This window comes from Hevea brasiliensis, chromosome 2 (genome assembly GCF_030052815.1).
Source record: "Hevea brasiliensis isolate MT/VB/25A 57/8 chromosome 2, ASM3005281v1, whole genome shotgun sequence".
In the NCBI taxonomy this organism is placed as follows: domain Eukaryota; kingdom Viridiplantae; phylum Streptophyta; class Magnoliopsida; order Malpighiales; family Euphorbiaceae; genus Hevea; species Hevea brasiliensis.
Genome location: NC_079494.1, coordinates 106824826 through 106967567, shown reverse-complemented (window position 1 = coordinate 106967567; position 142742 = coordinate 106824826). Strand labels below are relative to the sequence as shown.

The following is a 142742-nucleotide window of genomic DNA, read 5'->3' as shown; positions in this document are numbered from 1 at the left end:
CTATTGTTAGATTTCTATTCACCATATTCTGCATACTGCAGAATTTCTATTGCAGAATTTATGTTTCTATTTTTTGTTCATGAATATATGTTTTAAGCCTTTATTTTCTAACACAAGCTCTCCCTCTGTGCTATTAATGGAGAGGAGACTCAGAGCTTTAGGGTCAGAAGAACACCATGGGTATCATTAGAAAGACTATAAGAATAACTCCCCTTCTCCTGTATCTCCTAATTGAAGCATGGTACTAGAGATCTAATAACCAAATAGAGATACCAAGCAGATCCAAAAACCTTAGCCCTCTCCATTATCCTCCGATTTTCACAAGAAGAAATAGCACAAAACAAAATTATTTACATCTCACCTAGAGGTGGGGAGGTACTAACCCACATATAGGAAGGAGAAGGAGCCCCCCCACCCCTGAAGGGCAAGGGTGTTCGAACCTTAAACCAAATCAGAAGAGAAAGAGAGATTCTCTCTCTAAAAATAAAAGAAAGACCAGGGGAGATAAGCAGCTAGGAGCCTAGGTAGGGCCAACATTTTTTTTTCAGGAGATGGTGATATCATTACTATAAAAAAGCCAGGTACTTCTATACATGATACCAGAACTATGGGCTAAACAACATGAGCCCATAGAAATCTAAACCAATAACCTAGCTTAAGCAAACAGAATAGCCTAGTTCAACTAAATCTGAAACCAAGGAAAATGTGAGTAGCTTCCAAGTGATGGTGAACAGCATGCAATCCAAGTGGGCAATTTAACAAGGCCAAATCGTAGCATCTCCACACAACCATTTCATCATTGCTCGATTACCACTATCGTGACCCAAGTAGAGTCGAAGAGAAAGTCAAGATGCAACGAACGACCTCAATGACAATATCGACATAGTGCCTCGATGAGTAATCCACAACAAAGCAAATTAGAGTAGTTGTAGCCCATGTAAAGACAACTTCCATGCTAGACCAATGAGAAGTATAGCCAGCTCAGGACATCTCTTGTGTGCAAAAGCACAACCTTCCACAGGAATCCTCTCCAAGTGTTGCTGGACAACTTTTGCATATTTTTGTTCATAAATGCCAACTTAAGCCATCCATGATGACATCGACAAAGAAAGGAAGAGGCAGAATTGAATCAATCTTTAATTAGTCTTGAAGGTCATCGAGCGACACTTTTGACCCCTCAATATGGTTAATTATTAAATATACTAGAAGTATTAAAAAATAATACTATCTCTTTCTTAGAAAATTGAATCTTCTTTATAATATAAATAGTAAATTTCATATAATTACGAGAAATAATAAATTTGTATTAAGTATACTTAATAATTTCACAAATACTCTATTCAAATGAAACATTTTGAAATGCCGCTCACGAACAACCATCTACCATAGCTTTACATGTTTGCAACTTTGATTTTCTTTAAGATCCCAAAAGACACATTTGAAATTACTGTTTATTTAAATATATAAACTCCACCTAGAAAAAAAAAATGCAAATTCACTCTGCGAATAAGAGAAGGCCTTTTCCTTCCCAGAGAGAGAAAAAGAAAGCCTACAGAAGTGGTAAAAGAACAGAAACTTGTCCTAAAAAAACAAGAACTTACGCGTCAAGTTCGAGAGATTGAAATTGATGTTTATTTATTTTGATGGGTTATGTGATAGTCCACATGCATTGTTGATGAACATTCTTAGCGTTTATTTCAAATATACAGTCAATCAAAATAAGACCATTGTCCCTGCCACGTGTGCACGTTTCATTCTTCATTCATTTGATTTCTTCGACTAGAGTCACATCATATATATTTTCAGTGCCAAAAACCGTACTACTCTTCAAGTTGTTTCTTGGCTTCTTCCAAAAGAAGATTACTGCTTTGCCGACCTCCTGCTGAGAAAAAAACAGAGGGTAGAGCTAAGGGAAGAAATTTATTGCCCACATGCCTCTGTCCAATCTTCTTTTTTTCAAGGATGTAGATTGTTCGTGTAGGAAATATTTATTTATCATTATCTTTTTAACTTATATGCATCGGAAATAATTAAAAGTAGCCAACGGTAAATGAAAAAAAAAAGTTATAGAATTTCAATGTTGCAATCTTTTTTGCTTAAATCTCAGTATTTTCTTTATTTTATCTAGTTATGTTTAGCGTTTCAATATAAAATATATATAATTAAGTATAATTTAAAAAATATATTAATATATATTGAGAAAAAAAAAATCTGGATTCAATTTAATATGCTACCATGTGATTGCATAGGTATTATCATTTAAGCCTTTGATGTCAACGTCAAGTCAAGTGCATTCATTAATGTCGAAGGCCATGACTCATCATAATTCATTTTTTTTTTTTTCTATAATTTTTAATCAAGAGAAAGAAAAGCACAATTGAAAATTTTCACCAATTACTTGTACTTGAAAAACAAATTAAATTTATCTTTATAATAATATTAATTAAAATTATTATTAACCAAATACAGTTTATTAATTACCCTTTTAAAATAAAAAAAATAAAAAAAGAAGAAAAAAAAATTTAAAACCAACAGCATGTTAAATAAATAGTTGGGCCAAAATCTACTTTCCCATGTTCCGTACGTAGTCGTAGCAGGTCCAGTTTTGTGAAACCAATGTGCGAGGGCAGTAAACACACTTCCTGTTCCACTAAAAAAAATCTGATTATATATATATATATATATATATATATAACAAATGAAAGAAAAATTTTGAGAAATGGCTTTTTGGTGGTGCGTGAGGTGCCTATTAAAAGTGACGAAGGAAAATTTAAAGTAAATTTTAATTTCTTTCATTAAATATTATTTAATTAAAAAAATAACCCTAAAAAAAAAATTCAAAATTCTTCGTTTATAATACTAGACCGTTGGCCATATAAATTGGCCGTTTGTCTCAAATCAATGGCCATCGGTTACAATTAATTACAATTATTATTATTAGAGTGCTGCTAAATAGCTCAATTTGAGCTGGCTCAAATGGTATTAATGTACGTAGTTTTACTATTATACCCTTAAAAGAAAGAGAGGAAACAATTTAAAAATGGCTTCAAAGCTTGGAGCTGGTGAGATAGCTCATTTCATGGCTCATGCAAAGGAAAGCGTGCATGCAACAAGCTATTATTGCTTGCAGCTATGCACACCATTCAAGAACTGATGATTCGATGAGTGTGTCTACTGCATTAATGCATGCACATATGAGCTAACACATGCAGCAGTGATGAGCATTCCTTGTTTTTGCCTTCCTTAAAATATTTTCATTCTTTGTTTTTGCCTTCCTTAAAATATTTTCATTCTTTGTTTTTTCTTTTAAAGTTGATTCATTCTCTCAGTTTTTTCAATTTTTTTATGGCGGGGTTAAGTCAGGGAAGGTCATATCGTAGGCAATTGTTTGATGAGATATTTGATTTTAGTGAAGATGATAGTTTGTTCACTGAAGATGTGGAGGAAGATGAATCAGCTGGTGATCAAGATATGAACGAAGGAGGCATTAGAGCAGTAGCAAACACTAATGCTATTGAAGAAGGTCCTCTAACAGGGATGTTATTTCCTTGTATCAGCACTATGTTCAACTTCTATAAAGAACATGCTAGATTGAAAGGTTTTAGTGTTTTCAAAAGATCTGCACTTAATGTACGGGGTGGATCTCGCAAATATCAAACAATTAGTTGCGATAAAGGAAGGAAAGCAATTGGTGCGAAATCATCAAAAAGGATAAATTGTCCTGCAAAGATTAATGCAATCCTAAGAGAAAATGGAATGTGGCAGATTTCAAAAGTTATTTCAAGTCACAATCACGAATTGGAACCTTCTATGTCTAGATTGATGGTTGCTCACAGGTCACTGAATATGGATATGAAGAGGAGATTGGATGCAAAGCGATATAGGCGGCATAAGACATAAAAAGCATTAGGTTGCTTGAAGTTTAAGCGGTGGACGAGAAAATTTAATTTGTTTGTCAAAGGATTGTCGAAACTTCATTGAGCGAAAGAGGAGGCTACGACTTGGTGATGGTGATCCGAGGCTATACGTAAGTTGTTTTTGAGAATGCAGCGAAAGCGATCACGAGTTTTTCTATTCATTTGATCTTGATGATGATTCGGGCTTTCAAATGTTCTATGGGTTCATCCTCGTAGTCGAGTACTTACGAGGAATTCAATGATGTTGTTAGTTTTGACACTACTTACCTTGTTAATCGATACAAGTTGCCATTTGCCACCTTTGTTGGAGTAAATCATCATGGGCAATCTATTTTATTAGGATGCGCCTTGATCTCACATGAAGATGTAAACACTTTTAAGTGGTTGTTCATGGCGTGGCTTGAAGCAATGGAAGATGTTCATCCTAATTCTATTCTTACGGATCAATGCGAGCATGAGGAAAGCCATTAGGAGGTAATGCCTAATACTAGACATGATTTTGCTTGTGGCATATATTATGCAAGGTACGAGAAGTTTAAGGGTGTTCTTGATTATGATAGTGCATGCCTTGAGTTTAAAGTGTAATATATGATAGCTTAACCATCGAGATGTTTGAGAGAAAGCTGGAATGAGTTTGTGGTGAAGCATGGGTTGGAAAGAAATGAATGGCTTTCCAAACTATATGTTGATAGGGAGTATTGGGTTCCAATTTATCTCAATCACACATTTTGAAATTTGGAATGGTTTCGACTCAAAGGAGTGAGAGCATGCATGCCTATTTTGATGGGTATGTTAACTCAATGAGCACACTAAAGCAATTTGTGGAGCAAGATGAGATTGCTATGTGTGACAAGAATGAAAAGGAGTTCTATCTTGATTTCAAATCAAAAACACAGTTGTAAATTGCATATCTGTTTTTAAATGGGAACAACGATTTCAAAGGCATTTACTAATTCAATATTCAAGCTCGTTCAAGAGGAGATTAAACGAATGTGGTATTGCCATGTCATTCACCAATGAAGAGGGAAGGCGTGAAGCGGATAATGAGCCAGAATTGAGAGACATAAAATTATGGAGAAATCCATAATCAACAAGCTAGTTTCGTAGGAGTTTGTTTATGATGTAGAGTCTGGGGAAAATGGCCAATATTTCAATTGCAATTGTAAGAAATTCGAATCAAAAGGAATATTGTGCTTTGCCATATCATGAGGTTGATGTCACTCAAAGACATAAAGTTCATCAATGAGCGATATTTGCTTAGGCGATGGAGAAAAGATGTTAATCGTGTCCATAGTAAAAAGTTTTTCACGGAGGGTACCCACATATGACAGAGGAGTTTGAGAAATACAGGAGATGGAGAGGTTATTTCAAGAAGCATCCGATTTGGCTTACGATGACAATAAGATCAAATTTGTGAAACAACGGTTGGCTGAATTAGGCGGGATTTATTGAGTGGAATGATGGAATGATTGCTCCTACAAGTAATGCACAGGTTACTATTGACACTAACAATGTTGATGAAAACGAAGAAAATGAAAGAGTTATTCTTAATCCACATGTGACTCGTAGTCGTGGACAGCCACGAATAAGCAGACAGATCGATGAGAGATCACTCAACGAGCAAATTACGGTAGGAATAGAAAGCGATGGAAGGCGGCGTAGAGGTCGACCAAGAAACAATATTAACTCGAATATTCTTTGGCGGTATATATATATTTTTAAATCGATTACTAATGTTATTTATTTCATTTTTTTAGATATTTCATGTAACTTGTGTCCTTTTACATGTAAAGGTTGGGCGCATAATAGCCAAACACCAGCAGACCAAACACAAGGAAATGTTGCTGATGCTGTAATTAATCCGATTGTCAGTGGAACTATACCAAGCCATCATAGTATTAGGCATTAAGGAACCCATTATACTACTAAGCATTACAATGGAACTGGTTAAGAAATTAGAATAGTATCATCAATGTAATAGCAATTTTTTTAAATTTTATTACAACTTATCTTATGAAATAGTCAGAGTTGCGTTTATAACTTATCAAAATTAGTTAGCTAATTTTAGTCATACACTTCTTATGTAAGCAAGGCGTAGCATATTATATAATTTATTATAACTCGTGTAAGATCATTTTTCTTGTTAAGTTGAGATTACATTTCTGGATTATAATCATAGCCATGGTCGGACAGTGCTAAATGGCACAAATGTTGTGGCACAAATAGCACAAATGCTTATAAAATGACATAACTATCCTTATTAAAATTTTGAATGGAAGAGATGTCAAGAGACAGAGTATAATTTGAATTTTCATTATCTCTCTTCTATCTAACAACTACTTGAGTAAATAGGATGAGAGTTCCCATGCTTTCCTTGAGCTACCCACCATAATTAATATTATGTGAGTTCCAATTAATATTTTAATAATTAAGTGTTTATTATTTATGATAACACATAATAATAATTAAATATTATTTCTCATTAATTTAAAATAAAATATTTATATTATATATAAGATTTTGAAAAAATTTTATCATCTTAAGTTAACTTTTAAGATATAATTAGATTTAATTTATTTTCTTAAATATGATATCAGATTGAATTACTTATAAATGTGTTTGTCTATAAATTTTATCTTCAGATATTCATATTCTAAATATAACTCCTTGAGACTTTTAGAGTGAATTAAACTCAATTTATTTTTTTAATTTTAAATTTTTAAGAACCTCTTTTAACAAAATTTCGGTGAATTAAAAAATGATATAGGGAGATTTATTTCAATAGAGAAGACTAGTAAAGACATGCACCCCATCTACATATAAAAATGTAAACAGAATCATTCAAGTCATGTTCACTTTTTCTTTGTTTGAAATAATTTTCTTGGTTTCTTTCCTCGGCACATGCGATGACTTTGGCTCTAATAGCTGTGTCTCTTGCTTCGGAAACCATGCTGTATGGACAAATTACCGCACATGCACGCCCCCTAATTAATTTATTTTCTTTCCATTTCTTTATAAAAAAAACTAATAAAGGAAAATAAATCCAAACAGACACATTGACTAAGAGGACACACTATAAAGCCATTAAAAAAAAGGACAGTGCTAAATGGCACAAATGTTGTGGCACAAATAGCACAAATGCTTATAAAATGACATAACTATCCTTATTAAAATTTTGAATGGAAGAGATGTGAAGAGATAGAGTATAATTTGAATTTTCATTATCTCTCTTCTATCTAACAACTACTTGAGTAAATAGGATGAGAGTTCCCATGCTTTCCTTGAGCTACCCACCATAATTAATATTATGTGAGTTCCAATTACCTTTTTGAAAAAGTTTAAAGAAGTATACTATTGTTTTATTGAACAAACCCTTATTTGTATCTATCTTCATCTTCTTTCTAAGAAACTCTTTATTGTAAAGCATTGTATCTATCTTTATCACCTTAGTAGATGGGACGGTAAAACAATAAATAAGCCTCAAGCTACAAAATGTCGAGAGGGGGGTGCTAGAGATCAAGGTGAGTGCTTTCCTCTTACTCAATAGTTAATGCATATACACCAATTCATCAATTAGAAGATGCATAATTGGAACAAATGTTTAACTTTTTTATTTATATATAACATCCTATGTATTCTTATAAGGACTTAATTTTCACAAATGAGGAAAAGCATTCCATCAGAATTTTAATATATTGCAGATATGCAATAACTTGAGTTTGAAAAGCAAAGGCTTGGTAACATGCGCAATTCATATACAATAGCAGTCCCCAAGCCAATGAAAATAATCTTGCAAAAAAAAATCCAGCTTCCAAACTTGGTAAGGATAAAAATTATGGCAAAACATTCGACACACATAGAGGATAGTATAGCATATTGTCTCATGAAACATAAACTTAGCATACTATATACATAAGACAACACCAAAAAGGACCCTATCCAAACTGTAGCTACTGCCCAGCCCTTGTAATTTCAGTTTGAAACTCAATCCTATAGTCATCAGCCACTGTCAAAGTGAATTCCACCTCATCATCCTTTCCCAATTGGTTTTCTGCACAAATGCACGCCATCCTTTTTCAAACCTTGCTTTCTTGAAGACTCCTCTTGACTAAACCGAGTCACATCGAACTTGAAATTGTTTACGCACACCAGGTACTTGTATGTGAACCAACCTCCCATTCAAGCCAAGAAACGTCTTCGCAAATTCAATTGGAATATTCTAGTAAATAACACAAGATACATTTTATACATGTCAATAACTATTTGAAAAATAATTTACATAATCAATAAAGTTTTCAACATAATTCGTAAATGGCTAGTTTACCACTTTGTATTTCCAATCAGCGGTGTTCATCACAGACACAAAGTTTGACTGAGTAGGAAGGGGTTCTGCATCAGGATTACTGTTGTGCTCTATAAAAAACATGGAATTTAATAATAATAAAGAGAAAAACAAAGCAAGTTCTTATTATTTTATTGGTTGCATGAAAGAAAAAAAAAAACTCATAATGCGAAAGTCGACATTCACCTATTACATCATCATCATCTGAAGATATTTTAATAACTTCCGGAAATGGTGGAAATCCAAAAACAATCTCAAATCATTTTTTATCGAACATTAACATCTCAACTCGCTGGTATCGATGATGTGAAAATATGATACATAACTGTTTCAACTTGTAGTATTTGATAAGTTCATCAACACCATCTGTAAAATATAAATTCCCATCTTTCTCATCCACTACAACCGCAACCTGCCATGAGTGACCTTCCAAACCTTTGACAAAAAGTGTTATGGTATCAAAATTTAAATCGCCCAGCAGATGAGTAACATGATTTGGAATCCTCTGTATATGTCGAAAAAAATGGATGAGAAACAAATATCATATCAGCATCAGTAAATTATCACTTATTTCTATTTTATATTGACTAAAGAAAAAAAAATTAGATAAAAGGATATAAAGAGCTTACGATCCTGCTAGTGTTGCGTTCAACAATGAAATAGAACCTATCCTTTTCTCCCATGGTGCTCTTAAGAGAGGATTCTTTCTCTTTCAGTTAAAAATGAACGAGGACGTCGACCGTTTATTAATGTTTGAAAGGAAAGATCTCACCATTTTCGATTCTCTCTCTCAATCTCTACGTTAGGTAGATCTTTGAACGTTTATTATTGTTTGAAGGGAACTTAATGGCAGTCAACAAACCCTCTCAACACTCATCTGGATATTAATTGCCCATTTAATAAACGGAAATGTAGTGGGAATAGTGATATTAAAAAGGAAAAAAAATATGACACAGGGAGGGTTCGAACCCTTGACCATTTTGCTGGGAAGCATGCACCAGTGCCAATCGGGCTATTAGCCCTCATCCAATAATTTCTTCAATGGAAATGACTTTATCTTGTTAAGGTGTGTTTTAAAGGGGAAAAAAAAAAAGAATCTGACACTGGGAGGGTTCGAACCCTTAACCATGCTGGGAAGCATGCGCCAGTGCCAGTCGGGCTATTAGCCCTCATCCGATAATTTTTTGTATGAAAAATATATATACACACAAGAGTTATTAAAAAATAAACACATATATTGATTTATATATTTCTATATCTCTCTCTCCACATGTTTATCTCTCTCTCCCTTTATTTATCTTTATATATGTGATAATCTTAATATCTCTGCCTATAACTCTTTTTATTTCTATCATTCTCTAAATATCTTTGACTATCTCACTCTATATTTATCTTGTTAAGGTGTGTTTTAAAAGGAAAAAAAAAAAGAATCTGACACTGGGAGGGTTCGAACCCTTAACCATGCTGGGAAGCATGCGCCAGTGCCAGTCGGGCTATTAGCCCTCATCCGATAATCTTTTGTATGAAAAATATATATACACACACAAGAGTTATTAAAAAATAAACACATATATTGATTTATATATTTCTATATCTCTCTCTCCACATGTTTATCTCTCTCTCCCTTTATTTATTTTTATATATGTGATAATCTTAATATCTCTGCCTATAACTCTTTTTATTTCTATCATTCTCTAAATATCTTTGACTATCTTCCTCTATATTTAAATTAAAAACAATGATTTAATGATGATAATGGTGACAATATTGTACACATGGTGATTATAGCAGTGGTGTTGATTTAATTATTGATGGTCGTATTGGTGATTATTCTAATAGTAGTGAAGTGGTGTTAATAATATAATTCAATCATTTTTTATGACTTATTAGCATTTGATTTTCTTCCCCTATCACAAATGATACAATAATATTTCTGGCACTTCAAACATGATTTTTTTACAACACTAATACCTTGCAATATCGTGTGCGCTTGGTAAAACAATGGCGCCAAGATTTGTTTACCATTTTCCCTCCCAATATTCCCTCCATTCATGTGGAGGGTGAGTTAGACAATTTACATCCATTTGTGCCATTTGTGACATTTTTTTGCTAAAAACATTTCCTTTTAATTAATAGAGAGCTACCATATCAACAAAATTAAAAAGGATATTTCATTGTTTTTAACAAAATAACACGCTTAAACTGCTCAATAATAATCCGAAAGAAAAAAACCATTGGCACTGGATATCAATGCAAGTTTAAAACAATATCCATCAAATGAACCATTAAAATTTGAAATAGTAACAATTTAAATATAATGACCCATGCGGATGACAGAAATGAAGAAGCTTGATTTTTCCATAACTGATTGGATGAAGGTGCACTCATCGCCTTTCTCTAGTCCATAGAATCTAACAAACCGAACCCATCCCTTTGCAATTCTTGCTTTCAGTTTTGGCTTCTTTCCACGTTTGGATGTCTCCTCTGTACAAACATACCCAAGTTTAAATGGCATGGGATGATCTAATCTTCGTCCAGGTTTAGGCAGCTTCCACACAATGATTGTGGTTCTGTCTCGTCCAATAAATTGCACAGCTTCAAGTGCAGGGATATCCTTTCCAAATAAAGTTGACACCATTAGAAGTAATAAAAAAAAAATCCAATTGAAATTGTGTATACAGAAAATTAATGTACTACAAATGATAGTAAAGCATACCACTTTATATTTCCAATCGTAATTCTTGCAAACAAATTTAAATGACCATTGAGAAGGATTGACATGGTTCTGTGATACCAAATGATCTACACGGTAGTATAAATCATTTAAGCAATTGCGTATCAATTCATTCTCATGAACATCTACATGGCAGTACAAATAATTAAACAATTGCGTAACAATTCATTCTTATGAATAGCATATAATTTGGTAAGAAAAAAATTGAAATTTCTCACCTGTATTTAGATTTGCATGCATTGTATTTTGATAAACATTGGTTAGCCCTATGTTATGCTCTTGCGTCCTCTTAGGGTAGTAAATCTCTCTACCACCAGAATTGATTATGACCACTTTAAATTCATATGGAGGATTGAAAGTGAAGATCAATTTGTAGTTCAGTTCTACTTTGTGGTAATCCATGAATTCTGATAATCCCTTGTCAATTATAGATACTCCTAGTCCTGCTTTGACTAGCACTTCCCAGGTTTCATTTGATGGTGTGCGCAAATGAAATGTCGCTTGAAATTGTTCCATTCTCTCTCTTAAAAACCTTGACGGGATTAACTTGGAAGAACACAAACACAAAATAGATGATAGATGATAGATGAAAGAGGTACGTGAATCACACATAACAGATGATAGATGAAGGTTTCACTTACCATGGATTCGAATTTGATTACATCCTCAGTTATACGAACCTCAAATGTGTCTGACATTATTGCTTCGATTGATAGGATAAAGATTTGAGAGAGGAGGGTATGATACTCGTTTGTCAGCTAACAATTACGGATAGATATGTGAATCAGATGTGTTTTTGGGTGGTAGATATGTTTTAGGGTGATACTTGAATAATGAGCATGGGAAAGGGATGAGCATGCCATTGAAAATTGGAGATGGCAATTACTTTTGACTACCAAAGATCTTTATTGGTCAAACAGATATGTCCAACATTGTCATTGGAAATATGCAATGGAATTAATAACCCCTTCTTGTTGAATATGAATGGCTCACACTAAGTAAATGTTGGCGTTAAGGGCAATTTTTTTTTGAATCAATATGGGTCGGTTTGGTTTCTGAAGAAAAAAAAAAACTTGTGTTCAATTCAGATCGAACCAATACACATAAATTCGAATGCTCCGCCCAATTATGCATTTAATTATGTCATTTTTTAATTAAATGTTAATATTATGTTTGTAACAAAATTACTTTTATATAAATTTGAAATTTAAAATTTAAGTAATTACCATATTAAATTTTATATTAATTTTTATAATAATAACTCTATATATTAAAGTATAGTAGTGGTGGTGGTGATGGTGTGATGGTGGTAGTGGTGGTGGTGGTGTTAGAGTTATATGCTATAAGTTATATAATATGCTATGTTATACTATTTTAAGTAAAGTTATATTATATAAAATTAAAATATAAATTTATTTAAAATAAATATAATATTAAATTTTATAGCTGTGGTGTATTGGTGGTGGTGTTTGGGGTGGTGGTGGTGCTGGTGGAGTGGTGATGTTGGAGTGGTGGTGGTGGTGGTGGTGGTGGTGGTGGTGTAATAGCGGTGGCAGTGGTGGTGGAGTGGTGGGGGTGGTGGTGGTGATGGAGTAGTAGGGGTGGTGATAGGGTGTTGGTGGTGGTGGTATTGGTGGAGGTGGTAGTGATAGGGTGATGGTGGTGGTGGAGTGGTGGGGGTAGTGGTGGTGCTGGTGGAGGGGTGGGGGGGGTGGTGGTGGTGCTGGTGGTAGTGGAGTGATAGTGGAAGTGGTGGTGGTGTTGGAGTTATATGCTATAAGTTATATAATATGCTATGTTATACTATTTTAAGTAAAGTTATATTATATAAAATTAAAATATAAATTTAACTAAAATAAATAGAATATTAAAATTGATAGCTGTGGTGTAATGGTGGGGGTGGTCGGGGTGGTGGTGGTGCTGGTGGAGTGGTGATGTTGGAGTGGTGGTGGTGGTCGTGGTGGTGGTGGTGGTGTAATAGCGGTGGCAGTGGTGGTGGAGTGGTGGGGGTGGTGGTGGTGATGGAGTAGTAGGGGTGGTGATAGGGTGTTGGTGGTGGTGGTATTGGTGGAGGTGGTAGTGATAGGGTGATGGTGGTGGTGGAGTGGTGGGGGTAGTGGTGGTCTTTGGTGGAGTGGTGGGGTTGTGGTGGTGGTCTTTGGTGGTAGTGGAGTGATAGTGGAAGTGGTGGTGGTGTTGGAGTTATATGCTATAAGTTATATAATATGCTATGTTATACTATTTTAAGTAAAGTTATATTATATAAAATTAAAATATAAATTTAACTAAAATAAATAGAATATTAAAATTGATATTAAAATTGATTGCAGTGGTGTAATGGTGGTGGTGGTGCTGGTGGAGTGGTGATGTTGGAGTCGTGGTGGTGGTGTAATAGTGGTGGCAGTGGTGGTGGAGTGGTGGGGGTGGTGGTGGCGATGGAGTAGTAGGGGTGGTGATAGGGTATTGGTGGTGGTGGTATTGGTGGAGGTGGTAGTGATAGGGTGATGGTGGTGGTGGAGTGGTGGGGGTAGTGGTGGCGATGGAGTAGTAGGGGTGGTGATAGGGTATTGGTGGTGGTGGTATTGGTGGTGGTGGTTGTGTTCGGGTCCGGGTGGTGGTGGAGTGGTGGGGGTAGTGGTGGCGATGGAGTAGTAGGGGTGGTGATAGGGTATTGGTGGTGGTGGTATTGGTGGAGGTGGTAGTGATAGGGTAATGGTGGTGGTGGAGTGGTGGGGGTAGTGGTGGCGATGGAGTAGTAGGGGTGGTGATAGGGTATTGGTGGTGGTGGTATTGGTGGAGGTGGTAGTGTTAGGCAATGGTGGTGGTGGCACCACCACCACAACCCCACCACCACTACCCCCACCACTCCACCACCACCATTGAGTGGTGGGGTAGTGGTGGTGGGGTTGTGGTGGGGGTGCCACCACCACCACCACCACCACCACCACCACTATCACTCCACTACCGCCACCACCACCACCACCACCACCACTTTACCACTACTACCACCACTATCACTCTGCTACTACCACCACCACTACTACTATCACTCTACCACCACTCCATCACCACCACCACCACCACCACCTCTGTTCCCACCACTATCACAGTACCACCACCACCACCACCCACCACCACCACTATCCCTCCACCACTGCCACCACCACCACTATCACTCTACCACCACCACCACCACCACCACCACCACCACCACTCTAACACTACTACCACCACTATCACTCTACTACTACCACCACCATCACTCTACTACTACCACCACCACTACTACTATCACTCTACCACCACTCCATCACCACCACCACCACCACCACCTCTGTTCCCACCACTATCACACTACCACCACCACCACCACTGCCACCACCACCACTGCCACCACCACCACTGCCACTCTACCACCACCACCACCACCACCACCACCACCACCACCACCACCACTCTACCACTACTACCACCACTATCACTCTACTACTACCACCACCATCACTCTACTACTACCACCACCACTACTACTATCACTCTACCACCACTCCATCACCACCACCACCACCACCACCTCAGTTGCCACCACTATCACACTAACACCACCACCACCACCACCACCACTCCATCACCACCACCATTATCATTATACCACCACTATCACTCCACCACCACTACCACTCTACCACCACCACTATCACTCCACCATCGCCACCGCCACTATCGCTCTACCACCACCATCACCACCACTACCACCATCACTTCACCACTACCACCACCACCACCACCACCACCACTATCACACCACAACTATCACTGCACCATTACTACCACTCTATCACCACCACCACCACCAATACCCTATCACCACCACCACCACCTCCGTTGCTGCCACTATCACACTACCACCACTACTTCAACAACACCACTCCACCACCGCCGCTATCACTCCTCCACCACTATTAAATAATTTAATATATATTCTTAAATTGATATATATAATTTATATATTGAAATTTATATCATATTTCAATATTTTATATATTGAAAAATATAAATATAACTAGTTTAACCGTCACCCTACCCACACTAATCTAGCACCTCCATCATTATCACTCCACCGCCACTATTAAATTTCAAACCAATTTTAATATGATAATTACTTTAATATCAATATTTATTGTTATAATATTTAATTTCATTTTTGAAATGCTATTTACTTCACTCAAATTAATATATATCAAATTTATATCATATTTCAAGTTAAAAAAAATAAATATAACTTATAGTATAACTTAACATTAAAAATCAATATCTCTTATCTTATAACAAACATATTATATGTCATAACTTATAGTGTATAATATCTCTATATTTGCATATTTCCCATAGCATTAAATCAAAGATATTAATCGGATTGAATAACGCAATTCCCTTGCTTTTGGAGATAGAACCACCATAACTCATCTCTTATCTCTACTCTCTCCCTATTATCATTCTACGCTCCCTATTATCATTCTACGGTTTCTCAATTCCAACAGAGCAGATAGTATTAATTATTATATCTTTATTTATTAAAATAATATTTTTAATTTATTTAAAATATAAAATAAAATAATTAAAAATTTAAAGAAAATTTGGACGCTACTATAAGTAGCGTCCAACTTTTCTTAAATATTTTTAATTATTTATTTTTTTTAATTTTAATTTTTTATTTTATTAAATTTTAATTTAATTTTAAATTAAAAAATAATATTTATAATAAAAATATTATAATATATAATATTATATATTATAATTTTATTTATTAAAATAATATTTATATTTTATTTAAAATATAAAATAAAATAATTAAAAATTAAAAAAAAAAGGTTGGACGCTACTATAGGTAGCGTCCAACCTTTAAATTTTTTTTTAATTTATTTTTTATTATTTAAAGGAAAGCTAGCGTCCAGCTTTCCTTTAAAAATTTTGATGCGGACGCTATTATAAATAGCGTCCGAACCTTAAAAACGCTATTATAATTAGCGTCCCGCACTCATCTCGTCCAAATTTCACAGAACTCACCCCTTTTTGGTAATTATCTTCAAACGCACCTTTTTTTGGTATTATTTTGTTTTCGATTACACATTTTTTGTCAAAAGCCCCTTATTTCGGCCTTGTGTGTTTTCTTTGTTTGGCTAAGGGACAATAGGGTTATTTTAGTTGGATGTGATGGGTTTTTAAACTATCTTTCATAAGACAATATGCTCTGTTTTCCTTTGTTTTTTAATGTCAATGTCAAACATTATAAATAACCATTGTTGTCACTTCTAATGTTCTTCCTTTTCTTTTATAACCAGATAATCCTTGCTTATGTTAGTAAAGCATAATAATTGAAAAACTATAATTTTTCTACTTGTTTGCTATAAAGCACTAAGAGCACCATCTGCTTATCGGGCATTTTATCAGCATTTCTTTATCTAATTTGAAAGTGGTGTTAAATATCTCCTGAAGCAAAGATTGTAGAAGAATATTGAACTAAAGCCTAGCATAAAAGGCACATAAAACAACAACCATAACCAGGTAAACCACCATAATTTTAAAACAACCCAATAAAGCACACCAAATGCAACCAATAATAACAGAGACTCGACCAAATTTGAAGAAGCAAGTACACACCAACAAGCTGACAGGATGAGAAAAGCAAACAAGTGGATGACAAACAACCTAAGGACACTGGACAAAAAATAGATAAAACAATCTCATAACCATAGAATGAATAAGCCAACACAATCAACAAAATAATTTTTCGTGATCTGTTTCTCATAAGCATAATCATTAAAATAGAATCGATATCCACCACAATGAATGTCCATTGCATGTCTATCATGCATGCACGTTAAACTAAGCTAAGAACCCTATGTGAGAGCTACTTTACTCCAGCCACCAACATGTCTTATTAAGTCTCACGTTAAACAATGAAACATTCATTCCCAGTGTAAAAGTCTCCACGTTCAACATATATATATGGAGATTAACTGAGTTTAGTGGTATCAATCTAATTACATTCATTAGCTCAATTCTTTCCCATGGATACAACACCACGTAGAAGGATTAGGAGGTCCATTAACTTGCTCGCATCTCCGCAACGCTGGAAACAATGTACAATAACACTAATCAACAGTATGAAGATCAAAAAACCGAAGTGAATAACCAAATGTAAAGATTGGTTCGTGAAAAGGGTAATGAATACATCACTGATACCTTATTTGATGATCCACCACTCTAGAAGTCTTATGATATCTTCCTTCAGTTGCCTCAAACAAATGGAAATTCAACAAACAATGACAACAATGTTATTATCATCTCGATACCTCAAAGATCTGCTCAATCATTACCCTGTTGAGTCATTACCTCATGCTGAATGAAGAACGTGTCAAGTTGGCGTCTTGTGTGAAGCTATGGAAAGGATTTGTTTTCTAATTCTATGTTTCGTGGATATGTTTTGTTATCTATGGTTATGTTTCAAAAATTAGCTTGTTATCTTGTTTATCTTATTCCCTTGTCATGTTTCTCTATTATCATATTTCATTTGTGTTGTTTTTGTGTTAACTTTTTTGTTAATGAAGAGCTATGTTCCATGTTGTGTTAAATAATGTCTTATTTTGCTCAAACACGAAAAATGATTATGTTTTATAAAGATAAAGATTTGAAACTCTAAATGTTATATGTAAATATAAAACTAAGACCTTAAAATCTAAAAGCTATAGCCCTCCATGATTCAACAAGAAAGATTAGTAAGGTGATCCTTCAAACGTGGCTATCATTTTTTATTTACAATTGTTTTCCTTGTAACTTGCTTCATTTTATGCAAGCAATTTTGAATTGTCTTATAATCTCCTATGCTTCTTTGGCATTGTAATTCAAATCATTTTGATTGTAAAAAAAAATAAAGAAACACAATTTGCAAAATTTTTGCAGATATTTTAAATTTAAGGAAGTCATACCACAATTAAATATTTCTAGAAAATGAGAAAAATATCATGACAAAATCTTTAATCCACCAAAACAATTTCATAATTTAAATCTACTAATATATACATTAGGCTTTAAGATAACACATCAAAAGGGTAATCACTTCATTTTTTTCCAGTCACTATAAACTACATCAAGTAACATCCGAATAAAACCCTCAAAATGATCCCAAAGAACAAATCCAGAGAAAAAGCACTATAATCCAATTTTTTGGACTCCATATTTCTTAACTGCAGATTACTTATTGAAGGAGATTCTTCACGTGGGTCTTCCTTTCCAAACATTAAGGATTTCTTTGACTCCATATTGATTGTCGAAAGATATTGTTGACATGGCTCTTCATTACCCAAAGTTGTTGAGATTCGGATGAAGCAACAAGAGACATTCCATCACCACCACGATATGAATTCATAGGCGATTGTTAGCATGATTGAATGCATGCAAGGCCTCCTCCATTGTGTCATATGATTTGTACAAGCTCCTGCTTACACCAATAACATGTGGGGCGCATTCTTGCCATGAGGTGTAAATCCCAGGTTGAAGACCATGGAAGACAACATAAAATTTTTCTTTTCTTCTATTGCTTGTGACCCTCATATTTTGAGAGTACAGTAGGATATGAACGTTAGATGAATGGAAGAAGGAAGGTTATTCATCTCCATAAGTCATGAAGTAGGTATAGTCATAAAGAGTTTTCATGGAAGCTTTCAATTTTTAGAGTTCCAACAGCTGCAAATGTATTAATTTCACATTGAAAAATGTTGTAGTTAAGTGGCTTATAAATGTTGTAGGTAAGTAGATATTAAATGAACAGACTTTATAGTTAAGTGGCTTATAAATGAGCTAAATGGCTTATAAATAAGCTAAATGGCTCACAGTCACTCTAAATGGCTTATATCTTAAAAGGGTAAAACGGTAATAAATTTCAATGTAATTACCAATATGCCATTTTGAGCTGGCTCAATTTGAGTCGTGTAGCATTTTTGTTATTATTATTATTATTATTAAATCATTTTGAAATATCCACAACACTATTTACTTCTTTTTTATTATTATTATTTCGCAAATGGGGTGTTTAAATGTAAGGTTATGGGCGTTAAATTAAGTGTTTTTATTATTTTTAAATAAAAATTAATTTTTTCTGAGAAAAACAAAAAAATGGCATCAGAAATACCAAATAAAGGACATAGACTGAATGTTCTTAACTTTCTAGTAACACCTTTAATTTTAAAAATGTTTCATCTCACCGCTAAACTTTCATTATTAATAAATTTAAGAAAATTAAATATAAAAATTAATCCTAAACCTTTATATATATATATATATATATATATATATATATATATATATATATATATATATAATGTTCAATTAGTTTTTTTTTTTAATTTTGATACCAATTAGGATCAGAAAATTCACTTAATTCAACTTTTTAAAAATTGAGATAGTGGAGATGATTTTAAAGTTAGAGCAACACTAAACTTTTTCAAGTAATGATTAGGAATCAAAATATACTTGATTACAGTGACATGCAAAATACATATATAAAATTAATTCTTTCAAAATCAAGAATTTGCAATTAATAAAGCATAAATAATTAATAAATAATTAGTAAAACAAATTAAATTGTTGTTAATCCATTAAGAAAAATTTAAATTTCTAATCAATAAGTAGATTAAGTTAGATTGTATTCATTTAAAATTGTATTTTCTACGTTTTATGAACATATTATAAGAGAAATATTTATGATTTTTCACAATTTAAAATAAAAAATAATAATAAAAATTCAAACGCTATTGAGTCATAATCATAATATTTTTTTTTGTTATTTATTTTGAAATGACTAATCAATGAGATTAAAACATTAAAAATAATTATCTAATATTATAATATTATATGTATACTGATGAACTCTTGAAAATTTGCCCTTGAGATGGTCCGCCCTTGAAACAATGGCATCAGAAATGCTGAAAATAACAACGGTAACAATGAATTCGCCCCTTTCAATCGATTGTTAATTAATTAACCTTGGCCGAGGTAAAGGAGGCCGTTAGTTGGCTTCGACGGCGGCGTTGAAAATGTCGAAATCTGCGAAGAATAATAATGAATTAGAAGATGTAGATTAAAGTAATGAGAATCTAATTCTTTCAGTTGTAGAGAAGAAGGTAAATAATTTATTAGAATATTAATTATTAGTTAACAATCACAAGATCATTACACTAAAAAAAAAAAAATTAGTAACCGACCGAATTGGTCATTAATATATTAAAATCAGTTGTTATTTGTTTTAGTAACTAATTTAACAATTAATTCAATCGTTTTAACGAGTTTAATTACAAATAGCAATCGACAATCAAATCGATTACAACTAACAATCGATTACAAAGTCGATTGCTAAATTAATTAAACTTAAAAAAATAAAACTTTTGGCTAAAAATTATCGGTTGCTAGTAGCTGTCGATTTAACAACCAAAAAACATAATCAGTTGAAAAAAATTTAATATTTTCAATTTTATAATTTTGAAACTCTTTTGTAACTTTTAAGACCCCCAAAATTTTAAATTTTATTATTTTTTAAGTAATATTGATATTTTAATTTTATTTAAATTTTAAGAAATTATTTGAGATTTTTCGGATTTTAAAAATTGGACTCGATTTTTCGAAAATATAAAGTTTGATGATTTTTAAAATTAATTTAAAGACCACGTGGCAAAATTAAAAATATATTTGGAGTCTACGAATTTTTTTGAGTTTTCTGAAATTTTTTCGAAATTTTTGGACCTCGTTTTCGATCCCAAGGCAGAGTAAAAATTTAAAATTTTGTATTCTGAATCGAACCGAATCAGATCGAACCGATCGAATTAGACCGGCCTTTCTTCTTCCTTTTTCTTCCTCTCCCGCGCGCGTTTCTCCTCCTCCCTTTCTCTCTCGTTTTCTCTCTCCTCCCTCCTCTCCTTGCCGCGCCGCTGCCTCCCCAGCCACCCCAGCTCGCCGGCGCACCGCCCCACCCCTTCCCCACGGTCGGTCGACTCCCCAGGCGGTCGGAAAACGCTCGCGAGCGCCCCCTTACGCCCGCGAGACTTTTCGACTTTCCGGCCAAAATCTGACCGATCCGGCCACCAATCGGACCGGGTCTTGTGTCTAAATCCATTTACTCATCGAGAGCTTTCCATAGACACCAAGAACACAGAAATCTATCGAACAGTTTGTCCAATTTTTGCCCGGGAAGTTTTAGCCCATTTTGACTTTTGGGCTAGATTTATCGCTAACCGTGAACCCCACGAGAAAACCAAGAGTACCAGAGCGCTCCACTCGTCGAGAGCTTCGCGGCAATATAAATTTCAAAATTTTCTGACACTGTTTTTCGGTGGGTCCCACGGAACTTCGCAATGTCTTTCTGAGCATTTAATGAGCTTAGAAAATTCTGAAAAAATTTATTTACTAACCCCCGTGTTATGGGCTTCGTGTAGGTATCTTCAATTCGCGGAAATTCAACAGTTGTCCAGGTCTGTGAATTTTCGGCCAGACAGACCGGCTACCGATAAAAGTCTCCGAATTGAATCAAGGTTTTGGCTACCCCACCATTGTCAGATGTCCCGAGCGCGTCCCCAGAGTCAGAATCAGCAAAGGTAAACCCGAACCTTACTTTTTTGTAATTTTCTAGTGCTTAAAAAGGATTAAAAATCCATAAAATATTCGTGGTAGCTTAGAAAATTATGATTCTTTTTGCAATAGCCTAGTAATATTGCTAAGGACCGCGGGGCAAAGTTTTAGAATTTTTAGAGCTTATTTGGGCAGTTTTTGCAAAAATGATCAATTATAAGGACTAAATTGAAATTTTACATATTGTGATGGATGACTAATTTGATGGGCCCAGGAGGGGCTGTGTGATGTGATTGAGTTGTGGATATATAGATTGTGAATATAGAAGTGTGTTTTGAGCCCTTTTGTAGGCTGGGTAGATCCTAGGTGTAAGGGAGACTCTGTCAGATTTTCGGAACGACTTAGGACGTATTTGGTCTTTTCATGATTTGTATTGAGTCAATTGTATTAAATAATTGTAATGTAATTGTCAGGTGAGCCGGGACAGCATTCTTCCTCCGCTCAGCCGCCACAGTGACCGTTGTCAAGTCTGTGAGTAAAATATTAATTTTAATTGTAATTTCACTATTATTATATGTTCAAGTATGCCCATGCATCACTTATATGCATATATCTATGTAGATAAACTTTAGGCACGATTTATGTTGCATTCATAACTGTGAAAGTGCCATGTATGTTGTTGTGGTAATTTGGAGCAGTGTGCGTGCGTTGGCGTGCGTGTGATGTGGTGTGGACTATGGATAGAAGGGGTAGACACGACTTGAGATCTTCGCTGGGACCCGGTCCTTCGGGGGTAGTCACGGCTTGAGTTCTTCGCTGGGACCCCGATTTGGTATATTAAGCGAAAGTCCGGCTTGAGTTCTTCGCTGGCACAGGTTGGATTTAAGAGAGCTGTATAAGGGATCAGCTCCCATTTATTATGATTGATATTATTGGGTGTGTGAGTCCTCTAAATTACCTTTTTGCTGTTATGATGTGAAATTATTGCTGATGTTGCATTTCACTCTACAGGGTGCATTAGTTTTAGATAATTATAGAGATTATGGTTAAAATTGATATTTTACTCTCTGAGTCGAACGCTTACTCTTGTTCAATATTTTTCTAGGCCACAGGAGGATATTTTGAGGTTAACCTGATTTTCTCACTCGCAGGTTATTTATTCATTGTTTGTGTAATTCTATAAACTTCTAGAATTTCTGCATGTGTTAGAAATATTTATTTAAATTAGGTCTGTAATGTGAATTCTTATTTTGCACCTGTAAAATTATTATCACCAGCATGTTTGATGGACTGGATGAGGGAGCTGAGCTCCCATTTATTTTTATGATGATATGAGTATATCGAGGGTGAGCTGAGCTCTCCAATTGAGTATTTATTGTGTTTACAGCTCGAGCGAGTCAAAAACTCCCCGTTAAAAGGTCCATTTTATGGCCGGACTCTATCCGGTTGATTTCTTGAAATTGGGCCCAAATGGGCCTTAGAGTTGGGTTAATAAATAGTTAGGCTTACTACGGGCCTCGGGGGCTTTAGGCTGGCCCAGGTCCTAGTGCCGGTCCGGCCCATAGGTTGGGTCGTGACATAACTCAATTACTATTTACAACTAATTTAACAATCGAAAAGTCAGTTGTTAATTTTAAAATAAATTATAAAAAAAATTAAAATTTCAAATAAAAAATTCAAATAAATAAAATTTTCTAAGATTACTAAAATAATAAATTATTAATGAAAATTAGTATTAAAAATTAATATAAAAATATTATAAAAAATTACTAGTAATGACTATTATAAAAAATATTAACAAAAAATTAAATATTAAAACATATTTATAGCACAAATTACTAAAAAAAATTACCATATATATTATAACAAAAAATTACTAAAAATTAATACTACAACTAATTTATTAACAAAAAAATATATTTGTACAAAAATTTTTATTTTATATAAAAGAAAAATAAAAAAATAAAAAAGATAAGAAAGAAAAAGAAGATGAAGAACAAAAAAGAAGAGATAGAAAAAGATGATAGAAAAAAAAATAGATGAGAAAGAAAAAGATGATGAAGAAAATACATAAAAAAATTGATGAAAAAGAAAAAGATGATTAATCTATGTGAAAAAAAAAAGATGAAGAAGAAAATAAATAAAAAAAATAATGAAGAAGATAGATGAGAAAGAAAAAATAGTGAAGAAAATGTGTTAAAAAAGAAAAGATGATAAATAAAAAAGATAAGAATGGAAAAGAAGACGAAGAAAATGAGAGAGAAGGGAAGAAATAGAGAAAAAAAATGTGTAGTAAGAAAAGAAAATGAATAATGATGAAAGAAAATGAATAGTATTTTACATAAGCGAATTAGTAATAGAGTTTAACAATAACCGATTATCAGTTACTAATTTTCTTTTAAAAATTGAGCGAAAAATTTTGCAACCTATTTGTAATTGGTTGTAAAATCGGTTATTAATAGCAACTGATTTCAATTGGTTACAGAAATCAGTTAGCAACCAATTTGTAAATCAGTTGTAAATCAAAAATAAAAAAATAAAAAATAGGTGGGAATTTTTGAGGGAAAAAAATAGTAACTGATTTTAATCGGTTTCAAAAATTCATTGCTATTAGCAACCGATTCGTGAATCAGTTGCAAATAAAAAAAAAATTAAGTGAGAATTTTTGGAAAAAAAAATAGAGTACAAAATCGATTGATAATAGTAACCGATTTTAATTGATTACAAAAATCGATTGCTGTTATTAACCAATTCACAAATCGGTTACAAATCAAATAAATAAAATAAAAAATTGGGCAAAATTTTTTTGGGGGAAAAAATAGATTGCAAAATCGGTTGCTAACAAATCGGTTGTAAATCAAAAAAAGAAAAAAATTTGGGCAAAAATTTTTTAAGGCAAAAATTTTACAACCGATTCATAATTGGTTGTAAAAATCGGTTGCTATGCACAGCTAATAAGGAATCGGTTGCAAATGACAATCGAATTTAGCAATCAATTGTAAATCGGCTACTACTTCTGAAGTCAATTAAAATAATTCTTTAATTTAGGAATCGATTCTCTAAATTGATTGTTTTTAGTAACCAATTTTAAAATCGATTGCTATTAGCAGAAGATTTTAGCAACCGATTTTTAAATCAGTTACTAATTGAGTATTTAAAATTTTTCTAATATTGATTAGCAACAGATTTAACAATCAATTATAAATTAGTTGCCGATTTAGCAACTGCTTTTCGAATAGATTGCTAAAATTTCTTAAAATTAATTATTTTACTAAAAAAATTTTAAAAAAGAATTGATTGTAAAATTAATTACTACTAGCAACTGATTTCAGTTAATTGTAATAATCGATCGCAAAACTGATTTTTTTTTTTGGTAGTGTTAAGCTAAGCATGCATAAAATTATCAAACAAATACATCATCAGAAGGTTGAAATTTCACTACTCTTGATTATATTTCGCCTCATAGCTAGGAGTTTAATCTGCAGCTGCATGTGCAGTGCATGGTCCCATGAAAATCCCATCCTACCTAACTTAATTAGTAACTTGATGAGAAAAGAATATTAATTGTGATTCATGATTTTACAGCACTCAACCTTCATTTCTCAATCTTTTTCAAATGTTAATTTCATGTATTACAAATCAAGTCCAAGTGAATTTCATAAACCCATTCTCATTGATACTAAATTTTCCTTTTAAGAACACATTTTTTTATATTAATTTTATACATTTATTATATATTTTTAGAATTCTACCCAATAAAACCATATCTTAAATATTGAATTCATCACTAAATTTCAATTAAAATCAATACAATTACTTATATAATTTTGCTTTTGTCCCATGAAGGCATTATTGCTAAATTTATTACTAAGAAGTTAATTATAGAATTATATTAGATTAGTTTTATTAATTTTTTTATATGATATATATAGTTGAAAATATTCAAATTCTAGAATTTCCATGTTAAAAAGAGATCAGATGAGTGAAACATATATAAGCGAAAAAGATCTATAGACTCATATGTCTGTCAAGCCTATAAATATCATATTTAATTTTACAAGATCTATACATCTTGAATACTTCAAACAGCATCGTGTAAAAGATAAATAATTAAAAAATATCTAGAAATTCATCGTCTTAAGGGTTTAGATTGAATACAGCATCTTAAATACTCCAAACAGCATCGTATAAAAGATAAATAATTAAAAAATATCTAGAAACTCATCGTTAAGGTTTTAGATTGAATATAGTATATATAAAGTCTATGAAAGCCTTATTTCACATGATCCATCTAAAAAAATTCTCTCTAAGCATGTCGTAATTTTTAGATCTAACAGATAAAACATTATCGAAACAAAATAGAAATTTAATGATTTTTTAAAATAAAATTTAATGATTGTAGAAACTAATAATACATTCAATTAATTATGATTATGGACAAAATTTGGTTCTGGGTTGATCACATATTTGCCTAACTTAGCTAGCTAGAAATAAATGTTTAATTTAGAAGTGGGATAAAAATTAAGGGTATAGTTGACTTGACACGTATATATAGAATCATTTGATTCCACACATAATACAATTGTATGTGAGAGATATACCCATTCTCGAACGGCAAGTGAAGAAATGAACAATGAGAAAAAAAAGGAGGCACTCATGTTTCTCATGTACTGCCATTAACGAAAACGACTTGGAAAGTGACAAAGTTGAATTTCAAAATTTCTCTTCATGCATTAGCTTGACCAATTTATAATTTTTTTTCTCATAAAAATTAAAGGGGTAAAGGAAGAAACTTCTTATGGTTCACACTGGGCAAGAGAGAATCAAGAAATTTGCATAAAATTAGGTGATGATGTACTCATGCTTCCCACTCACAAAGACCTTAATTATTAATTAGAAGTCTATCCCATTTTCCACCCCAATTAGATTCAAGTAAAACAAATTGCTTGCACGTTTACGTTTCCCTTTGAATTTTAGTAACCCACTTGAAGAAATTACGTTTGCCAATCTTGTTGCTTAATTTAATGGTAGAATCTATGCTAGCTAGATATATCTGGATTTGGCATTTACTTAACCAACAATCTTGACTCCAAATACATCAATATTTTACTTTTTATTTTTGTTTTTTCATTGAATTGTTTATATAATAAATTATTCATAACTTTGACACTAATATATAAATTTTACTAAAATCACTTGATTATAATTTTATTATATATATATATATTCCATATTTTTACAATTTTCACAATTAATCATTGTAATATATATTTCTTTTCCTGCCTTTTTCTAGGAAATTTATCATTGAATGTAAAGCATCTGCAATCGATAAATACGGATTTAGAATATATTTAACCATATTATTGTTGAAATTATTATTAATAAAAATATCTTCTTAAATGTATTAATTACAGAGTTGAAATTAATTTGAACTTAATTTAATATATTTTAATTATAAAATTTTATAATAATAAAAACTTTTTTCATAATATTTAAAATAATATAATGAAATAACCGGCTCTTTTCACCTCTATATATTTTTAATAAATTATTTATTTATTTAGATTTACCCTTCGTTGAAGGATGAGATAATATTTTTTTTTAAATGGCTTTTATTGAGACACGAACTTTAAATTTTATAGTTTTAGAAACAACTTAGAAACATTAAGCTAAAACAGTAAAACTCATAAGTAAACAATTTTTAAATATATGAAAAATATATATATGTGGCTAACTTATCTCAATCAATGATTAGGGATTTGTTTGATTTAGAAAATAAAAAAAAATTAAATAAATTAAAATTTATCACAGGTTAAATTGAAACAAATTAAATTAAGGAAAAAAAATGAATAGAATTGAATAAAATCAAATTAATTCAATTTGAATAAAATCAAATTAATTCAAATTAAACAAACAAGCAGTAATTCACATGCTTAGTTATAAAAAAAAAAAAAAAGTAAAGATACTGTTTATAGAACCAAACCAAGCAAAGCAGACCAAAGACATGAATGAATGCTTGAAACACTATTTTATCAATTATTAATTTAAATGTTATCATAATCATACGCTCACCCTTATTCTAATTAATAATTATATATATATATATATATATATATATATATATATATATATATATATATATATATATATATTGCTTAATTTCAAAACTTCTCCAGGAAAGACATACTACAAATAATAATTATCACAATTAAATAATTAAAATTATATTTTATGCAATTTGTTATGTTTGAAAATGAAAACTAGCTAGCTTCATGTGATCGAGTTGTGATAAATTAATAAACTTAATTAGAATTGAAGGCGAAGATAGAAGTGAATAAAGCAAGCATAAACCAATGGTTGATGATGGATACATAGAATTTAAAAACCAAGTATTTAATGGAAGGTCAAGCCCTGGACTGGAGAGGCTGCTAACTAAAGAAATTCTCTTAATATTGATCACATGATCAACAAGATGCTTGGCCACCCCTTTCTTTTTCTTAGTTCAGGAATAAGAATTTTTCCCTCACATTCCGATTAGGTGTATTTTCACTTGAAGCTTTTTAATTTCTACTGTTAATTCCTTTCTTCTTTATCATACAAAGTTGTTCCAATTCACACTTTTTTCTCTCTATATATTCCTTTCTTCCTTAAATTCCTCTTGTTTATCAATTATATATAATAAGCAATATGATCTTTCTGTGGGCTAAGCTGCATTCATATATCTATATATTCTCCTTTGCTTTGGCATCTGTTCTATATATATCTAGAAAAAAAGACACTGAATTTTTTCACTTGATTGCCAATCTTAATTTGTTTAGGATTATCTGGTTTATATATGTGATTGTGATTCACTCTTCAACTTGCAACAAAAATATTCCTATTTGATAACTGATCGATGATCACAAAAGGAATATGTTATTTTTTAGGAAAATTGCAACTGACAATCAACTGGATATTTCTTTATTAGTTTTATGTTAACCTTTTTCATTCTATAATATAATTAATTAGATTTACCTTGTCTGTTGGATTTCTATTCCCACAATAATAGAAAATTAATTTCCCACTTCCCTTTTTTCTCCATAAAATTTTAATTTTTTTTTTTTTACCAATAATAGATTGAATTGCAAAACTTTTGTTAACACTGGGTGGGAATAACTCTTCGATTCATAGCGTTTGGGTTGTTACGCTATAAAGAATTGGAGTTGTATCTTTGCTAATAGTTTAATTTTTTGGCATGATAATAAATGTTCAATCCTATAATTGATATCAAAGCCAAAGTCATGGGTTAAATCTCTCGCAGGTCTACTACATTATAAGGACTTAGAGTTGTACCTCTGCTAATAGCTTAATTTTTTAACACGATAGTAAGCGCTCGATTCTACAACTTTGATTTTGAGTTTGAAATTAAAAATCTTCCTTCTATCCATCTTTTTCAATATTTCTCTTCTTCTCTTTTTGATCTCTTATTTAAGTGGTCACTAGTGACAACCCTCTTTTCATTTTCTATTCTATCCTATAAAAAAAAAAATAATCACAAACTTATTATCGAATGACAATTGATTCTTTTTTTTATATATATTCTAAAAATTTAAAGAGAATGAAAGTTACAAAAAAAATTGAATGATTAATATCCTGTACTAAAAAGTAAACATTGGAACACAGAGATACTAATCCTATCAATGGCTCAATTAATTAATTAATGTAATGTGATAATGCATTTTAAAAGAGTTCATGCATACCTACTTTTGTAATGAAATCATTGCTATTAGTTATTACCAGAGACAAAATGTAGGCCAACGTTGTCAATTTTCATGATTTTAAATTCCATTACCAAACTTTGTACCATTTGTAAATGTATTCGTGGCCCATCAATTTTCCATAACCCTAACCCTTCTCTCTCACAGATATTAATTATTTTGGGTTTTGGTTACTATCATCTTAGTAGGTAAAACCGTGTTTGGTATTTTGTTTGAAAAGACTTTTATTTGAAATGTTCTAAGCATGTACATTTTGTGCAGCCAAATTTGAAGTCAAAGCTCATGAATTATCAACGTCCTTTTTTTTAAATGTTAAAAAAAAAAAAGTTTAGATAAAGAAGATAATGAAGTTTACATACCACTTATTAAAAAGAATGATTAATAAAACTTAAGCTTGCAATATAGTGAGAGCGTTGATTGAGTTTTATAATTGAAGACATTATCAAGATTTTTTTATTAGCATATACATATATATTTCTTCCATTATCTATTCTCTTGTAACATTAAATCACAGCTCTCCCTCATCGCTCCATCACATTGACTTATGAAAAAGAAAGCAAGAAAGAGAATAAAATTATTTTAATAACAATTACCTATATTTCAGGTTATTGCTAGCGAGCTAAGATTATCAACATATGTATAATATGGGAGAATTTCAAGACAAATCGTGTAATGCATGTACGTAAAAATGAAAAACAAATTAATATGTGGGTATGTGAATTGTTTTCTAGCTAGCTCTTGGTGTGAGATAATCTTTTTTATAGTTGTAAGTTGAGTGAGGTTTCTTCGAATAAGACTTGTAAAAAGCTGGACTGGATTCAGGAAAGAATCGTTGAAGAGTATGTGAGGTTTCTTTCAAGAAAGACTTGTAACTCAGGACCAAATTTACAAATTTCTACCTGATTCAATGGAGAAAGAGACAACCTCCCAATAACTACAAAAACTGAGTGGGAAATACAAAAATAAAAAGGAAAAATGAGGAGTTTTGGATATGCTTTGTAACTTATGCATTGAAGGTTTGAAAACTACCGTTGAAGATTGAGAAGCATGATACAAATGCAGGCCCTGTAGATAAATACTAAAATACTTAATTAATTATAATTTATTTTTCTTACTTTCATTCAAATTAACAAGATCTTGAATTTCAATTCGTCTATCTATCTTTGTTTTTTTTTAATTATACTTTTATTTTTATTGAAAATAATACTTATTTGTACAATTTTATAAAATTCATTATAACATCTTTCTTATATCTCTTAATTAGTTGAAATAAAGAATAATTTAGTCAAATTAAGAAATATTTTGTTATAATTTAGATGATTTAATTAATTTCTTAATAATTATATAAAAACCTTAAATCACATATAAAAATGGATGAATATAATAAAATATAATTTCATTAAATTTAAATAAGAAGATAGAATTAATAAAAATATGGATAAAGCTTATTGAATATCGTCCACATGTCCAATGAAGAAGATAAGCATGAGTTATATATGTTAAGAATAATTTGCCCATATGTTATAAAATAGAATTTATTAATTAGAAATTTTAGGGTTCCATTGGAAGAAGTTACAATCTCAATTTCTTGCATCCACACCATACCCACCTTCATAATTAATTTGAAACTCACAAAGTATTTTGTCCTAATAATAACACACATATTTCAAAAAACACACTGGGGGCTTTGGTCCACACACTACATGTCTACTAGTTGAACTTTTGCATGAAAACATTGTTATATATTTTTTAAAATAAAACCAACAAGTGATTAGATGAGTGGCGTAAAACTAATTATCAAGTGAATCTCACTTATAAAGTTAGGAGTTTGAATTCTGTAGTCATCATTATTGAAAAGATTTTTCAGCAGCATAAATATTTTCACCTGAATGCATACTAATAATAATCCTGCTCCAAATTATTAAATTTATAAAAAATTATTTATTTCATTTTCTAAATTTATCCAATGTCCTCAGACAATATTACTGAATTTATTTGACAATGAGATTTATATTTAAGAATTTGAGCAATATAAAATCTGTACTGAAAATAAAAATTAGAAATATACATTAAGTGTAAAGTACTATATCATCTAATTAATATGCAAATTGACCCATGAATATTTATATATATATATATATATATATATATATATATATATGAACTTTCTTCTGTCAAAAGAAACGGACTTCAGATATTTTTGGTAGGCTTAATATTTATTCCCATCTACATTTAATTTTATATTTCATGATTGAAGGTCCTCCAATGGCTGAAACCCATCTTGTCAAAGTCTGAAAATCTATTATATCTTACCAAAACACTATCCTAACATGTCACCGATCACTGAACAATCCTAAAAGGGTCAGCAATAAAAAATATCACCTTAATAAATTCTATCATTTCAAGCAAGTTCATTTGCTTTGAATTTGAATATTGTTGGTGCATAATTAGGTATTTTGATTCAATATGGCTCTTGGTCTTGCCACTGGTTTGCTTGGCGGTGCCGGTGGTGCTGGTGGTTGAACATAGTGGGTCTGTCAAAAAGCTTAAATCTGACTCCCCTTTATTTAAAAACAGGAAAAAATAAAAATTTATATAGAACCCAAGAATGCAAGAACCTTCTCTTTAATGCAAGTTGTTTCAGTCTTGTGATCTTTTGTTTCAGTTTCAAGATCAGTGGACTATTCCAATCTGACGGCCATAAATGTTTTCAAGGAAGCAATTCTTGTTATATCACGATCCACCAAATGAATTCCCTAACTTGTAAGTCAAGATCATTTAAAGAATCATGTTGTTACGCGTATGCTCTGGATTAAAGAATTAATTTGTTTATTGGAAGCCAAAAACAAATAGCTAAAGATATAATATTTTTTACATTATTGGGATATATAAATTAATATTGCAAGTGAATTTTCTGGATATCTAATTTAATATTGATATGGGTTATTTTTTAAATCATGAAATTATTAATTGAGATTCCAACTAAATTAAAAAAAATATATATATCAAACAATAATTACTATTTTATGGGCCAATATCAAATAATTTAAAGATGGACTCCTTAAAAAAAAAAATTATCATGAGATTGTGGTGAAAGATAGAAGATCATAAGCAAGAAGGTGAAGCATCAACAACTTCATATTAGAAATTAAATATGATTTAAACATATATGGTCAAACAAAGAAAGATCTGGTTATCTTTTCTTTATATTTGGAAGGAGGATTTGATGCTTGGACGTCTATCTTTTGCCTTCTTTTAGGAAATACACATTTTTCTTAACCAAACACCCTTTTTGAGAAGAGCTTTCTCTTTTCTATTTAACATGTTCATATTGGGGAAATGGAATGCTCAAACAAATATCATAATCAAATTGGAAAAAGTGGATAATGATGATGACAAAAAATTCTAGCTTAAAATGGATAAAATTAAAGTCCTTATTTAATTAAGACAAGCAAATTAAAAAAATAAAATTGTTTAACGGGTATAAATAAAATTATCTTATTTAGTTTATATTATCAAATTAATTTTTTAACAATTAGGTTATTCTATTTTCCTTACAAAAAAAAATTAACTTGTTATTGGAGAGACTCCCACTTTGTTTATCTCATGGTTTGTGTGTTCATTTCTTTGTAGCGTTTTGATTCTTGGACTTTACCTTGGCAAATTGTTTTGTTTTATATCAAATCTTAAGTTGGATATTTAAAGAAAATCTGTTGGTCTAAATTTAATTAGATTTATTTACACTAAATTTTTTTACTTATTAAAAAAAAACTTAGCTACGAGAAATTTATAAATTGCATGCACTTAATTAAATTCAATGAAATTTATCCATTTGTTATTTAATTTATTATATTTTAAATTATATTATAAATATTATTTTTTTAAAACTTAAAAATAAATTTATTTTTTCAAACGTTAATTTATATATAAAAAAAATTATATTATATTTTTTTTCTATAGAGAGTAAATTTGTATTTTCCACACAAGAAATGACTCATTTTTTTATTGTGTTCGGACCATTTTGTCCCAAAGTTGGGACCTTCCTCTATTTCTCCCGAGTCTTTAAATCCTCCACCAGTCATCACTCTTTCTTTATAATCAGCAACTCCTCTCACGGAGGATCCAACCTCTCAACTCGCTCTCAACTCGAAGAGAGAGAGAGAGAGAGAGAGAGAGAGAGAGAGAGAGAGAGAGAGAAATGGTGGGTTCCTCCTCATTTTTTTTTGCTCTTTTTAATCTTTTTCTCTCCAATTCATTCCTGTTTTGTTTAATTGTTGCCTTTTTTTCCTCCTTTATAGTAGCTTTACTGACACGAGTTAAAATTATTTGCTATATACAGGAACAAGAACAAGAACAGCAGCTCGCCAGATGGGATGGCTATGTGGACTGGGGGAACAGGCCTGCACTCAGAGGCCGCCACGGTGGCATGCTCGCCGCCTCCTTCGTATTGGGTCAGTCCTACATATACTCTTATAGCTTCTTCTTGTTCAGCAGCCAACACAATCTTTTGTGCTATCTTTTCTTGTTTGTTTCTTCGCAGAAAAAAGGAAAATTATGGGTTTTTATGACAATTTTGGGTGCAGTTGTGGAGATATTGGAAAACCTGGCATATCTGGCAAATGCAAGCAACTTGGTGATGTATCTATCAGAGTACATGCACTTATCTCCATCTAGATCGGCCAATAATGTCACGAATTTCATGGGAACTGCTTTTCTTTTGGCTCTTCTTGGAGGTTTTCTATCAGATGCTTTTTTCACAACTTATCGCATCTACCTGATAAGTGCGGCCATCGAATTTCTGGTAATCACTGCTCTCTCTCTTTCTCTCTCTGTAGTATCTTTGCCTTTTAACTTGTGCGTGAGTTACTCGAGGAATTGGGTCTCTCTCTCTTTCTCTCTCTCTCTCTCTCTTGAGTAATCTTCTGTATCTAGTACTTTGATTTCTTTTTCTGTCCTAAAATAGGAAAACCTGATTATTCTCAAATTCCTAGAGGATTTTTCAAGTACACATACATAGGACCATGTCTCAGCCTGGATAGTGGAGTGTGAGTCTGTTGCAGGAAATGCAAGAAATCTCAATCATAAAATTTAGGAAATCGTTGGCAAAATTTTCTTCATTAGCTCCAAATTCCAATCATGATATAGCAGGATAAGTTTTAGTCCATACTTAGGATTAATAATATTTTTTTTTGTAATTATATTTTAAGTTTTTGTGGAGTGAATACGAAAGACATAATAAATATTTTTAGAAAATTTCAGAAAAAATGAAATAGCATAACCGTATAACCCATTTATACAATAAGTAAATAAATGAAGAGTCTGAGTTTCTTTGTCTTGTATTTGATCTCGTATGAAAGGTTGAGGTGCTAATGGCATGATATGGTGATGAAGTTATGTGCAAAATATAAATAAAATAAAAACAAACCAATGAAAAGCTTATCCTAAGACTTGCAGATGAATTCAAGGAAGAGCAGGCACAATAAACAAGGCACCTCAGTGATTGGGTGTGCTGTGCCTGTGCTGCAATCAGCTTCCACTTTTTTTACAGCTACTTGCTTGGCTTGCAGAACTTTGAGCCTTAATCAATGGAAACTTTTTGCTCAAGATAAACCACGCCCTTCATGGGTAAATTTGTCATAAAAACAATTGTTTTATTATTATAATAATAGTGAAAGCTTTGGGTGATAATGATGAGTAGCTATATAGCCTCGAGCAATTGTACGATTGCCCACTTTATTAGCACAAAATTAGGGTTGGGGTCCCACCCATAAGACTCATGCAACGTTTCCAATTACAGTGAGTCCTTATAAATGAGGAACCCATATATGGGGTCCTTAGTTGTGTTGTGTGTTTGCTAGGACAAATAGAAACTTCTAATTTTTCCTCATCAACAGCAAAAATTGTCCTTTGTGCTTCCCAATCTTGTCTCAACTAGTTGACAACACCACTAAGGTCACTCAATGCTGTGTGACAAACGCCCCTTTGCCATGGTATTTTGCTTGCCACGTGTATCTCATCATCTCTGCAGGCACCGTGTCTGGTCTCTGTCTTAGATGCGATAAATCTTGGTCTATCCATGGCTATGCGAATTGTGGATAAATGATTCATTCATTCTTCTATTTGTGAGTTTTCTTACAAACTATTGATAGCCACATACCCATTTAGGTTTGCGTACGTCAATTCATTCGCCATTATAATGATTAAAATTTTCTTTTTCTCTTACAATAAGAAATCGTAATCAATGAATTGGTTTTCAAATGGCAAGGTCTAGAAATATACTCTTTCCCTTTTTACCAAGTAACATGAACTCAAGGAGCGAAGAATCCCACGTAACAGCGTTCGAATTTATGTGATTGGGAAATGTTTTTTTTTTTTTTTTATAGTAACAAATAATTATTGTTCATTGTATTTCTATATTTGTCTTACTAACTAGCACAACATTTTTAAATGTTACATTTACTATTTAATAGTCCCTTTCTATTCTATATACGAGTCCATTAGCTGAAGTCGTGATCAACACGTGGCCACAGGACCCACATTTGCTTATTTTAGCTGGCTGTTAGTTGCACTGTTTCTTTCTCATAAGATACTTAATGCTCTGTAAAATGGTTGCGTTGTTTAGTTGTTAAATTGTAGAGAAATGCAAAATGGATTGCAGCCCACAGCTTGAGATCTCAGATCCATTAGGAAGTTAAGAATAATAATAATAATAATAATAATAATAATAATAAATCTTGAATTTTGATCGGAACAGGGGCTGGTGATACTCACTGTGCAAGCTCGCTCTCCTTCGCTGAAACCACCGTCGTGCAACCCAGCCAACCCCAACATTCCATGCCAAGAAGTGGATGGTGCAAAGGCTGCAATGCTGTTTTTAGGGCTCTATCTGGTGGCGCTTGGTGTTGGAGGGATAAAGGGCTCGCTGCCAGCTCATGGGGCAGAGCAATTTGACGAGAGCACACCGAAAGGAAGGAAGCAGAGATCAACCTTCTTCAATTACTTTGTCTTCTGTCTTTCATGTGGAGGCCTAATTGCTGTCACGTTTGTTGTGTGGATTGAAGATAACAAAGGATGGGAGTGGGGATTTGGAATCTCTACAATTGCCATATTTTTGTCTATCCTTGTCTTTCTCGCTGGCTCAGCCACTTACAGGAATAAGATTCCTTGTGGAAGTCCCCTCACAACTATTTTCAAGGTTTCTAGCCAGAGATTCCCATGGCCTTTCTAGCCGCCATGTTGAACTGCTACACAAAGTTCCATTATTTTTTCTTTTCAAGTAATTGATCGCTTAATGGTTTTTGATTAAACAGGTTTTGATTGCTGCTGCAATTAACACTTCCATAAGAAAAACTCCAAGCAATGCCGTAGCAAACCTGAATGCAAGCCCTTTCAGTCCAACCCAAGGCGGCCAGGAATCAGAGGAAAATTCCAAAGACATGGCACCCAGTACTGAAACTGCAACAAAAAGCTTCAGCTGTCTTAACAGAGCAGTGGTGAAAAGGCCAGTCCACTCAGCGCTAGAATGCACGGTACAGCAAGTCGAGGAAGTTAAGATCGTGATAAAAATCCTACCTATATTTGCTTGCACCATCATGCTCAATTGCTGTCTAGCTCAACTCTCCACATTTTCTGTACAACAAGCTGCTACCATGAACGCCAAGCTTGGTTCCTTGAAAATACCCCCAGCTTCCCTTCCATTTTTCCCTGTAGTCTTCATCATGGTCCTAGCGCCAATTTACGACCATTTCATCATTCCATTCGCTAGGAAAGTGACTAAATCTGAAATGGGCATCACTCATCTACAAAGAATTGGCATTGGTTTAGTTCTTTCTATAATAGCAATGGGAGTTGCAGCTCTCGTCGAAATCAAGAGGAAGAGAGTTGCTACAAATTCAGGGCTGCTAGACTCGACTGATCCATTGCCCATCACATTATTCTGGATTGCTTTCCAGTACTTGTTCTTGGGATCAGCAGATCTTTTCACCTTGGCAGGGTTGTTGGAATTTTTCTTTACGGAGGCACCCACGGGGATGAGATCCTTAGCAACGTCTCTTTCTTGGGCCTCCTTGGCCACTGGATACTTCCTGAGTTCAGTAATTGTATCAATAGTAAACAATATTACAGGAAACTCCACAAACCGACCATGGCTGTCTGGCAACAACATAAATCACTATCACCTGGAACGATTCTACTGGCTGATGTGTGTGCTAAGTGCTGTGAATTTCTTGCATTTCCTTGTCTGGGCCAACTGGTACAAATATAGATCAACAAGAGGTAACTAGCAAAATCAAATTACGTATTCGATATAGCAGAATGCCCTGTATAAACCAGATGAAATGGTTGCGCTAAGCGACCCTTGGCTGTATATGAGATGAATTGCTGGATTCATTGCCGGCCAATGCATGGGGGGTATCAGATAGTAGGAGATTAAGGCAGTGCCAGTTTCAGAGGAAGGGTTTAGAGTAATTTTACCCTGTAATCACTGTTTTTCAGCTAGTTCATTTTGTTTAAGGAAAACTGATCAAGTGATTCCCATCGAGTGATAACAAATTCTAAAATTAGCAATCCTGGACTTGTAAAGGAGTTAGTGTGCGCCATCAAATACAGGAAATTTTAGAAAGAAGGATTAGAACCTGGCTATCAAACAAGCAAAGATTCGCGAAAATATGACAACCCCACCACCACCCCGCGCCGCGCGCCCCACCCCCCCCCCAAAAAAAAAAAAAAAGGCAAAGCATCATATAGCACAAAGGAATGTGAATAAGTTTAAAGATTGCAATTCAAATCCACCATAACTATTAAATAACGCAAGATTAAACCACAATCTAAGCCTGTCATACTAATTCTTAAAAAATTACCTCAATTTTCTTCATCAAGTCAAAGTAGCGCCAAAAAGAAACCAATTACAGTAATTTTCCCAAGTGCTCTCAGCCCTCATAATAAAATTTAGCTGGCCGACAAACAGAACCCTGAACTCTAAGCAGCGCAAATACTATTAATTAGGTAAATTCATCATATTGCTTAAAGAAATCGTCATCATCTCGTACCTTGTTTTGGGGCTTTAAAGTCCTGCAAGGTGTTCGACAAAATGGATGCTCTAATTCTCATCCACAAGAAACAGTATGACATGAAAAATCAAGGTCAGCAATGGAATGTAGTTCTTTAAAAAATATAAAGAAACTGAGCTCAGAAGAAAGGACGAAGGAAATTTTGTGGAGAACCGGAATTGAAATTTGCAGCTTAATATCAAACAAATACATACATTCTTGTTTACATGGGATTCCAACTACACTATTCGATTCCTTTTTTCCCCTCCTAACCAGCAAAAAGAATAGAAAACCTACGAGTAATTAATGTCCTAAGCAGCAGCATCATCCAAACTGGATCACTATTATTCAGCGCAGCTTGACCCAAACGGCATGGCTAGGAATGCCAGCGTTGACCAGAAAAAGCATATAATACCCAGGTGGGGCCACATTGACATTGGTGGGCCCAATCGCGTTGACCTTATATCCATAAGCAGACAGCCTCTCTACGTTCACCACCTTCAACACCAACATCCTCTGGTTCATGGACACTGAGTGCGTATTAAACGACGGCGTCATCATCACCACCGATATCCCCAAATCTGAACGGTAAAGCGTCAACACGAATGTCACTGTGAACATCTCCTTGTACGACACCGTTTTCCCTGTCGACTCCACTCCCAGGATTGACGGTTTTAGATGTACGTACAGTGGGTCCAGATATGGCGGGTAAAAAGCCTCCAAACTTAGTTCTGTCCGGTATGGATATGCTGTGAAGTTGTACGTTGGGTGTGGATTGCTTCCACCCACTAGGATCCTTCCATCTGGCAAAAGCGCTGCTGTGGAGTGGTACATTCTTGGAATGTTCGATGGGTTCAGGACCACGAATCTCTGGGCCGGATTCTCTTCAGGGAGGTATAGAAAAGGGTGGAAAACCGGGTTCACGGCGTCGTTCCAGCCAGCGCTGCCATTAGTGGCGCCGTTGATAATGATGACGGCACCGGTGGGTAATAATAACATGTCGTTCATGACCCGCGGAGTGGGCATGAGCTCCATGCTCCAATTGGGTTTCGGGTCTGTCACTTTTAACCTCCCACATGTCCTCGACGCTTCGTCGTAAACGTGCTCCATGTAAGCCTTGACATACGAACCGGGCTTTGAGCCACCGCAGATCATCACCTCCGCTTGTGGTAATTCAGCCATGTCAGTCCCTCTGTTTAACTGGAGAGGAAGCAAAACGGAAGAGCCGGTGCAAGGGAAGTTCCTAGCACCGTAGGGCAAAACTGGGTACTCCTTGATCACCTTGTTTCTCGTATAATCAAGCAAGATAGACCGATTATTGGCAAAAATGAAAAGATTCCCGTCAGGCAAGAGGTGTAAAAAGGGATAAAGATTGTTCTCTTCTTGTGGATCTTTGGTTTTTACCAAGAAATGCAAGAAAATGTTATCCCGTATTTTAAAATTCTTGGGATAAAACTCGTAGGTAAAAACCCTTCTGCCACCAACAATAATGATGCGACCATCAGGGAGTATCTGACTACTGGCGTACCATCTCCGGCTCAAGAGGGGCGCAGAGAACTCAACCCAGTCGCAAGAATTATCATCGCAGGGCGTGAATGAACGAATTACGCGCTCACCTTTTTTGTCGCCGCCGGCTTGGATAAGAGTGCCGTTGGGATCGACAGCCCCTGAAGAGCACCAGGTGTTGGTTAGGATGGTGAGAGGACGGAATGAGTTGGAAGCGATGTCGTAGAGGACAGAATGTGCAGTGCAATCTTTGGGTCTGACAGTCTCATCGATATAGCCGCAGTTGCCGTCAGGAAGAGAAAGGTTGGAGGCGCCAAAATCAGTGCGATCAAAGATGATGACCTTGTTGTTCTTGAGGACCTGAATGTGCATGGCAGAAATGCCTATGCTTTCTTGGAGAAGGACCCATCGCCCCCCTGTTGTGGTTGAGAAAACCGACGCACTGTGCGCAAGATGTTGAGAGCAGAGCATAAGCAAAGAGAAAATAAGAGGAAAGATGAGAAAAGTAAGGTTCTTGATCGCCATTGGAGAGTTTCTTGGGGTTAGACAGATAGAGAGAAGGTTTGATATGGTTAATAGGGAAAGAGGGTTTTAGAGGATTTCTGTATTGGAGATAAAGAGAGCTAGCGAGCAGCTTTCCTTCTGTGGTCGGTGGCGAAAAAGGGTCTCTATGGTTGATTTCCGTTTTGGTTCATTTGCTAGTGGCAGCGTGCATGTCTCAAGAGCTAACGGTAGGATCGGTTTCTAATTCAACCAAAACTGAAAATTTTAATTGTGATTATTGCAAATCAAACCAAAATGAATTTAAGAAATTAATTAAATAAAAATAAATCGATTAGATTATTTAATTTTATTTAATTTAATGATTAAAAATATATAATTTAATAAATATAAATTTAATTTTTTACTCTTTTAATTTTTTTTTATCAAAAAATCGATTTAAATCGATGAATTGATTCTTGAACTATAGAAAAAAAAGAATTCAGCAACCCAATGACCAGTGCGTACTGTTCCTCTCTGCTATCCCAAATAAATCTATCTGAGAGAATTCAAAATCTGAGAATTTATCCCAAATCCCATCAATAAAATAATAATAATAATAATAATAATGTACCAACGATCAAAGTTGACAAAATAAACCATGGGATAACAGAAGCATGAAATGATAAATTAATAAAATAAAAATAAAAATAATTATATAATTATAATTATTTTTTTATTAAAAAAATAACTATTTATAATTTTTTTAATCTACTAAATGCGTTTGTTTAATTATTAATCTACCATTTCACATAAGATATTTTATATGAAATAATAGAAATACTCTAATTTCTCCTCTTCGTCCATGAGACCACCGATGCTATTTGTTAAATTCATGACAATTTATTATTTGAATATAATTATTTTTAGTCCATTCACCTTTGTATCCCTTTCTTTTCTAGTTGCTTTGATTTCTTAGCAAACAAAAATTTTAAAGTGTTGTATATTTATTTGTGATGAATACCATCTTTTGGAGTTGAATGGACTTGGATTATTTTTTGAAATTTTGCTTCGCTGATCATTAAATTTGCTTATTGTAATTTTGGGTATTGATTGAATTGAAGTTTAGGGATGTTACTTTTCTAGTTTATTGATATTCATTGAAGTTTTAGGTTATCCTAGTAAACTCAATTTTCTGGATTTTGAAACGTTAGATATTTTTGTTTTATATTGATTTAAGATCTCGGCTTGGATTAAAGGGGCTTTCTCTATGAAATCAACAAATCGAATTAAATAGATTTGATTTGTTAGCCTCACACTACAATAGTTTGCTTTCAGAATTTGTATGGTAAAGACAATGGAGCACATTTCAACTCTATGTTACCAAGTGTAATAGCTGAAACACACAGGAATCCTCAAGATATTTTTATATATGGACAATGTCACCATCAGGGTAACAAACTATTTCCCCAATTCCAGACTTTACAAGATGAGATGGTTGAATCTCAGGGTGAGTATTAATTCTCTCTTTCAAATCCGGTAAAGAGCATCAAAGAATATTGAAGTTATATACTATTACTTAGAGGAGCCAGTACCAATTGATGAACTCCTTACAGCTACCCTCACTGCACCTACGCAACTAAGCTGCCTCATCTCAGCGTTCAATCCATGCCACTCCTGGCTCTTACACCCTTCTTCAATCTGGACACCCACATAGTATGCTATCTGTACACCCAGAAAGAAAAACAAGAATTGCATAAAGATGTCGTATGTTTGGTTTTATCTTCTTATCATTAGCATCCAACTTTATTTAAACCAAAATAAAATAACTTGCAAGAGTAAAGATTGAACTACATGCCCAGGTACTTACGTGCATAACAGCAGCAGTTCATGAGCAATCTAATGTTCTCAATTACTGACACCCAACTTACTGGAAAGTGGAAATGAATATGTTTAAGTTCTCATATTCAAGTCTTTGATTGTTTTTAATATGGAATCAAGCCAAAGAAAAGAGAAAACAATTTTCAGGAAATTCAATTTTATCACATTCAATAATTAATAACTTAATACCAATCATTCAAAATGCTTACGAGAGACCCTAATGCACCTATGAGGGGAAAATAAACCTTAAATAATTGATTCCCAAATTTCCTCCTAAAATAGGTACTATTAAAATCTTTAACTGGAATTATGACATCAATTTTACTCCTAGAATCTTGCTACAACCTTAGTACTAAAGATTCTCACTCTTCCTGGCATTTGCTGTAACCATGTTCTGTTGACAAGTGGTCATCACTAAAGAAATCGAAATCATAACCAACCCAATTCTTCAACTATTATTGTGTCACAGCAAAGTTACGATTTAGAAGATGGGCCAGTAAGCCTGTCGCTTTTCTTCCAGAGTACACAAAGCTATATTCAACAAAGTATTATAACTTAAAAACACAGTAGGATAATGGTGTTATCATTCTGAAACTTCTCATAGAAAAACTAAAACAAGCAGAAAATTAGGCAACGAAGGAACTTCCAACAAATAAACAGCCAAATGTTGATGGGGTATCAATAAGTCTCATAAACCTTGGGCTACCAGCTGCCACGGCAGCAAACCAGCACAATAAATGCTATATATATCGCAGCCCTTAAAAATAAAAGGCAATGATTTTCTATCCCTCTACATATCATTGTTGATGGAATCTTTCATCTTTCACAATGCTTAAGATTGGACCACTATAAATTGATAAAATGGTTATAGCAACAACTACTAGTTTTATTTCCTGAAGTTACAAAAAAGTAGAGATATAATCAAGAATCATTATCAATGACCAATAGGTTGAGAGAGTCAGCCTGAGCCACATGATATCCTGTGAGGAACAGTATTGATAGGGTGATTATTAAAAGAGCACCCACATACACATATTGAGAAATATTTCAATGACGGGAAAAAGGAAGGAAAGTAGCCTAAAAGATGCTAAAATGGTTTATGGTTGAGGTTGTCTGATATAGCTGAACAGGACTCATGTTCCAAGCCAAGTAACTGAAACAAAGGGAAAAGAACTGGGTCGACAAATAAAGACAAAGCATCGTCTAGAAAAGTAAATAAAGACAAAGCATCGTCTAGAAAAGTAAACACCTCAAAATATCAGATCTTTGTTAGGGGAGTAAAACTACCATTTATGTTTTCCTATACCCAACTAACAGAAGAATCACATATGCTATATACCATAAGAAATTTAGTAGTTAACCAAACTGATCATCTAGTTCCCTGCTAACCGTACGCCTTGGTGTGAGATAAGCAAAACTAGCAAGATACCTATGACCAAGCTCAGCACTCCAGCGACACATTAAGTCTTGGTTTGAAAAACATGACTTTCCCAAGAGCGCACTGGCTTGATCATCCTGTCATGGGAAATTCATGTTTCTCAGGCAATGGGAAAGGAGATTGACACAATCATATTGTTAATCTGAGCAAGAAAAGATGATGAGATTTCTTTGTCAGTAATTTAAAAATTAAGAACCAACTTCAAGATAGAAATTGAAAGAGTAACATAGGTGATTTTCATGATGATTTTGAAGGGCTATCTTTAACACATACACACAGGGAGTTGCAGGATAGAAAGGGGGCAGCATCAGAATTGAGAGAGAGAGGCAACAAGAAAAAGGATAATTTGTTCCACTAAAATGACAAGGTTGCGGGTTTAGCCCGAATATTTGTGGACATAGCCCCAACCTATAGGAAACCCATTTTTGTAAAACATTTAGATTTTCTAAATATATCTTGTCCATATACAAAAAGAAGAAGATTCAGCACCACTCATTTCCCAGTTCTGAATATTAAAGAAACTTTGTGCAAATTGAGCTTATATCCTTTGCATACAACCAACAATTGCTATCAATCATACATAGTGAAATAGAGGTGGGAACAAAAATTAAGCATGCAACATAGATTGAAATCCCTAGGCTCATTAAGAATTCTTTTGGATTTTATGGCACTTGCACTGCCAGAAAACCTAGTGAAATGCAAGAAGTTTATATACTCCTTCTGTCCCATAAAGATAGGCCTACTTTCCTTTTTTTTATCTGTCTTAAATTATATTTCACTCTTTTTTGAAATATTAATTTATTTATTAATTTACTAATATGCCCTATTTAATAAGCATTGAAAAATAAAATCCATTAGTTTCAAGAATAATTTAGTAACATGAGTTATTTAATTTTTAATGGAGCAAAACAAAGGGAGGGTATATTAGGAAAATACAAAACAAAATTTATCACTTTAACTATATTAACTATATTTTCTTAAACTATGTGAAAATAGAAGTAAGCCTAGTGTACTAAGTCATTTTCAAGTCTCAACCTTTTTTCATGACAAGTTGACAACTAATACGTGGCTTGAAGTTCAATGTCTAGAGTAGAAAAGGATTACTCCTATTGGGCAATCATATCAAAAAGTCAAATAAAATGATGTACAAAGTTCAGTAGAGTAAAATAAGATGAAATGAATTACTTTTCACTGCTCTCAGTCAAGCAGCATGTTGATCTTAGTTCAACGGCAAAAGGATCTAAACCCATCAAATTATCAACAGTAAAAATATGACAGGCAGATAATAAGAGAAGTTTATGCATGCAAAGTACCTTGCCAGTAGCATTACGAACAGGTGATATGTGAAGAAGGTTCCAAAATGTACTCTTATTCTTCCTAGTAAACGAGGAAAACCATTGTTGAGAACCAATGAACAAAACTCCATTTCTATCAAATACATAGAAGAACGGTTAAAAGTATCAACCTGTAATTTAAGATACGTACTGTACATGCTTGTTCAGCTTGAATACTTTTCTTTATCTGAAGAGCATCCAGCAGCAGCATAAGTTTTCAGTGAAGAAAACCGCCATTACAAGTCACAACAGAGGCATAAATGTAATATAAACCAGATGAAAGTGGAAAAACAGGAAATTTGTACCTTCTCAAGAACAGAGGAATCTGTTTCAACTCCACTTAAAAATCTACAATTGCGCCCCAACACTTCACCCCTAGCATAACCTACAGGCATAGCAAAAAGGCACAAGTAGCTGAGCAATTTCACATTGTTCAGAGATTCATACACCGCTAGTTACAGATCAATCTAAAATGACTTCCATTTGAGAAGTATGAATATCATAAAGCTATGAGCACCTGTCAATTTCAAGAAGGCATCACTGGCATAAACTATAGGCATATCTGACAATTGTGGATCCGTCCTGCAAATGAAAAACACACAAACATGTGGAAAGCAGAGGCATTAGCAATCTTGTAAAGATGAGACCTTTTCGCAGAAAAATAACATATATAGGAATTTGAAACAACTCACAATACAAAGCTTTGTTGGATTCTACCAAGAGATATATTTAAAGATGAGCTGATAACGGTTGCTCCAGGTAATTTGCATCTTTTTCCACACACTAATTTACCAGTTGACTCGCTATATTGAGTTAGCACGGACAAAATATGGTTAATCGCAAATGTTGCTTTTCGCTTCTCTGCCTCACTAGCTTCACATGGCTCTTCAATATTTAATCCTGTAATACAAAACCCATTAACAAAAAAAAAAAAAAAAAAGGCACCAATCAGAAGTAGCATCCTCGTATTCAAAATGAAACCCACTAAAGAGCTAGAAATAGAGACCTCTAGTATCCGAATCCAATGCCAAAACCCGACCCAAATCCACCAAGGAATCCAAGCAAACTTCTCTCCTACACGAACCAAACACAATCTCTCTAAATCCGGACCCTTCCTCACTCAAACTCGACCCGTTTAACCTATTTCTCCTCAAAATCGGCACCTGAACCGCTACAAAGTGAATGACCCTCCCGTCCTCCTTCCCGAAAACAGGGCTCATGTGAAACAGCATCCAAAACGGCGTGCCGTCTTTGCGATAATTCAACAAACTGATCTGCAGCGCCCTCTCTTCCCGAATCGCCTCGCGGATTTCCATGACGGATGTTCGGTTAGTCTTAGGCCCCTGAAAAATCCTTCCATTTTGGCCTATAACCTCGTCCTTAGAATAGCCGGACATCTTCAAAAACGCACTGCTGGCGAAGACAATCGGGTGGTCAGAGATGCAAGCATCAGTGATGGTAAAACTTTCAGGCAATTCATCGAGAACTTCTCGTGCCCAGATAGAGTAATAACTATTGAACGATTGTTCAATCAGAGCCAAGTGTGATTCCATTTGGATTGGTCCCCTTTGAAATTCTGTATCCTCGTTTTGGAAATCAGCCCCAATCCCATGTGGCACAGCTAAGGCAGGATAGCGAATCAGGGTTAAGAAAAGATAGAGATTGATGAAGTGAGTTCTGGGTTGAATTAAAGAATTGAAGAAAGGGTGAGAGAGAATGTTTTCAAGCTACAGAGCTTGTGTTGTGAGAGTGAGGCGTAAGAGAAAGAAGAGATTGAAAGAAAATATCTTGGTGAATGAACATAGATGATTGAGAAATACCCATCAATCCTTGCTTGTTGCTCTCCTTTAAGCCTGCATAGGACAAGAAATCTTCTTCTTCTTCCTTTCGTTTTCAGTATATGTGACAAACGAATGGGAAGTTGCTAGGCAAGAACTCGATTGCAAGTACACAATTATGCAGGGGTCACAGATTTAGCAACTCGAGCTTGTGATTTCTATTATCTCCTCCTTCAAAATAAAATAAAATAAAATTAATATTAACAACTTAAAATTAATCAACTTATCCACCACATCAACTCCATTTTCTACTTCACCCTCGCCTCCTCACTTTCTCTTTTTTTTTTATATATTAATTTTCCATTTAATAAAATTTTACTTTTTATTAAAAAATTTTAATTATTTTTACTAATTAAAATAATTAATTAATAAATTTTACAAAAATTATTTCTAAAATTATAAAAATTCGAGTTAAAATTGAAATTGAAACTATTTATAAAAAAATAAATAATAATTATGTGCATAATGTTATACTCATGGCATCCACATAACATATGATAGTTTGTGGCATATATATGTATGAAGAGAAGTTAGAAAATATAATTTGAGGATGTGATAAAATGAAAGTGAGTCCCAAAGCAATAACGCAAAAGGCAAATCCTCCACAGGAATTGAGGCCCTCCTCTAATTGGGTATGTGGTTTTTTGTTATTGTACGGTTCAAAGAGATCCCAACTAGGTCTTTTTCCAGTTTGGTGGTATCTGGGGAGGGTTATATACGGCTGCCACCCACCTTCACCCATATTCTGTGGGTACTGCCGTAGTCATAGGCAAAGTCGTGGGTAGTGATGTGATGCTATTTTCATAGACAACTATGGGTAAACTTATTTAACTAGCCAATTTACAACCTTATTAAAGCCTAATCCTTTTCTCATTTATACTTCCTCCACCTATAAATAATAATTTTATTTTTATAAAAAAATATTAATAATTTACTTATTTATTATTTTTTTAAAATTTTAAAAAATAAATATCAATGTGATAAATATGATAAATAATTGATTTAATTAAAAAGAAAGTAATAATATTAATTTTATAAAATTATGTAAATATTTATTATATTTTATAAAAATAAAATTAAAAAAATAATTAATTTAAAAAATTAAATATAATTATTATTTATGAAATACTTTATATTCTGCGTATTTTGGTAGTCCAACCCTAATTTTAGTCATTTATTGTACTCCTAAATTTTTGTCCCTAACCTGTATCTTTGCGCGATCACACCGTTGGGATAGGTCATGGTCAGTAAAATGAAGGGCTGAAATCATTTGAAAGCAACGAGGGGAAAAAAAATGAAAAAAAAAAAAAAAGGAGAAAACCGACGCTGATTCTTATCCATCCGCGTCATGCTGTAGTGTCCATTTTTTTAATCAGATCCTGAACGATATGCTCTGCTATTTAAGGCATCTTACGTGGCAGCACAAATTCTGTGGTATCTACGCATCGCCGCATCTCCACGTGTTTCCGGCTAGCTCATATATGTCTGGTCTGGGAATCTTTGTTTTATTTGCTCCATTACTTTTGCAATAAATAAATAATTTTAAATTAATAATTTTTTTTTAAATGCAAAGTAGATGGAGTCTCAAAAAGAACAAATTCATCAAGCTCCCATATAAAAAAAAAAAAAAATCTTCAAGCGACAAGTGTGCTGCACAAGCCTGAGAAGGTCAAGCCACAATTTAATTTAAAAATTCAAGCTCAACAGGAATTCAGTATTAACAACTAATTGGCTATTTATTTGCCATATTATTTGCTCCCCATAACAATGGGACAAGACCACCTGTCGGACGATTCAATAGTTTATTATGTTAATTTTAATTTGATTACCATTTTTTTTATTTTTTTAATCCATCATATAACGGCTACTCAATACTATCTTAATATATCTATTGAGGTATAGGCATTATCAAAAATAACTAAGTTCTCTCTCTCATTTTAGAGAAAAAATATTTCTCTCAAAGTTCATCTTATTATTTATCTCTCGAGACCGTCAATTTTTCAGTTTTTGAAGGTTTTCTTTTTCTTATAGGTATAGATGAAAATGGGAGGGTTTCAGTGAAGACCTGCAAAATTAAATCTATATTTTGTTGTCTTGAGCAAAGCTTGTTGTTGTTTATAGTGATCACTGAACATCGAGGGTCTTTTGCATGTTTGATGGAAGTAACTTTGGGTCTTTGTGCCAACCGCATCTAGTGGCTGATGACCCCCATTTAACCATACGAGATTGAGACATCGAGAGCTCTACGCCATCCCCTCTAAAGAGTCGCCGGCGATGACTGTGCTTTCTGGTTCTTGACACCCAGTGTATGGCAGAGATGAAGCTCCAATTGGGACTACAAGGACAGAGGCAAGCTCTTGTAGCAGCGAAAGCCTTTGATTGGTGCTTTTCCATCTACTGAATCCAACTCTAGCTTCTAGGAGGATCAGTAGTGGTGGTTTCTGATGTTGCTCTTGGTGTTTTCCTAGAGTTCATGACATGCATGGCATGGTTTCTTTGAGTTGGGATAATTTCTGTATAGGCTATATTTCTGAGCCTTAGAGTTGTGAAGAAAGATCTACACATGGTTTTTATTGATTTGAAGGCTTATGATAGTATTCCAAAATATGTCTTATGGAGATTGTTAGAACAAAAGAATATATCTATTAGGTACATACAAGTGTTAAAAGATATGTATGAAGAAACAACTACTATTATGCGCACAGTTGGAGGGGACACGAGAAATTTTCCTATCTCAATTAGATTACATCAAAGTTTAGCTGTAAACCCTTACCTTTTTACATTAGTTTTAGAGGAATTGACGAAATATATATAAGAGAGTATCCCTTGGTGCATGATGTTTGCAGATGACATAGTTCTAATAAATGAGACGCGAGGAGTTAATAGAAAGCTAGAACTTTGGAGAAATACTCTAGAGTTAAAGGGTTTTAAGTTAAATAGAACGAAAATAGAATACATGTATTATAAGTTCAGTGAAGGCCAAATTGGTGATAGGAAATGAGTTAGTTTGGATGGAGTAGTACTGACCCAAAGTAATCACTTTAAATATTTTAGCTCAATCATTCAAGTAGATGGAGGATGTGAAGAGGATGTTAGTCATAGGATTAAAGCCGGACGGTTGAAATAGAGAAATGCCACAGAAGATTTATATGATCGTAAGATTCCCAATAAGTTGAAAGAAAAATTTTATCGTACAACTATACGACCAGCCATATTATATGGTAGTGAGTGTTAGACAATAAAGGAGTCGTATGTTTCTAAGATAAGAGTTACAGAGATAAGAATGTTAAGGTGAATGAGTAGTCATACTAGACTAGATAAAATCCGTAATGAGAGTCTTAGAGAAAAAGTAGGAGTAGTGTCAATTGAAGATAAGTTGAGAAAAAAGAAATTAAAATGATTTAATCATGTGAAGCGTAGATATACAGAGGCTCCAATTAGACAAGTAGAGTATATTAGGTTAAAGGATAGAAAGAAAAGATGGGGTAGACCTAAATTGACTTGGAGAATAATAATACAACATGACCTAAAAGCATTACACATTTCTAAGGATCTAATCCAAAATCGTTTAGAATGAAGAAAAAGAATCTATATAGCCAACCTTAAATTCTTAGGATAAAAGTTTAGTTGAATTGAGTTAAGAATTAACCCTTTGTATGCAAGATGTAATGTTTTACCCTATAGGCCTTGAAATGCAACTATGCAATTCAAAAAATAAAACTTACCTCACGAGTGTGATACATATATATATATATATTATAAAAAAATGCTGTCGACTGCGATATTAAAAGAGAAAAAAGACAAAATGGCCTCTCCGCACCGCTGAATCGTCCCTTTTTAGTTTTTACATAAAGAAAAAAGAAACCATACAATAGTTTTAAAAATATGAACATTTCATAAACAATTATAATATATCATGAAATGTTATTTTTCAGTTGATGTTTTTAGATAGAAACTTAATGACAATAATGTCCATAGAAAGAAGTATAGACAATGATTTTTTAAGGGGGAACAAACCCCATGCAACGTATACGCTTATTATGTACCTACTGGACGACACATCAACTTGCTAGGCAACTTTTAATGGGTTGGTATCATCTCATTGCAGGCAACTGGCTGTTTATAAAACAAATGTTTCACTAATTCTAACCTTCCCTCCCCAGAGGTCGGGAGCACAAGGTTAAGATCGTCAGAAAGCATGTGGACTCAAATGATAAATTTAGACCACAAACTGTTAAGAAGAATTTCGTCACAAATCAAACACACATGTTCTAAATTAAACTGTCCATAAAACCTTTAAGGCTCACTGTTTCGCTTTCATCAAACCTTCACTTTTTCCCCAGAAATGGAACAACCCATACTAGTACTGGGAGAAGAATATAAGCAGAACTGTTATGGGCATCTTTGAACTACAACTGTCCTGTTTATATTCAGAAACAGTTTCACATCAACAGATGTCTTAACGTCATATCTAATGAGGAGATCAATATTTTCAAAAGCTTGTGGTACATTCAAGAGAATCACCCTTAGTTACTTACAAATAATAATAATAATAAAAGGACTCATAATTAGGCTATAAAAAGGGAAAAAGGCAGGAAAAATAAAGAGGAACCCCCACCTCAGCTGATTCACATCTATATAGGCAGAAAACTCATCATTGCTTCATTTGTGCACAGCCTGACGCTTTGAGAAGTGAGGGGAAAGCGTCTTCTCCAACTCCACCAAACTGAAATTTCATATAAATAGCTAGTAAAGGAACTCCAAATTTGAAAATGCTAGGATGAAATCAAATGACCAAAGAAAACAGATTCACTTACATCTGATATTTACGAAGAGCCTCATTTTGTTTGGCCAAGTATAAGTCACTATCCTTAGTTATATTGTTCAAAGGATTTCCTGCAGTAAACGTCTAATTGAATATACACATTCAAATGCAAATTTTGGGTCCATTTAACATTGTTGTTTGAGCTGCTACTGTGAAAAGCACCACCTTAAATATATTAGTTAGAGGCCATTACAATTGAGTTTAAGTTAAGTTTAACATGTTTTAATCATAAAAACATTCAAACAACTAAATAGAGTTTTCAAACTATTCTTCTTCTTTTTTTTTTTTTTTTTTTTTAACATCTAATCTTAAAAACAAGTTGGAACTACAATCCCAAACAGGCCCTCACATATCCAACTCCAACAGTCCAACCACAATTCACATATTCTATGTCTTTTTGCATCATTTGAATCAAGTCCACTCTGTTACTTATATCAACAAACTAGAGTCATCCCCTTACAACAAGATTTGATTAAAACTTGAAAAGAACTTCATGTCATTTTTTCCCTATTATATGATTGATCAATTTTATGTAATGGATCCAATCTATGGAATGAATATGTGCCTTCAGAAGCCCAGGAAAATGAATAATCTTCCCTTTTCATAAATGCATAAAAACAGTCATTGTATTTTTGAAGGGCATACTTGGAAGTGATGATGGCGCTTTAGCATCCACAATCTTCTGAACTTTAGGAGAGGTTGATTTCTCAGTCTTCTGCAATCCCTGTTAAATTCAGGTCATATTAACTCGTATGTTCAATATAAATGGAACACAAATACCATGGTCAGGTGGCTTTAATGCAAGAAGTTAAAAATAGCAGTAAAAATCAAAATTAAAGGAAGCGTCTTAAACTCTACAATAAGGGCCCCTCATGGGTATTTATTCACCGTGCTCTTTGGGGAGGGAGAAGATGAATTGCTCCAGCTAGGACACTAAGAAAGAGAGAGTGCAAAGATGAGAAGTATAAAGTATTTGGTACCTTCTTCCTTTCCCTCCTCTTTAGTATCTTCAAATGACACTTTTTAATGTAGTGCATCAAATGGTATCGAGTATGCCTGGAGCATAGCTGTTCTTTAACCTCTGGATTTTCAGTTAACCAATCAGAAATATCTTTAGACTTGACCACCTCATCATTATCTAAAGATTCCAACCAGGAGTAAACCGGTAGCCATTGATCTGTTCGTTGAAATCGAGCATGTGGAAGATCAACCTGAGTCACTTCTGTTGCCTGTTTAAGGAAATGGAAATTACTCAAATTCTAACCCATTGAAAGAGATGGAAATAAAGAAGAACATTAAACTTGTCTGAACATAGCAAAAACCCATCATTAAGTACAAAGGAATTCAATCCTTAATCAAACAGCCAATGAGTCCACCAAAGTTAACAGCATTTCCAAAGTTGTTTTCTTGTCCCAACATCAATGTTTTCAGCCAATTAGCTCTAAAATGTAAATTGTAACTCTGTGAATGTGCTATTAGCAGCAACATATCAATTCAAATACATTTCTTCATTCTAAATTCCACCTACTCAAACTATCTTAGGAGTTTCTCAATTGCATGTCAACGAAGATTCTTTTTCAAATCGCATTTTCAAAATATGCTAACAAGAGCTGTAAATATAACGAAGATACCTGATTGGGCAACCTCATGTAATTTTGAATTGCAAGGAGGCGATCAATGAGGTCTGCTCGAGGCATGGACTGGAGGTCAGCCGGCAAGGAGCCACGGTTAGACTCGATCCAAGCCTCGACCTCGGTGGTGCTCACGGCTTTGGCCTCGGGGAATGCGCTGAGCCAAGCTCGGGCCATGGTCTCCCATTCTTGGGACTGATTAGGGTTTTGATCGCTGGGCCTGTGGTCTACCGCTAGGGTTTGTTGATTTGAATTCGACATTCTAATTATTTTCCCTTTCGTGCCGCGAAGTCTCGATAAGCTTTCCAACAACCGGAGTTTGTTTACGAAGGTTTCGCTTAAAACATGAAACGACATCGTGTCTTATTCTTGGTTTGGGTGTACGCCAGCACAATTTTTATTTATTTATTATAATAGACTCTGATTTTAACTTTAACTCAAAACTAATTCTAAAGAAAGAAAGATTTTATTTAATAATCAGAGTATAAAAGATAAAACTTATAAAATACATCAATTATATTCATCAACAAAATATATAAAAAAAAAATTACTACGATCATCAGGAAATGATATATATCTACAAAGATTTAAAAAAAATAAAAAATAAATCCTTTTATCTACTTTTATTAAAGAGAGTAAAAGATAATTAAATGTATAAAAAAAATCATAAATATAAAAAATTAGCCTTATTAACTATGAAAAATTAAAAAAGCCAAAAAAAATAATAATAAAAAAAAGCTACTGTCGACGAAAGAAAGTCAGCAATAGCCTTTCAAATTAAAGAAGAGAAATGCACACTTTTGAAGAAGGTAAACACTTATTAATAGAAATTCTCATCACGTGGAGTTTTAATCTGAGAAAATTTGAAATTACATACTTAGAATTGCCAGAGTCTGTATAAGCTGTTTTATACATGTTAGGATAAGTCCCATATTATAATATGAGAGAGACAAAGAAAAGAGAAAGAGAGAAATAAGGAAAGAATTATTAAAATAGTTAAGAAGTAAAAATAATTAAATAATTAAATAATTAATAAAATTAAATTTTAGAGATTAATTAATGTATTTTTTAAAATATAGATATTAATTAATTAGTTTTATTAAAATATTAAATAATAATTTAATTAATATTAATTAATAAAAAATTAATTGAATGGTTAAACATTTTAAAGAAAATAAAATATAAAAATAAATAAAATAAAATAATTAATTTTATTAAAATATAAAAATTAAATAATAATTTCGTTAAAATATAAAGGTTGAATAATACTTTTTTTTCTTATTTTAAATTTTTAAGTTAAAAAAGAAAAACTATTGGGCTGTGGAATTTCAAATCATGGATTGGGCTGGGAATGCCCTTCATTTTGAGTGAAGAAACTGAGACTCGTTTAAGCCCGAAAGATTTCTCTGCACCTGCTGGCTACTGCTGCTCGCATCTCTCCGCCCTGAGAAGTGGATCTCTCTCATTTCTCAGGCCAATATCCGGTCTGATCTCTGATCAGGTGGCTGTCACTCTATCATTTCTCAGAATTTTCATGCCTATCATCTCCTATAGGACCCAAATATGTCGAATCACAGATCAAGGATCCCCAAGCGTGCATTATACTGACTTACCTTTTTTTTTTTTTTTTTCTGTACATTTGCTGAATTTGCTTCAATGAGCGGGTCGATAGTTCACGATTTGGCCATTTTGTCACATTATAGTTTCATCTGTGCTTTTGATTTGCCTATATATGTATGTTTTGTACGTTTGTTCTTTGTTCAGTTCAATTGAAAATTTTTGGAAGCGTATGATTTTAAGCCTCCACATTGTTGTTCAATGGTTATGTGCTTTTGTATGCTAATTTTTTGAGCTTGTGAAAGTAAACTTTCCCATAATTCTTGCCCTAAGGAGTTTTATCTTATTGTGGTTTACTGTCACATGAAGAAGGATGAAGCCAAGGATCCTGTTCTGAATCATGATTTAGATTGCTTTATTAATTATAAATCGTTTCATTATATTTAGTTTTCATTGTCATTTAAGTTAGCAGGTGAGGTATACACTCTTTGTAGCACGGGCAGTGGAATTCTGGCCCCCTCCTACACCTAAACTTCTTGCTTTTTCATGTGATGGTTCACAGGAACAAAAATTCTAATATGCGGATACTTTTTGCAGGATAATGAATTTTCTGCAGCGGTATACTAGTGCTACCCACAACGTGGTGACTGAACAAGTTCCTGTACATGAACCTCCTGCAGACTCGCGTTATGCCTCAAAACCATCAGCAACTTTGGAGGGTCTTATAGCTGAAGATCCATTCCTCCAGTCTCCTCCAGCTGAAGGTCATGGTGGAGAGGCTCAGGCAACTGGAGATGAAAATGGCACTGTTGGTGGTGTGAGCTCAAAGAATTACTCTTTTGCAGTGGAGAACCACTTAGATGTTTCTGAAGGAGAAGGATGGATCACTATTCCACATGGTACTCCCTGACCATTTTAGTTAGGTTGTCTATATTAATTCATTTGGTATGTATGACTGCATGCACAGACAGTAATCTTATTGCTTAATGAGCATTGTAAAATTTTTCATCCTCCCTCATATTCTGGTTGTAGTGGAACTATCATAAATTGAACCCTTATCTAGGTTTTATGTTGTTTGTAGTTCAACCCATTATGTTTAGCTTTATATTGGAAAGATGCTTTTAGCTGCAGCCTAATTCTTGTCTTAAATCCAAGTATCTTTATTAGGTCAATGCCTACGATAAATTTCCTTATTGTGTGTGCAACATGTGTGGATAACTAAAATAGGAGGTCGTTGAGGGGGATGTGAGGTATGCACCTAGTGCTATTATGTTATAGATGTGATATTTATGGCAGATAACTCTCCTGTTACTTGCAAAAATAGCTTATAGTCAGTTGAGAGTGCTAGGATGCCAAAATTTTTTGAGTGGTATTATTGCTTGATAGGATTGATGGACATGTTGGGTGGGATTTCTTGGATTATGTGCTAGGTCCTTGGTGAACCTCACTATTACCTTAAGTTGGGGATCTTGTTCTGAAGCATCCGGATGAGTTAGGCTGTGAAGTCTTCTTTCTCTTCTCCTTTTTATAGGTGTTGACTGTTGAGTTACATGATAAGATTGTACCTAAAATGGAAAGCTTGTTTCTATTAGTAGTTTTTGGATGGTTTATCTTAGAAAGTGTTTTTTGCTCTGACATTAATATGACAAACAGTGTCCGTGGAAGAATATCTGTGAATGGCAGTAAGCTTCAATGTTTTGCTAACTGTCTAGGACTTGGATTTAGTTTGTCTTCTGCCAGGTCATAGTGTGTTGACAATTGATTACTGGTCCCATTAACTGTTTAGGAAGGGAATGTGTCTGGTTGGAGAATCTGAGGAAGAGTAATTTATGATCCAGACTATCTAATGTGATCTTGCCAAATTCGGCCTTTCTTGAAAGTGATTTGAAAGCTCCGTGAAGTTATGGTCTAAAATACAACTCATCAAGGATAAAAATTTCATGAAAATGGATATGATGTAAATTCCATAAGCAAATAAATCATTTGCTAATATGTTCTTTGTTTTTTGTCCAGTTGTCCAACAAGTTTATTTGGTTACAAGAAGGGTTTCAAATATGGCGATATTAACTGAATTGTAAAAAATTTGAGCCTGCCAATACGTTAATGTGATTTTTAAAAAATGGTGAAGTTCCATCCCTTGATTACTTTGGCTTTAATCAAATGGTGAAGGTATGTGAGAACAAAATTCGGGCTTGGCTGGTATCTGATGGAGTGCAGTTTAGGTTGGTTGATGTTGCAATTGCTGTTGGTGCTCTCTCCTTTGTTCTATGAAAAGGAGGAAATTAAATGATTTGTGCCATGTCCTTGTGTTATGAAAATATTAAATGCAACGTTATGGGATTATAATTAGAGTTGCAGACATGGATTTATGATTCACATTTGGATTTTTTTTTTCAATTACGAAATAGTTACAAATCCAAAATGAATGCTTGTATTATCCCTCCTATATATTGATCAAAGTACTCCTTTTACTCTCCCAAATCATTTATTCTTTTAACTACATAAAATATAGTATTAGTCTTCATGTTATTCATGTGTACTTCATTTGGAAATTAGTTTCACCAAGTCTTTCCTTGTTTTGTGGTCTTGATGCTTTATCAGAAAATCTCCATATAGTTTTTTAACTTTATTTTGGTGTTTTCTGCTTGATATGTTTTTTGCAGGGGAACTTCCTGATGGTTGGAATAATGCTCCGGATATACGTTCATTACGCTCCCTGGATCGGTCATTTGTTTTCCCTGGTGCCTATCTTATAGTCTTTTTGTTCTTCCACTACTAATATGCATGCATCAGTTATTGTACGTCCTGGAGATATTGTGTTAATTATATGATACCTGAACTTTATTTCCATTCCAGGTGAGCAAGTTCATATCCTGGCATGTTTGTCAGCATATAAGCAAGATACAGAAATTATTACTCCATTTAAAGTTGCTGCAGTCATGTCTAAAAATGGCATTGGACAAGACCCTGAAAAACAAAATGGGAATGCAAAAGAAGGAACAAGTTCGGTATCTGGAGAAGGTGAAGTGAGTACTGATGGTCAAGTTATAGACCAAAATGGGAATGAGCCATCAAAAAAGGAGATTGATCTACAAAAGGATATTTCTGCCAGTGAATCCATTCTCAGAATGGAAGATCACAAAAGACAAACTGAAATGTTATTGCAAAGATTTAGGAACTCTCACTTTTTTGTTAGGATTGCAGAGTCAGGGGAGCCACTTTGGTCAAAAAAAGGTGCGTCTGATCCGAAATCTTCTGAACTGGATGATCAGAACTCCAGTGAAAATGACAAAAAAACTGCAAATAACATGTCCCAACTTGGTGCTCTTATCGATAGAGGAGATTTTGATGCCTGTGTGTCTGGTGGAGCAGCAAGAAATGCTGTTAAATGTTTCTCTCTCTCTAATGGAGACATAGTGGTATGTGTCTGAGACCTCTATGTTCTTCACAATATAGCTTTTTCATCTGATTGACTTTTCACAAAAAAGTGCAGCCTTGTATTTTTACAATGTTCTTCCACTGATAAGTGACAACTACTAACAATGTTTTGGAAGTTCTGATTGCTTTCTTACACTCAAAACACACACTTTAAGTGTTGGAGCTGCTTGTTGTGCTTAATATCTCTGCCTGAATGGATGGTTTATAAATTGAACCATGTAAAATTCTTGTTTCTGCCTTTTGAAGTAGCCCCCAACTTCCCATCGTTGTGTTTTATTTTGTGTGAACTAGTTAGAGATCTGGGTTTGCTTGGCCTTGTATTATTTTTCTTAAAAGTATTGCATTGCACCCAAAAAAAAAAAAAAAAAACCCTCAATGTTGTAGTATTCAATCCTTGTCCCTTATATGCAAAGGAAAATTTCAATAGCCAACTGACATCCAGGATGATTGGGAGGCTTTGTAGCATGTGTATTGTTTCATATAGAGAAGGATGGTTTATCCTTTCAATTGCAATTTCTCTCTCTCTCTCTCTCTCTCTCTCTCTCTCTCTCTCTCTCTATGTGTGTGTGTGTGTGTGCGTGCATGTGTTTTTTTTTAGTTCCATTAAATAACAGTTTTCTTTTAGTGGATAAACTAGAAGATACTTTTTGCAGCTACTATTTGTTATCGAGTTTTTTTAATGGTTTTGTATCTTTTGCATCTTTTCCCAAGAAGCTTTAATCAAGATTGTGTATTGAATTTATGTCTGTATGTTATGTATAATTGAGACAGAAATTTAGAGAAAAGTTTCTAAAGTATTTAAGAAAATTTTACAGTAAAACTCCATTTTTTATGACATAATAATGACAGTTTCATAGAATGGCATGCAAATACACTTTTTCTTCAGACTATTTATGTATATCTGGATTAACTTGCAACATTTAATGGTTTATTAGCTTCTTGTGGGCATCCACAAATTACGGAATGATCATGTAAATATTTTTTGCATTTGTGAAGAAATCTTAATGCATGATATGATGTGAAGTGATACCATTTGATAAAGGGCCTGGTGACCTTCCTGGCCTGACCCGTCAGAACCCTCGGCTTGGATAGAGGGGTTTGGCCCTGCCTGATTTAGGCTTTCCTCCTAGATGAGTGGGCCTGAACCATGGTTTCAAATTGCGGTCGCATTCGTAGGTAACGGAAAAAGGCATGTAATGACCGTAATGTAACAGTAACGGCTTGGTGTTATGCAATTTTTTTAAAAAAATTTGTAAAGTTCATAAAATAATTATATATTTGTAGATACAAGTAAAATTAAAATACACAACTATATAATAAGCACAAATACATTAAATAAAGGCATTAAATCTATCATGTTTAGGCATCTTTAGCATTAAACAATTTATAGCTAGAATAGAGATATTTAATGATGATCTTAGCTTAGCAATAATAAGGGAGAGATTTTGTAGAAGAAAGGAGAAATTTGGGTTACAATTTGAGAGAATATGAGAGATATAGCAGCTATTGAAGGGAGAATACGTGAACAAAGAAAAAAGAAGCAAAATAACACTGTTTTCATGTGATTATAGCAGATGAATAATTAAAGTAATAGCTGTTACTATTATATAATGATAAATAACAGCCATTACCATTATGTAACGGTTGTAACGGCCGTTAAACTTGCAAGTCCAGATTTTTCTTTAAATAACGGTGTATTGCGTAGCGGGCCGTTCCAAAACATGTAAATAACACAACCGTTATTTGAAACCATGGCCTGAACTTCGTGTTTACATAAAGCCCATCTGATTAATAAAATATTATTATTATATATATATGTCTGATTAGTTGGGCTAGTCCATGCCCACATTTTGAGAAGTTAAAGGGAGGAGATACTGTTGGGAATATGCTTAGCAGGGTACTTAAGCATATCCTACTGACTATCTTACTACAACAACATGATTCTTATCTATGTTCATTTTAACCAGTTGGTTAGGCTACTGATTCTCATTCTATTTCTTTGTCTGGAAGGATGCAGCTACTTTTACAAGTTAATATTGGTGTTAATTTTATAAGAGATCCTGTTATTGAGATTCTTCAATTTGAGAAAAATCATGAGAGAAATCTGTCTGCTGAGAACTGGGACAACTTAAATGGGAATTATGACCCTTGTGGTGAATTGTTAAAATGGTTGCTTCCTTTGGATAACACTCTTCCTCCTCCAGCTCGTGCTCTATCTCCTCCTCATTTAGGTTCTGGTTCAGAAATTGGCGGGGCTTCTCAAAAGTCTGCCCCTTCTGGTTCTCAGCTCTTTTCTCATTTTAGAAGTTACTCCATGTCATCATTGCCTCAAAATACTGCATCATCTCCTCAACCTATTAAAACCCAAAGTTCTAAGCCCAGCTTTGACATTGGAGACTGGAGCCAGTACTCATCTCAGAAGTTATGGAAAAATCAAACAACAGGGGGCGATGGTCTTCTATCTTTCCGAGGTGTATCATTAGAGCGAGAGAGATTTTCTGTTCGTTGTGGGTTGGAAGGAATCTACATTCCAGGAAGGAGGTGGTGGAGGAAACTTGAAATAATTCAACCAGTAGAAATCCATTCTTTTGCTGCTGACTGCAATACAGATGACCTTCTCTGTGTCCAGATAAAGGTGGGCACTTAGAATTTTTACTACATCAAATTAGGAGATATAAGTATTAGAACTCTCTCTCCCCGCTGAATATCATATGATATATCTGATTGGTCTATTTAGATGCTTACTGTTATCTTCTTTAGTTTTTGTCAATTCCTAGTTAATTTATCAAGTTGCCTTGCAGAATGTTTCTCCAACAAGTAATCCCGATATTGTGATATACATAGATGCTATAACAATTGTTATTGAGGAGGCTTCAAAGCCTGGATCACCTTCATCATTACCAATTGCATGCATTGAAGCTGGAAATGACTACTGTTTACCAAATCTGGCCCTCAGGTTGTTGTCCCCTCTAGGTGTCTTAATGTTCTCTTATTTATTAATTGTTCAACTGAATTGTGCCCTGGTTAATCCAGTTTTCTTATATTTTGGTGGTCTATGCCTTGTGTTTGTTAGTATTTTGTACAAGAGTAGTAACCTACTTGTTCAGGTAATCCCAACACACCTAGTTAGACTAAGGTTAAAACAGGGACTTTTTGGTATGTACATTTCTTTAATTGGAGCAATCCCTTCGTTACGTGCATGAGAAATAAGTAATTACACTCTTGATTTTTGCATGCAGTTTACATTTGTAATGAAGCTTTGAATGTGATGCTGATGTCTGTTAATTTCAACCATCTAGGCGCGTGGAAGCCTATTCTTTTACTGCTAGTAGGTGTGTTAAAAATTTATTTGTTGCCAGTTCATGGTATAATGTTTTAGGGAGGAAAAAAGGAAGATGGGGAATAGAATCACTATAATATCACGGTCAAGTGTGCTGTTAATTAAATAAATTACCTTGGATAATGATAGGTTTCATATATGTGGAACATTGCTTATGTCTTATGATTTTGATAAAAGCCAAACTGCACTATGCTTTTAATTTTCTGTTTTTTCCTTTTTGTTTGACAAGATGAGTAGTTTTTGGTATATGTAAGAGAGGAAGCCTACAAGATATGCTTTATACCACCTGTCTTTTTTTATGAAGAGAAGAAAAACAGAAATAGCAAAAGCATTGGATATATAGAGTGGCTTAGTGGAATGGAGGAATGAATTTTATTTTTTTTGTTGTTATTTATGAAAAATGACCTGATTATGAATGTGGGATCCTGTGCATTGTATCTATGTCAGATTTTTCTCCATGCTACTAAAATTGTTCATTCGCATATAGATTTATCACTAAAGAAAGTTTTAACTATAATTACTGGTTTTATTAAAATAAAAATACTTTTTGGATTGGTGAAAAGTATCATTTGTCATGAGCTTATGAGTATCCCTGTGGCAGGAGGGGTGAAGAGCACTCTTTTATTCTTAAACCAGCATGTTCTATGCATAAGAATCTTAAAGTTAATGGTGAAAAAATTTCCCCGCCATCAAGTTCTCATCTTGCGCCGAATAACATTGAGGGAAGGAGGAGTTTTTCAAATGCCGATCAGTATGCAATTATGGTATCTTGTCGATGCAACTACACTGGTAAGTATCCTATTCTTCGTTATTTTATCATCTATCATATTTTTAACATTTTTCTTTTCTTAATTTTCTTATTTTATTGTCTGCATTGAATGAAGAATCAAGGCTGTTTTTCAAGCGGCCAACTAGTTGGCGACCACGTATCTTAAGGGATCTTATGATATCGGTCGCATCGGAAATGTCAGGACAATCTTCTGGATCTAATGAAAGAGCCTCTCAGCTTCCAGTTCAGGTTTCTTTTATTCTATGTTCTAATTTTTGTAATTTTTCTTTTTATTTTAGTTTGGTTTTTAGGTATTTAATTCTTGCCTTGTTGAAAATGCCAGGTACTAACCCTTCAGGCATCAAATTTAACATCTGAAGATCTAACTATGACAGTTCTTGCTCCTGCCTCATTTACTTCTCCTCCTTCAGTGGGGTCCTTGAGTTCACCAAGATCACCAATGAGTCCACTTGTTAGTTTGTCTGAGTCTATAGGTAGAACAAATGGGGAGAGACATGGTGCTGCAATTCAGAGGCTGAGCTCTGTGCCTCCATCAGAGAATCCAAAACAGAGTGGCAATGTTGGCATTCACTCTGTTTCTTTTAATGAGCTGTCTTCTCCAATATCTGATGTCATTTCTAGTAATGGTTTGGGTTGCACACACCTGTGGCTCCAGAGTAGAGTTCCATTAGGGTAATGCAACACTCCCTTCTTCTTTTCTTTTTCAGATACTGTTTGGACAGCAAATTACAATGTGTGATTGCATCAGATGTGTTCCTGCTCAGTCGACAGCTACCATCAAGCTTGAGTTACTTCCATTGACTGATGGCATAATTACACTGGACACGTTACAAATTGATGTTAAGGAGAAAGGTATTATTATCTTTACAGAATCCATCATCTGATTTCTTAATTTGAAAAGCTATATTTTGTTTATAAACTAGGTTTGTTCTGCTTTTAAGGTAGAAGAAGGCCCTGTCTTTATCATCAATTCTTATGAACTACCATTTATTCTTTTTCTTTGTTAATGCCCTTTCTCATAATCAGGGGCATAGTTGGATATCTGATCCCAAAAAAAAAAAAATTGCATTATGGGATATCTCATCCAAAAAGACTCAGTTGCACCAAGTACGTAGCTATCTTAAGTTATTTAGCCCATTAACTAACCATGAGGACAAAAACTATGGCGAGTTAATGGGCTAATGATATTTCAGTTGTAAACTAGGATTATTCTTCTTGTAACCTAACACTGTATGTATGTGAGCTATTCCCAAAATCTTTAAATGTTTTAGTATGAAGTACCAAAAATAATATGGATCATCAATGTCATCCTGCTTTTGCCCTGGTGCAATAGACATTTGTGGACTGACATAGAAGAAATGTGCGTTCAGTGTTCATGATTTATATAATTATTATTAGTGCTAAGGTAGATGCTATCTTGCTTGTGTTATTGCAAGTATTTTGAATGTTTTCATGACTCTACATGGATGGCTCTTGCACACAAATATGCACTAACATCCAATAGCCAGCAGTTTTCAGCCTGAAGAATGAAGTATTTGGTTGGCCTCATCTGTTACTTTAATGGCCTTAGCAGGCAGATGTATATGGGACAAGACAACTATCTGTTGTTTATGATCTATTGCTTTTACTGGCAATTAATCTATTTATCCGAAGAAATTTTGAATCCTATGATATAGCACCGCTCATCTTTTTGGTTCCTCCTTCCACATCATAGATGCATGTTTTCTAATAACTCAAATGGCCAGTCAACAGCTCGAGTTCTTATGTGTAATTAATTTCTTGTTGAACAGGTCTTACCTATGTCCCCGAGCAGTCACTGAAGATAAATGCAACTACGAGCATTTCCACTGGGATTGTTTAGGATGGATTAGTGTAATTTCTGTTTCTTGCCACACTTTGTATTGAGCCATGGAAAGGAATTTGAAGGGCTGTCTCATGCAGGACCTAGTTCTTGGTGTTCCTTGATGTTGTGGGAATGGTTCTGTTGCTTTTTTTTTCCAAGTTATAGCCTCAACTCATGTACTGTAAATCATGACCTCATATAGCCCCGTAATGGGAAGGAAATATACCCTTTATGGGTAGATTGAATTGCGTGGATCGTTCCAATTTAATACGTCAACGACACAGCACAGAATTCGTTCTTGTTCGTGTATTATATTCGCTGCTCTGTACACCCGTTTTTTCCTGTTACATTTATAGATGCAATAGGAGACCCTTTTGTTGTTTTTACCCGTTCCATAAAGGATTAGCATCTGTATGCTGGGACACACAACTGGTGATGTACAAATGAATTGTGTTGGTTTGGGTTTTTATTTATTTATTTATTTTGCCTGAGATTTCAATTTCATTAAGGGTAATTTACAGTTAAATTTTTGACATGTAGCAAAACTCACAAGTTAGTTTTTAATTTATTTTTAAGTAATAATTTGATTTTTAAATTTAAATTTAGTTAATAAATTAGTCTCTGGTGTTAATTATTTTTTAATTTAAAATAACTTAGTCTTTCAATTTATATTTTATGATGTCGAGAGTTTTACATCTAAAAATTACAAAATAACTCAAAAGCTATTTACTTAACTGGTTAGTTCTTATCTTGTAACAATGGTTAGTCTAAATCAAAATAAGTTTATCTCACGCTTCACAAATACTCGTTTCAATATATTTAATCGTCTCTATATGTTCAATTCAATTTAGTAATATGGTATCAAAGTAGATCCAGCTCGGTTTTATTTAAGTGTCAAGACTTCTAATATAGTCGCTGCATCAATTCAAAGTTTTTGGAAGAGGATTTCAACTTTTAGTGTCAATTCAAATGGTTACCATTTAAGAGGGAGTGTCAAGAGTTGCATATCTAAATATTACAAATAACTCAAAGGGTTTATGAGGGTGAAAAGGTTAGCTACCTAATTAATTAGTTTTAACCTTTTATTAATGATTGGTCTAAGTCCAAGTAATTTCATTACAAGCTTATGAAGTCTTGCATTTCCTCACTCATTCGCTTCTATCCATTCAATTCAATTTAGTAAAATATTTAAAAAAAATTCATAATTTGATTAAAAAAAATTAAAATACTTAAATTATAATAAAATACTTCTTAATTTGATTAAATTATCTTTTATCTCACCTAATTAATAGAAAGAGGAGAAGATGTTAAGATGAATTTTAGAAAATTATGTAAATAATTTTTGTGTTTTGTAAATATAAAAATAAAACTGGAAAAAAAAAATTAATATTCTTTAATCTTCTCAAAATGACAAATAATTATGAATAAATTTAAAGCCTGACATATAAAAGTGGATAAAAAAAATAGTTTTCACATCTTAAATTTATAATTTTATATTTAAATAATGGGAAATAGTTGAGGGATAAACATTTAATATGGATCAAAGATTTTTGATAACATGGAATACCTTGTTTACCCTTCATAATTTTGGAGGCAAAATTTCCCTCTTATAATTTTCCTCCAACTCTATTTATTAATTCTTTTTTTAACAAATAATAATTATATTTTTAAAAAAAACTTATTCTCTTAAAAAAGATAGTTATGTATATATTAAAATTAAGAATATGTATAAAGTTGTATGTTTTATAAAAAAATTATAATTTTGTAAAATTATAATTGCTTTAATAAATATATTTATTTATTATATAGTACATTGAGTCAATCTATATTGATCATTTATTATTTAGTCAACTGAACTTTTAATTAAGTAAATTGAATCAATTAATCATGTGTAATGTTACATCGATCATAAATATTTTAGTTAATTATAACTATTATTATTTAACTGATTCAATTGAATATATATTTTAATTAATTAAATGAATTTGAGTATGTAATATATTATATTAATTATATATTTTATTCAATTGAATCTTTAACTGAGTAAATTTAACTAATTAATTATATATAACTAATTGATTATATGTAATGTCGTATTAATAATATATATTTTAATCAATTGTGATCATTATCATTTAATTGATTTAATAGGATATATACGAGTCACTTAAATTAATTGATTATATATAACAACACATTGATTATATATATTTTATATCAATTATGATAATTATTATTTAAATAATTTATTTATATATATTCTATAAATTATTATTAAATAAATTTAATTAAATTTTAATATGTAAACTAATTAAAATTTTAAATAATAATATATAATTATTTATAATAAATTAAAATTTTTATAATAATAAATTTATTTATATAATCAAGTTGATTCATTAATATAAAATAATTTTAAATGATAGACAAATCACTCCTTTTCATCGGAGTAACAGCCGAATGATTTAAGCAAAACAAAAACTGAAAAACTTAAAAGTCACTATCAAATCATAGGATAGGATAGGATAGGATGGATGGTGTTGCCTATTCTTTCATCACGAGTGCCAGGTGTAGTTAAAAAAATAATAAAAAATTACTAATGCCAAGCCAACGCACGTCAATACTGCTACTCACTACTTCTACTACTTCCTGTATTGACCGCTTCACTACAATTTATCATCAGCCTTCTTTTATTTTATATATACAAGTAAACAAAGTCTTGACTTTGGATTTTGCCTTTTGGTGTCCTACATTATATATGAAGTGTATACATATAAAATTTATATGAAAATAAAAATTTTATTAAAATTTATAATTTTGTTAATTATTTATTTTTATTATTAAATTTTATATATATGTATTTTTTTATTTAAAATAAAAAAAATAAATAGTTTGAGCAGATATAATATATATGTTATATCTACGTAGATTATATAGATTGATGCTTCGACGTCTCATATTATTTATGAAGTATGCATGCATAGAGTTTATATAAAATAAAAATCCTATTAAAATTTAATTTATTTTTGTTAATAAATTATATATATATATGTATTCTCTCATTTAAAATAAAAAAAAAACTTTAAATTTATACTCTTAAATAAAATTATATTTTTACTATATTTATTATTTTTTATTTCAATAATAATTAAGTTGAATATTAAATCACCCATATTTCATAATATTATCATGTTACTTAAAGATTAAAGGTTTTATAAAAATTAAAATGTTAAAAATTAGTTAATTTTATTTGAAAAATAAATATAATATAATATAATAAAGGCGGAGGCGGAGGGAGACGCATCCATAGAAGCGGCCACAGATAAAATTTAACACGCGCGCTGTTGTCCGCCCCTCCAAACCAAAGGAAGGAACAGACACGTCATCATCAAGGTGGGACCCCTTTTATTTTCTTTTAGTTTCACTATCCTGCCCGAACTTCCCCACGTTTTTCCACTTCTGCGTCTGCCCGAACTGCCCGCCCCCGTGCTTCCTCACCCTCAGTTTACCACCTCTCTCTCAACACTCCGCACTGTCCGTCGGACGCCTCTCGGGCAGCCCAAAACTACCCTCCCCCGTTGCCCGTATTCTCTGGGCAGCTCCATTTTACTTTTTCCAGTCTTCGATTCCATTAAAAAAAAAAAAAAAAGGAGCATAGAATCGATAATAGGAAACGAAGAGAGAGAGAGAAGGAAGGAAGGATTTATCTGATTTTGTTGGGGCAAATATATTTATTTTTTTTGCAAATTTATTTTTTTTGCTTTTAAACTGGTCAGCTTTGTGTCTGTGCGGCTGTATGTATTGGAGATTTTTTTTTTTTGGAGATTTTTGTAATCTTGAGATCAGACATTTCCTGATATTAACTGAGATGGATTGGTTTTGTTTGTCAAAGAAGAAATCGAATGACCAAAACTACTTTTATTGTCTGTCTAAATAGTTTCCACAACTTGATTGGGGTTGTCATTTTTTGCCTTGTTCATGTGATTAGCTCTCTTGCTCAACTGGTTCTTTGGTTGTTTAACAGAAATTGTTAAATTTCAGTGCTTTTCTGCCTTCTTTTTCCCCTTTCCCCTTCTTTTTGGGTTATGTGAAGATAGATTTTGGTGGGGGGTTGGGATTTGGGGGTTTTTGGATGAAAAGTGGGTCTGGGTGTTTAGAGTTTTTTGAGAGTGAAGAGGATGGGATTAGGCAGTGAAGATGGAAAAGTGAAGACTTCTTGGGATGCGTGCCAATCAAAGGGAAGGGGGAAGAAGAAAGACAGTGGTGGTAGTGGGGATGTCGTGGAGAAGTCAGCGACTGGGTGTTGGGTCAAGTTCAGGTTTATAGGGAGCTGCATTTCTTCAAGATCCAAAGTTGATAGCTCTGTTAGTGGGACGAGTACTCATTGCGGTAATTCATACTTCTCTAGAGAATTTTGTTTTATTAGATGATATTGCTTCAATTTTTTGGTTGACCAGTGTAGATTGTTTACTTGGTTCTTGTTTTTCTTGGATTGGTGTGCCGATTTTAGCCGGGCATAATTTGTAGATATTGTTTATTCTAATTTGCAGTAGATTTTTAGTTCTTTATTTTGCCAATAATAAATCCAAGAGCAGCTAAACACTAGGAATTTTGGATTCCTGCACCATCAACAAGCTGCTTGAATATTCAACCCTCACAACGAGTTGAATTTGCATGGTAAAGGGGTTCTTATCAAAACTTGGATTTTCCAAAATTTTCCAAAACTGAGAGTCAAATTATGGACTTATCTATAATTGCTGGACTGTGGCAAGGACATGGAATTATTATCTGAAATTTCATTCTCAACTATTTCTGATTGTAGTAACTAGTAAAAGGTTGAGTAAACTTATATTCTGATTCCTTGGTAGATCAATAAAGCAATGTGATTGGTATGCATTTTACTCTGATTCAGGTGCTATTCACTTGATTGAGTTGAAGTTATGATTAGATTTGGGCCTAATCACTCATCCTAGCTAGCTGGAGTGTCATACGTTGTTATAATTTGGTTGTATGTCTTGAGTTCTATGCTTTCTTTAGAATTCAACTTAACAAAGTAAGGCTTGATCCCAAATCTATTTCTTTATAAGTCAACTTAACTCAATTTCTATGCTTTGTTTATGAAACTGACTAAAATCCTTTTTTCTTAGAAGCTGGTTGACTACTTTTAAACTTTCTAAGAATACTTGATATAAGTCTGGCTGAGTTTCTCTTTCATATCAAGTCCTCACAACTTTAGTTTCTCAGACATGTAATAATTTCATCATTTTGTATGATAAATCACATTGGGGGAATGGTGGGACCAGCTAATTCTAGTTGACCATTGAACTTAAACTGACTTCTTCAATGATTGTGCCCATGTTTCTGATTTCAAAACACTGGTGGTGAGTTTGTAGATGTGGCATGTTCACTGTTTGTAGTAGCAATGGTGGTGAGATGGCAGGAGGCTGTAACGCAAACATTCCATGTTGATGATAATAGTGGTAAAGAACAGATTGCATGAGGGATCTGAGTCCTGAATGCCTGATGGAATTAGAGAAGTCTTGGAAGTGCAGGATTGATTTGATTGTATTGAAATCTCATTAAGATAGGGTTAGCTGGGTTGGAAGAGAGGTTATCATGTTTACTTAAAAACTTAAAATGTCAAAACGTGGTTGTATGCGATGCTTGTTACCAGTTCAAGTCAAAACACCATATTTCAATTTCAAATTTGGCTATTGGTTAGTAGGCCAATTGCTAGTCCAGTTCATTTTCTGATATATTAGACAAGTGTGCATGTGTTGCACTGCAGTATGTATTTATTTCCCTTTTCTTTTCCGTTTCAAAAGCCCTTTTCATTATGGTTGATGTTTCACTTGTACTTATGGGCATAAATGTATGTGTTTCAAAGAAATTGTAATGGAAGTTATTCTATCTGGAGGACTCTTGTAGCATAACAGATCTATGTCAATGTTAATGCTATGACTGATTCCCATAATGTTGCCTTTAGTAATTTCTTGGTGGTATATATATTTTTAATTTGGATAATTTTATGTTTGGATCAACAGAAAGTAAGTCCACAAATGATACAAGCAGAGACCAACCAGCTGCTCCTGTAATCTCATCTACAACCACAAGTAATACAGAAAGTAATTCATCAACCTCCAAACTTGAAGAGGACCTAAAAATTGCTTCTCGACTGCGAAAATTTACATTTAATGATCTTAAGTTGGCAACGAGAAATTTTAGACCTGAGAGTCTTCTTGGTGAAGGTGGTTTTGGCTGTGTGTTTAAGGGATGGATTGAGGAAAATGGAACTGCTCCAGTGAAACCTGGTACAGGACTTACTGTTGCCGTTAAAACCCTTAATCATGATGGGCTTCAGGGTCATAAAGAGTGGTTGGTATGGAACTTACCTAATCTGTTCCACTACCTACATAAGATGTTGACTACTGCATTTTTTTTTCCCTTCTTTTTTTTTATCTGTGTTTAATGTTGTTGTATTGAATAATATTTTGCATTAACAATTTTTCTTTTGATTCATGGCTCATCTATGTGGCAGGCTGAAGTGAATTTTCTTGGTGATCTTGTTCATCCTAACTTGGTTAAACTGATCGGTTATTGCATTGAAGATGATCAGAGGCTGCTAGTCTATGAGTTTATGCCTCGAGGAAGCCTCGAGAACCACCTATTTAGAAGTAACTGCCCCTCCTATCCCCCTACCCCCCCTCCCCTCCTTTCGTTTTCATTTAGTCACCTCTTTTCACATCCTGTTGCTGAAGTTTTTGAGCTTCTTATATGAAAGTAAAGTAGGATCAAGGATGTGCATGCCAGCTTGTCCTAGCAATTTTTGTTTTCTTGTTACTCATGAGTGGTTTGTGATACTTGCAAAATAATTGTTTTTATGTATAATAAAATTGACAAGATATCTATTTATAATGTTTATGCAAACTGGACAAGTATATTCTGAACATTTCTTTTTGCACATGCTTGTTTATGTATATGTGAATCTATTTTCACACGCTGAAGACTCTGGATATGTGTGGTTTCATTGGATGAGGCACTACATGAAAATATGAAAATATTTCTTTGTGACACTATATCATCTTTTTCTAGCATGGCCGGAGTCTGAATTTGCATTAACAGATTTTGCCTTTACTGTGAATTTGGCATTAATGTAGATTTTAAGTTCCCATTTGATAATGATTTTATTTGCAGGATCTCTGCCTCTTCCATGGTCCATAAGGATGAAAATTGCCCTAGGTGCTGCAAAAGGTCTTGCTTTTCTTCATGAAGAAGCGGAAAGGCTAGTCATATATCGCGATTTTAAGACCTCCAATATTCTATTAGATGCGGTATATTATGAAACTTTGGCAACATTGAATTTCTTAATTTATATGATGTTCACTTCTCTAATAACTTGCCATTCCAGGATTATAATGCCAAGCTTTCTGATTTTGGACTTGCTAAAGATGGTCCTGAGGGAGATAAGACACATGTATCTACACGTGTCATGGGAACATATGGTTATGCAGCCCCAGAATATGTGATGACTGGTAAGTATAATTTAGTATGAATAACTTTGCTCCATTTACCATCTCTCTTCAACTTCATTTAATCAAGATTAGAAGTTTTTTTTTTTATTTTTTTTCTTTTTAGAAAAAATAAGATATAATGAAAATATTAAGTCATTTTTTACCGTTTAGATACTTATCATTTTTCTGTTCTTGTCTATTCCTTAGTCCACTTACTTTTCTGCACCAATACATTTATCGGTCCATGTTGTGCATTGCCAAACCATTGATTGAAATGGAATGTTCCATGTCCAATTTGATTGGGCGTTACCTCTTACATGGTTAGGAATTCAGCATATTTTTGTTCCTTGGATAACTTATTGGTAACTATATTTTTTCTTTTCTGAGTGAATGCAATATTAGGCATGAAAATTTGGTTGATGCTTTTAAAATATGCAAATTGCTAGGAAGGTTGAAGCATTGGGTCATTTCCTTTAGCCAAAGCTTGTGCTCATATTAACGGAGACCGAATTTTGTTTGGTCAAACAACGGAAACTAATGCCATAGTCGTGGATATATCTTTTTCTGTTGTAGATATGCATTGCTTCTGATCTCAATAGCATAAGTTTACTGCAGTATCTGTCCTGTTAGGACCATTTCTAGTCATGTTTGGGAGTCTGAACTGTAATGATTTGAGCAGAGATTTGACATTTTGATGGTAAATATGCCCATTTAATTAACCAGCTGTTGTCAAGAATACATTTTCTTACTGATGACCTGAGCATGGAGATAGATCCATCATTTAAATATATATATATATACACACACATATTTTCTTTGCTTAGCTGGATATAATAATCTCAAGATGCTATCAAAATACATGTAGACTGGACTCTTTTACTTCTTCCATTGAGTCTTTAACAGATTAAAACTTTTCATGTCTCAGGGCATCTCACATCAAAGAGTGATGTCTATAGTTTTGGTGTAGTTTTACTTGAAATGATAACTGGCAGAAGATCCATGGATAAGAACCGACCTATTGGAGAACATAACCTTGTGGAATGGGCTCGGCCACATCTAGGAGAGAGGAGAAGATTCTACAGATTGATAGATCCTCGGCTTGAAGGCCACTTTTCCATAAAAGGTGCCCAGAAAACGGCACAACTGGCTGCTCACTGTCTTAGCCGGGATCCAAAAGCCAGGCCCCTGATGAGTGAAGTTGTGGAGGTGCTGAAGCCTCTGCCAAATCTTAAGGACATGGCAAGCTCATCATATTATTTCCAGACCATGCAAGCTGAGCGAGCTGTATCCAGCCCAAATGCCAAAAATATCAGCCGAACACAAGGAGGATTTTTGAGGAATGGACAGCAACAGAGGAGTCTTTCAATAACAAATGGTTCCCATGCATCTCCTTACCACCATCAATACCCTCATCAATCGCCGAAACCCAATGGAAAAACCATAGCATGGGGTCAGTAATTATCTGCTTTACTCCAACCCTTTTCATCATTCATTTCTTTTTCCCGTTGTTCCCAGTATAGATTTATTTTCTGTGAAAGCGTTTCTTCTTGGACAACACTGGAAAAAGCAACAGAGGAACATGTCCGCCCCATGTTGTGTTTAGAATGATGACCTCCCAGCAGGGAAGAATCTTAGGCAGGTGAAGCTTATGGAGAAAAACTGTCAACACTATGTTACCACAGAATGTATTGAAATGTTTAAAGATTATTTCTCTTTATGAGCATTTTTTCCCTCACTCCGCTTCACTCTTCATTCCCGTGCTATAAACCTGAAATCAATGCCGATGTTGCCATGGGAACACCTGTGCAATGTTAACCAAGTTCTGAAGTAACGTGGTTTATTTTTGATAAATCCAGGGTGAAATTAATCATTTAACGTGTTACATGGCCATGTGCTGATTATTTGACATGTTACATGGCCATGTGCTGGCACCGTTCTTGCTATCTGAATTTGGCTCAAGGTGAAAAATAAATTGAGCTTACTAGATCAGTAATTTATAATGGCAATCCCCTTGTACAAGAAACAGCATCGGCTGGTTTGGATCTAAATTTTTCCCACCCTCGCCCATTGACTACATTTCCTGCTGGATTACTGGCACCATGAACTAATGGGATAAGTCGAGGAAAAAAAAATTAAACTAGCATTGCTACTTGGTCCCCCTCCTTGTCGATCACCGGCGAGTTTCCAACTAAACTATTCAAACAAATTCTTAATTAACATGAAAGGCATGAGAAAGGATTAATGTGGATCAACTATTATCTTTGCTGCTGCTGGCACTCTGTTATACGTTCAAGTGCATATTCTTATTAAGTGAATCAAATTTATTTACATGTTAAATACATATTTATTTATATTAGCATCTTGGCTTTGAAGATCACTTCTTGACACCTCGAACTTAAGCTACCAAATTGCACTTGCTCCTTCACATATGTAATGTATCTTATGCAGCCCTCCTAGTCAATTGCTCTTTGGATGTGCTCTCAAAGATCTTATCAGCATTCCCAACCTCAAACCCATCTCGCCTGTGGAATTCCCTAACCTGCTAAAATTTATAATCAGGTCGTTAAACAATATTGATGCAAAAGACTAACAGCGATCAACGCATTTCTGGTAAATCTTTTAAGTAAAATAAAAGGGTTGTTTACCTCTTGTTCTGGTAGATTTTTATACTGTGGCAGCACAAGGCGTTCAGCAAACTCGATATATGAACAAGGAACTGATTCAGTGACACCATCAGAAAATTTGAAAGTGATTGAATCAGCCACAGTTGAACTTTGCAGCAAAAGGCCATCAGGACTCACTGCTAGCGGAAGGAATGAATTCTAAGTATCAAGTCTCTCACAACTATTAAAAGTTAACAATGCTTAATACATGCTAAATATGGTCAGCAAGTCACCAACGCAGGTACCAGGTGTACAAGCAGTAACAAACAATTTGAGTTAATAGCAAGATGCATTATAGATGATTGCTGATAAATGCCAAATCATTTAAGTTTAGCAATGATCTTATTCACAAACTAGAATTGCTGAAATTTCTAAATCTTGTTGAAAGACACTATAATTTCATTGTAAAGCACAATAAAGCATGTCTCAAGTCCTTCTAGTGAATTATGCCATCAGGCATGATATTTTGAGGGGTCAAAATCCATGTGCAATTTAAGTCTTGGAAAATCCATTCAGAAGCTTAAAATGTCTCAGAACTTCTAGACTTTGTTTTGTTTTTATTTTTATTTTTTGCATTCCAAAGAGCATTAAAATGATTTTTTTTTCTTAAACAAGGACTTGTTAATCTCTCAAAAACACAGTCCAAGTTATTATCTGTTTTGGAGAAACTTAAGTATTACCTAAAATTTCTGCTTAGTGGCCTACTGCATCTTGCAACAATTCACCAAACATGGAAACAAAGAGTCGCCCATATATAAAGCAATAAGAATAAATAATTCATCCAAATGCATATCCACATGATAATTCTAGTTACTCATTTGTATGAACGTAAAATAAGCATGGATGTTTATGCTTAAATCTCCTCTTTTGAAGCTTATGATCCATTATATCCTCATGTAATTCATTATACCATACAGAAAGCAAAATTATGATTAAAAAGGGAAAGGAGACACATTAAACAAGCCAGCAACAAACCTTTCAGAATGCCCCCTTCAGAATTTAATTTGAACCCATTATCTTCAATAAATTGATCAAGGCAATTGATACTTCTCAACTGAGATTTCAGCCGATGAGTGGAAATGGTAACATGGTTTAGTGCATAACCATTGACAAGTGTCCAGGCAGCATATTCACTCTCCCTAGGTATTTCAAAAGCACAAAATGAGACTTTCTAAAAGAAATTTTAAATTTCTAAATACTGTTTAAGTTGTTACGTCCAGAAAACACAACAATATACAGTGATAAGTTGACTAAGAATAATATTCAATTCATAACTGCATCCTATCTGCTTATGAAATTTTGTAAATTTAGTATACAATTGTAGATACTCGTATGTATTTAGCACCAAATTAGATGCACAAAAAAGACCAACTACCTTGCTAATTGCTCAAATTCAGAATATAAGGGCTTGTTCCATGTCAGAAAGCCTAGAGTACTTGCAAGAGCTGCATGTTTATATCCGCTCGCAGATACTTCAACATATTTTTTAATGATTTCCTGGAAGAAGCAGTTTCAAGCGTGATGTAAGTGAGAAAAAAAATTGATGACTGTGACGGAGATCGAATGATGAAGTTACTAAAAAAAAATTGCTTGCTTTTTTCGATAAATATCAAACTAAAAGTGCTTGTTTAGACCAGTAGAAGGGTGAATATGAGGTGAAGGGTAGATCAGGTGCTTTTTTTTTTTCACAACAATATATCTGTATATGTCATTAGATATACCATCACAAACAAGACAATAGTTCACAAAACTATCTATTCTAATTTCAGATGAAAGAACCAAGAAGGAAGCAAGGATGGAGGAAGGGAAAGAGAGAGAGAGAGAGATGGAAAGGCCTTTTTCCTCTAAGGGAGTTCTCAGTATCATCAAGGATATTAGAAAAAGGTAATAAGAATTGAATATAATGATACCCCACATTATTCCATAAGCTGGCACATCAATGAAACATGGATCTTGGAAACCAAATCAAACAGAGCACATATCTCCTATTTTCATAATGTCTTGAACTACAGGCCCTGAGCCATATGGAATTAGGTTTCAATCTTGAAACTGAGAAAAATTTCAGCAAATTCAGACATTCACTATTTCATAAGACAAATTTCTTTATATTGTAGAGAGGATTTGATAGATGGGTCTATTATTGACAAATATTTCTGGAGCCATCATAGAATCAGCAGCAATGCACTTAGTACCCAATACACCCCGACTAAGCCATGCTGACTATCAGAGAGCAAAACAACAGGAATCAGAAACGAATGGAATTCAAAGATTCTAATTTCACAGCTCAAAGGCCAGTCAGCATTACCCTCCATCAAGAAGACTAAAAAAAAGTTCAGAGTTCCATGAAAGCATAAGAATGGCAAATGAAATAACAAGGAAATTATTAACAAAATTCATTGTTTTCAAAGATAGTAAGCTTTGAGAAAAGAAGACAAACACAAAGAAACCGAAACTGACTTGAGCTTGTGGGCTTATCTGATCAACAAGAAGCTCCGAAATGAAAATTCTGGGCAAAGGCCCATTAACACCACTGCCAGTATTAGAATGTGGAATACTGGGAGGCGAAAACCACAGAGCTCTCAATTTTTTGGCAGGAAATCTCAGTTCCCCCTTCTGTGTATAACCATAATCCAGGAAAAGGCTTGCCATGGAATCAATCCCATGACCATTCACCTACAAAATTTCCAATCAGAAAAAAGTACTTGAAAATCAATAACACATACCCAAAAAAAAAAAAACTACTAAATCAACTCGAAATCATTCATATTATACCCCAAATGTCCTGAAAGCAAAATGATCATAGCAGATTGGTTCGCCGTCAGCTGACTGAACCAGCTCCAAAACAGCTTTCGCCGTGGGGTTCCTGTTCAAATAAACCGTTTCCATACCAGCCAATACACTCCTGAAAAATGATTCATCTCCCTGCAATCCAAGAGAAGAATAAGAACAACAAAACTTGTAAAATACATGACCTACCGGCTCTTTAAAATATATATATAAGAACCTGAAAAGAGGATCCGGTGAATCCATTTTCCGATTTAGAAGCAGAGACGGAACAGAGGTATCGTCGTTTTCCTGTGGAAATTGAATTCCAAGGAAGCGCAACGTTCTTCAAGGGAATAAAATTACGCGATTTGGTTTGCAGTGAAGGATAAGAAGAGCAGCAAAGGGAGCCAAATGAAGCGGAAGTGAGAGACGGAGATTTGGTTCTAATCGAGGGTGCGCTGACGGAAAACATGATCGTAGACAGTTTCATCTTAGATTATTCTTCAAGTCTTCACCAGCGGTTCATACCCTCATATTACTGCCACGTTCTTTGTCAGAATTAATATATTGTACGCTACAATCCGAATTATATGGTATAATTTTTATTCTTAACATTTTTGTAAAGGTATTAATAAATTTTCCTTATTTAATTAGGTAACATGATATAATAAAATAAATATAAAATTTAGATGAATAAGCGCACTGTGATAGAGCCATAAATATTGGATTATGAGTGTGAGCTGGTAAATCATAAAGCGCACTGTCATGGAGCCATAAATATTTGATAATTATAATAATATTTATACTTTATATAGATAATTTAAAAAATTTTATTTTTTTAATTTATTTTTTAATTATATTTTAAATAAAATAAATTATTATTTTTCAATTAATTTTTAATTAAAACTTCTTTCTTATTTAATTTAATTTAAATAAATTTTTATTTATTATAATTAGTGTGAGCTGGCAAACCATAAAGCGCACTGTCATGGAGCCATAAATATTGGATAATTATAATAATATTTATACTTTATATAGATAATTTAAAATTTTTTATTTTTTAATTTATTTTCAATTATATTTTAAATAAAATAAATTATTATTTTTAAATTAAATTTTAATTAAAACTACTTTCTTATTTAATTTAATTTAAATAAATTTTTATTTATTATAATAATAAAATTTTAATTAATTATGATGTAATTAATTAAAATATCTATTTAATTTTTTATAAATATATTAAAAGTAATTTCTTTAATTACTTCATTTAAAATATAATAAAAATATTTTATTTAAAAAATAATTTAAATTTCATAAAATTTTTATATTTTATCTCATAATTTATCTAAGTCAATATTTATTTTTTAAATTATAAAAAATATATTATATTAATAAGAAAATAATATTATTTAAAAATATATATAAATGTAATATTTTTGTTATTAATATAATGAAAAAATATATTAAATTATTAATAATGAATTAAACTATTTAATTTTAATAATAATAAAAATGTATAACATTATTATTAATTAAAAATAATATTTTATTATATTATTTTTTAAAAATAATATATCTTTAAATTTTATAAAGTGTAAATTTTTTGATTAATTTGATATATTTTTAATAAAATAATCTGTTTACACAAATGGTTATCATTTTACAAAATTTTATGATATAAGATACATACATTTAAAAAAAATTAAAATTTTAAAATATCATAATTTTATATTAATATAATAAGTATTAAAAATATATATTATTTTTCAAAAGACAGATCTCATAATTTTGATATTATAACTTTAATTTCTTTAATTATCTTTATTTACAGCTAAATTTTTAATGTAATTATATTTTCTATCTATTTTTAAAATTCTACTTCTATATAAAAATATAGTTGAGAAATAATTTATGCATAAAAATTTTTATTTTTAATTAAAAGTTAAAAATTATTCAATTAAAAATTAATGATAATAAAGTATATATATGTAACACCCCAAAATTTTAATTTTTATGAGCATTTTGGTATTTTAATTTTATTTAAATTTTAGGAATTTTTTTGAGATTTTTCGGATTTTAAAAATCGGGTTCGATTTTCCGAAAATATAAACTTTGATGAATTTTAAAAATTTATTTAAAGACCACGTAGTAAAACTAAAAATATATTTGGAGTCTACGTATTTTTCTGAGTTTTCTGGAATTTTTTCAGAATTTTTGGACCTCGTTTTCGGTCCTGAGGCAGAGTAAAAATTTAAAATTTTGTATTTCGAATCAAACCGGCCGAATCGAACCGGATCGGATCGGACCGGTCGAATCGGACCGGTCTTCTTCCCTTTTTCTTCCTCCCATACGCGACGTTCCCTCTCCCTTTTCTCTCTCTTTTCTCTCTCCTCCCACGGCCACCTGCCTCCCACAGTAGGAACGCGAGCGAATGCCCCTCGGCTTCTCCGGCCAAAATCCGGCCGATCCGGCCACCAATTGGACCGGGTCTTGTGTCTAAAATCATCTACTCGGCGAGAGCTTTCCATAGACACTAAGAACGCCGAAATCCATTGAGCGGTTTGTCCAATTTTTGCTCGGAAAATTTTTAGCCCATTTCGACTTTTGGGCTAGATTTCTCGAAAACCGTGAATCCCACGAGAAAACAGAGGCTACCAGCACGCTCCACTCGTCAAGAGCTTCGCAACGACATAAATTTTGAATTTTTCCGACACCGTTTTTCGGTGGGTCCCACGGAACTTCGCAGTGTTTTTCCGAGCATTAAATGAGCTTAGAAAATTCTGAAAAATTTATATACTAACCCCCGTGTTGTGGGCTTCGTGTAAGTATCCTCAATTCGCGGAATTGGCTGTGAATTTCCATTCTGGAAAAGTCTCCGAATTGGACCGAGGTTTTGGCTACCCCCATTGTCGACGTCCAGTCGTCAAGTCGGAATCGGCAAAGGTAAACCCGAACCTTGCTTTTTTATAATTTTCTAGTGCTTAAATAGGATTAAAAATCCGTAAAATATTCGTGGTAGCTTAGAAAATTATGATTCTTTTTGCAATAGCTTAGTAATATTGCTAAGGACATGAGGCAAAGTTTTAGAATTTTTAGAGCTTATTTGGGCGCTTTTGCAAAAATGGTCAATTATAAGGACTAAATTGAAATATTACATCTTGTGATGGATGATTGATTTGATGGGGGAGGGCTGTGTGATATGATTGAGTAGTGGATATATAGATTGTGAGTATATAAGTGAGTTTTGAACCATTTTTGAAGGTGGGGTAGGTCCTAGGTATAGGGAGACTGGATTACGACTTAGGATGTATTGGTCTTTTTCTTTGTTTGTATTGAGTCAGATTGTATTAAATAATTATAATATAATTGTCAGGTGAGCCGGGACAGCCTTCTTCCTCCATCCAGCCGCCACAGTGATTGTCGTCAAGTCTGTGAGTAGAATATTAATTTTAATTGTAATTTCGATATTATTATATGTTCAAGCATGCCCATGCATCACTTATTTGCATATATTTATGTAGTTAAACTCTAGGCACGATTTATGTTGCATTCATAACTGTTGATGTGCCATGGATGTTGTTGTGGTAATTTGGAGCAGTATGCGTGCGTTGGCGTGCGTGTGATATGGTGTGGACTATGGATAGGACGGGGTAGTCACGGCTTAAGTAATTCGGTGGGACCCGATCCTTCGAGGGGTAGTCACGGCTTGAGTAATTCGCTGGGACCCTCGATTTGGTTATTAAGTGGAAGTCCGAGCTGAGTAATTCGCTGGCACCAAGTTGGATTTAAGAGAGCTGTATAGGGGATTAGCTCCCATATGTTATGATTGATACTACGGGGTGTGTGAGTGCTCCAAATTACCTTTTTGATGTTATGATGTGAAAATGTTGTTGATGTTGCATTTCACTCTACAGGGTGCATTAGTTTTAGATAGTTATAGGGATTATGGTTAAAATTGATATTTTACTAACGCTCACTCTGCTTCAAAAATTTTTACAGCCACGGAGGATATTTTATTCAGGTTAACTCGCTTTTATACTTCGCAGGTTGTTTATCAATATTTGTGTAATTTTATTTACTCCTAGAATTTCCGCATGTGTTAGCAGTATTTATTTGAATTTGGTCTGTAATATTATTATCATGTTGGACCTGTAAACTTAATATTCTATGTCTGTTTGATGGATTGGATGAGGGAGCTGAGCTCCCATTTCTTTTATGATGCTATGAGTATGTGGAGGGTGAGCTGAGCTCCCCAATTGAGTATTATTGTGTTGGGTGAGTCAAAAACTCCCGTTGGAAAGTCCATTTTATGGCGGACTGTCCGCTTTGGTTTCTTGAAATTGGGCCCAAATGGGCCTTAGAATTGGGTTAATGAACAGTTAGGCTTACTACGGGCCTCGGGGGCTTTAGGCTGGCCCAGGTCCTAGTGCCGGTCCTGCCCATAGGTTGGGTCGTGACAATAATATTAAAATATTAGTTATACTTGTATTGATATATAATTATAATGAAATAAAATATTAAAAAGTTTAAGAAATATTAAATAAGAAATTTATTAAATAAATATTAATAAAATATATTTAAATAAATAAATTTTGATAATGATAACTAATAATTTTTGAAAGAAATAATAAATAAATTAATTAAATTAAAAAAAGATTTGAAAATACTTTGGTGAAATAAAAACACTTAGTGAGAGGAGAGTTACTGATATGTATAAAATATTTCATATGATATATTATATGTAGACAAATAAATAGAAATCATTTAAATAAAAATATAATTTTATAATTAAATATTATTTAATTAAAAAATAGTAATAAAAGTATTTAAATTCAATTTTTACTATAATATTTCCGACTTATTTCACCGTTTCAATTTAATGGCCATAAATTAGCCATAATGATAATAATAATAAATATTAATTAATTTTAAGAAAGTGAAATAAAAATAATATTAAATTATTTACATAAAAAATAATACATACTAATTATAAATAAGTCAAATCTCTATATTTTATTTTTATAACATTTTATATATATTGCACTTTTCGTCTCTAAAATTTTTAATAAAAATTTTATAATAAAAATAATAGAAAATATAACAATATAATAAAAATATTTATTAAAAGTATGAAATAATTTAAGATTTATTAAATTATATGATAATTAATTACGAGATTACAAATTAATGGCTAATTGTTTTAAATTATTTCCAACTTATTTCACCGTTTCAATTTAATGGCCATAAATTAGCCATAATGATAATAATAATAAATATTAATTAATTTTAAGAAAGTGAAATAAAAATAATATTAAATTATTTACATAAAAAATAATACATACTAATTATAAATAAGTCAAATCTCTATATTTTATTTTTATAACGTTTTATATATATTGCACTTTTCGTCTCTAAAATTTTTAATAAAAATTTTATAATAAAAATAATAGAAAATATAACAATATAATAAAAATATAATAAAAATATTTATTAAAAGTATGAAATAATTTAAGATTTATTAAATTATATGATAATTAATTACAAGATTACAAATTAATGGCTAATTTTTTTAAATTAATGGCCATCAGTGACTTTTTATCATTATTATTATTATTATTATTATTATTATTATTATTATTATTATTATTATTATTATTATCAAGAGTGACATGTGGTAAATAATATTTTTACATTAATAAATTTATAAAAATAATATAAATAATATTTAGATATTGCATTTAATTATAAAATGTTTTAATTTTTAAAAATCAAATAAAAAAATAATAATTTAAATATAAATGTTAAGATAATATTATAAATAATAATGATAATTAAAAGAGAAATAAAAATAAATAAATAATAATTAGTATAAAAAATAGTTATTAATAAAATGTGATACGTGGCAAACTTTTTAAAGAGAGTATCACGTGACATTCTCTTGGGAATGTCTCTCTGCTTTATACATATATTAGTATAATGTCCATGCTATACATGGATAATTCATAATTTTTAATTTTTAATTATATTCTAAATAAGATAAATTATTACTATTAAATTAATTTTTAACTAAAATTTCTTTTTTATTTATTTTAATTTGAATAAATTTTTATCTACTATAATAATAAATTTTTAATTCATTTATGGTCTAATTAATTAAAATAACTATTTAATTCTTTATATATATATATAGTAGTTTCCATAATTACTTTGTTTAAAATGTAATAAAATTACTTTATTCAAAAAATAATTTAAATTTCATGAAATTCTTATATTTTATCTCCTAGTTTATGTAAATCGATATTTATTTTTTTAGATTATAGAGAATATATTAGATTAATGAGAAAATAATGTTAATTTAATATGTAAATATAATATTTTTTGTTATTGATGTAATAAAAAATTTATTAAATTACTAATAATGAATTAAATTATTTAATTTTAATAATAATGAAAATATATAACATTATTATTAATTAAAAATATCATTTTATTATATTATTTTTTAAAAATACTATATCTTTAATTTTTTTAGAGTGTAATTTTTTTATTAATATGATATATTTTTTATAAAATAATTATTTCACAACAATGATTCTCATTTTATATAAATGTATAATATAAAATAAATACATTTCATAAAAATTAAAATTTTAAAATATTATTATTTTCTATTAATATAATAAATGTTAAAAATACATATTATTTTTCAAAAGACCGATTCCATAATTTTGATACTATAACTTTAAATTTTTTTTAATTATTTTTACTTGTAAATAAATTTTTGATGTAATTTAAAGTTAATTAAATTATAGGATAGTTAATTATAAGATCATATATTAATTATCAATTTTCTTTAAATTAATGGCCATCATTGACCTATTATTATTATTATTATTATTATTATTATTATTATTATTATTATTATTATTATTATTATTATTATAGAAGGTGACATATGATAAATAATATTTTTGCATAAATAAATTTATAAAAAAATAATTTAAATAATTTTTAAATATTGCCTTTAATCACAAAAGATCTTAATTTTTCAAAATCAAATTTTAAAGAAAATAATAATTTAAATAATAAACATTAAAGTAGTATTATAAATAATAATAATTAAAAGAGAAATAAAAAATAATTAAATAATAATTAGTATAAAATAAAGTTATTTATAAAAGGTGACGCATGACAAATTTTTTAAGGAAAGTGACACGTGACATTCCTTTGGGAATACCTTTCTACTTTATATATATATATATATATATATATATATATATATATATATATATATATATAGAGAGAGAGAGAGAGAGAGAGAGAGAGAGAGAGAGAGAGAGATGTTAGCATATGTGTTTATTGGGTATAATTAATAAATTAATCTAATTAACTCTTAATTTTTCAAATCTCTAATTAAATTGAGTTTTCTAAATAACAATAAAACAATATAACATTATTAATATTAATTATTTATTAATTATACTATAAAAATGTCATGACCCAATTTTTGAGCTGAACCGGCACTAGGACTTGGGTCAGTATAAGACTCTCAAAGCTTGTAGTAAACCTAACTATTTCTAATCCATTCATAAAGCCCACTAAGGTAGCCTAATTTCAAGAAAACAAGATAATCGAGTCTGACCATAAATTGGACTATCCAATATGGAGCATTAACTCACCCGACCTGTAAATAAATAATATTAATAATATGGAGAGCTCAGCTCACTCTCACAATCTTCAAATCACATATATTCGTATTTGGGAGCTTTGCTCCCTCCATCATAAAAAATAAACCTCTTATACATCCATGCAATATTACATAATTAATTTTACAACTCCATAATTAAGTTATTAAAAAAAAACTATTGGTCAATGCAGAGTTCTATATTTAAATAACAGACAATAAAAACAAATCAAAGTAATTTCTGTTTAAACTTATGAGAAAGAAAGCAAGTTAATCACAAATAAAACCACATGTCACCTGAGGAAAAATAGTTGAACAGGGGTGAGCGTTTGACTCATTGAGTAAGATATTGATTTTAAATATAATTTCTATAACTATTTAAATCTAATACATTCCTATATATGAAATGTAACACATTCACGTAATTCAAACAATTCAACCAATATTCGCACAAAAGATAATTTGGAGCATGGACGCACTCATGTGTCACATCAATATATATATATATGTGAGTAAATTCCCTATATAGCTCTCTTAATCCAATACCTACCGGCGAGATCAACTCAAATCAAACTTTCGCTTAATAATCCAAGTGTAGGGGCCAGCGAGATCAACTCAAAGCCTAGTTTATCCCGACTTATCCATATATAAGGATCGAGTCCTAGCGAGCCAAGCTCCAGCCGCGACTACTCGTCTTACCCATATCCATATCCACACCATACTCATGCTAACACACACACACAGCTCCAAGTTATCTTAAGGCTACATCCACAAACAAATTCAATAACATAATGCAACAAAGGAGCGTGCCTAGCATTTAACTAATTATATACATGCATATTAATGAATGCATGAGCATGCCTTGTATGTAAATTAATAATATTGAAATTACAAATAAAATTAATATCAAACTCATAGATTATCCAAGTATTATTGGGGCGCCTAAGAAGAAGAGAAAAATTGACTCGGATCACCTAAGCAATTATAGTCAAGAAATTTATCAATAATAAATAAAAAAGAAGAACTAAAAAGTCAAAGACACCTTAAATTTATGCTGAAAATCTAGCAGAGTTTTACATGTACCTAATACCTACTCAACCTGCAAAACAACTCTATTAACACTTCTCAGTCTAAAAGGTCTCATGTCACACCGTACCCCTCTGTAAGGCATAACATGATCCTGTAGTATACCTAATGAATTACTGAACTTCACCTACCGATAACCCATTAAATACACTACAAGGGATTTTAAAATAGCTTTCTTACTTTTTGAAGGTGATGAGCATTTCTAACAGGTATTAAAAACGTTTAATTGAAGTTTAAAAGTTAGGTGAAATTTTTTACCATTTTTATTTTTCAGCAAATTTTGTAAAAATTTCGGCAGAATGCCGGCTTTAATTGAGAAAAACCAAAATTTTTGACCTGTAGAAAAACACTTCCTATATTTCACTTTATCAAAATCAACCACCATCACAACTCAAATCAACACAATTTTTCTCAACTCCACAGTTCAAGTCAATTCTCAACTCAATTATTTTCAAAACTAATACTAAAGAATTTCATTCACTTTCCATTAAAGAAAAATTAATTTACATTCATCGGTCTAAGTTTACATCAGAAAATCTAAAATAATATTATTACAAATTCTGTGCAACTGCTCAAGACCAATTTACAACATGTACATACAGTCATGTACATCAAAATAAATATGTACAAAGAGTATATTTTAATACCCGACAGAATTTCAAAGTGTAGCACAGTAGTCCTTAGCAACTCACTCGGCTGTTTTACTAGTCTCTCTACCTGCGACAGCAATAAAAAGTCATCGTTGAGTACAATGACTCAGTGGTGCACAACATAACAAAATACTAATTTATTTATATATTAAATCACAATTATTCTAAGTGTCATGCTGAAATAATTAAATAGATGCAAAATACAATTTACAATTTTAGGCAAAGAATTTCTCACTTTTGAAGTCATTAAACAATTTTTTGTAAATTCATACAGTCATGTCATACCATCAATATATTATTCATCTCGACAGCCAAATGCTTATGAGGAATACCAAGGCTAGCTAGCTCAAACTATGGGTACCCATTCAAATTTCTTCCTCTACTGACATACACCTCAATACTTCAGCCAGAGAGGAAATACAAAACTATTTCCTCTCATTAGTCAAGCTAGTGAGGAATTCAAACATTTGGTCATGACACTGTGGTTTCAAAACTATCATAACAATTTTCTAAACATTACTTTGCAATTCAAACACACATAATTTATTTTTCCAATAGTTTAAACCAAAAGCATATTATTCCTTTCAATAATAATTTCAATACAAATAAGTCACAATTTAATATCACAATTCATTCAAAACAATTTGTAGAAGAAAATTTACAGAAATTTCTATGTTGTGTACAAACCTCGTGCGAGTCGCCTCTAGACCTTGACTCGATGTTTCCTTTCCTTTCCCCGTATTCTTCTCAACTGAAACACACAATTTGCAGTGTTTCAGTATCACAACTTATAATAAATCCAATAAATAAATTCGTGTCTACTTAATTCTAATCTTAATATGCTTAAAATCATGTTCTTAAAAATTTATATTTTGGAGTTACTATTTATGGCACTATTTAAGTCAAAATGTTGACTTTCTCATGCTTAATAGGTATGTTAATTCCAATTACACCCACATACCATATTTTGGGTGCCTAATTTGTTGGTTTTGGTCGCCCCTTCAATTTTTAGGTCTCCTAAGAGAATTCTCAATTTTTCAGTTTTAGTCCCCCATTTTGCACTGTTCCATTGGTCTAGTTACTGTAGAAATTTGGTTAAGTGTTCCATCAAAATTGTTTCTTATTGTCTTATCTTTAATTTCCTTTTTAAATCACTCCATTTGGAGTTTTGTAGCCCAAGATATGGTCATTTTTCTAAGATTGGCCGGATTGGTGTTACCCAGAATTTTAGGGCACCTAATTAGTTCTGGCAGTTTTGGACCACGAAATTTGGGTGGCAATTTCACTTGGTTATGGTCAGAATTTGGGTTGGTGTTCTTCATAAAAGTTGTAGTGCTATGTCATACCTTTCCAATGCCACAAAAATCAGGTCATTTGAACTTGTCTAGGCCAAGTTATGGCCAAATGAACAAACACTGTTTATTTGGTCATTTTGGTACAATGGTAGTGCACAATATCCGGTTTAACTTAATTGTTCACTATCTAAATGTCATTTTCTGGGCATGATTTCTAAATGAAAAATGTGTCATTATGTGTCTATTTTCATTCCCAATTGGTCTTACACTAATTGGATTGGTAAAATTTCAGTTTTGGTCCCTCAAAGGCACCTAGGTCAAACTATCAGATTGGGACCCTTCACTAATCCGAATTGCACTTCAGTTTCACTCATTCAAACACATCCCAAATGACTCCAAATGACCATTTCAAACCTTAATTATGTTCCATTACATCAACTACTAATTTTCTCTAAATTTTCCCCAAACCCTAGTACCAAGAACCCTAATTTACACAATTCATTCAATTAATGAAATTAAAGTACATAATCAACATCTATAAACTTAATTCAACTTCATTAACCCTTCAATTGCATCAATTCCACTCAAACCCTAATCTCTAAGAGTTGGCTGAAATCCACTATAAATCCCACACACTTGATTTGTTTCAATTATTTGTCAATTCCTAAGTTTATTTCACTACCTAACATGTCTTTAACTAAGAAAGAAAGGATTATAACACTAACCTCTTATGTGGTCTTTTCTCTCTTCAATTTCTCCTTTTTTCTTCTTGTCCTTGATCTTTAATCCTCTTGCCTATGGTAAATTAGAAGTTTTTGAGGGTTTAGAGTTAGAATTTATGGGACAAAACCAAGTTATTCAAGTTTAAAAAGCTTGTTAACGGTGGAAAGCTATTGAGATGGAAATGGTGAGAGGTTTGGCCGGCTCTTGGGGAAGACAAATCTAATTTTTTTTTTCAATTTAGTTATTTTTATGTCAATTTGTTTTTAGTATTGACTTAGTCAAAATTTTCATTAATTAAAAATTGAATTATGATGTCATGTTGAGGTAACCTTGATGATGTAAGAAGTCCTTTTCCTTTTTTTTTCTTTCTTTAATTTTCCATTCTTTTTTAATTTAATTCTCTATTCCGAAATTTTCATTTCTCCAATTTTATTGGACAGTTAGGTCAGGAGTCACCTTTAGGGGTGAATTGACCAATTTGCCCCTCCCTAGTCTGACCCTATTTGTAAATAATTCGATATTTCTTCCGGATCCCTGACCTAATTATTTGACCTACTTATAAACTCTTTTCTATGATTTTCTCTTTTTCACTCGGTTCACAATATTCCTTAGGACCGCGGCTTCACATTTTCCGATTCAAAAGTAAGGTTAGGACTGACCTTGCAGTCACTTCCCTTTAAGGTCACCTATCGCTGTGACCATCGGCTCATTTAATATTTTATGCTCTGTTTTTCTTATTTATGCTTAACTATCTGGCAATCACTATTTATTTTCATTCAGAGTTTTCTAAGTGTTTTAAATGTGGTTCTAATATCCTTAATGGTCCGGATCGACACCGGTTACCGGAACAGTGAAATATACCAGGCTATGCAAATAGGGGTGTTACACCTTTTGCCCATAACACAACAACAACACAATACCCCTCATGGGCCTGGCCAACTAGTCAATTTACACATAAAATAATTATATAAAAATTCAAGACGTTACAAAAAATGTCAAAAAAATAATAAAAATTGTATATTAATATAAATTTCTTGTTTACCATAACTATGAAAATAAAATTTTAATTCATTTTTTCATATTTCATTATATATATATATATATATATATATATATATATATATATATATATATATATAGCATTCAATATATAATTAAAAATATATCTTTATTAAATACATACTAAAACAAGATAAATCACTATAAGAAATGTTAAAAATAATTACGAAAATTACAGACCACAGAATTTCATTAGTAATTTACCGACGATATACCGACGCTTTACCGATGAAAAAGAGAAATAAATTTTAAACTAATTTTTACCTACAAAATTACCGACAAACATTTTACCGACGATGAAATTTTGTAGGTAAAAATGGTGCCTAACATTGGCGAAAAAATTAGCTACCAAATAAAAAAAAATAACGACCAAATCTTTCGTCGGTAATTAGCAACGAAACGCTTTTCGTAGGTAATATTAAGGAGAAAATAGAAAATAAAATTTTTTAAAAAATACTTATGAATTTTTTTCGTCTGTAATTACCAACGAAATACTTTTCGTGTAACACCCATAATTTTTAAATTTATTATTTTATGGATAAATATTAATATTTTACTTTATTTAAATTTTAGGAAATTATTTAAAATTTTTCGGGTTTTAGAAATCGGGTTCAATTTTCTGAAAATATAAAATTTGATGATTTTTAAAAATTAATTTAAAGACCACGTGGCAAAACTAAAAAAATATTTGGAGTCTACGAATTTTTCTGAGTTTTCTAGAATTTTTTCGAAATTTTTGGGCCTCGTTTTTTGTCCCAAGGCAAAGTAAAAAAATTTTAAAATTTTGTATCTTGAATCGGACCGACCGAATCGAATCGAACCGGATCGAACCGGTCGAATCGGACCGGCTTCTTCTTCCTTTTTCTTTCTCCCCGCACTTGTCCCGACCTCTACTTCTCTCTCTCCCGTTTTCTCTCTCCTCCCTCCTCCCCTCGCAGGCTAGCTGCCACCCAGCCCTCCCCACCTCGCCGGCGAGTTACCCCAGCCTCCCCCCATCGCCGGCCGCCTCCTGGAACGCCGGGAAACCACGCGCAAAGCCGCGCGACGCGCAACGCGCCGCTTCGTCTTCCCGGCCGAAATCTGGCCGATCCGGCCACCGATTAGGTCGGGTCTTGTGTCAAACACCATCTACACCTCGAGAGCTTTCCACAGACACCAAGAACACCAAAATCCATCTAGCGGTTTGTCCAATTTTTGTCCAGGAAGTTTTAGCTCATTTTGATTTTTGGGCTAGATTTCTAGCAAACCTTGAACCCCACGACAAAACCGAGAGTACCAGAGCGCTCCACTCGTCGAGAGCTTCGCGGCAATATAAATTTTGAAATTTTTCGACACCGTTTTTCGGTGGGTCTCATGGAACTTCGTAGTGTTTTTCTGAGCATTAAATGAGCTTAGAAAATTCCATAAAATTTATGTACTAACCTCCGTGTTGTGGGCTTCGTGTAGGTATCTTCAATTCGTGGAAACTCGACAGTTGTCCGGGTTTGTAAATTTTCGACCAGACAAATCGCCTACCAAAAAAGTCTTGGAATTGGACTGGGATTTTGGTTACCCCACCTTTGTCAGACGCTCCGAGCGCATTCCCGAGATCAGAATCGGCATAGGTAAACCCGAACCTTGCTTTTTCGTAATTTTATAGTACTTAAATGGGATTAAAAATTCATAAAATATTCGTGGTAGCTTAAAAAATTATGATTATTTTTGCATTAGCCTAGTAATATTGCTAAGGCTCGCACGGTAAAGTTTTAGAATTTTTAGAGTTTATTTAGGTAGTTTTTGCAAAAATTGTCAATTATAAGGACTAAACTATAATTTTACATATTATGATTGATGACTGTTTGGATGGGCCCAGGAGAGGCTGTGTGATATGGTTGAGTTGTAGGTGTATAGTTGGTGGATATAGAAGTGTGTTTTAAACCCATTTGCAGGTTGGGTAGGTCCTAGGTATAGGGGAGACTCTGTCAGATTTTCGGCATGACTTATGACGTATTTGATCTTTTTTTGGGTTGTATTGAGTCAATTATATTAAACAATTATAATAAAATTGTCAGGTGAGTCGGAACAGCCTTCTTCCTCCGCCCAGCCGCCACAGTGACTGCTGTCAAGTCTGTGAGTAAAATATTAATTTTAATTGTAATTTCGATATTATTATATGTTTAATGCATGCCCATGCATCACTTATATATATATATCTATGTAGTTAAATCCTAGGCACGTTTTATGTTACATTCACAACTGTTAAAGTGCCATGAATGTTGTTGTGGTAATTTGGAGTAGTGTGCGTGTATTGGCGTGCGTGTGATGTGGTGTTGGCTATGGATAGGACGGGTAGACACGGCTTGAGATCTTCGCTGGGACCTGGTCCTTCGGGGTAGACACGGCTTGAGTTCTTCGCTGGGACCCCGATTTAGTTTATTAAGCGAAAGTCTGGCTTGAGTTCTTCGCTGGCACAGGTTGGATTTAAGAGAGCTGTATAGGGGATCAGCTCCTATATATTTATGATTTGACATTACTGGATGTGTGAGTGCTCCAAATTACCTTTTTACTGTTATGATGTGAAAATATTACTGATGTTGTATTTCACTCTACAGGGTGTATTAGCTTTAGATAGTTATAGAGATTATGGTTAAAATTGATATTTTACTCTCTGAGTCGAACGCTCACTCCTGTTCAATATTTTTCCAGGCCACAGGAGGATATTTTTGAGGTAAACCTGCTTTTTTCCCTCGCAGGTCGTTTATTAACGTTTGTATAAACCTGTTAACTCTTAGAATTTCCGCATGTGTTAGAAGTATTTATTTGATTTGGGTCTGTAATATAATTATCATGTTGGACCTGTAAACGTATTATTATATGCATGTTTGATGGACTAGATGAGGGAGCTGAGCTCCCATTTATTTTTATGACATTGAGTATGTAGAGGGTGAGCTGAGCTCCCAAATTGATTATATATTGTGTTTATAGGTCGGGTAAGTCAAAAACTCCCCGTTGAAAGGTCCACTTTATGGCTGGACTCTATCCGGTTGAATTCTTGAAATTAGGCCCAAATGGGCCTTAAAGTTGGGTTAAGGAATAGTTAGGCTTACTACGGGCCTCGAGGGGTTTAGGCTGGCCCAGGTCCTAGTGCCGGTTCAGCCCATACGTTGGGTCGTGACATTTCGTAGGTAATATTAAGGAGAAAATAGGGAGGAAAATTTCTAAAAAGCATAAAAACTTTTAGCTATAAATTTTTTTCATTGGTAATTAGCAACGAAACGCTTTTCGTAGGTAATATTAAGGAGAAAATAGAAAATAAATTTTTTTTAAAAAATACCTACGAATTTTTTTTTTCGGTAATTACCAACGAAATGCTTTTCGTAGGTAATATTAAGAAGAAAATAGAGAGAAAAAATTCTAAAAAATTCAAAAAATTTTAGCTATGAATTTATTTCATCGGTAATTACCAACAAAACGCTTTTCGTAGGTAATATTAAAGAGAAAATAAAAAATAAAATTAAAAAAAAATACCTATGAAAAACTTTTCGTTGGTACCAACGAAAAGTTTTTCGTAGGTAATATTAAAAAAAAATGGAGAAGAAAAATTCTAATAAACTAAAAAAACTTTACCTACGAAAACTTTTTCGTCGGTAATTACCAACGAAAAGTTTTTCGTAGGTAATATTAAGGAAAAAATAAAGAAGAAAAATTCTAAAAACCTAAAAAAATTTTAGCTATGAATTTGTTTCATCAGTAATTACCAACGAAATGCTTTTCGTAGGTAATATTAAGGAGAAAATAGAAATTAAAATTTTAAAAAAAAATACTTATGAAAAATTTTTTGTTGTAATTACCAAAGAAAAACTTTTCGTAGGTAATATTAAAAAAAATCGAGAAGAAAAATTCTAAAAAACTAAAAAAATTTACCTACGAAAACTTTTTCGTCGGTAATTACCAACGAAACGCTTTTCGTAGGTAATATTAAGGAAAAAATAAAAAAGAAAAATTCTAAAAACGTCAAAAAAATTTAGCTACGAATTTTTTTAGTCTGTAATTACCAACGAAACGCTTTTCGTAGGTAATATTAAGGAAAAAATAAAGAACACAAAATTCTAAAAACCTCAAAAATTTTAGCTACAAAAACATTGAGTCGGTAATTACTAACGAAAAGTTTTTCGTAGATAATATTAGGGAGAAAATAAAGAAGAAAAATTCTAAAAAGCTCAAAAAATTTAGTTATGAATTTTTTTCGTCAGTAATTACTAACGAAACGTTTTTTGTAGATAATATTAAAAAGAAAATAGAAACTAAAAATTATAAACAGGTCAAAAAAATTTTACCTACGAATTAGTTTCGTCAGTAATTACCAACAAAACCCTTTTCGTAGGTAATATTAAAGAGAAAATAGAAAATAAAATTAAAAAAAATACGTACGAAATATATTTAGTCAGTAATTCATCAGTAAATTACAAAAAAATATCAAATTCCCACATCGTTTGTGAATAGATTAGAGGGTAGTAAGTTTGTCTATAAAAGGAAAACCGCTCCCTAACATAAAGCAATTGTGGTATAGTCACATATGTGAGCCCTACTTTGGGCCCTACTAGTATTTTTTTTTAAGTCAATTAAATCTTTAAAAATTATAAATTAATTTTTCATTTAAATTAAAATATTTAATATTTAATTTAAAAATTAAAAAAATTAATTGAAAAATTAAAATTCAATTAAATTAAAATTGAAATTAAAATTAAATTTTAAATTAAATGAAATTTAAAAGTTAATTTAAATTTAAAAAAAATAAAATTAAATAGTAAAGACTAAATTAAAAAATCTTAAATAAAAATTAGCTACGAAAATTTATTTTTATCGGTAATTACTAACGAAAAATTTTACCGGTAAATAGTCGGTAATTTAAAGTAAAAACTAAATTAAAAAATGTTAAATAAAAATTAGCTACAAAAATTTATTTTTGTCGGTAATTACCAATGAAAAATTTTATCGATAAATAGTCGGTAATTTATAAGAATAAAATCTCCTACGAAATTATCTATAAAAAAATTTAAATTTACCTACGAAATAATTCGTCGGTAAATTTAGCGACAACATTTTTTTCATAGGTAAAAATTACCTACGCTAGTATTTATTGACGAAAAAATTTCGTCGGTAAATCATCCATAATACTGATTACCAACGAAATTTAAGTATATTTGGTTGGTAATTTTTACAGCTATTTTTTTTATTTTTTTGTAGTGAATAAAAATAAAATAATATTAAAGTAAATTAAAATTTATTGAATATATAAAAAGAAGAGATAATACAAAGTATTTAACTCTATGCGACTACTTTTATAATATAATTTTAAATTATTTTATTAATTTAAAGATTTATAATTCTTAAATTTTTATAATTAAATGAAATAATTAAAAATTTAAGAATCATTAAATGAGAAATTTATAAAAACATTGAAATATATTTAATATTTTTAGTTAGTTAGTCATAAAAATTATGGTAACAATGATAATAGTCAAGATATTTAATGATAATAGTAATGATAATAATTACTATAGTAAGTGTCATGTGACAGCATTAAAATTTAGAATGCCATGTAGCTGTAGCAATGAAAAATCTTCTTACTTCATAATTTCATATGGCAACATCAAAATTTAGAATATCACGTGAAAAACTTCCCTTTATATATATATATATATATATATATATATATATATATATATATATATATATATGAATTATGGGAGTGAGAGCCTGTCTCTCTTTTAGTAAGAGAATTTCCTCCTCCTCTCTAAAAAGTCTTTGGTCTCTTGTTGCTCAGCAACCATCTCCTACCCTTTGGGGAGGGGACGGTCTGTCCACCTAATTGAAGGGTGGTTTTCTTCTTTCTTTTTGATGGATTGCATAGTTTTGAATTGGAGTTTGTTTAGTTGGTATGCTAGTTTATGGACTTCAACGTGAGAGTTATGGTGCAGTTGACTCAGCTCTTTAGTCTCTGTTTCTGGGGATTTCTTCCCTTAGGCTGGCTTCAATAGTAATGTTGGTGCTACGTGGTCGCCGACTCCATCTCCGTACGAATGACAAGAGAATGAGACCTAGTGTCATCTCAAGTTTTTACCCAATTTGATCTGGCACAGGTCCCCAATTCTGAGTGATATTGTTTTACTACGAAACTCTTCCATTATTGTTTCCTCTGTAAAGAAAATTTTCTTATCTAGGTAGATCAGCCGATGTGTTTCTCCCCTTGTTTTTGTTGAGTTTTTATGTGTGCATTAAGTTTTATTTTTAGGTAGCTCTCCTTTTGCCATCAAATATCGATTGAGGTAGGCCAATGTGGGTGAATATGGGTCTTTATATTGGGCTTGAGTTATGAGTTTTATAGCAATTTTGATAATTTTATATACCATTAATTATCATTCCGTATAGTTAAAAAAAATAATTTTATTAAAAAATATAAAATATTTGAAATTTCATTTTAAAAGTGTTAGTTTTATTAGACAAGACTTAATTGTGTATGAAGTTTCATTTTATTTTATTTTTTTAATTATAAACTTAATTATTGGTATTAAATAACCTTTAGTTTAATAATTAATTTTACCTTAATAATTATTGATATTATATTGAAAGAAAACATTGATAAAAATAAAATAATAAAAACAAAATGCCGAGGGGAATGACCATTTTCATTAATTAAAAATTTAAATTGCATTACTATAATTAATTAAAATTTTTAACATCATTAAAATTTTAGCATGATTTAAAAAGTAAAATATGAAAATAAATATTAAATTATTATTAAAATAAAATAAAATAAAATAATTAATATAATGCACTGGTAAAACAACTAATTTTACTCTATTAATATTTTATACCACTCATTTCTTTAATTATTTTACTTGACTATTATTTTGCGTCATTAAAATTTTAAATTTACTAATTAAATTTTTAAATACTCCAAAAGTAACCTTACTTTCATTAATTTCATCCAATTTTTTATATCCATTATAAAATTTTACATTTGTCTCACTGAATTTTATATTTTTTTATGAAGTAATTGACCCTAAATATACATATAAAACGAATAAAATCAAACGAAGTAATTGACCCTAAATTTAAAATTAAAATTGAATTACAGTTAATGAAAACTATTTTTAGAATTTTTAAAAAATTCAATTTGTTAAATTTATACAAGACTAAGATTAGAATTAAATGGAATTAGCGACGCTAATTTTAATTGAAATGCATAATGTACATACTTAGTGCAAAAAAAAAAAAAATAAGCATCACATCAAGAAAAAACCCTTAAACTGATGTTTTGGTGGGTGCGCCAGGCCCATGCAGTAGTGCAACGCAAGGGCGACGCGCGAAGATCCCAATAGCAAGCTACTGTAATGGACCCTCCCCAAAGAAAAATTAATTTAATATCATGTGGACCAATAGCCCACGTATCAGATATTAAACTGATAAGAACAGATACTACACTTGATCTTAGCCAAAAGGCCGAGAAAGGTATGTTTAGCCAGATCACGTCGACTTGCTTTTATAGCCATTGCTTTCGAGGTTCCATTATTTTCCAAGGCGATGTGGGATAATTTCCACAGTACTACATTAGCCCTATCCCTCCTTTGTTAGGCGAGAACTGATTCTCAGTTACCGCTCACACTGACAAGATGATGGAGAGAGATTTATGATTAAGAGCAATTTGATTCATATGTTTGACAAGGTAGGGAACCAAATTCGAAATGGAATCATTGCAAGCCTAACATTGCCTCCAGAAGGCCAAACATCGTTGCTTAACCTGCCTAAGAGGATTCAATGTTTTGCCTAAGAAAGCTGGCGCTGATATCCATCGTATGCATAAATAAGGAGCTCCACAGTAGTGGAGCAATTACTCTTGGGGCAATTTCCATTAGGTTAAGAAAACTGCAAGCAATAACATTCCAGTCTTGTCAATGAAAAAAATTAGATAAATTTAATTAATTAATTATTTAATAATAATATTAAAATCATTTTTAAAATTCTAAAATTTTAAATTAGTTTCAATTGAAGCTAATTATTAAAAAAAAAAAAAAAAAAAAAAGCACTAAGCCCACGCAATCACTTTCCTTAATAATGGATAAATGATATATAAATAGAAGGAAATTCATCCAACCAAGGTGCGCAACGCAAAGCACGCTGTTTGGTTTTGAAAGGATAAGGAGTAAGGACCACGTCAACTTCCATAATTATTTTCCAAGTATTTGATTCAATGTCTACTCATACATTTATCCAAAAAGTAATGACCAGTTTCCAGGCACTAGCGGAGAATTTTGGAGATTAAAAAAAAAATGCATTTGTAATTGTGGCCCCACTGCCAGCAATTTTGATCGCAATTGCTGACGTTGAACCAAATAATTGACATAGTCTAATCATAAAAAAAAAATCACAAATTCCCATAGTGTATAACTCTATATATATAAATATAGAAAGAGATGAGAATGGGAGAATGTTATTTGAAATTATAATGATAATAAATTAAATTTAATTAATTATTTAAAATAATATATTTTAAGAAAAAAATAAAAAAATATTGTTCTTTTTTTATTATGATAAAATAAAAGAATAAAGTTCAATTCTTTTAAACATTGAAAATCGATCTCTAATCTAAAATAAACTATAACAACTTTTATTAAAAATAATTAAATATTGAAGCTATAATAACTTTTATTATATAGTAAATTTTAAGTTATAAAATCAAAACATTCATATTTCCTTATTATTATTATTATTAAGGTATTTTATTTATAATATTTTAATTGATTAAAGTAATATATTTTATTAATTTTATTTTCTTAAAATTTTTTTAATCAACTTTAATTAGAGAGAAATATGCACAATGTACATTAAAAAAATAAATAATGAGAAATAGGAAAAAAAAATCTATGATAATTTGGTATTATAATAATGAAAGATTTAATTTAATTAGCTATTAAAAATTAATATATCTTAAATAAAATAAAAATATTTTAAAATTGAAAACAAACATTAAATTTTAATATAATTAAATAAAGTCGTTAGATTTTTATTATATGATTTTTGTTTTAAATAATAATAATAATAATAATTATTATTATTATTATCATTAGATAAACTTAAAACATACAATTTCCTTAAGTAGCTAACGAGGGGAAATTATAAGGTGAAGCGGGCATGCCAAGTCAGCCTGATGATTTAGTGCTCCCATCCAATAAAAATATAACGTGTCTTTGTTGTCATTATAAGCACTATTATTGTAATTAAATATCTCTTAAAACATGAATAAATATTTCCTTTTCCACTAATCCAACTCTCATTTTCTTTCAATTTTTTAATTTAGTATAAATAGTAATGTTTAGATTAAAAGATAATTAAATTTTAAATAAAAGAATTTAATTAAATTTTATTATCTCAAAATTTATTCTAAATAAAAAGATTTTATTATAAATAGAAATAAATTAAATTTTATTAATAGAATAACTTTTTAAAAAAGATTTATTCTAAATGGACAAACACTGACAAATATAAAATTTCTATTTCCACACCGAGGCCCACCTGTCATTAACAATAATGCTCGTCTCTTTCGCTGTAATTGCAACGCTGAATTTTCTTCCATTTCTGACAATGTGATTTCCCAGCCCTCCTTCCCTCTTATTTTCTGTGTTGAGGTCAGTGTTTTTCACTTCAAAGCTTGATAGGTGAGAGAAGAATTTTGCTAGTTTTGATGTAACTGTGAATTATAGTTTCAATATGCTCCTGTCCTGCTAGAAAAGAAAATTAGGGTTTCACTCTTGTGATTCGCAGTTTTTATTTTGTGATATTGATGTTATTGGCGTGAAACTAAATAATGGATGTTGACCTCCTTTAGGACAGAGCAATTGTTCACGGTCTCTTCGCTGTACTTGCGTGTTTGTCTTTTTTATTAGAGATTATGATTATATATTTATTTTTTTATTTATTATTTAGTTTACATTTATACGTATAATTAGTAAAATTCCTAGTTGATTTCTCAATTGTATTATATTCAATAAAATTTCTATTTATATGTTTGATTTTTTCTTAGAAAATGACTCAGATATTTCCATGGATAATTTTGTTTGCTAATCAGCGTTGACATTAGCTGTTGTTTCGCTTTTTAAATTTCATGTGTGAATGTGCAGTTTCTATACAAGAATATACCACAAAAACTGTTGCTTCCACTTTTTTCATTCTACATTTATATATAAAGACCGCGTTGTTCTTTGTCAATGCAGCCTTATGAATTGGGTTCTTAGATAGAAGGTGATTATTTCTTATTAGCTTTTGTCTGGAACGGTAACCTCATAATATTTTAAAATGTTTTGCTGATGTTTCTTAAACATATGTTTATTGGTATAAGGAGGTATAGAGCTGCTGTGTGGGCATCTGGGGGGTGGTTTTACTGATGTGTTGTAATTTTATTTGATATTAAAAATTGTAGTCATCAGTTTTTGTTTGTTCTGCTTTGTGTTTATGCGGCTTAAACTGTTTACTGATCTTTGTTAGTATTATTATAATTTATTGAGGGAAACTGGCAGTTGGTATGGAATAAACGATTCTGAGCCATTAACCGGGCAACCTTTTATTTGACATATATATATATATATATATATATATATATGGTTAAGTTGAACATTTAACACGTGATTTCACCTTAAATCTCTTGTTGATCTTACATTTAAGTTTTAATCTGCAGTATGTTCTACTTACAATTGCAAGGGAGCTTTATCTGATTTCCTGTCGTTTGCTTTTATTATTCTGTCATTGATTTCTTTCTTAGTTTTGGTATTCAAATATGGCCTTGTAAGCATTTACTATTTCTTAACAAGTCAAGTAGTATTAGTTCTGGTAAGAGTGAGAATTGATTGGTGAATAAATATGTTCTTGTTAAAGAGTTTCTAGTATGATTTGGTTCTTAGAATGACCAAGATCGCCCATAAAGTGGTATTTTGAAATTGTTGAAAATGGTTTACAAACGTGATTGATTCGTGTTTTCACAGATCAATTTATCAGTTATTATCTTTTCTGATTTAATTTAGTCAACATGTTTCTGTGTACTCTCTGCTAGGATGTCAATTTCTCTTTAGACCTTTTGATTCCTTTGAAAGACACAGGGAAATTTCTTAGCATACTCGTGCATCTGCGGTTCTGCACTCAGAATATGATTAGAGCTTGTATTCTTTTTTTAGGGTCTTTGTGTCATGTTACTTTGTTGATACATATACTAGGATGGTAAATGCCCTGCCATAATGGATACTACGCTTCTGTTGCAATATTCCAAAACATTCCCAGCAGATTCTTACTGATGTTACTGTACTTGGTTTGATCAGAAAATGGGGCAAGTTTTGGGTTGCATTCAAGTGGACCAGTCAACTGTGGCTATCAAGGAAACTTTTGGGAAGTTCGATGATGTGCTTGAGCCTGGTTGTCACTGTTTGCCTTGGTGCTTAGGGAGCCGGTTAGCAGGGCATCTCTCTTTACGTGTGCAGCAGCTGGACGTTCGATGTGAAACCAAAACCAAGGTCTGTTACCTGCATGCATATTCATAACTAGGAAATTACTAGGAACATGTATTTTATTTGATTTATTATAATGATATGGTAAGGGTCCTACTGCAAGGCCAAGGTGGGAATTTTTATAATTTGGATCATATAAAAGATTTTCTGAGTGCAAACTTCTTATTTGTTTTCAGCCTTTTTTGTGTTATAAACATTTTATGAAAATCAAAAGTGCAACTATTAGCAGGTCCTGATTTATGCTTTTATCCTCAGGATAATGTGTTTGTTACTGTGGTTGCTTCTGTTCAATACCGAGCATTGGCAGAAAAGGCTGCGGATGCTTTCTATAAGCTCAGCAATACCAGAGCACAGATCCAAGCCTACGTCTTTGATGGTACAAATTTTTAGTTTAGCTTGGCATGAGATTTTAAATTTTCAGAATTTTTGTTAGTTGCTCCTGATCCTTCCCACCTCCTTTTTTTCCCTCTGTTAGATTCCTGTTCTAGCTTTGCGTCCTGAATTATCACCATAGGCAGATTGTTGAGGTCTCACATATGCTATTGTTAGCATATGATGGGATACAATCTCCCACCACTGTAGATTCTGACATAATTTTTTAAGATGCAGTGTTGTGCAATTGTACTCTCGTACTTTTTATCAAAATAAGGAAATTGAGAATCAAATTCTCTCTGGGTTCCATATTCATGATATGCTTTCTTGGAATTATAAATTAGATTGGTTATGAGAACCTGAACTGTTCAGCTGAACTGTTCAGCCATGTGGGGATATTGGGCCCAATTTCCATAAACTTAGTGGAGAAAGAGGTTAGCAATGCTTAAAATGATGCACTTCCTTTTTATTTTTTAACAAGGGGTTTCTTTCTATCACTGTGATTTTTTGGTGAACATTTTACCGTCTTGTTTTCTTAGTAATTTATGATTTGTTAGGTCGCGAGTGTTGGGAAGGAAAGTTTTGCTTGATTTGAGCTGTAGAATAGTCATAAGGTTGAGTTTTTGGATTTAGGCCTACTACAATTCATGTGACATCTTGTTTCTTTAGTTATTAGGGCAAGCGTTCCAAAGTTGGATTTGGATTCAACCTTTGAACAAAAAAATGATATAGCAAAAGCTGTGGAAGAGGAACTTGAGAAGGTACTTTCCAGAACGCTTTTCTTTGGTTTAAAATTAATCAAATAATGTGGTCTCCCTAATACCTTGTTCTCTTTAATTGTGGATATGTAGGCCATGTCGCATTATGGATTTGAGATAGTTCAGACTCTTATTGTGGATATTGAGCCAGATGAGCATGTGAAGAGGGCAATGAATGAGATCAATGCAGGTATAACATTGTACCCTCTTTGCTGTTGTGATCTGACTAATGTTTACTCTGAAAACATAGGAAGCCCTTAAAAATGACATATTTGTCATTCATTGTAACAGCTGCTAGAATGAGGGTGGCTGCCAATGAAAAAGCTGAAGCAGAGAAGATATTGCAGATTAAGCGAGCTGAGGGAGATGCAGAGTCAAAATATCTGGCAGGTCTTGGTATAGCTAGGCAGCGCCAGGCCATTGTAGATGGGCTGAGAGACAGTGTTCTAGCTTTCTCTGTGAATGTTCCAGGGACAACTTCAAAGGATGTTATGGACATGGTTCTAGTGACCCAATACTTCGACACCATGAAGGAGATTGGTGCATCCTCAAAGTCCAACTCTGTGTTCATCCCTCATGGACCTGGTGCCGTGAGAGACATTGCCAGCCAGATCAGGGATGGTCTTCTTCAGGCCAACTCAAGCCAATAACATTTCGAGTTTCTATAGTATTTGAACAAGTTTGTTGGTATTGTGAAAAGCTCTTTGATCTTGCTTTCTCTACTTTTATATGGTACAGAATCCTCAATAAATGTCCGTAACAGGATTACCTTCCTGGAGAAAAATATTTAAGTGTCCAAGTGTGTAATCACAGTACATTTCTTTCTATGCTTCGAAGTATTAGTAATGAACGGAGTCCCAATGTTGTTCATAGTATTTATGTTGAACTTGGTTGTGATGTGCTAAGATGCATCCATGATGTTGATACAAGGAAATATTTGGAGTTGTGGATTGCAAGTTTATAATCATTCAGAGTATGTTGTTGTATGTGACAATAAAGTTCATAATAGTTCTGCATCGGTAGAATTGCTTGAGCTGTATGTCTAGTTGAGGCTCTCAATTGGCTCTAGCGTTGTTAAAAGGAAGAATATTTCCATCAGGTAAATTCAGAGAGGAGTTGTTGAGTGCAATACTCCACTCATCAAAAAGAAATAGCAAAGCGGTTTCATAAGCTGGTCAGGTTTTGTACTAGCAGATAGACGAAGAAAATAATTCAGCAAGCTGTTATCAAAAACAGGGTGCATGGTGATGGGTACGGGCTTTAAAGCAATTAAATAGTATTATTTTAATATAATTTCGCAATCAACTATTTCCTTAGCACTTTTGACATTTTCTATCACAGAAGCCATCCAGGACATTCAACCGTGCTAAATGAATAAATCAATTCCAGTTCTGCCTAAGATTTAGCAACAACTGAACTTTGTAATCAAGATCCAAGCTTTTAGTCCCAGCTCAAGATAACAAAAAAGCTGAAATAACAGCTCAGAAAAATACTCGGAATGAAAAACAACAATCATGTCACTGAAACAAGATTTCCATGTGCAGTACTATAATTGCTTTGCATGTATAGGCGGATGCATAATCCAAAAGAGCAAATTGAAAATGGTCCCGACACCAACTAGAATTATTTTCTACAACCCATAACCACCAAGATATATGAACCCAATATGACAACAGAAACAGATGGAATGTTCACTTGATTAAAAAAATTTTGAAAAAAAGGATAGTTGTCATTTTTCCTCGCATTATTGCCGTCCATTGCTAGGAAAAGGCAAGAGCCTTCTAGTCACCCAAAAAAGTTGATTAGTCTAGGGCTTGAGAGCCAAGGCCAATCCAATCTTAGCACTCTTTTCAATTGCCCTTGTGTCCACCTCTCCAGAAATGGTGAAAAGCGACTTGGGGCGCCACTCGTGCTGGATGAGAGCGCTTGCTCTGCCATAGTTGTTCACCCGAGCCTTCACTGTGGTCAAGGGGTCAAGTGCATGCTGTGTGCCAATAGTCAATGTGTTCTCATTGCTTGAAAAACTGTGTGTCAGCTCTGCACCAACAGCTGTATTAGTCAATGGGCTCACTGCGTGGTAATAGGAAGCAGTAAGAGTATCCCCTTTATCATTCCTGTGGTCATTTCACAAGAACAGAAAATGAGAGAATAGATGAGAAGAGGGACGAGAAAATTTTGATCAATAATGAAAACCACAGGACCCAAAGAGATGTAAACACTAAACAACATAAACACTTGACTTCAATATTTGCACGAGATACTAATTTTATGGTCCAAAAAAAATTTTATTCTAGCCAAGACAATCTAAATTAAATTCAGGAGTAACTATGCCAGATTTATCACCTTCAAATGCCTATACACTTAAGAAGTATTTAAGGGAACAGAGCAGTTCACAATAGTACAGTTCTGTCAGTGAAAAGATTCACTAACTGTGCCCAAGTGTATGATGTTACATCATATGAATGACTAAAAATTTATCTTCTTTTTTTTTTTGCAGAAGGAACTCACAATGTGAGAGATGCAATAAGATCAGCATTGGTATAATTCAACCCTGCATTCAATTTGGTGAAGTTCCCAGTGGATGTGTCAAATGAGAGATCAGTCCCAAGAGCAACATCATTGTTCCCGACCACACCTGAGAAGTTTACAATCGGATTTGCAGTGAACCCAATGCTAGTGCTTATCCCAGCATACTCATGCTGGTATTGGAGTTCCACCTGTGAACATAATCACCAGTCAGATCATACATAGAGTTGAAACTAATGGCATCCAAGAAACCATGATGTGTCCGGCAATGCAGCAAGCAAGTTCAGAAAACAAGAAATGAATGAAGTCCCCATTCAATCGCAATTACCATAGATCAGATCATTGACTAGCAATTTATAATATCTGGCAAAAGGCTCTTTTTCCCCATCAATCAACCAACTTCACAAATGAAAAGGTTAATACAATCCTCTAATTAACCAGCATGTAAAAGAGATAATAGCAAGTGAAACTGATTAACAAGGAAGAATGGCTCAGAGGCTGCTTGCCTTGCCAGATCTCTGATCAGGAACTTTGAAGCTAAAGATTGTCTTGAGTCCAGGAGCAGGCTGATCAACAGTGATGGTTGTGAATAGCTACAGATACACATAATAGTATTTAGTTGAATGATCATAATTTCATATGATAAAGAATATATGGAATAGACATCCACTACATAACAAAACATAATTCCAATTAGTTATGATAGAAATGCCAAAATGAACTCTATATTTTGAAGACAGGTAAAAAAGATGGGCTGCATACAACCAAATGTTTACATGCAATACTCATATAATGCAGTTATTTTACAGACCTATCTCCCAAGTGAAAATGCCTCTTGCATCTTAACAAACTATAACGTGCTACCATAGAAGTTTACATCTCCAGTAAAAATATCAAAAATAAAGATAGAAGAATGCCCCATTTAGAAAGAAACAATTCTTGGTGATAGACGATGGAGCTGAAGATGCAAAGACAAGATTCATAACAGGCATCACAAGACAACTTTCTACAATACACTTCTCCAAAGTTTTGCATAAAAGTTTGCAAGTTTAATAGGTTTGAGTGCCATGGAATGTAAGCAAGAATCACATAAAGCAATGTTTCAGAGATTAGAATAACTCCCATCTGTATCTTTAAAACTGCAGATTTCATAGTTTCTATACAGTATAAAACAAGAAGAGGATACAGGAATATATATTTTTTATATCTACCAACAGCAATGCACAAACTCAGATAACAAAGCCAATAAACAAAAATAAACATAAGAAATCAAAGATAAAGAATCCAGAACAAATACCCAATCAATGTTTTGCAACTTACATTGGAGTTTGTGTCCACTTTCACGTCAGTTGTGATATTCTTGTTCTTCAACTGACTGCTTACATCTGCCAAATACAATTCACCTTTCTTAACTCCACTTGAAGTGATTGCCTGAAACAGCGACGAAATAAACATCAGAAAACAACAAAGTAACCTATCATTTATTACAAGAAGCATATGTGCACATCCAGCAGCGTAGGAAGCAGCATTAAAGAAGCTCGTTGCACACATTACACCACAACTATTCACATAGAAAGCACACAGAGGTAGAAATGTCCACACACAGAGCAATGCACAGATAAGCAATGATAGCCAAAACAGATATTCGAACACATGCCAACCAGAAACTCCGAGCTCCCTGAAGATTCTTTTTTGGACAAAAGCCATTTCCAATGATGAAATGGAAGGCCAAGATGCTATTCTGGAAATCTCTCATGTGAGAGTAGTGTGGGAATGATATATCAAATGCATAAACAAATTTGGCAACAAAGAAACCAGATGCTACACAAATCCATTTTCAGCAGTCATGCAGGTGATCCATCCGCCTTTTTCATGTGGGAAACAAGGACAAATATAAGAACACCCATCATATAAAAACGCACAACAGGAAATTAATCACATGACGTGCAACACGAGAAGTAATCACCAAATGAAAGAACACATACAATTTGATGGATCTTACTCAAATAAACGTAACTTACAATTTCAAAACAGTGGAAAATGGCAGAAAATCTATCAATTTGGATGCTTTAGAAGATGGACTAAATTATTACTATTTAGAGTCCTGAAATTCAATCATGAAAATCAAATAAATTTGAAGAGAAATTTCAAGATTTATCCAGCTGAACCTTCCATGAGCGCATAGGCGATTCTTGTTTATTAAATATAACATGAGAGCAAAGTATAGTTTTCTTTCATTTTCATTCCTTTTCTTAGCAACTAAACAAAGAATAAATCCCGAAAAATAAAAAACCAAACTCTTACAAATTAATCTGCCAATGAAGCCGATATTTAAATGCCAGTAAAATCAAAATTTCTATAAAAAAGAAAAACTCACAACTCCAGTAGAGGTGTAGGTAGTGAAAGTAAATTTGTGGTCGCCCTGGTAATCCTTGTAGAGAAGATCTACAAAATGTCAAGAAAAAAAAAATTAAGAAACAACATTCAAAAACTAAACCAAGCGGTAAACGATCGTAAACACACCAAATCAAGCAAAACAGCAGAATTATACAGAACCTCTTGCTTTCTTGCCAATATCAGAGTAGAGACCAGGGCCTTTCCCCATGATTTTCCCGAGAAAATGGAAAGGAAAATGAGAAGAGAAATGAAGGGCTTCACTGTAGAGTGACTTGCAGAGTATCGCACAAAAAAAAAAAGGAAAACCCTAATGTTGTTGCTGTTGGTCTCTATTACGAGGTGCGATTTGAACCGTTGGATCTTTTGGGGCTGAGATATTCGGTGTCGTGGCCGTTGATTTACAGTGAAAAGGAGTGCTAGGTTGTTGTGACCTTGAGAATCGGGACAAGGGGTACGGGCATATTCGCCTTCGCGGTTCTATTTTTCACTGGTGTGGCGTGCTCATTTAAATTTTCTTTTTCAAAAAAAAAAAGTCCGTGGAAAATGACTTAAATTAATTTTTTTTATTCAAAAATGATTCTTATAATTACTTTATTTTAAATAAAGAATACTTATTTTATTTTAAAAATTTAAACTTTACAAAATTTTTAAAATTTATTTCATGCATGTGGATGTAAAATAATATTTAATATTTATATTATTAAATTATCATTCAATTAATAATTATATGACGTATATAATCAATTAATATAAAAAAATGTGATTTAAATTCTGTTTGTTTTAAAAAAAATATTTTTGTATAAAATATTTTTTTATATTTTTTAGTATTTGATGTATTTAAAAAAATTAATTAATTAAAAATATTTTCTGAATCAAACAGAAAATAAAATAATTTTTAAAAAAATAATTTTTTTGTTTAAAAAAATTATTTTTTTATTTTTTAAACTTTAATAATTTTATTAAAATGTAAAAATATTATATATATATATATATATATTATTTTAACTTTATAATTAAATAATAAAAAATATTTTCATAAAAAATAATTTTTTAAAAAATATTTTTTATATATAAATTATTTTTTATGAAATAAATGAGGTTAAAATAAATAAAATAAATTTATCAATAATGAATATGAGTTTATTAAAAGAAAAAAAAAATGTAGAGACTACGGCTGATTAGTAGCACAACTACAAATTAAATTTAGGATAGACATTGTTGAGCAGTATGATCATTTCGGATATGATTTTGTTTTGTTTGCTTAGTTGATCTTATGCAATCTTATATATTGTTTACGTCATTGTTTCAATAATTAAAATTGAGCTATTATTTGAATGTCATAATACTTGAATTGCGTCAAGCACAAAATTTAGAGAGGCATGTCAATGTGTTACTATTAGCTTTCTCATACGATCAATTGCCTCTAACGTTGAGACAGTGAGCAAAGATGGGACTATTAAGCTACCGAGCTACTCTAGCAAGCTCAGTTTATGAGGTTTAAATAATGATTTTGGTCATTCCTCACCGTCAATGAGGCTTTGCATGAAGCCAAGCATGAGTTTGCATTATTTACCATTGTTGAAAGCTAGCTAATATAAGAACTCAAATTAGGCACATTGAAGGCGACTGAACAAAGCCATGTATAAGATGGTAAACTTTCTTTTGAGGTAGTTCTCAGGAAAGAGAAAGAAAGTTTTGTTTCTTCTTGAGACTTAAGTCCTCTAACTTTGCTAGGCAGCGACTGCTTCTCCCGCCCTTTATAATCAGGGATGGCTCTTCTTCATTCCTTCCAGTCATGGGTTGCTCTCTCCATCTTTAGGTGGTATGTAGATAGGTGTTCTGGCTCTACTTTACTTCAGTGATTCTGATTTTCAACGGGAGAGCACTTGTGTAGATTTGCATTTTTTGCTATTTCATGTGTGACTTGTTTAGCTTTCTTTGTGTTAATTTGTTTTAGTATATCTTAGTCTTGCAAGTATTCGGATTCGATAATACATGATGTGAGGAGAAACTGTGAGGGTGGATCATGAGATGCAGACTAGGAGGCTGACCCGAAAAACACGATTGGAATGTAAAAGAATATCATTATCGCTTCGTCCTCTCGCAACTTATGGTTTTGTTGCATTCACCGGAGGATCTTGCTAGAATTATGACTCAAAATCCTAATGAGATTTTGAGAGAAATCTTTTCCTAATTTGAGTGGAAGAAATATTCCTCAATAGGATGGAGGAATATTTTTTATAATAAGTAGAACTTTTATTTTAGTGTTATTCATAAATTGAGTAAGACTCATAATCAGATAAGGATTGAAGGAATTAATACTACAAATAGGAGAATAATGGAAAAGGTTATTTGGCTTTTGCCCATTGAAGATAGTGGTTTTCAGCTCATGTAGTGAGGCTGTTGCCCATTATAGAGAGGGGTCTCGCCAATTGCTGAAGATTTGGCTCTGCCCATTGATGAGGGGCACTTGCCCATTGCAAGCTTCGGCCTAAGGTAGAGTGAGGACATAGAATTCAAAAGGAATTTATTCTTGTCCATTGATGAGAGGGCTCTTGCCCATATAATTGAAGGCACCCTTTGTGGTGTAGTATTGTAATAGTAAATATATTAGGTTATGTCTAAAGTAGACTGAGAGGGACTAACTAATATATTTACTATGAGTAATTATGTAACATGAGTTTTCTTGGGTGTAATTGGGTTAATGGGTAATATAGCTTTGAGTTTGTAATGATGATTTATTTATTTATTGATAGTGAAAGATGGCATACCCGTGAATGTAGCCCTATGTGAAGAGGGTGAACCACGTAAATATTGGTGTTTCATATGTTTGCTTGTTTCTTCGTAATTTACACGCTTCTGCGGTACACAACAAATTGGTATCAGAGTATGGGGATGATCTTGGTGAGTTTGGTTGAAGGTGGAGCTATTGTGATATGTGAAAAGTTGCACATGCAACAATGGTGATGCAAGTTCAAGGTGATGGAGAGATAAAATTTAGTTAGAGCTCTTGATCCGAAATAAAGATGGTTGATGACGCGAAGATTTTTTAAAGAAAGAAGCAAGTTACACCCAAGATGAAGATTGAAGAATTGATGATTTGAAGAATTTAAGCTCAAGCATGGGGATTTGATGATTTGATGACACCCAAGAATTTGAGGTATGCAATTGTTGATGAATTTTGAGTCAAGATGGAGATTATTAGAATTATGATTCAAAATCCTAATGGGATTTGGAGAGAGATCTTTTTTCAATTTGAGTGGGAGAAATATTCCTCAATAGGATGGTGGAATATTTCCTATAATGAGTAGAACTCTTATTTTAGTATTATTCCCAAATTGAGTAGGACTCCTAATCAGATAAGGATTGAGAGAATTAACACTATAAATAGGAAAATGATGGAAAATATTATTTAGCTTTTGCCCATTGAAGAGAGTGGCTTTCAACTCATGGAGTGAGACTGTTGCCCAAGGTAGAGAGGGGTCCAATTGCTAAGGATTTGGTTCTGCCCATTGATGAGGGGCACTTGCCCATTGCAGTGGAGAGGGGCTTCGGCTTAAGATGAAGTAAGGATATAGAATTCAAGAAGAAGGTATTCTTGTCTATTGATGAGAGGGCTCTTGCCCATATAGTTGAAGGCACCATTTGTGGTTTAGTGTTGTAATAGTAAATATATTGAGTTATGTCTAGAGGAGACTGAGAGGGACTAACTAATATATTTACTATGAGCAATTATATAGTATGGGTTCTATTGGGTGTAATTGGGTTAATTGGTAATATACCTTTGAGATTTATTTATTGATAGTGGAAGATGACATGCTCGTGGATATAGCCCTATGTGGAGAGAGTAAACCACTAAATATTGGTATTTTGTATGTTTCCTTATTTATTTGCAGTTTACATCCTTCCGTGGTGCACAACAAATTGGTATAAGAGCATGGAGATGATCTTGGTGAGTTTGGTTGAAGGTGGAGCTATTGTGATACATGAAAAGTTACACATGCAACAATGGTGATGCAAGTTCAAGGTGATGGAGAGATAAAATTTAGGTGAAGCTCTTGATCCGAAATCAAGATGGTTGATGAAACAAAGATTTTTTGAAGAAAGAAGCAAGTTACACCCAAGATGAAGATTGAAGAATTGATGTTTTGAAGGGTTTAAGCTAAAGCATGGAGATTTGATGATTTGATGACACCCAAGAATTTGAGCTATGCAATTATTGATGGATTTTGAGTCAAGGTAGAGATTATTAGAATTATGACTCAAAATCCTAATGAGATTTGGAGACAAATCTTTTTCCAATTTAAGTGGGAGAAATATTTTATATAATGAGCAGAACTCTTATTTTAGTATTATTCCTAAATTGAGTAGGATTCCTAATCAAATAAGGATTGAGGGAATTAATACTACAAATAGGAGAATAATGGAAAATGTTATTTAGCTTTTGCCCATTGAAGAGAGTGGCTTTCAGCTCATGGAGTGAGACTATTGCATATTGTAGAGAGGGGTCTTGCCAATTGCTAAGGATTTGTTTCTGCCCATTGACGAGGGGCAGTTGCCCATTGTAGTGGAGAGAGGCTTCGGCCTAAGATGGAGTAAGGGCATAGAATTCAAGAGAAATGAATTCTTGTCCGGGCTCTTGCCCATATAGTTGAAGGCACCTTTTGTGGTGCAGTGTTGTAATAGTAAATATATTGGGTTATGTCTAGAGGAGACTGAGAGAGACTAACTAATATATATGAGTTCTATTAGGTGTAATTGGGTTAATGGGTAATATAGCTTTGAGTTTGTAATGATGATTTATTTATTTATTGATAGTGGAATATGATATACCCGTGGATGTAGCCCTATGTGAAGATGATGAACCACGTAAATATTGGTGTTTCATATGTTTACTTGTTTCTTTGCAGTTTATACGCTTTCGCGGTACACAACTGATCTAATGGTTCAACTTCTGGTTGGTTTGCCTAGAGGCTCTTGGGATGTGTATAGGATGAGAAAATCCTTTGAGCGTGGTTAGATGTCATTCCTTTGCATGGTTGTCATTTTGCCTCGAAGAGATTTCTGCGATGCTTCTCTAAGTGTTGAGTTTTGTTTCAGAATTGAAAATTTGGTTTGGAGATAGTGTGGAGCTATGGAATTTTGCACAATAATATGTCGAATTATGATTAGCCGGTTCGAATCACCCAATATTGACCTAAAGACTCTGGCATTCGTATGAATTTTAATTAACTAGGTAATTAGCTCGTGTGGACTGTGGAGGTTGTTTGTAATTGGCCCAAGGGCCTTGTGCTTAGTAATTTAAATCAATGAAATCTGCATCTACCTATTGGTAAAAAAAAAAAAAAAAAAAAAAAAAAAAAACACCGAGGCACGTATAGCGTATTTGAGTTTTGGCATACACTCTGTAAAAGGAGGGACTCCACCGTAACATTTATTGCATGCTGCACGTGCTCAGTGACAGATTAGGAGGTGAATGAATGAATCTTGATTCCTCATCGCCCTATAGATCAATAATTTGATCTTGAAAATACCCTATGTGACCTTTGACTATTATAGGGTGAAGAATTGATGGTAGCCGAGGGGAAAAAAAATGATGGTAGCATGTTACTCACATATATAAAGGATCATGTAGAGACTCTAAAAATAGACAAAAGATCAACCATCTACAAAATAAAAGAGTTGGTTTTCTTTTGATGGTATTTGCATCGTGAACATAATTTTTTTTTCCTTATAAATTGATTTTCGATTAATATTTGTTTGTGATTAAAAGTTCAAATTCTTGAAAATAGACCATTCATGTGTTTGAGCGCATTAATAATTATAATTTATATTCACGTAATTTTTGTATTAAAATTATTTAATGCTATCTTATCATTTCAAAACAATTCTATTACAATTAAATATATTAACTTTATTAACCAAATAAAAGATTTTTAAATTTTTAAATTTTAAATTCCAAATTTTGAATTAAATATTTAAAATCTAAATTTAAAATTTAAATGCAGTCTAAGAAAATTTTATGTGTCATATTAATATGTACAATTAAATTATGTATAAACAATTTAGTGTTGATATTATAATTGATATAATACGGATAAAAATTCAATCTGAATCGAATGAGGTTCGGGTCTTGAAACCCGAACTAAGGTTAAACACTAGGAGGCAGGTCACGAGGTGTTCGATTAAGACACTAGGTATTTAGACAAATAATGAAGTACTCGAATGAAATAAGATATTTGTAGTGGTCAAAATAAATATATGATTGAATAAGTAATGAGTGATCAGATAATGGAGAGACATAGGATAAAAGTATGTCTTATGTTATAGTCGGGAATATAATATATATTAGTTGACACCTCTGTAAAAAGTGAAATCAATTTATATAAAATATAGATTAATCTGAAAAAGGTAACATTCTCTATCCTATAAATAAGAGTTATGATAATATCAAAAGTACGTAATTTTTTTTTATTTTTTTTTATTAGTATTTATTTTTTTAATATTTAATGATATGAGCGTTAGAGTGGTTTAGCTCATGATAATCAATTTCATCTTTTTTTTTTTTTTTTATATAATTTCAGCCAATATTTGATGAGATTTCAACTCAAAAATCATAGACAACGTCAATAATACAAGTGATTGTTTTATGTATCTGTCGCACATGAACATTCTCAAAATTATATAGAGTTACTTTTCCTATATTTCACAAAGGATTTATAATGAATATTCTAGAATTTATCAGCAGCAACATATGCAGACTACAGTTGGACTTGCAGAGCTGCCCAGCTTATCTCATTATGTTTAATAATAAGATGTTGACGCTTATAATTTACGCAAAGTGAAGATAAAGATGAGATTATACGCATCTATTCTTCCAAGGAAGCCGAAAGATTTGAACAAAAAAAAGCAGAAAGAAAAATAAAAAAAAAAAGGAAATTTTGCATTTGCACGGCGCCACGCTGCTTTCTCTGAAAAGAAAGGTTTCAGCCGGACAAAAGACAAATAACCGCCAACTTTCACTTTCGGTTAAACTGCAAACGATTTCCCAATCCCCACCCCGCATCCATTCATTGCTTCGTTGAGTTTAGCTGGAATTATTATTATTATTTTTTAATAAAAATATTTATATATATATTAATTAAAATATTAAAAAATAATTTAAAATTATGTTAAATTTTAATTATAACACATTAAAATAATAAATAATTATTTTTTAAAATTATTCCTTTTAATAATATTTAAAATAAAATTTTCTTCTGAAGAGCATTTTTTATCCATCAACTATAATAGCAAATGGGCATGTAATGAATATAACATTTCACAATTAATTAAATTCATATTAAATATTATTTTAATAATTTTTTTAAAAATATTATTTAATTATTAATTTGAAAATTAAATGTGATTTAACATATAATTAGAAGGTTAAGTTATTAAATAAATTGATAAATTTTAAATTAATAATAAAAATAACAAAATAAAAATAAAGTAAATTAACTATTAAATAATCATATCAGGCACTTCAAATGAGATTGGCTTATCAATTCAGAATTAAAAAAATCTTCATCTTTTATTTTTTCAGCAAAATCTTCATCTTTTAAGAAATTAAATCTAACTATGTTCATAAAATCCAATATTCAAAGGCTAGTGGATTGAAATTTTAATGGTTTTATTTTTTATTTAATTCTTATTAATATTTCAATTTTAAAATTTATAATTTTCTTATTTATTTTAAATATTTTTGTAATGAGTTTCAATTTGGATTCCAACATGTGGGAAACAAATTCAATAATAATAATAAAAATTTATTGATCATTCTAAATTTTATTTTTGGGTATTGACTGTTATAATCTTTCCTCCTTGACACTACAAAATAGGAAAACATGAAAAAATTTAGCTGTGAAAAATTAAAAAGAATTATTTTTATTTTTTTATTTTAAAAAAAAAAGAGAAATTAAAAAAAATTAATTATTGAATATATTATAGCATTAAAAAATTAATACTCTCTTAAAATTAACTCAATTCAAATAAATTTTTATTCTAAAAATTTATTAAAATTAACTATATAAATTTTCTTTCTTCACTTTAAATAATTTTAAATTAAAATTTTAAAAATATATAATATTTTTAAGTCAAAAATTAATACTTTTTGCATATAAAAAATTAATTATCCTCAAATTTAAAAAGGTGAATTTCATACTTTTCAGTTAGAGGATGTGCATGTACTGATGCACTGATAATCTTTAAAAAAAATATTATTTATTTTATTGATTATCTCTCTAATTTAAAAATAAAATAATGAAGAATAAAAAAATTAAAAAAATGCTATCCAAAAAAAAAAAAAAAAAGGGTGACTCAATTTCCTTTATCTCCCATGACTTATCCAAACAGTGTAAATGCTAAATATGCACTGTGAACCTCAAAGTCCTATAAATATCCGGCGAAATTTCTCCCTCTTCCATTATTCAAGTTTCACAGGAGGGAAGAAAAGAAAAACAAAACGAGAATGTCGACCGTTTCCATTGAGCCTCTCCACAGATATTCCCGTAGGGAAAAACCTCTTTGCCGGTGCAGAACAAAGATCCTGAAACCTTCCTCTCTGAATTTCTCTCCAAAGCTTCTCTCCAATGGCACCACCATCTTCTGCAACTTCAAGCCTCCTCGGGTCCACACAATTAGAGCTGGGTCCACTGACACCGCTCTTCTCGAAACTTTTAAAACCGCTGATGGCTTCTTCAAGGAGACCTTTCCTCTCGCGCGAACCGAAACGGTTTCCACTTCCATATCTCCTTTTACGTATTCGTAAAATTTGCATATACATATATATATACTTGTATATTTACATATACGTATTATCGATGTGCTTTTTTTGCTGATGTGGTTTTTGAAAATGAAAATTGATGTAAATTTTTTGCGTCTGTTTGGTTGATGAGAAAAACACAGGAAATCTATAATTTTAGTTTGCCATCTCTTTTCTTTTGTTTAATTAAGGGCTTTTACGCAGTTTCTTTAAGACAATCGCAGGAAGTAACTGAGTGTGATAGACTGATTGGATCTGTTGTGATAGACTGATTGGATCTGTTCAGTTGCCCGTTCTATTTAATTTAGATTAAAGCAAGTAGAACTGAAAATGTTCATTTCAGTCTTGAATATGATGTTGTCTTTATTTGTTTGACTTGGAATGGTAGGTTGAGGGAAAGCTTTTCATAAGATTAGATAAGGACGAGGAACAACAGTGTTGGCAGCTTAGCATAGGGTGTAGTCTTCCCGGGAAATGGATTCTTCATTGGGGAGTTTCTTATGTGGACGATGTTGGCAGGTTAAATTCCCTTTGATATTGATAATTTTTTTTTTGTTTTTGAATTTAATCTTCACAAAATATGTAAATGGCTATTTACTTTCTTCTTCTTCTTCTTTTGTAATTTATTTTTTTTACTATATCGAAATTTGTTATTTCTTCTATTTTGCTATGTTTTATATGTAAGATGTTATTTTTGATAATGCACTCTTTCATATCTTGCAGTGAATGGGATCAACCTCCTAAGAATATGAGACCTCCTGGTTCTCTTCCTATAAAGGTAATGATCATTGATCATTGACTTCTAGTAGCCCATTTTTACATTTTAACCATAAAAATTAAATATAAATTGTTTTATCAGGACTATGCAATAGAGACACCGTTAAAGAAATCCTCAGAGGGACAAATATTTCATGAAGTGAAGATAAATTTGGATCCCAAAAGTTCAATTGCAGCAGTAAACTTTGTTTTGAAGGTTTGATATTCAATATTTACCACTTGATGTTGCTAGTTATTGTGTTAGATATGCTTACTTATATATATGTTGGCTATTATCTTCTTTCCATTTTGTGGTGATTGTGGTGTTACAGGATGAAGAAACTGGTGCTTGGTATCAGCATAGAGGGAGAGATTTTAAAGTCCCTCTTGTGGACTATATTCTCAATGATGGCAGTGTAGTTGGAGTGAATGGAGGCTTCAATATATGGCCAGGTTGTAGAAATTATCACCCGATGGAATTTACGTCTTTCTGATTTTTTTTTTCTATGTTTGATTCTATTGGTCTATTTTTGATAATCTACATTTGTTGTGACTTTATGTCCCTAACAAAGTTTTTTTAGCACAATTCTGAGAGGACAGGCCTAATAAAATTTATTACTTTGGTAAGGACATATACATTCGCATTACCACAAAATTGTGTTAAATAAAGGCATATTCTGAATATAAACTAGTAATCAAATGGTGAATTGAGTTGGGGAAAACAGATATATGCATGTAGTCTGTAGCTTAAACTTAGAATCAGAGCCTGTTAGGTTTATGTTTTCTTTCCTGTTATTTATTTCCTTTCCATAAAATTTGCAATCTTGTATACTTCTTGCTCAGTGGTTAGTCTTTTAAAATTGAAATGTAATTTGTACCCACTACCCAACATCCTGTTCTATTGAAGTTTGAAATGTAACTGAAATGTAACTTTTTGAAATTTGGTGCAATTACAAATAAATGAGGAAAACTGAATTAGATGGCTTAATTTTGGCTAATTTGTAGATCCAACTCACAGTTACTATTATGGGTTGGTGAGAAGATGGATCACAACTAGGTGGTCTATTCATCTCTATCGAATTTCCTTTCTTTGTTCATTATAGTCTGTTCTGTTCATCTCTATAGTGTTTCCTTTCTTTTTCATTTTATATTTATTCATAAGACTGACAGTTTGTTATACCTGTCCTCAATCCTAGGGGCTTTCCTTCCTAACATGCTTCTTAAATCAGAAGAAATGCCTTCTAAAGATCAAGATAGCAGCAGTGAATCCAAAGATACAAAACAGGAAAATAGGCATGTAGAAGGTTTCTATGAAGAGCAGCCTATTACTAAACAAGTTGTAATTCAAAACTCAGCCACTGTTTCAGTTACAAAATGTCCTAAGACTGCCAAGAATCTTCTTTATTTAGAAACTGATCTACCTGGGGAAGTTGTTGTTCACTGGGGAGTTTGCAGAGATGATGCTAAAAATTGGGAAATTTCAGCTGGCCCGCATCCGCCCGGATCAACTGTATTCAAGAACAAGGCTTTACGGACGCTATTACTGGTATAGAATATGCATCTCTCAAGAGAACTTAAATAATGGGCTTGAAGTCATTTCTGGATATCTAATGATGTTATTTTTGCTAGTTAAATTTGCATCAAAGACATGTTCGCTTCTTTTGGATATCATCATATTCTAAGCTAGTTAAAGATTCTGTGCAACTGTTTTCACTTCTTCTTTTCCCCAGGAAAACCTTGTAACCTATTCAAAATCTTGCTAGAACAGTTTCTATGAATTGCTAAAAAATGAAAACTAAGTAAACATTCACCGAGGACCTCTTGGCTTAATGGCCCTTCTCCTTTTCTGCGAAGCCTAGGATTTGGTTTTGAACCTGCAGCTGCAGCGGATGGGATGTTGGGGAGGATATGTTTCTCAACAACCACCAATAAATCACGAAAACGAATTTTCTTGTTGAGAATGAAATTCCATGCTGTCTACATCAAAGATGGACTTTGTTGGTGATGGTGGTTGTTGTTCTACTTCCTAGTTACTGTTTGAAAGTAATTTTTATTTTTATTGTGTGAGTTATTGCTTGCCTACTAACTAGTATGTTTTCGGAAGTATGATTTTACTAAGGGGATATGGAGGATGCTGCAAAAAATTTTATTCAGTAGTCATTCGTATGTTGAACATGTCTGAATAAATATATTTTCCCATGTGACCACCTGTGGGGGCTGGTTGAAACTTGAAAGCAGTGTTTTGCTTGCAATCACTTTTCACCTTGCTTTTTTCCTTCTACTGATATGCTTTGTTGGACACTTCATATTTGGTGCCTTAATGGTGTTATTTAAACCAAAGTTCTTCAATCAATCAGGTTCAAAATGGTTGTTTATTATTTTTATTTTTATTTTTATTTGTTTTTTTATTTATTTATGGGGGGTTTGCTTCTCTGCAGTCTAAAGATGGTGGAAATGGATGTTCAAGGTTATTTACCTTAGACGAAGAATATGTTGGCTTTCTTTTTGTTCTGAAGTTGAATGACAGCACTTGGTTGAAATGTGAGGAAAATGACTTCTACATCCCCCTCTCAAGTTCAAGCAGCTTTCCTGCTCAACCTGGACAGGGACAATCTAAAGTGGTACTAGAATCTGAAAAGACTGTGGAAGCAAATAAAGAAGTTTCTCAAATTTCATATACTGATGATATAATTAGTGAAATAAGGAACTTAGTAAATGACATTTCCTCTGAGAAGAGTCGTGGGACAAAAACAAAAGGAGCACAAGAAAGCATTCTTCAAGAAATTGAGAAATTGGCTGCTGAAGCCTACAGTATCTTCAGAAGTTCCATCCCTACTTTTGCAGAGGAAGCTGTTTCAGAGTCTGAGCGTCAAGAGACTCCTACTAAAATTTGTTCAGGGTCAGGCACAGGGTTTGAAATAGTGCTCCAAGGCTTTAACTGGGAATCTCATAAATCTGGAAGATGGTACATGGAACTCAAAAACAAAGCTGCTGAAATATCTTCCCTTGGGTTCACTGTGATTTGGTTGCCCCCACCAACGGAATCTGTGTCACCTGAAGGTTACATGCCAAAGGATTTATATAATTTGAATTCCAGGTACTCTATAAATTTATGAAATGCACAATGATTTTTTCATGATCTTCATGTATTTATTTATTTTTTGTTATTTTTTAGTGTGGATTAAATAATATCAACTGAGCCAAGCCAAGTTGATCAAATTATCCATTTACATTTGCTCTGGAAAATCTCTCTCTCTCTCTCTCTCTCTCTCTCTCTCTCTTTCCCTTTTTCTTTTCTGCTTAACATAATGAATGGCATTTAAGAATAGATTATGCCCTTTTGTAGTTGGCAAAAAAACTTTTTACCATCAAATTATTCACTGGGAATTATGGTAGTTTCTTTAAAGAATTTCTCCTTGTACTTCCTATTTCTTTTTCCATATAAATATTAATGGGTTCTATCATCAACCGGTGACACCATTTGACCTCTGTGGCATTTATATCAGATATGGAAGTATTGATGAGCTTAAGGATCTTGTGAAGTGTCTCCATGAAGTGGGTCTTAAAGTTCTTGGAGATGCTGTCTTAAACCATCGCTGTGCACACTATCAAAATCAAAATGGTGTATGGAATTTATTTGGGGGTCGTTTAAATTGGGATGATCGGGCCATTGTTGCAGATGATCCACATTTCCAGGTAACTAAATGTTTGAAATTCCTGAAATCTCACATCTATTTGTTTTGCTCGACCCAGAATGAAGTAGCTTAAAGGATAACATGTGTATTAATTTTATACAATGCATGCAATGATGTTTGTTTGGGGGGGGGGGGGGGTTGGTGTGTGGTGTGGGAATTGCTATTTTTTCTTATCTGGATAGACACCATGCCCCTTTTGTGCCTTTCATCTCAATTCCATTACTAACCAGGAGAAAAAGGAAAAGGATATAATGACAGCTTAAATAGGTAAAAATTAAAAAGATACCTAAAGATATAATATTTCTCTACTCAATTTTCATAATTCAATGATGTGTATTTTATCCTAACTAAATTTCATTTTGAAGTGATTACCATTTGCATAATAAAAATCAACTTATATTTGAGTATTTCATCTTCAACTCTTTTGGTATTTAATACCTAAAACAACTGTTTTGGATACACATAGGACAAGATACAAAAAGACATGCACCCATATGTTCATGTGATGCTGCAGCTTATGATTGAAATGTCATGTGGATTGCATGCTGAGCATTGTGAACTTCATCTCCAGAATTCTCATTGTTTACAGTCAATGATCAGATTTATGTAATGGGCGGATTTCATTTCTTTGGTATTCCAGAATTGGCCACACTGAATCTCGTTTTCCTAAGCTTCATTGGAATGGGAACTTCTATATCTCATGCATGGGGGATTTTTCCTTTGCTGATGCTTATTCAGTACACATACACACGGCCTTGATTTAGTTGAAATTCTGTTTCTCAGCTATTGGCTCCTATAGCCAACCCCAAATTTTTGGAATAAAGATTTAGTTGAGTTAAGTTGAGCTATTGACTCATACTTACAGAAAATTATCCCAATTGTTTTTCTTCCCTTCATTTGACAAGATTATCTGTGGTTGTGGCGAGAAGAAAATATAACTTGCAAATCCTGAGTGTGATGTGGGAACTAAACTGTTGAGAATCTCACATTGAAAGAATATGAAATAAAAGGGAAATATATAAGTGGTTGGGTTGTAACATTAAATTGGTTAGTCATTTTGATGTGTAAAGCAACTTAATCACTTATATAAGCCTAGATTAAAATGAGTTAATGCGTAATTTACCCAACATTCTCTCTAAATTTATCATAGTATCAGAGTTTGAACTAGGTTGTGGGTTTCAGCTACTTTTAAAGCTGTATAATTGGCCTGTATTGGGTTAGAATACTAACTGATTATCAAATAACAATTATGTGGTTGAACTTAAGGAGGGAGTGTTTGGAATCCCACATTGAAAGAATACGAAGTAAAAGGGCAATATGTAAGTGGTTGGATTGTAACATTAAATTGGCTAGTTATTTTGATGTGTAAAACAACTTATCACTTATATAAGCCTAGAGTAAAATGAATTATTATGTAATTTGTCCAACACTCTCTTAATTTAACATAAATTATCCTGAGTCATCTTTCAAATACGGGGATGGACAGTGAAAAATAAAAAGCATGAATGTACTAATATAATAAAATAAGCATTGGTGTGGCAATGCCTAACCTCTAGTTACATGAACACTGTATGTTAAAAAATTAGAACTATCTGGTCAACACGATAATAGCAATTGTTTGAGTGACTTGTATTTTTGTTGTAGCAAGGGGAAATTGTGTTTGGTTGGCTTGATCTCGGCAAATGTGCATGTTCTGTTCTGTTATGATTGAAAACTTATTTTATACTAATTGTTTCTAGGAAATGTGGTGGCCTTGCAGCTTTCAGGAATGTTTTCCTATAGCTGAATTGAATATGCATAATGGAATGTGCATGCCAATACTGTATATTTTGCAATGTATTTAATCAGTTGTTTCTGTTATGCAGGGTAGGGGCAACAAGAGTAGTGGAGATAATTTTCATGCTGCACCCAATATTGATCATTCTCAAGATTTTGTGAGGAAGGATCTCAAAGAATGGTTATGCTGGCTAAGGTTGCCTTGCTCCCTTCTTATCATCTGTACTGTAAATGTAACTTATTTTTACATTAAAACTGAATTTATATTCAGAACAAAGAATTTGGGGGAGTCATCTTGAAATCATTGTTCAAATTTGGTCATTTAGAATTAGTACCATTTATTGTTTAGAAAGTAAATGCTGGGATGCAGGTAAGCATTGAAAAGATTATCACTTATTTGTGTCAAATTAATTGGGTATTGGTGTTATTATACATGACTTCAAATTTCATCATCTTTTCTGGCCTTTGTATGAAACAGGTTTGCCTAGCTCTCTGAAGTAGTATCATATAGTTTGAGTTCATGAGTTTGATATACTTTTCCTCTTGCATGATTAAGTTTTCATGTTTTTTCTTAATATTATATTGACTGATCTATAGAGCATATTGATCCTGGATTTCTTTCCTGTGTCAATTCAATCTGACGCAGATGTTCCCATGCATTAATTTTTGCAAATTTTTAGCTTTGTATCATTTCAAATTATAACTGTTATTTCTGCTGGTTACATTTGATACACAGAGACGAAATTGGATATGATGGATGGAGGCTTGATTTTGTTAGAGGATTTTGGGGTGGTTATGTCAAGGACTACGTGGATGCAACTGAACCATATTTTGCTGTTGGAGAGTACTGGGATTCCCTCGGTTACACATATGGTGAAATGGATCATAATCAAGATGCTCATCGGCAGAGAATTATTGATTGGATCAATGCTACGAATGGAACTGCTGGTGCATTCGATGTCACCACAAAAGGGATTCTTCATTCAGTAAGTGCTCATTTAACAAATAAGTCAAGCTTGAACCTTAATTCAATACTTGTTTCATAATTTAATCAAGCTTTATTTGACTAAAGTTCATCTCTAGCCCCATGTGAACGAAAAGTTCTCTTAAGGTTTGTAATTAATGCTTCATTGAGTTGAGAAATGCAAAAAACTGGGTTTATAATCACTATTCTGATCATTGTGTTAACTATCCTGTACCATTAATGATCTTCTGAAATCTAGGGATCATGAGAGCAATGGCCCATGAGATGAAGAGTGAAAACATAAAATTGTGCTCTCGTGGTCATATTGTTGTGTGCTTTTGCTGCATCATCCATTAAACTTGACCTTTTTCTGTTTAATTTATTTGTAAGAAATTGTAAAACAGAGGATATTATATTTACAACAAATAATTTCATATAGGCACTGGAAAGGTGTGAGTATTGGCGGTTATCAGATCAGAGAGGAAAGCCTCCAGGAGTTATGGGATGGTGGCCATCTCGTGCTGTTACCTTCATAGAGAATCATGATACTGGTTCTACCCAGGTTTAGTCTTCTTAACTTCATAGTTAACTTCTTTCATTGTGTCTGGAAAGCCAGTCTGAAACAATTAACAAGACTGACCATAAGCAGATCATGAAACTCTGTATATACACGTACACGCGCACATACGGCAATAATCATAATAATTAATTTCTGTCTTCTTTTCTCTTTGTATCTTTGGAATCTTAACTATGAATCTTCAGTCATTTTTAATTTCATCTCCAAATAGGTAATTAATTTTTATGATTCTATAGGATTGTTGTTTTCATTCTTCAAATAAAAACTCAGTTCATAGGAAACATACAAGGAGAACACATGGGGAAAAAGAAAGAGGGGAGAAAGGGACAGAGGGACAGAAAAAGTACCTAGTAAATTATATATTAAAATTTGACGAAAAGGAAAGTTTATTACTGGGTAATAGCATTCATTTAGGAGAATGAGTGCCATTTTCTAGGAGAGGAAAAAAATGTCAAGTCTTGCTTTGGTGCTGCTGTTATAGTTTGACATTGTGAGACTATCATGTGACTAAAATGTATTCTTTCTTCCTAAAGGGTCATTGGAGATTTCCTAATGGAAAGGAAATGCAAGGATACGCTTACATCTTGACTCATCCAGGAACACCAGCTGTTTTCTATGACCACATCTTCTCTCATTATCAGTCTGAAATTGCATCTCTAATCTCTCTTAGAAACCGGAAAAAAATCCACTGCCGAAGCACAGTAAGTATCAAAACAGTGCTCTCTATTTTTGCATAAAAAATGTTATTAAATTGATGCTGACAATTATCATGCTTGTTTTCATTTTTTTTACCATATTAACTTCTAAGTCTTGCATTTTTCACTATTTAAAGTGAAAAAGAAATTGAAAGCATCCACCAAAATGATCATTATATTTGATGCCGCATTATTATTATTACTCTATGCTACTTCAAATAATGTACTGCATATCTTCATTGTTTCCTCACCTTGTTTTCTCATTAACTAAAATTCCCGTGCATAGTTCATGATTTCCTTTACTGAGAAGCATAGGCTAATGTTATTATATGGTGAGCAAATGCCCAAGGGGAAGAAAGGAATAAGATAGAAAGTGAAGTGCCAAAATATTGACCTCATGTACTGGTTTGCTTGTTTAAGGTTAAAACTACCAAAGCAGAAAGGGATGTTTATGCAGCCATAGTTGATGAGAAAGTGGCAGTGAAAATCGGACCAGGTCATTATGAACCCCCGAGTGGGTCTCAAAGCTGGTTTTTGGCTATTGAGGGAAAAGATTACAAGGTCTGGGAAGCATCTTAAACTTAATGCGGCAGCTGCAATTATATTATTTATATTGTAGAAGTACATAAATTTAAAGCATCAACTGTGAAGTATTCCACAATTCTATTTATCAAGCAATTTGAAGGACTTCGGAACATGATGGTCTACTTGTTGGAAATGGTGTGGCCTTGACCCTCCGATTGAACCCCATTCTTGACCTGAAATCGGGCGACTGGGGAAATGCCCTGTTACATGGTGTGTATATATATATATATATATATATATATATATATATATATATATATATATATATATATTTTGTAATATTGATACATAGGTGAAATGTTTCACATTGTTGTAACATTTTCAAAATAAAGCTGGTGGAATTGTACCTTGCACTAGTCTGGCAGAATTGTATTATAAATCATTGACATCGCATAGATGACAGATTGTTTATCTGTTATTATTGAAAAAATAATGTAATAAATGTTTGGTTCCTAATGTATATAATCCTAGCTGTAGAATTTAAATTATAATGCCATTAGTTGATGCTCATGGACACAAAGAGCCCTGACTGATAATGTTATATTATATTATGTGTTAAAAAGAAAAATTCTTCTTTGCCCTTTATCTTACATCACCTTTTTAATATCTCTTTATAATCTGTTAATTCCTTTGTTTTTATCATCTAGATTTAAAGTCCATTTTAAAGTTGGATTTAAGTTTTTAATATAATATTAGAGGCTAATTCTTTTTCTTTGCATCATTTCTCAGAGACTTATTTTCAAGTAACGATTTCAAAAAATTTCTTAAAAACTACATTAGGTTTGGAAAAGGGGGCTAAGCCCAAGAGCAGGAAACATCCCCATGAGAATCCTATTAGGAATATCTTCGAAAATTCGGTTACCAGAAGGAAGACGCTGCAAAGCTAGCTATTCTACTTCTCACATGCTTGCTGCACTGTTGCTCTGAATTAAGGACACTGACTGCGGCAAAATAAAACTACATATTTAATTGAATAATTTAAATTAAAAAGAAATTGAGATATTGAAGTTTCTTTTTTTCTTTGAAACAGTTCAAGATAGGAAAGCTAAGAAAAATCATTCATGTTAAAAAGAATAACTATATAATACAAATAGATATACCTAAAATGCAATTATATTAGTAAATAAAATTATGAAATATAAAATTTTTTAAATGTACATATAATTTCATCACTTACAATTTATTTTTATTTTATTTTATTTTCTTCACCAGCCAAATCGAACTGTTATAAATCCTATAAGAATAGTGATAATTTGAATATTTATTTTTTTTTTCAGTTGATTTCTTAATTGAATGTCTAAATTTATTTTTGAATAGTTAATAGGGGACTTCAATTTAAATATTTATTTAAATTGAGAAGTGTATTTATTATAATCAAGTTAGTTAAAAATATATATATTTTTTTGTAATTTTTTATTTTACAAATGCATCAACATTCGATAGTTAGCTCTATCCTTAAAGAATAAAGGCAAATATAAGTATAGACTTGTGATTGAGGTAATATTTCAATTATCCTTGCTAGTATTATAGCACAACAAATTTTTATTTTTTAAGAATTTTTTTAATGTAAAAATAAACTCAGAAATACAATCATTAAGAATTTTCTGTATATTCCAAAAATAAATCCATAAGCCTCTTACCTTTTTCGGTAATGTCAAATTTTAGATCATTGATTCCCCACAGAAAAAAATTTTAGATTTTCTGTAAGTATCAGTATGCCACCAAATTGTAGATTGTTGAAATTTGAAGCCAATAATAAGCCTCAATTAAGGTTTTTTGTTTTTCAATGAATATATATATATATAACCCCCCATGAATAGCCACTGGACATTAAGCCTTGAATCCAAAAAAAAGAGGAGAAATATATAAGAAGCCAGATTTAGAGGTATAACAGTTAATACAGAAGTGGCTCTCCAGAATTCCCTCTCTCAGTATCTCTAAATTCACCATTTATATTTCCACCACAAACTCTTTCTTAAATATTTGTCTCCTCAGCAGGGCCAAGATAGGGACATTTGCTGCGGGTTCAAGCCATTGGCTCGCAACTTCTATCTTCGTCCTCTCTGTTTCAACTCTGCAAAAGGAGGCTTTAGCCTCCAAACGTGCCTTGGCTTCACCAGCAGGTTGAAACCAAGAAAAGAAAAGCAGAAAAAAAAAAAAAAGTGAAAAAGGTTCAGCAGTAATACACCCAATAGACATGGGAATAGAAAAATTCAAGTTTCTGTTCTTCTTCTTCGCTGCTTTTGCAGTAATCGTTCATGCCAATCTCCCCGAATTCGACGAATACTGGAAGCAGCGAGCGGATGAAGCTAAAGAAAACACCCTTCAGACTTATCGTCCTGACCCCTTCAATGTCACCAACCAAATTAACTACCAAGTTAACCAGTGAGTTATGCCCCTATGCCTGGTTTCAACCCAAACCCAAGGTTCTGATAGTTTAGTTAATAGTCCAATGACCTATGTTATAATGCATGAGATCAGTAGTAGGATGAATTTTTCTTTTTAGAAAATTTGTTATTTTAACGAAATTTTTATGGAAGCAGGGCCACTATGAATCACAATGGCACTAGAAGGAACCTGTTAAGTAAAAAACATGGCGGTCCATGCAAGGCCACTAACCCTATCGACAGATGCTGGCGGTGTAACCCGAAATGGGCTGACGACCGAAAGAGGCTAGCCGAATGCGTCCTTGGCTTTGGCCACAAAACCACCGGTGGAAAGGACGGCAAGTTTTACGTAGTCACTGATCCCACAGACAATGACATGGTTAATCCTAAACCTGGAACTCTTCGCCATGCAGTGATCCAAAAGGGACCTCTTTGGATCACTTTTGCGAAAAGTATGGTTATCAGGCTCAACCAAGAGCTCATGATAACCAGCGATAAAACCATTGATGCTAGAGGAGCCCAAGTCCACATTGCTGGTGGTGCTGGTCTTACTCTTCAGTTCGTCAAGAATGTCATCATCCATGGAATCCGTATTCATGACATTGTTGTCGGCACCGGAGGAATGATCAGGGATTCCGTTGATCACTATGGATTCAGGACAAAGAGCGACGGTGATGGGATTTCCATCTTCGGTTCCACCAACATTTGGATTGATCATGTTTCCATGTCCAATTGCCAGGATGGGCTGATTGATGCTATAATGGGGTCAAATGGCATTACCATCTCCAATTGCCATTTCACCGACCACAATGAGGTAATTAATCAAATAATTAGTTAATGTGATGATCTGATTACAGGAAATTCTTGCCTATGTATATCACTATTGGAGCCTAATGATCTAGTTTGATGGATGAATGATGCAAACAGGTGATGTTATTCGGTGCAAGCGATGGCTACTCCGGTGATAATCTAATGCAAATCACGGTGGCGTTCAACCACTTCGGTAAAGGATTGGTGCAGAGGATGCCTAGGTGCAGATGGGGTTTTGTCCATGTCGTCAATAATGACTACACTCATTGGCTCATGTACGCCATTGGTGGTAGCAAGAATCCTACCATCATCAGCCAAGGAAACCGATTCATTGCCCAAGATAACAAATCATCTAAAGAGGTATTCAATAATAATCTCCTACAATTCAACCAAAAAAAAAAACGTTATATATAATTTTCTTTATAAAAAGAAATTATGAATTGGAATGAGATGCAATTATGCATGATTGGTGTTGATGATGAAGGTTACAAAGAGGGAATACGCAATGGAAAGCGAGTGGAAGAATTGGAATTGGAGATCAGAGGGAGATTTAATGATGAATGGAGCATTTTTCGTTGAATCTGGGAAATCATTGGGTCACCAGCAATTCACAAGGCTGCAAATGATTCAGGCCAAACCAGGAACATTCGTGACCAGGCTCACACGCTATTCTGGTCCACTTGCCTGCCATGAAGGAAAGCCATGTTAGAGTTTTCATGGGTTCCATTTTATAGATTAACCGAAAAAAAAAAATCAATTGGATTTCCTTGTTTTAGAACTCAGGATAGATTACTGTTAATCCAAACCAGAAAATTAAGCAAATGTTAAGGTATACACTTACACCTGAAGAAGCAAGCAAAAAATCTGGACTGCTATTATTCTTATAGCAGCATTTGATGCATTTGGTTTAGCTATTTGGAACAGTGATTATTAGCTGTTCCATTTTTATGGCTGTTCAGCCTGTAGTAGTTTTGGGATTTTTTTTATTTGTATTTTTTTTAAATCTAGGATTTATTTATTTTTTTTTTATATATTTTTTGATGTTTGGATTTTGTCATGCTTGTTGAAGTTTATGAATAAAAACAAAAATTAAAAGTAAAATATTGTTATGTCATTATAATTACTTTGTCAATAGTATCAAGTTATTATATATAAAGCATTGTGAGTAATGCTTGAATTAACTGCCAATTGTATTTATGCTTTTTTTTTATATATATAATTTCTATATATAATATTAATTTAGAGAGAAAAGATTTAATTATAAGATAAAATATGAACTTCCCACTTCAATATGGATAAGAGAAAATATTTGTAAGTCTAAAATATGATTTACTTGTTCTAAAACTCTAATGAAATAGTTTATGAAGATGAATGAATATGAAAATGCAAATAGAAATTCTTCATCCTTCACAATAAAATGGGTCAGTATTTTATGATCTTAAATTTGATAGAGTTTCAGGACTTAAGGGATTTTAGTTCTCAATCCCATAAATTTGAATGGATTTAAATTTAAAAAATAATAATTATGTTGAGTTTAGTGGTATGTATTCGATATTTGAGCTGTTTATATAATTAATTAAATATATAAAAATATGTATTTTATTATTAAAATTTAAAATATAAATAATTAGGAAAACTTAATTTAAGATTTTTTTCACTGATTGCAATTTTAATTAAATGTGTGGAGAAAGGCTAATTAAGATATTTTCCTAAAAAAAATTAATTAACATATCTCATTTGACAATTTCTTACTCTTGGTTTGACATTTAAAATTTTGTGAAAATTCTATTTAATTGATTTCTTGTTAGCTAATTCTAAGTTTAGAACAAAAGAATTTAATCATTTTAAAAAATAAAAAAAATATTAATCATTTTTTTTTTCAACTTTATCGTCCTCTGTTATTATTTCCGCATTTATCTTTTTTTAATACCTTTCTACTTGCTATACTTAAGTCAATTATTAATTTTTTTTAAATAAAAATGATGTTATTAGATAATATTTTATAAGCCCAATTTAATGAAATCAAAAAAATTTGATTGGCCACCAAAATTAATTAACTTAATTAATGAACCAATTTAATTGATTAAAATTTATTGCCCGAGTGTAAATTTGCCCCTTTTTTCTATATTCAATAAATAAATAAAACTCGATCCACTGGCAACACCATTGTTATGATCATAATGATTGTTAATCAGTTTCAAAACTAAAGCATATTATGAAGTTTGATGCTATAGGTAATACCGTCAGAGTTAAGAGCTTCATGGTGGAAACAAATTTCCATAGCTTTTGCCCACACAAAAATTTAAAAACATGGCTCAAACAACCTCAAATTCTCATTAACTCTTACATGACGAAGAATCCCAAGAACAAGCCACCCACTAAAAAATAATGCATATTCTTTATTTTATTTTGTCTATGTAATTGTCCACCATTGCTTTCTGTATACATTTCTAGTCCCATAAAACAAAACCTTTCACAGGCATCCTGGAACCATGCTTGGGATACGCCAAGTTCTTTCTGTCTCATGCATTATTTGTCCCCTTCGATCCTCCAAATCTTTTTATTTCTCTTTTTCTTTCCCACAAAATAAATTCTCTCAATGGAGATTTTGCTAGACATAAATATATTCAAGGGAAATTCTTATCTTCTAATGTATTTAATAGATATATTATAGGTTTTGAGTGCATGGTGAACCGATGTAGGTCTATTATTGAATTTAGATAAGAAAAATTTTATATTTATATTGAATAATTATTTGTTTGGAGAATTTCTTGCTTAAACTCAGTTTATTATGAATGGACAAATATATGAGACTTATATATTTAATAGGTGATACTGCCATGTATCTTACATTTTGAATCTATGATGGATCTAAGAAAAATCTATTTATTAGACATAAATAAAATTTTTTTAGACAAAATCAAAGTTTGAGTTCCCTCCCCCACTTCTTTTGTAAATGAATAAAAAAAAAAATTGATTAAACCACTACATATCAAATTATATTTAATTCCCAAATAAGGCTAATTAATAAAAAAAAAATTTGGCAATATTGAAAATGTTGAAAATACCAAAGAATTAATTTGCAGGGCGAAAGATTAAGGATGTGGATAACTTTGTTAATAATGTCAGTCTTCCATGGCTGGCTGCCTAGCTGTTAAGACACTTGAATAGTTGTCTGAAATTATGTTGTAAGCATCGACTGTTACTACTGAAAACAAATTAAGCAAAATACAAATTATACAACATGTTTATAAATACTTGGTTTCAGTTTCTGATCAACTTCAACCAAGCAATCAAGGCTTCCACTGGCAATCCAAGATAATTAACCGATGGAAATGGCTTCTGGGAATTCTCAGGTAGGTAGTACAGCTGCAGCAGCAGGAAGCCGCACCTTGTGCATGATAAAAGGGGATGTTATGGAGATTAAGTGTATTAAAAGACGGCGAAGAGACCCCTCGTTGGCTGCCCCATTGAGGTCCAATGAACATGAGCTAGGTCACCAGCAACAGGGTGATCAAACTGCTGCTGCTGCTGCCACCACAGTGAAGAGGAGTTCAAGATTTCGGGGAGTGAGCAGACACCGATGGACTGGACGATATGAAGCTCATTTATGGGATAAAGCGTCCTGGAATCCAACACAGAGGAAGAAGGGAAAACAAGGTACTTAGGATTGAAGAACTTCTATTAATTGTTTTCGTGTAACTATATTGATTTTATTGATTGCTCATGATTATGTGTGTTTTTGTCATCTGGATATCGCATCTTTGTACTTGGAATTTTGGCATGGAGCAGTATATCTTGGTAAGTCTCTGATTCAAATCCATAATTTTTGCTGTTGTGAAGTAGTAATCCAAATTGGAGGGAATTGAAGGCAACCCTTTGTGCTGATCTTTAACTAATTTAACAGGAGCTTATGATGAAGAAGATTCTGCGGCAAGAGCATATGATTTGGCCGCTCTCAAGTACTGGGGAAGTTCAACTTTCACAAATTTTCCAGTATGATCAATTCTTTCCATGAAAATTTTCCAAGTTTACTTTATAAAGTGAAGGTCTAAAGCTGTTTATATGCAACATTCTTTCTTGGATTTTGCTGTATACAGGTATCTGACTATGAGACAGAAATTGAAATAATGAAAAATGTATCAAAAGAGGAATACCTGGCCAGTCTAAGAAGGTAATTATTCCCTTCATCATTATTATCTTTTTCTTTTTTATACTGGATAATTATTATCCTTAAACGCAAGTTCTGTGATATAATCAGAATATTAAGAGAGGATATCTTTCTTAATTTTTGTTAATTTGCAGGAGAAGCACTGGTTTCTCAAGAGGTGTATCCAAATACAGAGGAGTTGCAAGGTAAGCAATACTTTTCACTTGATAAAAGCACTTGCTAATTAATATTATGTTCATAATTAATAACTTGACTAATTGTAACTCTGCAGGCACCACCATAATGGAAGATGGGAAGCAAGAATAGGGAGAGTGTTTGGAAACAAGTATCTCTATCTGGGCACATACAGTGAGTTTAACTGCCTAAAGCTATTGGTTTTCTTTTTCTTTTAATTCATGCTCATGGGATAGTTTTTCCTGGAATTGTAGGTACCCAAGAGGAAGCTGCTCATGCCTATGATATTGCAGCCATAGAATACAAAGGGATTAATGCTGTGACCAACTTTGACTTAAGCACATACATAAGATGGCTGAGACCAGGAGCCGAACCTTCTGCTTCATCTCCTGCTACCCAAGATTCAAAATCAACTCTGCAGCCAATTCCAACCTTCTCTAACCGCAACAATCCTGGCAAGAAAACTAGCCAACAACAACTGCCTCTTCTCCACTCTAATAATCCCTACATTATAGAGGATTTAAACAGACCTTCAGAGCAAGATATATTTCAGACAAATGCACATATTAGTCCTTGCTCCAAGTCATCTCCTTCCCCAACTGCACTTAGCCTCCTGCTTAAATCTTCCATGTTTAAAGAATTGGTGGAGAAGAACTTAAATGCCGATGAGGATGAAGAAGATAAGGCGAAAGTAGTTCCAAGGATGTGCAACAACAACGGAGTTGAAGACATTTTCTACAATGGAATCAGTCAAATTTATCACAATGGGGATGCATTGCCTGGTCTACAGTCCAAGGAGGTGAACACATTACCCTTGTACTATAGAACAGGGCACTCCCTCTAGAATATATGTATTTTTTTAATTTATATTAACCATTTCAACATTTTTTTTACAAAATTGACGTAGGGACAGTGCAAGTGCATGAAAGCTAATCTCTCCTTTTGTACCATAAATTGCAATTTGTACAAATAAAGTGATTCCCTTTATTGTCTTAGATGAGAGACTCAAAGTTGCAATAAAGATTTATCTTTGAAAAAAAAAAACTTGAAACAAAAAAAAAATTAAAATAACCTCCATAATTTTAAATACTAAGTAAATATAATTCTCACATTATTAACCATATTTAGTTTTCCAAGCAAAGCTCCGGAGAAAATAAATCTCCATTTTATAAATCGAGGAAGTCCAAAAATCGACCTACAACACTACTTGCTTGCAAATTTTTAATTAATAAGAAATTCTTATAATATTTTTTTTATATTAAGGTTATGAGAATTTTTGGGTTGACTATCGTCTTATATCACTTTGATGTATTTAAAATAAATAATTTTAAAGGAATCAAACTATATTGATAAAAAAAGAACCATATAAATAACTTATATAAAATGATAAGTTAATAAAATATAAATAAAAGTATGCAAATGAATCTTATAAAATAGAATCTATCTATTAGTGAGTCCAAAAAAATGAACTACTCAATAGTTTCCATATTAATCTTAAGTGAAATAGGATGAATAATAACACTTATTTCAATGAAAAGAAAATGATTACCAGGTACTTCCCTCCTCCTCCTCCACCACCACCACCCCCCCCCCCCCCAAAAAAAAAAAAAATTTAACTCTTTTATTTATATTATTTAATAATATAAGTGTTTATAATAGTATTTAGATATTAAAAGAATAAATCTTAATAATTATATTTACTAACTTTAGTTTAAACTATTATATAAATAATTAATATTTAATAACTAACAACTATTAAAACAACTCCTAATTACTAAAACAACTAGCATGACCAAATAGACAATTTATTCACGTTCCTTCTTGCTGTTAACCACAATAAAAAAAACAAAGATAGAAGTACCCCTGCCTTAAAACTGCTTGTTTACCTCTTTCGACTGCTTAAAAATGCGTAGAAATTACTTTAAATTAAAAAAATCAACCAAATTGATTTAATTAGAAGATTTAATTTAATTTAATTTTTTTCAAGATTTAAAAAAAAAAAAACGATTCAACTAAATTGAACTGAATTAGTTTTGAGAAATTTAATCGACTCAAAATTACCCCAGCTTTTGGTACAAGAAAATTGGAAGGCTAATTAGAAGAACCTTCATGCAAAAAATTAACAGTATTAAATCACAATTCACAAACTCATGAAAATGAAACAAAAATTAATTTAATCAAAGTTTCAATTGGGTAAAAGAAAATATTGCTGTAAAGAAAAGGGGGAGGCAACAAAAGATTAAAGAAGATCGAAAGTGAAGAAGAAATGAGAGAATTGGAGAAGAGCAGAAAGTGAAAAACGCTGTTATTAAATGAGAGAGGAGAGACTCGATGAAAGAAGATCAAAAGGATAGATCGAGTTCAGTCCTGGAACTTGCCGCACGGGCTTGGGAGCCTAGTAGCGTGGCTTCGTATAAAATTGGACAAGTAAATATATTTGAGCTTCAAGTTCAATTGATTCTCTTAAAAAAAAAAAAAATTCAATTGATTCATTCAGTCAGTTCAATTTTTTGACTAAACTAATCAAACTCAACCGAAAAACTAAATGGTTTTTCGGTTCTTCTCAGCCTTAGCTATAAGCAAGAGAAATTGCAAGTTAAGATTCTGAAACAAAAAATTATAGGTCTATTCTATAAGACTAGAAATTGACACCATCAAATTCATAACAAAATAACAATAAAAACTATACTTCATATCTACAGCTCTGAGTGCACGTCCATCATGTGTTTACAAACTAGATGTGTTCATTAAACTTCAAAAACTGAATATTAACTATGAGATAAGAATACAAGAACTACCACAAGAAATTAACCATCATCTTGTGTAATTAAATCACCCTGTGTGCTTGAGGCTTCCCTTATTTGTACAGAAATACTACAAAACTACTCAACGAGCATGTTGCCAAGATGAAATTAGTTAACCATCTCGCTCTGAATGTTGCCTCAACACTTGACTGAACTAAACCTGAAAAGTTTATGCTATGTAAAAGAAAATAGATTGACATACTCGCATAATAATTGACGACAAAGTAATGCTACTTAATATTTCAGAGAAACACTTGTCATGAGCACTGGACAAATGCAGCCTTTTGACACATAAAATGCTTTGAAAGAACATCCTTTCAAAAAGGAAATGAAAAGGACAGCATGCTCTAGATGATGACATAAATGCAGACTGATCCAAGATCCCATTCAATTAATTTACAAAATTTAATAGCAAACATAATAATGACAAAATACAGAAGGTGAGAAGTTGCCACAAAACGGATGACACAGTCAATGTGTGTTAGATGTTAACGTATTAAGCAAGCTGTCGCATTCTAATTTCTAAGCTCAATCACCTAATCAGATCAGAAGCTTAAAAGTGTACAGGCACAACTATCCCAAAACCCTGTATTAATTCTCATTCTCTACATGATTTTTTCCCGACACATTCAAGTGAGAAAATCAAAGAACCTGTATCGCATTAAAAAAAATGAACAATCAGCTCCCTGTTTGATTAACAGCCATTTGCAATAAACTCTAACAGAAGGAACCAGTTATTAATGGAATTAAATACCAGGGGCCATTTAATTTGATTTTGAAAAAGGAAGAACATGATACTAACACAAAATGTGAGGGCATTTTAGTAATTTACCAAAACAACTGTAAGGTATATGCACAGCACATCCACTCTAATAAACCCATATCATCTAAGATAAAGAAGAGTAAGATTTCAAACCTAAGCAGGGGTCTTGGTTGGTCACATTGTGGAGTACGTGATGGGTCTTCCAACTTATCAATTCCATCTTGCATTATGACGCCGGTTGGCTCACTGATAGTTCGAGATAAATTGTCTGCAAGCTCCTTAAGACCCTGCTAGCAAAGAAAGAGGGATCAGGTTAAAGTTCAAATTAATTCGTTAACAGATTACATTTATTGCTTGCTGCCTAAACATCTTTAATCCTTAAGTACATTTATATGCAAATACACTGACTTAAGCTCAATGCCCTAAGCCGGTTTCACAGAAGCAAATGCCAACCAATGGTCTCATTTGTCCATGTTAGTGTGTACTTGCACACAGTGTTTGAGCGCGCGCGCGCGTGTGTGTGTGTGAGAGAGAGAGAGAGAGAGAGAGAGAGGGGGAGAATATACAGTCAAACTTGGAACTTCAGGATATGTGAGTGAACTACGAGCTCTCCCAGAAGGCTTAAGTTGATCCTGCAACATGTTGAACACTTGATTAGGTCAATGAGTTAGGAAAATCGCTGAATATGGAACTAGACTAGGATAGTAAAATATGCTAAAATATAGTGAGAATCAGAAAATAAGGGGCTTGCAGCTAAAGAAGGTGATTAGAGAAGACATTGAGTAGCAAAATTAAAATGAGTAGCATGCAATAAAGAGGGTAGCAAAATTAAATATCATCTCTTTGGAAGGAAGAACACAAAAAGGAAACAATGGCTTATATAGGAAGAACAAAAAGGCATCATTGTTTATTTCGATCATAAAGGAAGAAAAATATTTTCAGCTCTTTAAAAGAAGGCTCAAGTTGAAAATGGTTATCCTCTTTCACAAAAATCCCTCTATATATATATGTGAAGAACAATGAAAGGATTTAAATGCTTTTCCAACCTCCAGAGCTTTAGGCATTTTCATTTTTTTGCCACCAACAAAATTGCACAGGTACAGCACCCCCATATTTGCAATATCCTGCAACCATATAATTGCATCAGTATATCCACAAGAACAAAAAAGGAGATCAAATGATAACAACTACTAATACAATTAAAATGCATACAATAATCCACAGAAAACCATTGCTGCACCAATAGTGTATTAAAAAACACACTATCAGACCATTTGGCATTGATGTTGAAAACTGCTTCTTCAAAAATAACCTTTTTGGATGTTGGAAAAAAGCAGTTTCAAACTGATATTTAAAACAATTTTTAATTGCCTCTAATCAACATATTCAAGGTGATGCTTTCTCAACAGCAAGTCTAACAACAATGCTAGATCTTATATAGGTTTTTCTTAAAAAAAATATACATATATATGTATATGCTTGACCTATCTATCAAACAAACACTACATATATTTTCAAGAAAATGCTTACTTGACTATCTACAGAACAATTTTTTAATTCAAATTTCAAAATAAGAATGGAACAAACAAAGATATATTTAAGCAACATTATCCAGTAAATGCAAACTTCTTCCGGTTATTAAAGCAAAACAGAAATGAATAACAGTGTTTTGTACCAAGAATACCCAAAGAGCTACTTGTTTATCACTCGTGTAAAGGTCATAGTTATTAAGGCACAGATGCACTAAGGTGCTAAGAGGTCGTAGAGGCTAAGCGCGAGGCACAGGGAACATGCTTGAGCGAGAGGTCAGGACAAATAAAAAAATAAATAAAATTAATATCTAATATTCATAACAAATTAATATATTAGAACTATTTAACCAAATTTTAGAAAGTTAATCACCAAAGCATTAATCTCAAGCCAACAAATCATGATGGAGAGGAACACAAAACAAACATCATTAGGAGCAAATTTGACAAAATGTAAGTAAATTCCTCATTGCCTATGCAGAAGTGAAGAAAAGATGTCTGTAGCATGTAATGATGTTTCTTAGCTTGGTTAAAGCTTGAATATATAGCTCTAATTTTCAAAATTTCTATTTAAAAAACTCTAAAATTCTATCATAACATATGTCATATTCCCTCTCCAACACCCCCCACCCCTTAAAGTAAATAAATAGGCAGGCCTACGGAAATCTTTCTACAGATATATATTTTCCAGTGCCAGAAATATTTTTTGGAAATGCAAGACAGAAAAATAAATGGCATAAAAGTCATTACCTGCTTCTCCTCTAAAGAACCTATCTTCCCATCCTGCAACAAGAAGAAACTAACAAATTAGAAGAGAACGTGGAAAGTAGCTCGATTGCAATAATGGACCATTTTCACCTATCATTGCTATTGAACTCTCTGTTGTTGAGAAAAATTGAAAATATAATCTTACGAGTAGAGCACTAGATAGTGCTCTTCAATCTTTAAGAAGTCAGCAGCAGCAGCCACCAACGCTACAAAGACAACAAGTTCCACACCACTGGCTATGGATTTGGAAAATTAATGTAAAAACTTAAACTTACCAAACCAGAAACTAGACACTGCAACTGCCACAGCTCTGAGCCAATTTGTGATATATTCTCAGAAGCAGCATTAACCTGCATCAAAAGATTGAACCCCATTACTACGATGGAACATATAAATTGATGGTATGTTTCAAATTACCTTCAAGTCAAATTTGTGCTCCAAATGGAGGCCATTACAAAAATAGCAATATAAACTATGACAAAAAAATATGTATAAAGGTATATTTTAATAAAATTGGAGCGGCATCCAGATTAATATCATAAATAATGAGCTAGCAATATTGAAATATATTCTTGGCACATGATGTGTCAGACAAACTTTTGTGCTTAAAAATCAACCTTGGTAGAGTGTAATCCTTAAGTAGACATATCCATTAATTAGGATCCTAAACTAGAATCAGTATTGTCCAGTCTGACCTTATAATTCTTCTGTTCTGTACATCAGCCAAATTCTATATCATTTCTCAAAACTAACTATGCATTTGCAGTAAGAGGAAGCATAAATAAGCAGGCCCAGACCTTGATTCAAGTCATAAGGCGGTACAATGGTTTTGAGATCATTTTTTAAATGTTGCTATCTGACATCTAACATTGCCAACCACCACCTCAGAGAGAGAGAGAGAGAGAGAGAGAGAGAGATGTTCTCTTACGTCATTTTGAATCGCCTTTGAGATCTCTTTTTGACTCTCCATTTTATCATCCAAAAGTTGTATTCGCTGTGTCAAATGTACCTTTGCAGCCTGGCCAAAAGGAAGGAAAAAAATGATAACATAATCAGATGCTGTAAACACATTGCATAAATGTTAATGGAACACAAAACAAGAATAGTTTAGAATATACTTATGAATGTGATATTTACATATGCAAAGCTTAGTTCATGCTACAAGATAACTATTGACTGAAAGTTATCTAGCACAAACACAATTAACCATGGATTTGCTTTGAATTATTTACTAAACAAGTTTGCACACAAGCCATGCTTATCAAACTCCAAAAATGCAAATCGATAGACTTAACAATTTATAATTTCAAAATCAATGGAAAATCAACCGAGGCTAGAGTGAACCACCAAAATACACGAGAGAGAGAGAGAGAGAGAGAGAGAGAGAGAGAGAGAGAGAGAGAGAGAGAGAACCAGCACATATTTTATTTTTGTATGAGAAGCTTAGATCGACCAGCCCTTTTGCAAATTATAAATCCAGTAATGTGCACTTTTTCATTATTTTTGTAATCATCTATTTTATCACATCCTTCTCATAACAAAATTTAATATAAAATTACTAGTCAATCAAAGATGATGATAATGTTCCAATTAATAAGACTTACAGATAAAGCCTCAGATACTTGCTCCAGATGCTTCGTCAAGTTTGAAACAGCATTTGCCATACTCTGCTTTGTTACATACATAAGATCTGAGAATTTTAGACCCTGATTGTTTAAAAAAACAAAAAGAAAGAAAGAAAGAATTAGTCTCCTGAAAGCACCCAACTTATGATAAAAGAACTAGAAAATGACATCATTCTTTAATGTATAAGTTAATCTTTGAGATTATATTTCAACATTCAGTAACCACATCACAGACTATCAGTATTTAATTAGATACCTTCCACCACATGTAACCATAACCCAATGCCCCTAAGGCAGTAGCTGGAACTATGAGACCAGTTAAGTTGCCTGCATCATGAAAAAGGAGAAATTAGAACTCAACAAAGAAGATGATACCAATTATAAATTATGAGAAAATGACTAGTCTGCATTACAAGTGCATACTGCATGGCATTTTTTGAGACAGGGAAATGCACATACAGCACTAGTTATATCCAAAAAGAAAATAAAATTGTACAAAGAACCATTTAACTTTGATATGAAAGCAGATACCCATTTGGCCAGAACTCCCATTGAGAACAGTTATTTGCCTTGCTGAGGCCAGTTGCCGAACCTCCATTGCCAAACGCTTCACCTGCAAGCAATTTTAAAATAGCTAATATGGTAAATGCATCAAACAATATATTATCAAACTAAAGCAGGAAAAATGAATAAGTTAATCACTAATTAGACAGCAAATAGTTACCTGTTGAGCAATGGCATCACTGTAGTGAGAATCACCATCTGCAGATTCCCCAGATTTTTCCAGTCCCTTCACCAGCGACTGCACTCACAAACACAAACAATAAATCAAGTCGGTCAAAATCCCTGTTTCCATACAAGAAAATATAAATTTCTCAAAATAGCATTCGCAAGAAAGAATCTACACTCAATTAGATCACTAACACCACGTTTACAATATCCTTAGCAACCAACCAACCTCTTATCATAATCGAACCTAAATTAAACTTCCCACTATGAAAATCAAATCGAGTCAAGCTAGCCATAAATACAGGACGAGAAAACTAACACAATCAATAACCAACAGATTAACTAACAAATAACCAACCAAACTAACTAAATAACTAAAAAGAACAATTATAGTACCTGAAGTTCACCGATCAGGTCAGATAATTTACCGTTTTTAAAGAGGACCGTACCGGTGAATCCTGCAAACACAACCAGAAAAGTCAAAGCCAAAAAAGAACGCCATGAATACACATACGTAAATAAAGTACAGTGCGCATCTATACCTGCACCGGCGAGGACAATGATCCTGGAAAGGCCGATTCCGGTTTGCATAGCCATGGCTAAGCAAGTGAATCAGGAAACCTAGGAGAGGATAAAGTTGAACACGCTTCTGTGCGAAGAAGAGGTATATGATTCCTGTAGCTATTGGGCCAGATCAAGATGGAAGTGGATATTGGGATTCAGCTGGGCTTCACAAACCGACCTAGCTATGTATACTGCAGGACTCACCTGATCAATTGGTCCGACGTCGTATGACTCGTCTAAATTCTAACGTGCTGGAAAAGAATTCCTGACCTAAAAAACTTCGCAGATCATGGCGTAGCCGCGTAGCTTCAGTTGGATTAGGAAACAATACGTAACTAACTGCCTTTGACTTTTTCTTTGGAGCTTGACATGTGTTTATTAGTAGTACCTTCTATTGTTACCTTGATTTTTTAATATTTTATTTTTATTTTATATTTTTAACCATTAAAATTTCACTTATTTTTAATGATTATTAGCAAAATAATATTTATTTTGTTATTAATTTTTATTTGATTATTTCAATATACTATCTAATATTTTTAGAGAGAAAATAATTTTCATTTATAAATAGTATTAAAATAAATCATTTTCTCATAATTCATTAGAAAATCAAAATTCATTTATAATGGCGCGAAATCATAATTTGCAAAATTGGGTTGACGGAAGTAGAGACAGATCCTATGGTTGCCGGAGCATGAGGAACATAATATGCAAAATGCCTTCAAGACCATGTGAGTATTCATAAGGAAATAAGCAAATTGGCAAGTCAATCTTACCTTAAATGAAAGTCTTTGGATTTTTATTAAAGAAGAGAAGGCAAGGATAGTTGTAGATCAAGCGACAATTCCAAGAAGATTGAGATAGCTCCTAATTTTCGTTTATTAATCACAATATCAGTTACTTTGGTAACTTATAATTGTTGAGACATGTATAATGGCCTTGTCTAAATGAATTGCCACACTCTTTCTAAGCTATAAAAATGAATGTGGTCCATAAAATCTTTTTCCCCTAAGATATAGTTGATTCAACATATGAAACCTACTAAAAACATCTAAATGCATAGAATTTGACTCTTTACCAATCAAGCATATCTTTAAACATACACATAAATACGCACAATTATCAATTCTTTCTATGATGATAATATATATATATATATATATATATATATATATATATATATATATATATATATATATATATATTTACAATAATAGTTATCTAG

The 142742-nt window shown here is 32.6% G+C and overlaps 13 protein-coding genes and 1 non-coding gene across 28 annotated transcripts; 7 read left to right on the top strand and 7 right to left on the bottom strand.

The window, feature by feature from the left end:
* The first annotated feature begins 33465 nt into the window (after nt 1-33465).
* On the top strand, nt 33466-37887 carry LOC110632206 (protein NRT1/ PTR FAMILY 4.6). The gene is made up of 5 exons (XM_021780346.2): nt 33466-33571; nt 33710-33821; nt 33954-34171; nt 36125-36565; nt 36681-37887. The coding sequence occupies exons 1-5, from the start codon at nt 33569-33571 to the stop codon at nt 37650-37652; spliced, it is 1746 nt and encodes a 581-aa protein (XP_021636038.2). The 5' UTR covers nt 33466-33568; the 3' UTR covers nt 37653-37887.
* Nucleotides 37888-38578: 691 nt separating this feature from the next.
* Nucleotides 38579-40826, bottom strand: LOC110632207 (aldehyde oxidase GLOX). Its single transcript, XM_021780347.2, has one exon. It carries the CDS (start codon nt 40446-40448, stop codon nt 38766-38768), a length of 1683 nt encoding a protein of 560 aa, XP_021636039.2. The 5' UTR covers nt 40449-40826; the 3' UTR covers nt 38579-38765.
* A 989-nt stretch (nt 40827-41815) lies between these two features.
* LOC110632205 (protein TWIN LOV 1) lies at nt 41816-47088 on the bottom strand. Of its 6 annotated transcripts, XM_058137850.1 has the most exons (9): nt 46063-47088; nt 45749-45956; nt 45574-45638; nt 45362-45441; nt 45188-45243; nt 45036-45099; nt 43714-43799; nt 42274-42333; nt 41982-42128 (listed from the first exon to the last, which is right to left on the bottom strand). In XM_058137850.1, the coding sequence occupies exons 1-8, from the start codon at nt 46607-46609 to the stop codon at nt 42312-42314; spliced, it is 1128 nt and encodes a 375-aa protein (XP_057993833.1). In that variant the 5' UTR covers nt 46610-47088; the 3' UTR covers nt 41982-42128; nt 42274-42311. The 6 variants fall into 6 exon arrangements, 4 of the variants coding, with proteins under 4 accessions (XP_021636033.2, XP_057993833.1, XP_021636034.2 ...); XM_021780342.2 differs by lacking the exon at nt 42274-42333; XM_021780343.2 differs by lacking the exons at nt 42274-42333; nt 43714-43799 and adding an exon at nt 43362-43437 and having other exon boundaries at nt 41989-42128.
* Nucleotides 47089-51297: 4209 nt separating this feature from the next.
* LOC110632213 (uncharacterized) lies at nt 51298-53722 on the bottom strand. Of its 3 annotated transcripts, none has more exons than XR_002490638.2 (5): nt 53351-53722; nt 52700-52948; nt 52365-52443; nt 51712-51803; nt 51298-51620 (listed from the first exon to the last, which is right to left on the bottom strand). XR_002490638.2 is itself a non-coding variant. In XM_021780352.2 (5 exons), exons 1-5 carry the CDS (start codon nt 53705-53707, stop codon nt 51557-51559), a joined length of 828 nt encoding a protein of 275 aa, XP_021636044.2. In that variant the 5' UTR covers nt 53708-53722; the 3' UTR covers nt 51298-51556. The 3 variants fall into 3 exon arrangements, 2 of the variants coding, with proteins under 2 accessions (XP_021636044.2, XP_021636046.2); XM_021780352.2 differs by having other exon boundaries at nt 51712-51790; XM_021780354.2 differs by lacking the exon at nt 51712-51803.
* Nucleotides 53723-54697: 975 nt separating this feature from the next.
* Nucleotides 54698-64809, top strand: LOC110650832 (uncharacterized). Of its 2 annotated transcripts, none has more exons than XM_058137833.1 (11): nt 54698-54851; nt 55505-55806; nt 57571-57648; nt 57764-58326; nt 60363-60980; nt 61147-61301; nt 62287-62474; nt 62570-62703; nt 62798-63147; nt 63224-63327; nt 64266-64809. In XM_058137833.1, exons 2-11 carry the CDS (start codon nt 55509-55511, stop codon nt 64334-64336), a joined length of 2559 nt encoding a protein of 852 aa, XP_057993816.1. In that variant the 5' UTR covers nt 54698-54851; nt 55505-55508; the 3' UTR covers nt 64337-64809. The 2 variants fall into 2 exon arrangements, with proteins under 2 accessions (XP_057993816.1, XP_057993818.1); XM_058137835.1 differs by having other exon boundaries at nt 54699-54851; nt 62570-62707; nt 62802-63147.
* Nucleotides 64810-67768: 2959 nt separating this feature from the next.
* Nucleotides 67769-73564, top strand: LOC110650833 (serine/threonine-protein kinase PBL34). Its single transcript, XM_021805952.2, has 6 exons — nt 67769-68707; nt 70363-70697; nt 70857-70992; nt 71513-71649; nt 71727-71850; nt 72755-73564. The coding sequence occupies exons 1-6, from the start codon at nt 68497-68499 to the stop codon at nt 73285-73287; spliced, it is 1476 nt and encodes a 491-aa protein (XP_021661644.2). The 5' UTR covers nt 67769-68496; the 3' UTR covers nt 73288-73564.
* Nucleotides 73565-74064: 500 nt separating this feature from the next.
* Nucleotides 74065-77853, bottom strand: LOC110650834 (uncharacterized). Of its 4 annotated transcripts, none has more exons than XM_058137829.1 (7): nt 77497-77853; nt 77265-77414; nt 76950-77165; nt 75868-75989; nt 75468-75631; nt 74475-74629; nt 74065-74368 (listed from the first exon to the last, which is right to left on the bottom strand). In XM_058137829.1, the coding sequence occupies exons 1-7, from the start codon at nt 77746-77748 to the stop codon at nt 74270-74272; spliced, it is 1158 nt and encodes a 385-aa protein (XP_057993812.1). In that variant the 5' UTR covers nt 77749-77853; the 3' UTR covers nt 74065-74269. The 4 variants fall into 4 exon arrangements, with proteins under 4 accessions (XP_057993812.1, XP_057993801.1, XP_057993810.1 ...); XM_058137818.1 differs by having other exon boundaries at nt 74065-74371; nt 74475-74632; nt 77497-77835; XM_058137827.1 differs by having other exon boundaries at nt 74065-74371; nt 77497-77832.
* A 19204-nt stretch (nt 77854-97057) lies between these two features.
* Nucleotides 97058-97253, bottom strand: LOC131178227 (U2 spliceosomal RNA). Its single transcript, XR_009147360.1, has one exon. It is a non-coding gene; the product is annotated as a U2 spliceosomal RNA (small nuclear RNA).
* A 2039-nt stretch (nt 97254-99292) lies between these two features.
* Nucleotides 99293-103386, top strand: LOC110646244 (hypersensitive-induced response protein 2). 3 transcript variants are annotated; one of them, XM_021799637.2, is made up of 6 exons: nt 99293-99423; nt 101104-101295; nt 101545-101665; nt 102331-102422; nt 102513-102609; nt 102711-103386. In XM_021799637.2, the coding sequence occupies exons 2-6, from the start codon at nt 101107-101109 to the stop codon at nt 103067-103069; spliced, it is 858 nt and encodes a 285-aa protein (XP_021655329.2). In that variant the 5' UTR covers nt 99293-99423; nt 101104-101106; the 3' UTR covers nt 103070-103386. The 3 variants fall into 3 exon arrangements, with proteins under 3 accessions (XP_021655329.2, XP_021655326.2, XP_021655330.2); XM_021799634.2 differs by having other exon boundaries at nt 99295-99453; XM_021799638.2 differs by lacking the exon at nt 99293-99423 and adding an exon at nt 99874-100036.
* A 532-nt stretch (nt 103387-103918) lies between these two features.
* LOC110646246 (mitochondrial outer membrane protein porin of 36 kDa) lies at nt 103919-107816 on the bottom strand. The gene is made up of 6 exons (XM_021799641.2): nt 107502-107816; nt 107323-107390; nt 106266-106376; nt 105452-105538; nt 104928-105136; nt 103919-104533 (listed from the first exon to the last, which is right to left on the bottom strand). The coding sequence occupies exons 1-6, from the start codon at nt 107548-107550 to the stop codon at nt 104227-104229; spliced, it is 831 nt and encodes a 276-aa protein (XP_021655333.2). The 5' UTR covers nt 107551-107816; the 3' UTR covers nt 103919-104226.
* Nucleotides 107817-115700: 7884 nt separating this feature from the next.
* Nucleotides 115701-125684, top strand: LOC110646248 (alpha-amylase 3, chloroplastic). 2 transcript variants are annotated; one of them, XM_021799643.2, is made up of 13 exons: nt 115701-116115; nt 116534-116664; nt 116869-116923; nt 117005-117118; nt 117234-117354; nt 118098-118447; nt 119340-119998; nt 120408-120597; nt 122462-122568; nt 123109-123358; nt 123776-123898; nt 124447-124614; nt 125029-125684. In XM_021799643.2, the coding sequence occupies exons 1-13, from the start codon at nt 115852-115854 to the stop codon at nt 125185-125187; spliced, it is 2691 nt and encodes an 896-aa protein (XP_021655335.2). In that variant the 5' UTR covers nt 115701-115851; the 3' UTR covers nt 125188-125684. The 2 variants fall into 2 exon arrangements, with proteins under 2 accessions (XP_021655335.2, XP_021655336.2); XM_021799644.2 differs by lacking the exon at nt 116534-116664 and having other exon boundaries at nt 115982-116115.
* A 1025-nt stretch (nt 125685-126709) lies between these two features.
* On the top strand, nt 126710-129484 carry LOC110646249 (pectate lyase-like). The gene is made up of 4 exons (XM_021799645.2): nt 126710-127578; nt 127737-128394; nt 128508-128750; nt 128875-129484. Exons 1-4 carry the CDS (start codon nt 127391-127393, stop codon nt 129097-129099), a joined length of 1314 nt encoding a protein of 437 aa, XP_021655337.2. The 5' UTR covers nt 126710-127390; the 3' UTR covers nt 129100-129484.
* A 2085-nt stretch (nt 129485-131569) lies between these two features.
* On the top strand, nt 131570-134020 carry LOC110646252 (AP2-like ethylene-responsive transcription factor At1g79700). The gene is made up of 7 exons (XM_058130136.1): nt 131570-132050; nt 132183-132191; nt 132298-132386; nt 132491-132564; nt 132696-132746; nt 132833-132909; nt 132990-134020. The coding sequence occupies exons 1-7, from the start codon at nt 131720-131722 to the stop codon at nt 133577-133579; spliced, it is 1221 nt and encodes a 406-aa protein (XP_057986119.1). The 5' UTR covers nt 131570-131719; the 3' UTR covers nt 133580-134020.
* Nucleotides 134021-135394: 1374 nt separating this feature from the next.
* Nucleotides 135395-141682, bottom strand: LOC110646250 (uncharacterized). Its single transcript, XM_021799647.2, has 13 exons — nt 141496-141682; nt 141350-141411; nt 140949-141026; nt 140756-140837; nt 140481-140551; nt 140204-140305; nt 139528-139617; nt 138875-138949; nt 138582-138614; nt 137349-137426; nt 136869-136934; nt 136456-136589; nt 135395-135699 (listed from the first exon to the last, which is right to left on the bottom strand). The coding sequence occupies exons 1-13, from the start codon at nt 141548-141550 to the stop codon at nt 135678-135680; spliced, it is 948 nt and encodes a 315-aa protein (XP_021655339.1). The 5' UTR covers nt 141551-141682; the 3' UTR covers nt 135395-135677.
* Between the last annotated feature and the right edge of the window lie 1060 nt (nt 141683-142742).

Excerpts from the sequence above, each read along its gene's own strand:
- LOC110646248 (XM_021799643.2), top strand. The coding sequence starts at position 115,852 with ATGTCGACCGTTTCCATTGAGCCTCTCCACAGATATTCCCGTAGGGAA. Across the intron at positions 116,665-116,868 it reads TATGTGGACGATGTTGGCAG|TGAATGGGATCAACCTCCTA; the intron begins GTTAAATTCCCT and ends CATATCTTGCAG. Across the intron at positions 117,355-118,097 it reads AGGCTTCAATATATGGCCAG|GGGCTTTCCTTCCTAACATG; the intron begins GTTGTAGAAATT and ends CCTCAATCCTAG.
- LOC110646252 (XM_058130136.1), top strand. The coding sequence starts at position 131,720 with ATGGAAATGGCTTCTGGGAATTCTCAGGTAGGTAGTACAGCTGCAGCA. Across the intron at positions 132,747-132,832 it reads AAATACAGAGGAGTTGCAAG|GCACCACCATAATGGAAGAT; the intron begins GTAAGCAATACT and ends GTAACTCTGCAG. Across the intron at positions 132,910-132,989 it reads TCTCTATCTGGGCACATACA|GTACCCAAGAGGAAGCTGCT; the intron begins GTGAGTTTAACT and ends CTGGAATTGTAG.
- LOC110650834 (XM_058137818.1), bottom strand. The coding sequence starts at position 77,748 with ATGAAACTGTCTACGATCATGTTTTCCGTCAGCGCACCCTCGATTAGA. Across the intron at positions 75,632-75,867 it reads GAATTTGAGCAATTAGCAAG|GGAGAGTGAATATGCTGCCT; the intron begins GTAGTTGGTCTT and ends TGAAATACCTAG. Across the intron at positions 74,633-75,467 it reads TGAAGGGGGCATTCTGAAAG|CAGTGAGTCCTGATGGCCTT; the intron begins GTTTGTTGCTGG and ends TCCTTCCGCTAG.
- LOC110632207 (XM_021780347.2), bottom strand. The coding sequence starts at position 40,448 with ATGGCGATCAAGAACCTTACTTTTCTCATCTTTCCTCTTATTTTCTCT.
- LOC110646250 (XM_021799647.2), bottom strand. The coding sequence starts at position 141,550 with ATGGCTATGCAAACCGGAATCGGCCTTTCCAGGATCATTGTCCTCGCC. Across the intron at positions 141,027-141,349 it reads ACCTGATCGGTGAACTTCAG|TCGCTGGTGAAGGGACTGGA; the intron begins GTACTATAATTG and ends TTGTGAGTGCAG. Across the intron at positions 136,935-137,348 it reads AAATGCCTAAAGCTCTGGAG|GATCAACTTAAGCCTTCTGG; the intron begins GTTGGAAAAGCA and ends AACATGTTGCAG.
- LOC110646246 (XM_021799641.2), bottom strand. The coding sequence starts at position 107,550 with ATGGGGAAAGGCCCTGGTCTCTACTCTGATATTGGCAAGAAAGCAAGA. Across the intron at positions 105,137-105,451 it reads CTGATCAGAGATCTGGCAAG|GTGGAACTCCAATACCAGCA; the intron begins GCAAGCAGCCTC and ends TTATGTTCACAG. Across the intron at positions 104,534-104,927 it reads CTTATTGCATCTCTCACATT|GAATGATAAAGGGGATACTC; the intron begins GTGAGTTCCTTC and ends AAATGACCACAG.
- LOC110646249 (XM_021799645.2), top strand. The coding sequence starts at position 127,391 with ATGGGAATAGAAAAATTCAAGTTTCTGTTCTTCTTCTTCGCTGCTTTT. Across the intron at positions 128,395-128,507 it reads ATTTCACCGACCACAATGAG|GTGATGTTATTCGGTGCAAG; the intron begins GTAATTAATCAA and ends TGATGCAAACAG. Across the intron at positions 128,751-128,874 it reads ATAACAAATCATCTAAAGAG|GTTACAAAGAGGGAATACGC; the intron begins GTATTCAATAAT and ends TTGATGATGAAG.
- LOC110632206 (XM_021780346.2), top strand. Across the intron at positions 33,822-33,953 it reads CGCCGCCTCCTTCGTATTGG|TTGTGGAGATATTGGAAAAC; the intron begins GTCAGTCCTACA and ends TTTTGGGTGCAG. Across the intron at positions 36,566-36,680 it reads CCCTCACAACTATTTTCAAG|GTTTTGATTGCTGCTGCAAT; the intron begins GTTTCTAGCCAG and ends TTGATTAAACAG.
- LOC110632205 (XM_021780341.2), bottom strand. The coding sequence starts at position 46,609 with ATGGAATCACACTTGGCTCTGATTGAACAATCGTTCAATAGTTATTAC. Across the intron at positions 45,639-45,748 it reads ATCCAACAAAGCTTTGTATT|GACGGATCCACAATTGTCAG; the intron begins GTGAGTTGTTTC and ends TTTCATTTGCAG. Across the intron at positions 45,100-45,187 it reads GTACGTATCTTAAATTACAG|GAAGAATAAGAGTACATTTT; the intron begins GTTGATACTTTT and ends CTCGTTTACTAG.
- LOC110632213 (XM_021780352.2), bottom strand. The coding sequence starts at position 53,707 with ATGTCGTTTCATGTTTTAAGCGAAACCTTCGTAAACAAACTCCGGTTG. Across the intron at positions 51,791-52,364 it reads AGCGCCATCATCACTTCCAA|GAAATCCTTTGAACAATATA; the intron begins GTATGCCCTTCA and ends CGTTTACTGCAG. Across the intron at positions 51,621-51,711 it reads GCTCTTCGTAAATATCAGAT|TTTGGTGGAGTTGGAGAAGA; the intron begins GTAAGTGAATCT and ends ATGAAATTTCAG.
- LOC110650833 (XM_021805952.2), top strand. The coding sequence starts at position 68,497 with ATGGGATTAGGCAGTGAAGATGGAAAAGTGAAGACTTCTTGGGATGCG. Across the intron at positions 70,993-71,512 it reads CGAGAACCACCTATTTAGAA|GATCTCTGCCTCTTCCATGG; the intron begins GTAACTGCCCCT and ends TTTTATTTGCAG. Across the intron at positions 71,851-72,754 it reads CCCAGAATATGTGATGACTG|GGCATCTCACATCAAAGAGT; the intron begins GTAAGTATAATT and ends TTCATGTCTCAG.
- LOC110646244 (XM_021799637.2), top strand. The coding sequence starts at position 101,107 with ATGGGGCAAGTTTTGGGTTGCATTCAAGTGGACCAGTCAACTGTGGCT. Across the intron at positions 101,296-101,544 it reads GATGTGAAACCAAAACCAAG|GATAATGTGTTTGTTACTGT; the intron begins GTCTGTTACCTG and ends TTTTATCCTCAG. Across the intron at positions 102,610-102,710 it reads AATGAATGAGATCAATGCAG|CTGCTAGAATGAGGGTGGCT; the intron begins GTATAACATTGT and ends TCATTGTAACAG.
- LOC110650832 (XM_058137833.1), top strand. The coding sequence starts at position 55,509 with ATGAATTTTCTGCAGCGGTATACTAGTGCTACCCACAACGTGGTGACT. Across the intron at positions 60,981-61,146 it reads TTCTCTGTGTCCAGATAAAG|AATGTTTCTCCAACAAGTAA; the intron begins GTGGGCACTTAG and ends GTTGCCTTGCAG. Across the intron at positions 62,704-62,797 it reads CCTCTCAGCTTCCAGTTCAG|GTACTAACCCTTCAGGCATC; the intron begins GTTTCTTTTATT and ends TGAAAATGCCAG.